At 39.8% G+C, this 144,179-nt stretch overlaps 1 protein-coding gene and 4 long non-coding RNA genes across 6 annotated transcripts in view; 3 read left to right on the top strand and 2 right to left on the bottom strand.

Moving 5' to 3' along the window:
* LOC122065080 overlaps positions 1-23,303 on the bottom strand; it is a 38,229-nt gene extending 14,926 nt beyond the window's left edge. The window contains exon 1 of the mRNA XM_042628875.1: positions 23,016-23,303. Coding sequence (XP_042484809.1) covers positions 23,016-23,303 — 288 coding nt within the window. The remainder of the gene's footprint in view (positions 1-23,015) is intronic.
* Positions 23,304-39,449: 16,146 nt separating this feature from the next.
* On the top strand, positions 39,450-82,299 carry LOC122062647. Of its 2 annotated transcripts, XR_006135047.1 has the most exons (20): positions 39,450-39,835; positions 39,937-40,449; positions 40,558-40,804; positions 48,965-49,082; positions 49,222-49,625; positions 50,839-51,134; positions 51,713-52,363; positions 53,340-53,459; positions 57,620-57,699; positions 59,823-59,959; positions 60,073-60,139; positions 67,521-67,634; positions 67,763-68,755; positions 68,881-68,968; positions 73,092-73,705; positions 73,829-73,927; positions 74,827-78,231; positions 79,223-81,558; positions 81,704-81,823; positions 81,952-82,299. It is a non-coding gene; the product is annotated as an uncharacterized LOC122062647 (long non-coding RNA). The 2 variants fall into 2 exon arrangements; XR_006135044.1 differs by lacking the exons at positions 48,965-49,082; positions 49,222-49,625; positions 74,827-78,231; positions 79,223-81,558.
* A 4,221-nt stretch (positions 82,300-86,520) lies between these two features.
* On the top strand, positions 86,521-106,076 carry LOC122062663. Its single transcript, XR_006135052.1, has 5 exons — positions 86,521-87,194; positions 87,318-87,398; positions 88,097-88,234; positions 105,415-105,585; positions 105,714-106,076. It is a non-coding gene; the product is annotated as an uncharacterized LOC122062663 (long non-coding RNA).
* Positions 106,077-106,374: 298 nt separating this feature from the next.
* On the bottom strand, positions 106,375-110,696 carry LOC122062670. Its single transcript, XR_006135054.1, has 2 exons — positions 110,233-110,696; positions 106,375-106,682 (listed from the first exon to the last, which is right to left on the bottom strand). It is a non-coding gene; the product is annotated as an uncharacterized LOC122062670 (long non-coding RNA).
* On the top strand, positions 109,130-113,422 carry LOC122062658. The gene is made up of 3 exons (XR_006135051.1): positions 109,130-109,316; positions 112,691-112,882; positions 113,259-113,422. It is a non-coding gene; the product is annotated as an uncharacterized LOC122062658 (long non-coding RNA).
* The last annotated feature ends 30,757 nt before the right edge of the window (positions 113,423-144,179 follow it).

Genomic DNA, 144,179 nt, shown 5'->3' on the forward strand with positions numbered 1-144,179 from the left:
TGACCGGGTTCGGGCCTCGGCGCGAACCCCACCCCCGGCATACGATGTAGTAGACGTATATACCTTAAAATACGGTTATAATACCTGCTTTATCCGTACATAGCCTTATGGTAGGTGCATGTACACGGCTTGGGCACTCCCGTCTCTTCTGGCACTGGCTCGGACTTGTCGGGCCAGCCGGTGTTTAAGGTCACCCGTGCCATCATAGCCCATAAGGAACCCGCTCTAACTTCCTCTGGCTTGGTTCCTGCATGGTTAAATCGGTTCAACCGCTTAATCAGATCGGGTTTAAAAAGTAGGGTATTACAGATTCCTTGAGTGAAATCGTGAGTTGAAGTGGGGGATAGGTCCCTCAAATTTCCCTAGCCTAAGTTTGGAAAGAAGAAAGAGGGAAAGTGGGGAAAAGGGTTTTAAAACCCCTTTTTAAACGGTCTCGGGCGAGATCGGCAAGCTGTCGGTTTTGCCCGCCGATTTGGGTATCAAGGCCCAGAATGACCCGAGTTTTAAATTTTTTGTATTCCATGCCCCATAGGCCCCAATTAGATTTCAATAGGGGTGTTTTGTTACATAGTTAAATATTGTTGTGAGATCGAACTGTGTATTGGTAATTAAGTGTGGTGTGGTGGTTATGTGGCATGGTGTATCAATGTAGCCTGTGATATCAAATGCATTTGATTATGAATATATATACAAATGTTGTGGCACTCAATCAATGCTTATATTTTGAATAATCGAGGTACAAAACACCATGGATGCACCAGATCCGGTGGTCATGCCTGTGATACCTCTCGTCGTCAGCCACCCGTTTCCTATGGTCCTCTACCCTTGGGGCAATCCTCACATCCACAACCACAAGTTTAGGGTAACCCACCCGTGAATGAAATTCTGGGTCCCCCACTTGTCATCACTCCTGGTGATGTGGTGACCCTTATACAACAGTCGGAAGGGGCTTTTCAGTAGTAGTTGCTTCAGTAGCAACAAATTTTCATGGCTGCTATGCAACAATACTTGAACCCTACTCTACAGGGTCAGCCTCCTAGAGTGATTACTTCGCAAGACCCTCCCATGGGGTCAGGTATTGGAGTGCAATCCGGAGGAACTCCAATTGGGTTGTACCTCAAGATCAACTGGAAAGTACTCCTCTGGTTCCACCATATGGTACTCCACCATTTATGATGCCTCCACCCTATCCCTACTATCCGGCTTACCCACCTTACCATCTGCTATCTAGCACTACAGCAAAGATGGTGGAGTCTTTTAAGAAGTACATGCCACCCATCTTCACCAAGGTGGGTAATGACCCTTTGGAACCGGATCGATGGATCCAAGAGTTGGAGAAAGTATTTGATATTGTAGAGTGCACAGAGGCACAGAAGCTTATATGTGTAGGGTTGCAACTTATAAATGAAGTTGATTCTTGGTGGAAAGCTTCTAAGCCTATATTGATGGCAACTCACCCAGAACCTACTTGGGAACAATTTAAGGAATTGTTTTTATCAAATTACTATCCAAAGAGCTTCAGAGACCACAAGGAGGCAGAGTTTAGGCACTAACTCAAGGAAGCAAAATTGTTCTGGAGTATCAACAATAGTTTGAAAATTTATTTTATTTTTCTCTCTCCATATGGAGTCGACTAAGGAAAAAGCCCAGAAATTTCTGAAGGGGCTGAAGACATCTATTGGTACAGTGTTGGAGGTGTTGGACCTAACCGATTATGCACAAATTATGCAAAAAGCCAAGACAATGGAAGATAAGCAAAGTGGAGAGTCATCCCTTACACCAGGACTGTGGAAGATCGAAAATCCATATGCTGACCTCTTGTTCTCTTTTCCTTCTTCATTTCTGGTGGTTTTATTTAAATATCTATGGTAAGCTCCTCTTCTTCATCAATCACAAACCGAGGGGGACCCTAGTGGAAATTCCTTGAGGACCGGTAGGCCTATTCTGTTCCTGTTCTCCCACTGTGGAAGTTGAATCAGTTATGGGTTGGCTTTGGAATATCTGTAATACTTGTGCCAATCCTTGCTTGACTTCAGCCATTTCAGCCTGCAATGCTTCTACTGGGCGAGCCCATGCTGGCTCCGGTATATTACTATTGGGTGTGTCCATCATGACCGAGTGTTCAGTGTCCGGGGAGAGACAATCTTTGAGAGATGATGGGGATCACACTGAACTTGAGTGAGCCAACCGATTACCTGATGCGTCCAGATGGACTACAGGAAATCTATTAGGCATGGAATCATGCCTGAATCAAAAGTGATTTATTTTAGCTTAATAGCCCAATAAATGAAAAGAAAGATCAAACAATCATTTGCAATACAAATGCACCTATATGTATGCAAGTTCATTTTATTATCTTAAACCACCTACACATCACATCTAAGTCATAGTTCATGTGCTACTTGTAAACACAGTGCATGCATGTCCCAGGTATACGCCATGAACCCCATCCCGCGATAGGCCCATAGGGTTGCCGGAGAAGGCCAGCCGTGGGTACCAGAAAAGTAAATGGGCCTTACCCTGCATTAAAGTAAAATGAGCCTTACCCTGCATTAAAGTAAAATGCACCTTGTCATGCATTAATTTAAAAGCAGTATGATTGGCTCTCTTATTATATCACTAAAGTTGCCGACCATCCTAGTGATCGACTGGGCGTACTTCTAACCACCACCATTGGTACACAACCTCGGGCTTCCCCTAGTGATATACCCAACAGCTAAACCCCTGTTGGGAAGGGTCATAGCACAAGGATATGTCATTCCTAACCGCATACTCCTATATGAGATAGTACAACTATATAGTGCCACCGTGTCCCATTCCACGGGCCACCAATGCATTTATGTCCAAGCCAACTATGGCATCTAGTCTAGCAATGCATCATATTCAATAATTTAAAGTCATCCATCTCATATCTCAAATCAGGAATAAACATTTAACAATTTAAGATATCAGCATATCAAGTCATAAATGAATTTCATAATGCACACATCAATGCATGCAAATGGCATTCGAGGATGACTAGGCTACACATAATAAAGAAATGATGACATGACTAGTCAAAAAAAATTATAGAATGATGTAAAAACACTCCAAAAATAAAGTCAATGTCTTTTTCCCATTTACCTAGTTGTGTACAATGATCACCCTTGGTACAAGGAAGATCTAGCATGCGGCGACGTGAGTTTCTAGTTTAACCTATCATAAAAGGGGTTGAGCTTAGCATATCTCCACTTTAGGTTCAAAATCAATGCAGTACAATGATCCCAATGCATTTAGAATCATAAGAGTAGGTTACCCAAAAAATTTGGGCCCAATCGAAACTTGAAAAGTCAGATTGGTAGGTCAACCAGTGGACAAAGCACCCACCTGCCCTTGCTCGCCAATCGATCCAGGGACACTACCTGGACCGGTGGGCTAGGAGCAGTAAGCCAGGTGTCCAATGGTCCTTGCTTGCCACTAGACCCTGGGGCATTTCCTGGACCGTTGGGCTCAGATTGGTGGGTCCATCCACTTTCAGGGCACCCACCAATCTGAACCGGGATTTGCTGTTCACTCCCATTCTTCATCCTATCTTGGGAAAACCACCACAGATCGATTTGACATCCATTTTCATAAATTTAAGGTTCCATATCATGATTCCAACATAGATCTAAGATCGATTCAAAGTTTTAAGCTTGGATTTTACCTCCTTGCTCAAGAACACTTCAAAACCATCAAATCTTCTCTTTAGCTCAAGAGATCAACAATTGCTTCACAAATCTTGCAAGTTTTTCCTCAAAATCCTTCATAAACAACCTGTATGTCCTTTATTAAACCATAGATTCACATTCCCAAGAGAGATTATCAAGATCTAAAGGATTCCTACCCAAATCGTAGGATTTCACTTAGGGTTTCATGAGGGTTTAAGAAATACCGTCTTTCCTCACCTCAAAATATAGATCTCGAGATGAGGGTCACTAATCCGGTGTCAGATTCAAGAGGTCTAACCCCAGCGACACACAATGATCATCTTCTTTTCCATTTCTTTCTTCTTTTTCCCTTCTCTCTCCTTCTTTTCTCTCTTCTTTACTTTTCTCACCCACCGTGTAAAATAATAAATGAGGGTGAAGAAAGCGATAAATGCTATTTATAGTGGCAATAAAATATCTAAAGATCAAAATGGGAGGTCACACTGGTGGGTCTGATCCACACATGCCCACCCACCAATCAGCTATAACTTAGCCGAATCATTGGGATTTTTGACAGGGCTCAGCCCCTGACACCTATTTCACTCTTGGTAATTGATTAACAGATGTACTTGACATAAAATACAGCTACGTACCTTTATTGTGCGTACATAGTCCAGTGATAAGTTCAAGTGCATAGCTTGGGCACATGGACTTTATTAGGCACCGACTCCAACTCATCTTGCCAACCCAAGTTCAGAATCACCCTCGCCATCATGTTCTATAAGGTACTCGCCTCGGCTCACTCGGGTTCAGATCTTACAAGACCAAATCGAACCAACCAAAAAATTAGACTGGGTTTAGAGAGTAGGATATCACATTTACCCCCTTTTGAAATTTTTCCTTGAAATTGTAGGACCTTGTTATCTGAAAAGATGAGGGTACTTGGTTTGGATGTCATCTTCTTTCTCTCAAGACGCTTCTTCAAGTGAATGATTGGCCCATCAAATCTTCACAAAAGCGATGGAGCGATTACGAAGAGTCTTTATTTTTTGGTCTAGGATTTCAGCAAGTTGCTCCTTATAGGTCATATCAGCTTCTAAATTTCAAGTTCCACGAGCAGCACATGTGATGGATCATGGATGTACCACTTCAGCATAGACACGTGGAACACATTGTGAACATTGCTAAAGAAAGGTGGAAGAGCCAACATTTATGCTACGGAGCCAACTTGAGCCAATATTTCAAATGGGCCAATATACCTCGGACTTAGCTTGCCCTTCCTATGGAATCTATGCAACCCTTTGGTAGGAGAGATTTTGAGAAATACTTTCTCCCCCTCTTGAAATTCAATGTCCTTCCTGCGGTTGTCTTCATGGTTCTTTTGAAGTTATTGGGTTGCCTTAATCCTTTCCCGAATGACATCGACCTTGTCGCACGTCATCTGTATCATTTTTGGTCTAAGCATTCATCGTTTGCCTACTTCATCCCAATACAGGGGTGTCCTGCACTTTCTACCATACAATGCCACATACGGAGCCATTTCAATTGTGGTTTGATAGCTATTATTATAGGAAAACTCTATGAGAGGTATGTATTCTTCCCAACTACCACTCATCTCCATAGCACAGGCCATGAGCATGTCTTCCAGTATTTGCATGGTTTTTTCGAATTGCCCATCGGTCTATGGATGGAAAGTAGTACTCAGATTCACTTGTGTCCCTAAGGCTTGCTGGAGACTCTTTCAGAATCTAGATGTAAATCTCGGGTCTCTATCTGACATAATGCTTACTAGTACTCCATGTAAACGAACTATGTTATTCATATAGAGTTGGGCTAACTTGTCCATAGAGTAATTAGTCCTGATTGGGATAAAATGAGCAGTATTGGTAAGTGTGTTGACTACCACCCAAATTGCATCCATTCCCTTGGGTGAATGGGGTAGTCCTGTGATAAAGTCTATAGTGATCCTATCCCACTTCCACTCAAGTACAGGGAGTGGCTGTAGAGTACCATATGGTCGATGCCTTTCTGCCTTGAACTTCTGACACATGAGAAATTTTGCTACATATAAGGCAATAGTGGTCTTCATTGCTAGCCACCAATAGTTTTGTTTAAGGTCTTTGTACATCTTTGTACTTCCGAGATGAAGTGAGTATTCAGAACTATGTACCTTCTTCACAATCTTGTCCTATATCTCCATGTCATCAGACACACACAACCTGTCCTGAAATAGTAATACCCTGTCATTAGCTATTGTGAAGTCAGGGTCATTTATTGTCTATTCTTGAATCTTCAGTTTGATCCCTTGCAGCTCAGGATCCAAAGATTGTTTCACTATCACCTCTTGTCTGATAGATGGGTGTACCTGTATCGCTGACAATGATATAGTCAACTACTTAACATCATTTGGATGATGCTCAAGCTCTAATGTTGCTCCCTCATATAGAAGAATTCCATCCATTAATATCGCCTCTTGTATCAATTGTGGACTGACAGCTAAGTACGAAAGTGAAACTGTCTGAGCCTTCCAACTTAGAGAGTTAGCCACCACATTCGCTTTTCCTAGGTGATACTGAATGTCACAATCATAATCCTTTATCAGCTCAAGCCATCTCCTCTACGTCATATTTAAATCTCGTTGGGTGAAGAAGTATTTAAGACTTTTGTGGTGACTGCATATTTCACACTTCTCCCCATACAGATAATGACTCCAGATCTTCAAGGCAAAGATGACTGCCGCCAGCTCTAAATCATAAGTGGGGTAATTCTTCTCATACTCCTTAAGTTGCCTAGATGCATATGCTACCACTTATCGTGTTGTATGAGAACACAACCCAACCCTATCTTGGATGCATCAGTATAGACTGTCATCCCACCTGTATCATTTGGAATGGTCAATATAAGGGCTGACACTAACCGCTTTTTTAACTCTTGGAAGCTGTTCTCCCACTCTTCTAACCACTCAAACTTCGCACCCTTCTTGGTCAACTTGGTCATTGGCACATAAATCCTAGAAAAGTTTTCAATGAAGCGCCGGTAGTAGCTTGCTAAGCCCAAGAAGCTTCTAATCTCTGTTACATTCTTGGTTGCCTCCCACTCTACTACAGCCTTAGCCTTGTCTGGGTCCTCTTAGATCCCATTATTAGACATCACGTGCCCTAGGAATCCCACTTGCTTGAGCCAAAATTCACACTTGCTGAACTTGGCACATAACTGATGTTCTCTTAGTCTTTACAGTACCATCCTCAACTGTTTTAGATGTTCTTCATCCTACTTTGAGTAAATGAAGATGTCACTAATGAAAACAATGACCCACTTATCAAGGACATCATGAAATTCCCGATTCATTAAATCTATGAAAGCAGCCGGTGCATTGAGTTGGGAATACCACTCTATACCATTCTCCATGTTGGTTTTGATGATAACAAACAAGTGTGTATGTAACTAATATTTTATACTAAGTGTGATGTAAAGGATCAAGACACGAGGCTGCCTGACCTCTAGCAGAGCTGAATAAAATTTCTAAAGCATCAAAGCTTGAAGTACATTGAAGTATGTAGAAGACATCAAGTATGCAAGGTCAATGTAATAGAACATGAAGACTCTTGAGGACCAACTGCAAGAAGAATAAGAAGACCTTAAATGATGCTCAATGTAATAGTGCACACATCATACACAAGCACTACACTGCATCTTATAAGTATGTATTACATATCAAAGAAGGTATTTCACCTCCGCACTCATGTTTTGATGATAACAACAATTTACCTTTAAGTATTGTTTTATAGAGACTTCATATCAAAGATCGAATTTGATGAAGTCATCAAATGAGGAGTATCAACAAGATTGGATCAATGCTTGAAGAAGGTATTAGAAGAATTAAAGATTCAAGATGTCAAGACATGAAGCTCAAAGTCATGGAATTGCAAAAAAGAAGAATGGAAGAAGAAGTGCCAAGAGCAGAAGTTAAGATAAAGACTTTAAGGCTCAAGTGGAGAAGAAGACCTCTAGGATAGAATGGTTGTTTATATGTAATCTGTAAACTTCCATATATACATGCACGTACCTCATGCATTGCATAATATCATACTAGAATGACCTTAGGACATACCTTGACCAAGTATGAAAGTCGTTAAGTGGTTAGAAACATATTAAGAAAAATATGTTTCAGTAAAATTATGTGAAAACCACATTGACCTAACTAAAGGGCATTTTAGATAATCTTAAAATTAGTATCAGGATATGGACTCTTCATGAAAGTTGTATATCATTGAGTTATAAATCCAACACAACTTGAATCATCTCAATCCGAGTTTGAACGTAAAATATATTACTATTTTTGTACAATCTACATTGTCTGTCAAAAAAACTGACTGACAGAGGCATCCAGATTCAATCCAGATGAATCCGGATCGGATCCAAAAATCCAGATCAATCCAGATTGAGAAAACTCCAATCTAGAAATCTAGATTAGGACAGAACCTCAATCTCCCAATGATCATAAATGGCTATATTAAATCCAGATCAGAGAAGATAGATCCATTGGAGGATTTTCTAATCCTATTCTCACTCACTCTCTTGGCTATAAATACCCACTCTTAGGTAATATTTTAGGCACCTTTCTAAATATTCATAAGATACATTTTGTGCATACAATTGATTGAGAAATACATTAAAAAGAAAGAAAGAGATTGTGAGTGAAGCTCTAAGAAAAGAGTGAGAAGAGGAAGAGAAGAAGAAACTTCAACCATTCAAGTCAACCTCATTGAGAAGCTTCAAAGTGCAAGCACGTTCATTCATTGCATTCATCCGCTTATACATTTACACAAGAGTACTTTTTCTATATACCATGTGTAACATTGCTCAACTCTTGTAGTTTTTATTTTTATTTCAATTGTCGGTTCTCTTGTCGGTACTCAAGAAGTGAGTTACTCTTGCTCATACTCAAGAGTGGTTTGAGTTGCTCTTGCTTGGACTCAAGAGTGGGTTACACTTGACCTGTAACTAAGACGATTGTGAGTTGCTCTTGCTTGTACTCAAGAGTGGAGTACAAGTGGGTTACACTTGACCCATAACTAAGACGATTGTGAGTTGCCCTTGCTTATACTCAAGAGTGGGCTACACTTGACCTGTAACTAAAACAATTGTAAAGACTTGTTTCTTGCCCGGTAAAAGAAACATATAGTGCAAAAACTCTCAAGGGATACTCCTCTGTAGAACTAGACGAGATCTTCATGGATCAACGAATGGGTTTTGAGGTCAAAATACAAGAGAGCAAAGTTTGCCATCTCAATGTTTTATATATGGCCTTAAAAATCATCTAGGCAGTGGTACTTTAGATTACATTATGCCATTATCTCTGTTGCTTTTGAAATAATTGAAGAGAACCACTATGTATGTGAAACGGTCTAAGGAAAATTTTCTTATTCTAGCATTGTATGTTGACGACATTCTGTTGGTTGGGAATGACATGGAGAAGATTGTTGCCACTAAAGAGTGGTTATCCTTTACTTTTGAGATGATGGACCTGGGTGAAGCCAACTTTGTGTTAGGCATTAAGATTGTGAGGAATTGCTCTAGGAATCTTCTTAGTTTTCCTCAGGAGACTTATATAAAGAAGATCTTTGAATGATTCCAAATGGAAAAATCTAAACCCATTAACACTCCCATAGACAAGGCATGCTCTTTGAGCCTTGACCAGTGCCCTAAATGAGGAGAAGAATCAAATGCCCAAAGTACGCTATGCAGTAGTGATAGACAGTCGAATGTACGCGATAATATGCATGCATCCAAATATATGCTTCACAGTTGGCATGGTTAATCGTTACCATAGTGACCCAGGACCAGGTCATTAACAGGCAGTGAAAAGAATCTTTCGATATCTTCATGGGACCATTATTCTCAGCTTCACATGTAGTGGTTTACATTTGAGATTAAGGGGCCACAATCATGCTGACTGGGCTAGTGACAAAGACGAGTGCAAATCTACTTCAGGATATACATTTGTCCTCGGAGGCGGGACTTATCTTGGAGTAGCAAGAAATAGACTTGCATCATCCTATGCACAACAGAGTGTCTGAGTACATGACTTGCTCAGCGAATGTTCAGGAGGCCATTTGGATGAGGAGGTTCCTACAGTGCCTTGGTATTACAGCTCATTTAGGAGATGTGGTGCTTACACATTGTGATAGTATGACAGCCTTGGAATTCGGTAAGGACCCCAAATTTCAGGTGAAAGGCAAGCACAAAGACATCAAATAACACTACATTCGAGACATAATTGCACAAGGGGAAGTTGTCTTGAAGCATATCTCAAGTAGCATGATGGCGGATCCATTGAATAAGCCTATTTCTCAAGAAATTTTCTTTACTCATGTTAGGAATCTGGGACTTCGACATGGATGATTTGTATTTTTAAGTTTTGATATATCTTTGGACATTATTATTATCACTTTTTGATTTATATATGAAACATATACTTTTTTTGGGTGATTTGCGTGTGTACACATTTTTTGTAAAAAATTCACTAGGCTTGAATTGATCCAATCACATGGGTGATCAACTTGGAGATTGGAAGCAATGAGAAAGATGAGGCAAAATCACCTTGGTGCTTAAAGATAGCAAGCAACATGAATAGATAGGTTTTAAGCTATGTGATGCCTTAGTTAGAGCTAAAATGAGACATTTCTATGATCAAACACAGAGATCCCACGTCTAAGTATAGCCTACTTATAGCCTAGTGTAAGAATTCAGGTAGCACCGTGGGGCGACTGGGCTAATTGACTCAAGTTAAATGCTTGAAAGTGTGACTAAACCCAGACTCATATGGCGTTCTTTTTTATCTTATAAGTGATATGCCCACCTTAGTGGGAGAAGCAATATAGCATACATTTCATATTGTATGTGCTTTGTGATGATCGTTTATGAGAGTGACTGAATAGATCCCTTCTTCGTCACTGTGTGAGCCACATGGATCAAACTAAGCTCATCCAAGGAATACCCCCTACCTGAGACCTTATTATGAAGAGGATGCCCAATGACGCTATTTTGATGTGCTCCTTAGGATCATGGATGATGCAGTCTAGTAGGACATGATTAGGAAAATGATTTAGAATAGTCAAATTGGCATGTGGGCTTAGGTAAAACTATTCAAAATTATACCCTTGTTTTGTAACTCATTTCCTGGGTGACTTACTGTATTTATGTTCGACTTAGTTGTTACACACTGCCCAAAATATGGTTAAGTTATACGGCTGACTTATCATGGATGTAGTGTAGTAACCAAACCAACTCCATGAGAACATCTACCATAAATCAGAGTATACATATAAAATCCATAGAAAGCATATATGTGTGGTGACCAACTATAATGATAATTAATGGTACTATTACTACAAGCCCATAAAGAATAAACCCACAAGTAGCATTTGTAATAATATAAATCTCAACAACCATTGCTAATATAAATATAAGAAAAAATAGAGATATCCATCCAGATACAAGGTGTCTCGCAGACACAACCTCACAACCTGTCCATCTCAGCTTCGGTTCCACCATCTAAAAAAAGATATATCAACGATAGGTGAGCCATATAGCCCAGTGAGGGCTGAACAAGCAAGCACACACATACAAGTCATGATGCTATCACATCTCAACAAAATCATACTAAATGCCCCATATACAAAATCCATATAATTCATTCATTATTATATTTTCCATTCTAATTACTAAGTCTCAATGTACGTAGGTATAAGTGCTATAAGCAACATAGGTAGTATTTCCTTCCTAATACATTGGGCCTTAAAGATATAACTAGCTGTATATAGAAGTCAACTAGTCTTGGAAGGAACCTCGGTCCCCCAACCAACCCCTAAATAGTAAGCCCTAACAGACATGGTCCCGGAATCCCACACCGTCATCGGTCTCTGATGTTGTCTGACAATCATGCGTACAGTACGACGTACCATGTTGTGCCCTCTCAAGATACAGTACGTCATATCTGGGGTAGTAGTCCTCTGTAACCTATCACCGAGTGGGATTAGTGAATACCTTACCCCCTATTGGCAAGGGTTATAGCACTGGGATGTGAGCCTAACCATATGCATTTAGATGCATCCATAGCAACCATAGCATCCACAGGCACAATCGTGGACATAACTGTAAGACTGACCTCTGAGCCCATGGTCCCAGGAAGAACCTCAGCCACACCATGCCACAAACCATTAATATTACACCTACTACCACACAGCTACCATACTATTCACCCACAAAACCACGATTACATCCAAATCAGTAAAATCATACATCATGTGAATTATATAATTTTATATAAAATAACTCCATAACATGATGATCATCACATTCCACATGAGCATGCACAACATAAGATATATATCCAAACACTCCGTAAAATAAGACAAACACCCACTCACCTTATTTCCCAAATATGGTGTTCTTCGTTGAATTCCCGATCATGCGTATCCTCACTGGGTACAATTCAGGTCCCTAAGTAACCAATTTCACATTGAGATTAATTTTATTTTCATAATCATTTATTAATTTCTCTTCTTATATTTTAGATGAATTCCTGTTCTGGAACCCACACTAAGCTGATAAGGGGTACACTAACCTCAAGTCAGTATTCCTTCCCATCTAACTAGCTAGTGTTCTAGTCTAGCTTCCAATGTCTATATAGGTCATTAATTCGACCCACAAAATCATTGAGCCCATTCTTGATCTACTAGAATAAAGCTATAGGTACTTAACTCATGATTACCCTACTAGATATGTCTGTACTTCCCTTAGCTTATGAATACACTTGGATAGGGTTTCCAAGCATAGGTAGGGGCAATATTGAAAATTTGCAACCCAACTCCTTTTATGGTTTTTTTTTTCCTATTTGGGTCATGAATCATGCCCTTATATTATTTAACCATTTCTAGGAAGGTTTGATCACATACACACAGTTCACAGGCCATTTAATGTCAAAATAACCTTAATAGCCCTATTTTCTCGGGGCTAAACTGGCTGGCCGATTCCCCTGGTAGAATAGGCCATTCCCTGGTAGAATCGGCCATTTGCAGCCTACTAGCCCTGCCTCCTTTAGCAGAGTTGTGCCGAACAGTTCCTGTCACACCCCGTTCACACTGAACCGGAGCGGTGACCGAGTTAACACCGGTTAACCCAAACCTGCCAGGATCATCAGATACTGTATTCCACCACAGCATACACACACTAACATAAGTTCATCAGATCAGCGGAAGACTAAGTTTTACCTGTGAATGAATCCCATATACTTGATACCCGAATTGTGATACAATAATTATATACATTTGGGCCCGAAGGCATGATATATACACAAAAAGAATATGATTCAAATACCAAGTATATACAGGAAATCGTCAAAACCATCAGAGTACACAACTCGGCTCGGTATCAAGGCTGGAGCTCAGCTCGGCATCAAGGGTTGTGCCCAGCTCGGCATCACATAGAAGAGCTCAGGTCGGCCTCAGAAGTGGAGCTCAGCACGGCCTCCAAGGTGGAGCTCAGCTCGGCCTCAGAACTGCTGTCCCGCAGCACAGCTCTCGCACAAGCAGTCAGCGTCGTGCTCTAACTCCTCAGGGGTCCACCAGTCCTCTTCAGGATACTCGACTGTGGGACCCACCCCATACTCCTCAGATGTATGACCTGTAAAATCATCTAAAAAAAGGGTGTACACGTGGGATGAGCTCACTAGCTCAGTAAGTAGAAAGATGGACCACACAGCAGTCCACACATCACAACACATCATATGCACTACATGCCATGCTATACATTTTAAATCACATCCACCTAAGCAACATTACTAATTCTTTGGTTTTAGTGCTACTAAAACCACAATGCACGTATACTCCGGGTACGAGCCGCAAACTCCCTCCCGTGATACGCCCATAGGGCTGTCGGAGAAGGCCCACCGTGAGTACTCGAAAAAGTAAAGACAATGCCATCCACCGGCTCTCAACAGAAATGTAAATGACTGAAAATAAAGGTGCTGACTCCAGCAATTTAAAAGCAGTACGATTGGCCTCTTGAATGTACCACCGGGGTTGCCGACTGTCCCACATGACTTGTCGGGCGTTATGTCTAACCGCCACAGTGACCCGACGACCGCGACCACTGCTTCCCCCCAAATGATAACCCAACACCTTAACCCCTGTTGGGAAGGGTCGTAGCACGGGATGGTGAGAATCCTAATACCGCATGCTCCTATATGACAATAGTACGACTGCATATTGCCTCCGTGTCCCATTCCACGGGCCACCAATGCATTCGTTTCCAAGCCGTCTACGGCATCTAGTCTATCAATGCATCATGCACAATGATGTCCACAATCAACATATAAATATCTCATTCAATTGGCAATTGAAAAATAAACATAGCACATATGCACATCAATATGTGGAATGACTAGACTACATAGCATATTCATGATGGCATGACTAGACTAGATATATTTAAATGAATGCCAAACAATGCCTTGAAACAAGGCCAAACGTCCTCTCCCCACTTACCTGTAGCGTACAAGGATTCCCGCTCGGTACGGGTGAGATCCGGTGCGAATCGGGTAGGATTTGGTGAACCTAACATAATTGAGCGGGGTTAGTACTTCACCATTTTAGGATCAGAATTAATGAAATCCGATGTCAAAATCATGTTTAGAATGTCAAAATAAGGTCACACGTCCGATTTGGGTTCGATCGGACATAAGGATCACCCTCGGGGCCACATGGGTGGGTCAGACAGGTGGGTAGTCTGGCCCACCGGTATACCCACCGGTTGGGACCGGCGGGTAGGGGCCCGCCGGTATGGCCCGTCGATTGTACCCGCCGGTTGGGCCAGGGGCCCTTGCTAGGACTGACGGGTAGGGGCCCGCCGGTTGGGCCCGAAGGCCCCCTGCACTCTCAGGTGGGTACCCACAGGCGGGTAGGGGCCCACCGGTTGTACCCACCGGTCTTGGCGGGAAACACCCTGTTTCTTTCCAACTTTCTCCATTCTTTGGGGATTCAAATGGGGCTTTTCCCCACCCATTCTTCACACCTTCAAGGTCCTATAGGATGGTTCTAACCTAGATCTAGGTTAGATTCAAGTGATGGGAACCATCTTACCTTCTTCACTCAAGAACGACTTCAAACCCTCCAAATCACTTCAAACTCACAATGCTTCTTCTACCTTTTCAATATCTCTTCAAATCCTTCAAGATCAACACATAAATCATCTATTAAACCTTAGATTCATCATTTCAAAGAGGATTTACAAGATCTCAAGAAACCATACTCGAATCAAGGGTTTAAAGCTTGGGTATGGTGAATGTTCATAAAACCCAACTTTGCTTACCTCTAACTGTAGATCTAGAGTTGAAGATCACTCTCCCGGCACCGGAATGGGAAGATCGAGCTTCGGCGCCGCTGAAATCCCTCTTTGCTTCCTCTTCCTTCTCTTCCTTTCTTCTTCCCTTTCTTTTCTCTCTCCTCTTTACTTTTCTCACCAACGTACGGGTGTCATAAGTGAAAAGGAAATAAACATAATGCTATATATATAATTCCTAATAAGTGAATAGTACACATGGATTGGTCACTCAGGTGGGTGGGTGTATCCACCTGTCCTACCCACCTGAGGGCCAAACTTGGGATTTTGACCGGGTTCGGGCCACGGTACAAACCCCACCCCTGGCATACGATGTAACATACGTATATACCTTAAAATACGGATATAATACATGTTTTATCCGTACATGGCCTTATGGTAGGTGCATGTACACGGCTTGGGCACTCCCGTCTCTTCTGGCACTGGCTCGGACTTGTCGGGCCAACCGGTGTTTAAGGTCACCTGTGCCATCATAGCCCATAAGGAACCCGCTCTAATTTCCTCTGGCTCGGTTCCTGCATGGTTAAACCGGTTCAACTGCGAAATCAGACCGGGTTTAAGAAGCGGGGTATTACATTTTCCCTTTTACAAGCTGGGTTTTTTTGGCAATCCTTATTCATGTCATTCCTGCACTATCAAAGAGTACTTAAAATCAATTCCTCAGCGTATAACATGTTAGTATTGTGTGTCATGGGATCGGGTCCGAAATTGGCCTTGAACCGAATTAAGATTTCAGATCGGATTATCGTGTTGCATTAAGGTTTTGGGTTGCATTAGGGTTTTGGGTTGCCTGCTGGGTTTTTAGGGTTGGACTAGGGTTTTAGGCTGCCTGTTGGGTATGGAGTTGTTGTCGGTGTCCGGATCATCACAAAGGACCTAGATTCTCTTCGGATGTGAAGCAGGAATCTTGATCATCCCTTGTTTGTCATCACTGTTGGGATGGGTGAATAAATCGGGTGTCTACAGAATGCCCCTCTTTGGCCAAGGCCTATGCCATGGCCGAAGGGCAAAGAAAAGAACTACCAAATTTTGTCACTATGAGCATGTATTGCCTCCAACTTACTCATGGATGGCAGAGGTGCAAATGCATAAACGCATGTGAATAATTCTTCGGTAAATTCTCATAGACTGATTAAAACATCAATTAATTAAGAAATTAATATGATCTTATCCAGCAAATTTTAAATAGAGAGTTGGAATCTTATCTGTGCCATCACACAGTAGTTCTTGATCTATTCTTGCCAAGATGTCAGTACACAATAATTCAACTTATAAATGTTCTTTGAGCAGTCCAATTGTGTTCCAATTGTATTAAACTGAAAACCCTGAGCTAAAAGGTTTATAGGCCATCCAATGGTATTTCTATTATACTAAACTGGATACCCCGAGCCTATAGGTTTTTAGGCCATCCGATGGTATTCCGATTATACTAAACCGAAAACCCCATGCCAAAAGATTTCTAAGCCATCCAATGGTATTCCGGTTGTACTAAATCGGAAACCCCGAGCCAAAAGGTTTCTACATATTTCCAATCATTCAGAAGTTCTTGCTTGTCCCACACTTGATTAGGGGAACATTCATCATCCCTCCCCCCTTTTTTTTGCTCAACTAGGGAAAAATTATTTAATTAATTTTTTTTTAAGACCTAGCAGGTCCACGAGAATTCTCACGGGCCCATGGTTTTTTATTTTCTTCTTTTTCTTCTTGTTACTCAAATTTTGCTGAGATAGGTTCTTTCGTTTTTTATATACTTGGCGGGTCGGCGAGAATTCTCACGGGCCCGTGGTTTTTTCCCTTTTTCTTTAATTCTTTTTGCTAAGACAAGTATTTTAATTTTATTTATTTTTTCTTTTTTTTTTCAAACTTGGCAGGTTCGTGGGATCTCTCACGAGCCCACGAGAATTTTGGCGGGCCCCGGAGTTTAGTGGGGTCCCCCTATAAAAAGGGGAGGACCCAACTCCGAATTTTTTATCCCATTCTTCTATCATCTTGCTCCACGTGTGGTGTGGTGCTCTCTTCTCTCTCTTCAAGTGCTTCAGTTTTTTTTTTTTTTAAATAAAAGTCTTTAGATGGGGCGGCGCAAGCATACACATGGTGGGAGAGTCGTTGGAAGGTTGGCTAACTCATCGTCCCAAAATGGCACCACAGTGTGGTATCTGGGATTAATCAGGAAGGGCACCAAGGATCACCTTTGCAACTCTGCTTGGGGAGAATGGGTAATTTTTTTTTTTCATATATGCTCTTATAATACTCCTCATGCTTATGTTATTTATGTATGCTCATGCATGTATGCCAATGACTGCTTAGACTATGCCCATGTTATGCCCATGCATGTTTAGGCTATTTTACATGCTCATGTTAGGACAATGAAGGCATGCTTAGACTATTTTACATGCTTATGTTATGCTTTGAGATTTTTATGTACGCTCTTACATGTATGCCTACGTATGCTCTTAGAATTCTATTCCATGATGCTTGTGCTAGGATACTTACCTGTCATGGTAGGCTCAAGCTGAACCTTCATATAGAAAGTATGGTTATCCCAATAATATGGGAGTCTGGATTAACCATATCCACCCTCTCATAGAGTGGACGATTTGTAACCTACCTTTCCACCCTTGCTTTTACTCATGTGTCCAGAAATTGGATGTCGAGCTTACCCGGGCCCTAGCTAAGAGGTGGTAGTCGAGCACTCATACTTTTCACCTATCTGTGGTGGAAATAACTGGCCTTCCCTTCGGTGGTACCCCTTACATTTTCTACCCCTTATAGCCAGTCTGATGTGTTGGAACTTACAGGCATCGATTCGTCTAGTGCTACTATCCACCTCTCAGCCATCTGCAAGGCCTGGACAGGTAGGACAGTGACCATGTCCAGCCCTCGGGCAGAGAAGGACCAACTTATTCCCCACATCTTCATTTCCTGGGCTAGTGAGGGTGGGGTTCATGCAAGCATATATACATAACCCATGATGCAAATGATGCAAGAATAAACACAGTCCATGATGCAAATGATGCAATTCATTTTATATTAAACCACCTAATATACAATTAAGTTGGGTTCATGCTATTACGATGCATTAGGTTGTATCTCTGATCCTAGAACTCGCACATCGGTCACCCAACAATATAAACCTTAGTCATGATTAGGAGCTTGTCGGTCTCGAAATGCAACCATTGGTCACCAAGCAAACCCCTGATAGCCCCCTCCTGGCAATCATGATACCAGAATTACCATCGGCCACATCGGATTAGTTTCTACCTCCGACACCAATCACATCATACCACAAAAGTGGCATTCCGGAAAGGTTCATTAAACATACTACAATTGGGTTATCCAACACCTTACCTGTCACACCCCGTTCACACAGAACCGGACTAGTGACAGGGTTAACTCTGGTTAACCCAAACCTGCCAGGATCTTCTAATACAGTATCCAACCACAACATACACACAACTAAGAAAATGTTCAACAGTTTTGCGGAAGACTTAATTTACCTGTAAATATCCCCATTATATTTGATACCCAAATTGTAGTACATAGTTAAGTACATGTGGGCCCGCAAGCATGATATTTATACAAAAAGAATACAATTTACATATCAAGTACACAAAAGGGATCATCAAAAAATATAATCAAAGAGTAAAGCTCAGCTCGGTGTCAAAACTGCGGTCCCGCAGCACAGCCCTCGCACGAGCAATCCGTGTCGTACTCTAATTCCTCGGGGACCCACCAATCCTCTTCAGGGAATTCAACTATGGGGCCCGACCCTTGCTCTTCAGGTTGATGACTTGCAAAATCCTCTAAAAGGGGTGCACACGTGGGATGAGCTCACTAGCTCAGTAAGTGAAAAGAAGGACCACACAGCAATCCACACCACAATCACAACCATATGCACTATATGGTATGCAATTCATTTTTAATCACATCCACCTAACAACATTACTAAGTCTTTGGTTTAGTGCTACTACAACCACAGTGCGTGTATACTCTGCGTACGAGCCGCGAACTTCATCCCGCGATACGCCCATAGGGCTGTCGGAGAAGGCTCACCGTGAGTACTCGAAAAAGTAAAGCATGCCTATCACCGGCTCTCAACATAAAAGTAAATGACAGAAAATAAAGGTGCTGACTCTAGCAATTTAAAAGCAGTATGATTGGCCCTCTTGAATATAGCATCGGGCTTGCCGACTGTCCTAATGACCAGCCAGGCGTATGTCTAACTGCCACAGTGACCTGACAACCACGACCACTGCTTCCCCCCAAATGGTAACCCAACACCTCAACCCCTGTTGGGAAGGGTCGTAGCACGGGAAGATGATAATCCTACACCACATGCTCCTATATGACATAGTATGATTGCATAGTGCCTCCGCGTCCCATTCCATGGGCCACCATTGCACTTGTTTCCAAGCCGACTACGGCATCTAGTCTATTAATGCATTATGCACAATGATGCCAACATTCATCACATAAGCACATCACCATTTGACATTGAGAAAATAAACACAACACGCATGGCATAAACATATGAGGATGGCTAAGCTACATATCATTTGCATGATGACATGGCTAGTTTAGATACAATTAAATAAAAGCCAAACAAGCCTTGAAACAAGGTCAAACGTCCTCTCCCCACTTACCTGTAGTGTACAAAGACTCACGCCCAGTACGGGTGAGATCCGGTGCGAGAAGCGTAAGTTTTGGTGAACCTATCATAGGTGAACGAGGTTAGCATTTCGCCACTTTGGGGTCAAAACTAACAAGATTTGATGACAAAATCATGTTTATAATCCTAAAAGAAGGTCGCACGTCCGTTTGGGGTCCGTTCGGATGTAGAAATCACGTTGGGAGTCTCTCGGGTGGGTCAGACAGCCCACCTGTCTTGACCCACCAGTCATGACCGGTGGGTAGGTCAGCCCGCTGGTCGGCCCGCCGGTTGGCCCCAAGGGCCTGCTAAGATCAGCGGGCAGGTTGGCCCGTCAGTCAGCCTGCCAATAGGGCCCGCCGATTGGCCCTGCTAAGATCGACGGGCAGGTTGGCCCGCCGGTTGGCCCTGAGGGCCTGCCCTCTCAGGCGGGTGCCCTCAGGCCGGCCATTTGGCCCACCGGTCTTGGCGGAAAAATGCCATTTTCTCCGAAACCTTCCCTAACCTTTGGGGAATCAAATGGGGCTTTTCCAAACCCATTTTCCACACATTCAATCTCATAAGATGGTTCTAACCTAGATCTTGGTTAGATTTAAGGAATGGAAACCATCTTACCTTCTTTGCTCAAGAACTCGTTCAAAAACCCCCAAATCACTTCAAATCACCAATGCTCCTCCAACCGTAGAAACACTTCTTCAAATCCTTCAAAATCAACACATCAACCATCTATTAAACCTTAGATTCATCATCTCAAGGGGGATTTACGAGACCTCAAGAAACACTACCCAAATCAAGGGTTTTACTTGGGTATGGTGAAAGTTTAGGGAATATAGCCTTCGCTCACCTCTAAACGTAGATCTCGCGTTGGGGATCACTCTTCCGGCGTCGGAATGGGAAGATCAAGCCTTGGTACTACTTAAATCCATTCCTTCTTTCTCTTCCTCCCCTTTCTTCTTCTCCGTTCTCTTTTCTTCCTCCTTTTCTCTCTCCTCTTTACTCTTCTCACCAAACGTCCGAATGTCATAAATGAGAAAATGAAAAACATAATAATAGTTATTTATACTTTTTAAAACAACTAAGGAACCACATGGGTGGATCACTTAGGTGGGCGGACGCGCCCACCTGAGGGCCAAAAATTGGCTAACAAGTGGGATTTTGATGGGGTTCGACTCTCGGCATGAATCTGACTCTTGGCATAAGGTATATTGTACATATGTGCTTTAGAATACGGCTACATACCTGCTTCATCCGTACATGGCCGTATGATATGTGCATGTACACGGCTTGGGTACACCCGTCTCCTCTGGCACTGACTCGGACTTGTCCGGCCAACTAGTGTTCAAAGTTACCCTTGCCATCATGGTCCATAAGGAACCAGCCTTAACCCTCTCTGGTTCGGGTCCTGAATTGTCAAACCGGGTCAACCGTGAAATTAGGTCGAGTTTAAAAAATAGGGTATCACATTACCCCTATTGGCAAGGAGATGGAGCATAGGGAATGTAACCTAACCATAATATACTATATGCGTTGCATTATGATACAGGTAGTATGGACTATGATACCGGAATCAACCATCGGCCAAATCGCATCTATGTCCAAGCCTATCTAGCATACAATTAGTTAAGTATGGGATATACGAAACCGAAATTACCATTGGCCACAAAGCGCACCCACATCCAAGTATAATAATAAAACAATCTCGAAAATAATGCAATCCATCCCTCACCTTGTTTATACTCGTGTGTGTTAGGGTTTAAGTACGGCCATCGGTCGATCAACTCGGTTTTGACTTCTGGGTATGTGCGAGTCACTGTCCTAGACACAAAGGCAAACATACATCAATACGTGTTGGAAACACAAGGAGGGGCCCACATGGTTCACCCCCAAAGGGTACGGATAAGGTCCATCAGTGACAGTAATGTCACCAGAAACACCCATCGAAAATATCAGTGTTGTTTCTGGTGGAGGTGGTAGAGAGCTCCTAAGGCTTAGGGGTTCACTGGAAACAGCCCATCAGAAGCAAGCCTAGTGTTTCCGATGGCTTGCTTTTAGTGGTTGTACAGCAACTGCCCAGTGAATTGGGGCTTTTCAGCTCGGGCCCGATCACCAGGATTTGTTCCATGGAGTTTGTAGGGGATGTTCCTAGAATCATTATAAGCTAATAAAATCCTGATTCCATCGAGCCATTTGAAAGATACATCGATCGAACGATAGAAACCCTAGTTGGTCATTTGGCCAATCTTGTTGTCGGAGCTCACCGGACTCGATTTAAGCTCGGTAATGGCACCAGGGACATAAAATATGCATTCCCTGAGCTCAACATGGTTTGAGCACCAAGATTCCATCCAAACCTAGCTTAACCTAGGTCAAAATGAAGACAGAGAGTAGTAGAAGATATTGTACTTACCTCTGGCAGAGATTCCAGTAACTAGGCGACAATCGGCACCAAGGTAATCCCTTTCACCCTCTTCTCCCTCTTCTTCCTCTTCTTCTTCTTCTTCCTCTTCCTTTCTATCCTCTCTTACGTTGAGCACAAGTGAAATGAGGAAATGTAATCCTCATTTCTAACTTATGAGTTAAGTTGGTCCTTAGGGCCCGTTTGGTTGAACCCTATTTGGTTCGATTGGGTTAATCCAAATTTCGAAGCACGAGGACCCTACTACTTAGGTCCGTAAATTTCTCATGTCATGAGAAAAGTGTGGAGGATGATTTGGGATCATCCGGGGCTATCTAAATGTGAGTGGCGGGGCCCACGGGCATCGAAACCCTAATAGTAGCCTATTTGGTCACCAGAAATAGTCACTGGATTCAGGCCCAGGCTGTTTTCGATGGCTTATTTCCAGTGGTCAAGACAGCTTGACTACTTGTTGTCCTCCAATTGCTCTCACACGGGTAGTTGCCCTTAGTCTTGCTTATGGTCTTCCGACAATGTTGGTACATGCTAGGATTCATGTGTGGGGAGTCAGGTCAATTACCGTCTAGGATTAGAAGGTCCAAATCCCCTCCAGTTGGACTGGCACGCAATGCACGAACATGTGGGATCATCTCTTCCCCTTTGGCAATGGGCGACCGTAATCCAAAATCTGGTTGTACTCCCGATCTCTGGTCTGAGACCTATCACAACAGTTCAAATTAGACCGGGTTAGGACACAGGTGTAACATTCCCCTCACCTTATAAGAATTTTGTCCTCGAAATTGAACAGACCTGGTAAATCAAACAATCCAGGATACTGCTTCAACATCTTATCTTCCCACTCCCAGGATGCTTCCTATTCGGGGTGATTCATCCCTTTCACTTTGACGAAGGAAACTGTGAGGTTGCGGAGAACATGGTCCTTCTGATCAACAATCTTCTCCAGATACTCCATATAGGCAACATCCTCATCCAACTCACGGGGTATGTAAGTCAAGACATGAGTGGGGTTAGGAATGCACTTCCTCAACATAGATACATGGAACACATCATGTGTTCCCTCCAACTCTGGTGGTAAGGTTATCTGGTAAGCTACCAGTGCGATCCTTTCCAGTATATCGTACAGTTCCATAAACCTTGGACTAAGCTTTCCCTTCTTTCCAAACCGCATCACTCCTTTAACTGGGGAGATCCGTAAGAACACCTTGTCTCCAACTTTAAATTCCAAATGTTTCTTTCTGACATCTGCATAGCTCTTATGCCTGGATTGAGCTGCTCTAATCCTTTTTCTGATCACATTCACATTTTCATTGGTTGCCTGTATCAAGCTTGGACCCAAAATATACCGCTCACCAACCACATCCCAATAGAGAGGAGTCCGGCACTTCTTGCCATATTATACCTCAAATGGGGACATTCTGATGGTGGTCTGATAGTTGTTGTTGTAGGAGAACTTAATAATGGAAAGGTGTTCATCCCAAATGTAACTTATATCTAAGGCACACGCTCGAAGTAGGTCCTCCAATGTCTAGATAGTCCTCTCAGACTAACCGTCGGTTTGTGGGTGAAATGCAGTGCTAAAGTTCAACTGTGTGCCATAGCCTTCTATACACATGTCCAGAACTTGGAAGTGAATCTGGGATCTCGATCAGAAATGATACTAATTGGTACACCATGCAACCTGATGATGTTGTCTATATACAACCTGGCCAACTTGTCCATAGAAAATATGACCTTAATTGGAATAAAGTGAGCTGCCTTGGTCAAGCGGTCCACAACTACCCAAATGGTATCCATACCCTTTTGTGTGCGGGGTAAGCCTATGACGAAGTCCATGGTAATATTCTCCCATTTCTACTCCAGAATAGGTAGTGACTATAATAAACCATAGGGCCTTTATCTTTCAGCCTTGACTTGCTAGCATGTGAGGCATCTAGACTTGTGTGTGGCCACATCATTCTTCATTCCTTTCCACCAGTAGGAACTCTTGAGGTCCTTATACATTTTAGTGCTGCCAGGGTGAATGGAGTATGGAGAGCTATGTGCCTCTCTCAAAACTGTGTCTCTCAAATCATCATTAATAGGCACACATAACCTCCCTTTGAACTTAAGAATCCCGCTTCTAGTTACAGAGAAATTCGAGTCTTTTTGGGTTCCTTCCTTGCATTCTGCTATTAGCTTTTGCAGCTCTTCATCAGTACTCTGAGCTGCAGTGATCCTATCCACCAGAATAGGTTGTACCACCAATGCACCACCAATGCCGATAGTGACAAAGTGACACCTTCCACTAATAGCTCCAAATTCAGTTTCCTAGCCTCTCTATGAGATGCTCATTGGTGGTCAGTGATGCAAGAGTCAGTGACTGGGATTTTTGACTAAGTGCATCAGCTACCACATTAGCCTTTCCTGGGTGATAGTGGATAGTACAGTCATAGTCCTTCATCAACTCCAACCAATGCCTTTGTCTTATGTTGAGCTCTTTCTGGGTGAAGAAGTACTTGAGGCTCTTATGGTCACTATAGATCTCACTCTTCTCACCATACAGGTAGTGTCTCCAGATTTTCAATGCAAATATCACTGCTGCCAACTCTAAATCATGGGTGGGGTAGTTCTTCTCATAATCCTTCAACTGATGGGATGCATAAGCAATGACTTTCCCGTGCTGCATCAATGCACAACCCAATCCCATCTTAGAGGCATCACTATACACAATCATACCACCCGTACCGATCGGAATAGTTAAAATTGGAGCTGATACCAATCTTTGTCTTGGCTCCTTGAAGCTCTTTTCACAAGCATTTGACCACTCAAATTTCACACCCTTTCGTGTGAGTCGGGTCATTGGGGTGGCAATACAGGAGAAGTTCTCAATAAATCTCCTGTAGTATCTGGCCAATCCCAAAAAACTATGTATGTTTGCTACACTCTTGGGAATCTCCCACTCTAGAACTGCCTTCACTTTTCCTAGGTCAACCTTTATGCCCTTGGCTGAAACAATGTGGCCTAACAATGCCACCTGTGAGAACCAGAATTCACATTTGCTGAACTTGGCATAGAGTTGATTCTCTCTCAAACGCTGCAGTACTAACCTCAAGTGAACAGTATGTTCTTCTGCATTCTTGGAGTAAACCAAGATGTCATTAATGAATACAATCACAAACTTGTCTAAGACATCCTGGAATACTTGGTTCAACAAATCCATGAATACAGTCGGTGCACCAGGTCAACCCAAATGACATCACCAAGAACTCATAATGTCCATACCTTGATCTGAAGGCCGTCTTGCTGACATCACTATCCTTGATCCTGAGCTAGTGGTAGTCCGATCTAAGGTCAATCTTGGAGAATACCTTGGCACCCTGCAACTAATCAAATAAATCATCTATCCTGGGCAAAGGATACTGGTTCTTGATGGTTAGCTTGTTAAGCTCCTGGTAATCAATGTATAGTCTCATACTTTCGTCTTTCTTCTTGACAAACAATATCGGTGCTCCCTATAGAGACATACTAGGTCTAATGAATCCCTTTTTTAAAATATCCTGAAGCTACACCTACAATTCTTTCAACTCTATGGAGGCCATGCGATAAGGGGCTTTTGACACTGATGCCAAGTCAAAGAGTAGATCTATAGCAAACTCTGTCTCTCGGTTCAGGGGTAAATCTGTCAAGTCATCCAAAAATACATCAAAAAATTCTCTCACCACATCATGCTTGGTCAATGGCCTAATCTCTATCTCAGTATCCATCACACATGCTAAGTAGCTTTGACATCCCTTATCCAGTAGTTTCTTCATCTGAAGTGCTGATATAGTAACCTTCTTAGGTTTCTTGGGTTTATCCCCTTGGAAAACAAACTCATCATCATCACGAGGCCTAAAAATGATTGGATTTTAGGCACATAGCACACTGGCTCTATATGCGGACAACCAGTCCATTCCTAGAATCACATTGAAGTTGGTCATATCCAACTCACTCAAATGAGCATTCAACTCATGTCCACCTATGGTCACTGGACAAGGCTCATATACATAGTTCAAACCTACTACACTTCCTATAGGGGTACTCACTGCCAAACACTGAGGGCCTGTTTGATAACGTTTCTGCCATTTCTGTTTCAAGAAACGGCAGAAACATAAATTTCCGTTTCTAGAAACAGAAACGGAATTGAAGGTGTTTGATAAGTCATGTTTTTAGAAGTCGATAGTAACCAATGAAAGAATGGTCACAAGTCGTTTCTAGAAACGGCGAAACAAGTTGAACTCGTTTCGCCTAAGTCGTTTCTTGAACCATAAATAAGTAAAAATTTCTATTTCTATTTTTGAAAATAAGTGAAACGGAACAGTTTTATCAAACGCTTTTTACTCCGTTTCTGCTGTTTCTGGAAACAGAAACGGCAGAAACGCGTTTCTTGAAACGTTATCAAGCGGGCCCTGAGTCAGTCCCTTAGGTGGAATTTCCATCTTCTTTGCAAATGCCAGTGACACAAATGAATGCAAGGCTCTTAAGTCAAATAACACATTTGCAGGCAATAGTAATATCAATAATGTACTTGTCACTACACTGGGTGCAGCCTCTACAACCTCCTCAATCATGGCAAATACTCTGTCCTGTGGTCTCTGACCCTGTGGGGGTTGTGCTAGTCTAGATGCTGCATAGGTCTACTGGGGCCTAGGTGGCATAGTGTATGGTGCATCACTTGGCCTTCTGTGGGGGCATGTCCTCGCTTGATGGCCCAACTGATCACAATGAAAACACCTTGGGCTCGATTCTGAAGACTGAGACGTAACACTAGATCGGGTTTACTACCTCCCCTGGAGTCAGTGGACCCCATAGGCCTCTTTCCCATTCCTTGTTGGGCTGAGAAATTATCTCTATGTCGGTCCTCAATAGATTTGGCCACTTGGACCACCTCGGCATAAGTCTACAGTTTCAACCCAACTATAGTTGACTCAATACTTGGCCTCAACCCTTTCTCAAACTTCGTAGCTTTAGCCCTATCACTTCGAAGATGTTCAGGAGCAAAATGGAATAGCTCCTCAAAACATTGTTGATACTCGAGCACAGACCGGGAACCTTGTGCGAACTGGGAGAACTCACTCTCTCTCCAACCCCGGAAGCTTTCTTAAAAATAGTTCTCAAAGAAGACCCCTTTGAAGTCTGCACAAGTATGGGTTACCCGCCCTTAGAATGGGCCCAGTAGCACTCCACCAATCATCGGCCTCATTGTGTAACTGATGGCCCGCACACAAAATTTTTGCTCATCGGTGCAACCCATTAGTCTAAACACCTTTTCCATACCACCAATCCATCTTGATGGATATAGCGGATCTTGGCCCACCTTTAAGAAGCATGGAGGCCTAAGCCGCTGTAATTTCTCTATCATCTTTGTTAGGTCCATCTAGCCCTCTACGTGTGCCTGGGCTTATTCTGGTGTCGGGTTTTGTCTATGTCCATGTGCATTCTGCTGCCCATGCCCATGCACTTGTGCCCCACCTGATGTTTGAAGGGTAGCCAATCTGATGGGTACCAAAATGGTGCTAGTGGAGTAGGAGGTGCGGGTGGTGCACTATAGGCTCCCATTGCAGCTTGGATTTGATCATCGATCCCAGCCATGAACTGATTTTGTCTTTCCTCAACTCCCCACATCATATTATCCATGATGGAGGCCACATTATAAGCAGTAAGTATCGATGGAGCTGGGGGTGCATTATGGGGTCTACCCCAATTCCGCATAAGGGAAGCGAGAGGTGACTAGTGTGACTGGTATCGGGACCGAGTGTTCAAGCGTGACATGACTCCTATGGAGGAATCCGATTAGTTCACATGCATATACAAGGTTGTATGTAATTGGAACACATGCATATATAGTGGGTCCCACACATATACATAAGGCAAAATTAGGGTTAGAGCATGCATAAGTGGGGTCTGTAAATATTTGGATCCGATCGCACGCATATCACAAAGGGTCACATAATTGAGGAAACAAATAATAATAAGATTTGGAAATAAAAAAATTTATTCCCAAAAATAGTTCACCAGAAACAGGGGTGTTTTTCACCAGAAATATGAGCCATTCCATCTGAAATATCAATACTGTTTCTAGTGGGACTGGTAGAGGTTGATTAGGGACTTTTCAACTCATCGAAAATAGGCACCGAAAGTAGGTCCAGTGTTTTCGGTGGACCTAAAACCACTATAAATAGACTTAGGATTGAGGTTTAGCTCACAAAACCCTAATCTAACTCGTGGAGAAGGTGAGGAAATGGCCAAGGAGAGTTTTTCAACTTATTTTCCACTTCCCTTTTGCTATTTCACGATTGATCGATGCCATCTATGCATCTAAGGTACATTTTATTCCTTCTCTGACCTAGTTTTGAGATTTTCTTCTCTGTGAACTTTGTTTCAATCTCCTAAACTAGGTTTTGCTTTTTTATTCATTAGGAATCATATTGCAAGTATGTTTGGACACCGTGTTCATACTTGCCACACCATTGCATAAGAGCAACAAGACATTCCTGAAGAGGCACAATACAACCCTCTTCTGTTTCGCTCTATGGCCGAGCAAGATCGTTAGGAAAGCTTTGAGTAGTGCAATGTGGACCCAGGGAAATATGTGAGGAGAGATTTTCGACGGTTTCGCCTCCTTCAACTGTTTGAGGTGATTGGGTGGTACCACATTTGAAACCTAACAAGAAATACTACCCATGGTTGGTAAGGCTGTTTTACTCCAACCTACAGTACTTGAACCGAGGTATCGAGGAGATGCGGATCACTTCTTACTTGAAGGGGGCCGAGATCTCCTTTGATATGAGGCAACTGGCCAACCTTCTAATGGTTGACAACACAGGGGATCTGGTTTACTGTCCTCCTTGAACTCCAACTTATAATTTCTAGAGTCCAGATGTTCTTCAAGAGGTAAACAACATGTTGACCAAGAATGCTCATGGTTGGAAGCGCACAACCAACTACCTTGCCAGTCCAAAGGTTGTTTGCCAAGCAGTCCAACTGAACGTTCTCCCCACTTGTGGGCACTACAATGAGGTGTCTGTATTGCATGCCTATGTGACTTATTGTGTGTACATGGGGTGCAGATACGTCTTCCCTACCTTCTGATGTGGACCATGCTAACTCGGTCTGAGGGAGGGGATTGCAGAGTTAGGAATTTATGCTATGGAAGGATATTGACAGACATCTTCCTTCGTTTTGGGGTGAATTTGGAGGGTGAGGGGTGCTTGGGTGATGAGGTCATAGATTTCAACCAAGACTCCCTGAGGAAGATGACTCTAGACATGGATGAGGTATCACCTACTGAGGAGGAGTATGAGCAGCTTATGGAGATAGAGGGTCAGCTGAGTGGCGATGCCGGTGATGTTGGTGGAGTTGGTGGAGGCATTGGTAGAGGTGTTGGTGGTGTAGAGAGAGGAGTTGTTGGGGTTGGTGGTGTCCCACCACCTAACTCATAGGCTATGGGTTCTAGAGTAGCTTCCACTTCCTAGGGCACAAGGGGTGCGAGACCTTATGGTCTCAATGATGTGATGGCCCACCTGGACACTACTACAGTACTGTTGAGGAGTATGGACAACCGCCTCGAGAGCACGGATTGAAACTATTGTCTTATGGACAATAGGGTGGCCTCCCTAGAGGTACAGATGCAAGCGATGGTTCACCTTGCCATACTGATGCCACCTCTAAGAACACATGGTCCAAACCATGCTCAAGGTCAAGGACAACACCAGCAGCAGCAGAATGAGCAGTAGTAGTGGCATGTTGCCACTGTAGTTTTAAGATTTCCTTTCAGTTTATGCTTTCTCTTGAGATTTCATGTTCTAGACTTTAGCTGAATTTTATTTTTTGTCATTTGCTTCAGTTATTTGAGTTTTCTAGACTTAGGCTAGTTAGGATTTCTAGCTTTCAATATTTTTTTTTTATTTTTTTTATTGAAAAATGTGTAAGCTAGGTAATCAAGTTCTTTATTTAATGAAACGGCTTTAACACCTATGCTTGTCTCCTAGTTGTGTAAATTCTACTTTTATTGTCTTTGATGTTTTTATTTTTAAATCCTAAATTTCTCTAAGTCATGGTTTGGTTGATATTGTGAGCTAAGGCAGAGCATAGTGCTCTGATACCAAGCTATCACACCCCACTTCCAGTAGACCCAACTTACCATTAGGAATATCGATATTGTGAGTAAGATATGTACCTGTCTTATAACCTACCAGGATCTCTAATCGCAGTACCTTAACATTTCATAATCTCACATCACAAACCAACCAAAAGTAGCGAAATCAGAGTATAATAGCAGAATCATCAATAAAATGGGAAAATATCTAATGATAATATAATATCAATAACCGAGTTATTCTGTTACAATCATCCAAGACTTATAAACATAAAATCTCAAAATATACCATCCACTGTCTATATTAGAGGTATAAAAAATATACAGTACATCTCACGGTGCGACGTAAGCATAGTGGTCACAAGCACAGTTTTGATCGTTCTCCTCCGCTTTTGGTATCCACTAGTCGCTCACACTGTACTCCGACCCAGAGGATACTGGGTCACACACCATCGACACCACAGTACCTGCATCATTATCTAAAAAGGGATGTATACGTGGGGTGAGCTTTCCAACTCACTCAGTAAGGGGAGTGGTTCAAGCACATCCAAGCAAAACAATCACAATAATAATTTATTATGCATGATAATAGAAATTAAACACATAGTCCAAGATGCTCGTGATGCAATTCACTTATTTTATTATCCACCTAACGATACAACTAAGTCTGGTAAATGCTACTATGACACATTAGGCTATATCCCTCATCTCAGAACCGCCATCGACTACGTAGGGATACAAACCCTAGCCGTGAATAGAAGCTTGTTGGTCCCCGTATGAGTCCATGGGTTACCCAGTAAACCTCTGATAACCCCCTCCTGGCTATTATGGCACGGGTACCAATCATCGGCCACGCCTGACAAGTTCCCACCTTCAGCAATAATCACATCGTACTGCAAGTGTGGTATTCTGGAAAGGCACATCGAACATACCACAATGTGTTATCCAATACATTAACCCCGGTTAGCAAGGGTTCGTAGCATAAGGAGTGATACCTAACCACATATATGCTACATGTCTTGATACAATTAGTATGAATTACACGATACTGATAACCTCAGCCACAAAGTGTAATCCATCTCCAAATACAGTCCCGGGTACACGATACTGAAAACACATCGGCCATAAAGTGTAACCCATGACCGTTTACTTAATCTAGCATGCATATATTAGTTGAGTATGGACTACGCAACACCAGTACCAATCGTCAGCCACGAAGCGTATCCATTTCCAAATGTAGTCCCGGAGCACACGATACCGGTAACACATCAGCCACAAAGTGCAATCCATGACCACAACTAGCTCTAATGCACATAATCAATGCATGAATGCAATATACATAAGGCAATGACGGCACCGACATCGGCACCACCTCGGCCACGTCGGATTTTATCTCATACATACAACAAACATACGGTGAACATAGTACCGGTACCACCTCGGCCACACCAGATCCTCCATACATCTCCATAATAGTTCATATTAATTCAACAAAAATGTGACATGTGATAGCATACCATAATCATTTGAGCAATTAATAATCATGCATAATCCTAAGCATATGAGCAATTCTATAATAATAAAACAATCCCAAAAAATAAAGCAATCCATCCCTCACTTGTTTATGCTCATGTGTGTTAAGGTTTAAGTACAGCCACCGGTCAATCAACTTACTTCTGACTTCAGGGCACGTGTGCTTCACTGTCCTAGACAAAAAGGCAACCGTACATCAATACATGTCAGAAACACGAGGAGGGGCCCACAAGGGTCACCCCTAAAGGGTATAGACAAGGTCCATCAGTGACAGTAATTTCACCAAAAACATCCATCGAAAATAGATACTTACCACCGAAATATCGGTGTTGTTTCCAGTGGAGGTGGCAGAGAGCTCCTAAGGCTCAGGGCTTCACCAAAAATAGCCCACCGGAAGTAGGCCCAATGTTTTTGGTGGCTTACTTCGAGGGGCAATTGCCAGTGAATTGGGGCTTCCCGACTCAGGCCCGATCAACGAGATTTGTTTCATAGAGTTTGTAGGGGATGTTCTTAGAGTCATTATAAGATAATAAAATCCCAATTCCACCAACCCATTTGGAAGATACATCGATCGAACAATCGAAACCCTTGTTGGTCATTTGGCCAATCTTGTTGTCGGAGCTCACCAGACTCGGTTTGAGCTCAATAATGGCATCGGGGACATGAAATACTCATTCCCCGAGCTCAACATGGTTTGAGGACCAAGATTTGATCCAAACCTAGCTTAACTTAGGTCAAAATGAAGAGAAAGAGTAGTAGAAGAGATTGTACTTACCTCCGGCAGAGATTCCGACAACTAGGTTGCAGTCGGCACCAAGGTAAGCCCTTTCCCCCAGTTCTTCCTCTTCCTTTCTCTCCTCTCTTATGTAAAGCAAAATTGAAATGAGGAAATGTAATCCTTATTTCTAACTTATGAGTTAAGTTGGTCCTTAGGGCCCGTTTGGTTGAACCCTATTCGGTCTGATCGGGTTAATCTGACTTCCAGAGCACGAGGACCCAACTACTTAGTTTCATAAATTGCTCATGTCATAAGGAAGGTGTGGAGGATGATTTGGGATCATCATGATGTGAGTGGCGAGACCCACGGGGATCAGAACCCTGATAGTAGCTTGTTTGGTCATCGAAAACAGTCACCGATTTGAGGCCCAGGCTGTTTTCGGTGGTCAAGACAGATTGCTGTCTTGACTACTTACTGTCCTCCAATTGGTCATGCACGGGTAGTTATCCTCATCCGTGCTCATGGTCTTCCGACAATGTTGGTACATACGGGGATTCATGTGTGGGGAGTTGGGTCACTTGCTGTCTGGGATCGAAAGGTACGAATCCCCTCCAGTTGGACTGGCACGAATGCACGAATATGTGAGGTCATCTCTTCCCCTTCGGCAATAAGCGATTGTGAGCCAAAACCCAACTGTACTCCTGATCTCCGGTTCGAAACCCAACACAACAGTTTAAATTAGACCGGATCAGGGCACAGGTCTAACATGTGTAGCCGAGAGCTCCCTAAGCTTCTCCTCCTTTTTCTTCTTCTCATTCTTCCTTTCTCCTATTTTCTCTCCCTCTACCATGTTAGTTTTAGGTGAGAAGTGAGAAATGAGCACACTCCTCTCCTTTTATAGTGCAAGGTCTTAGTGCCTGTTTGGTTGGGCAGTCATTCGGGACTTAAGTGGGTTAAGTCACCAATCAGGACACGTGGGTCCACCTCCTTAGACTCATATGGTGTACAAGTTATGGGGAAGGGTGTAAGGTGGTGGGGGAGGTTAGTTGGAGCTGGTCACGACACGAGTAACGGGGCCTACATACATCAAAGCCATTTCAGCCCATAAGGACCACCAGATTTAGCCCAGCTATTTTTAATGGCCATGTCAGTGATGTGTTCTGACAGCCTTCTAACCACTTGTGGCCATTCACTAGGGGGTTTCCCGAGGATGCGTATGAGGTCTTCTAGAATTTCCACTACTTGTCAGGATTCATATGGGGAGGTGCTAGATCATTTACCGCTTAGGGTCGAAAGGCTTAAATCCCCTCCAGTTTGATAGACACAAGATGCATGGGCAAGTAGGGTCATCTCTCCCTCTATGGCAGTGGGCTGTCACAAGCTAGAACCTGTTGTTCTCCCTACCTCCAGCCCGAGTCCTATCACAAAGTTTAAATTTTACCGGGTTAGGGCACAGGTGTAATATTCGGGTATTAAAGTGAGTGGGTGATTGTGATTTATTTATGGAGTATTTTATATCATTTGATTTTGAATGCACATGTGTAATGGCTTGCTTCCATGTTATGGTTGTATTTTATATTTACGTATTATTGCACATGTGGATTTTGGATATCGTGATTGATGTGACCATGGTTTTGTGGATGTGAATTTTGATGTTGCGAATGGTTGCAATTATAGTATTAATGGTTTGAGGCACAATGTGATCGAAGGGAGGATTCTGCTACCGTAGGCTCAAAGGTTAGTATTATGATTATGACCATAGGTCAAAGATTTGGATGTATGGTTGCTATTGAATGATATGGATGCATATATATTACATTGGGTTAGGATTATATCCCAGTGCTATAACCCCTTGCCAATAGGGGGTGAGGTATTGGCTAATCCCACTCGATGGTAGGTCTTGTGGGACTACTATGCTCGGGTACAACGTACTATATCCAAGAGTGCACAATATAGTATGATGTACTATATGCATTGCTATGGGATAGCATGGGTGACTGATGGGTTTTCTGGGACCATGGCTGTCAAGAGTTACTATTTAGGGGTTGGTTGGGGGACAGAGGTTCTTTCTTAGACTTGCTGACTCTTGCTTGCTACTAACTTATATCTCTAGAGCCCGACGTACTGGGGAGGGGATACCACCTACATTGCTTATAGCACTTATACCCACATTTGAGACTTAGTAATTTAAATATATATATATATATATATAAATGAAAATGGATCATGTCGTTGTGCATTTATGGCATCATATTATGATATTGTTGTGAGCATGCATTGGCATCATGATTGGATGTGTGTGCTTTCCTGCTCACCCCTCATTGGTAAGGTGTCAATCAACTCCATTTCAATTTGATTAAGAGGGATGATGAGGTAAACAGAAACCAAACCGAGAACCGAATCGGTTCCATATTTGGATACTCAAGCCGATTTAATTCAGTTTGGATCTGTTTTGGTTCCAATTCGGTTCTATAATATGGTTTTAATTCGGTTTTGTAACTCGATTTTAATTCGGTTATATAAATGGTTCTACTCTTAAACCATGATTGTGATGGATCAAAGACCACAATGGGCTCAAGTTATGGACATTATGGTCATTGTTAACTCCAAAATTATCTTAGCATGTGAATAAGTGTAACAAATTGCAAAAAATACTTACCACAAAAAAAGAAAGGAATACTCATATACTCAAATCAATGACAATTCAGTTAGGTTTGAACTGATGTTTCTTATACCCTAAACTGCAACTGAACTGAACCGACATCAATACTCATATACTCAAACCTAATTGATTTGGTTCGATTCAATTCGGTTATTTCGGCTCAATTTCGGATTTGATATTCAGTTTTGGTTACAAATTGGCACCCTTATTCACTGGGCTAGTGTAGCTCACCCCTTATGGATTTCTCTTTTTAGATGGTGAAACCAGAGCTGAAGAGGATAGGAGTTCAACAAAGGTTGTGAGGCTGTGTCTACGAGACACTGTAGAATGGATAATTGTTCCCTTCTAATATTTTGATTTATATTTACTTAAGATGTAAGATTTATTATTTATGTAATTGTGGCTTAAATACAAATTGGGCATGTGACATAGTATTTATCATTGTAGGCTGATCACCACTGGTAATATTAAGTTATAAATTTTTATATGCGTACTCTGATTATGTTAATGATCTTGTGGCATTGTTAGTTTGTAGACTGCTTCTATAATCTTGGTAGAGGTAGGCTGACTGGGTTGGGAATCCAGTGCCTCATACCTTAGCCTATAACTGAGGCTGGGTGTGACATACATAATTGACTCTTAGTAGTACTTTAATCAACATATAGAGCCCAAAAAACATTGGGCAATTAACTTATCACATCATAACCCACTATGTTTTCTAATGGTTATGAAAAATCCATATTATTAGTCTTAGTAGGCTTTTAGTAGGGCCATGTTGCATAATCTTTCTTTTCTCTAATGAACCGTGATCATTCCTCTGTTTTTTTTTTTTTTTTTTTAATATTTTTTTTTATTTAGAACTCTTTATAGTAAAGAGTAAGTCCTTTTTGAGTTTTCAAGAAAAAAGGAAGTCTTATTCATTACTTCTCCTTTTTTTTTTCTTTTTTTCTTTTTTTAATTACCAAATCAAAAGAAACTATTGTATCGACTTCCTTTAGAAGCCGATTTCCAAGGAAATTGCCCCCTCGTATTGTTTTCTCCTATAGATCTCACCAATGTGAGAAACAACCAATGAAAAATTATCCATGCCCTATGCAAACAAATCAGAAGTTACCATGATGAGTAGCTGCCAATCAAAGACTATGCTTGAGCGATCAAACTAGGCGCTATCATGGTGGGTAGGGCTGATCAATGACTAAAATTAAAAAAACCTGATCGCCAACCCTCTGGTTCTTAACCAAATTAGGAAATGGCATTGGCTGCACATAATGGTAGCAACAGCAAGCCACAGCTGAGGGGTTTTCATGGGATTGTATGATGCGGCACCATAGCCAAGGGCCGATGCATGTTCATGCGCAATCTAGTGAGACGATGTGCGGCAATGTGCAAAAAAAAAAAAAAAAATGACTCTAATACCAATGTAAATCGAAAAACAAATAAAGGATTGGGGATTACCTTGATGTAGCTTTTCATATAGCGGAATCGGATTGCACCACATGTCGATCCTCACAAATAGTGACGAACAAAGGATTTCAATTGTCTCACTAGGCTAAGTTCCACCCTCCAAATCCAAGTATTGCAATGGATATAAACAGTTTGGTTTTGGTTTTATTATATGAAACCGCTTAATAAATGGTTTGGTCTTTGTTTTTACCTCGACATTGTGATTTGAAGCTTAACGTTAAGACCCTTATTGACAGGGGCAAAGAACACCTAACCATGAGTCTAAATCCTCTAGATGTACATCCAGAATAGTTATATTGGACATACTCTGGTTAGTCAACATGTGGCAACTAAATAACCAGCTACCCGTCTCCTCCTACCATTATTTTTTAATCATAGTGGACCCATGTCGTCATCTTCTTCTTCTTCTTTTGCAAAGTCATCGAACCATCCCCTACCACTGCGCCCCCCTCACCTTCTGTCCTAAATACACCCTCACCCTACAACACCCCCTCCCCTCTCCCCCTCCCCCCTCGCCCCCCCTCCCCCCCCCCCCCCTCCCCCCTCCCCTATAACCCCGCCCCCTTCTTTGTGGGTTTTGAGAAAAGATGAAATGAGAAACTATTGATTTTACTAAAGATTTCAGAAAGGCATTGATGCTACTCACATGATCTATATCAGACCAATGGTGATCAACATTGTTGTAGACATTTTTATTGTAGTAATATTATTCACGGTACTGTTCGCTTTTTACTATTCATGCATAATGTATACTATTAGGTCTATAAAACGGACATCTTATGTTGTACATCTTGAGTGAAGAATCTTTTGCAGACATCACTAGTGAGTCACTTCTTACATACTAGCATTTAGGAATAGTTTTCTCACTTTCCTTTCTTCACTTGTGAGTCTTTCTTCTATTTCACTTGCATGTCGCTTGTTTTATTGTTAGGTTTGTGTAATTAGGTGAGACTTGGGAATCCTAATGTCCTTATATATGACAAGGTTCTTATATATGAAAAAGTTCATTTTCTTCTTTTGAGTTTTCTCTTCCATAGATTTCTTGGATGTATCCCTTTCTTTAGGCCCTCTTTGTTTGAAGGAAAAAAATGGAAAAAGGTACAAATGGGTTGGAAAGGTAGGAATTTTTCCTCAAAATACCAAAACCTTGGTTTGTTCGGTTGCCGGGGTGGGAGAATGAAGAGACAAACACTACATAAAATAAGGGGCTATTGTCAGCTAAGGTGGCAATCAAATTTTCCCACCCCATCCCTCTACAAAGTCTCACCCATTTCAATAGGACTTTGCGAAGAAGAGAGGGTAAAGCTTTTGAGAGAAAGATTAAAATGCATTTGAGCCAAGATTTCTTCTGGATACACAATTGTTTTCCCAAATTAAGGGTGAATTTGAGCCACCTATGAATCAAATGTGAAGGCAGGAGGGGGTTGCAACAACAGTAGTGGTGGGTATGCAGGGAGTAGGTGGGGCTGGGGAGAGGGTAGGGCAAAGAGGGGTTACGAGCCAAGGGTGGTGGTGGGTTTACACGAAGCAGGTTGGAGTGTCGAAGAGGGCTACATAGGGAAAGAGAAAGGGTTTAGTTCAAGAGAGAGAAAGAGAGAGAGGGAAATGGTACCTGGGGTTGGGGCTTGATTTTACATTTTTTACACTTGTTCATGGCAATTCCATCTTTAATGATAGGACTCCAAATTAGCTTGAAAATCTATTTTTACCCTTCAAATCAATGACTTCTTAAAATAAAATAAAGGGCAAATAAAAGAAGCTTTCAAATATCAAACCCACCAATAGAGGTGTCATTTAGACACTCCCTTTAATAAATCACACACACACACATAACAGAAAAAAAAAAAAAAAAGGATATTCCCATTGAGAGGATAGTTATTCATATGTTTTTTTCATGCAATCTTTATTTTATATAATTAAGGGGAAATGAACGCTCCCTGGTTCTATGGCACTTGCACCCAAACGCATAGGGTAGTGAAATGATGCCCCCATCTAAGTGTAACCCAAACCCCTCTTGAATGTTATTTCTTCTCATCCCTATGTACTAGTTTGCTTCATTGTACATCTCTCTCTCTCTCTCTCTCTCTCTCTCTCTCTAGGGGAGTAGGTTGTTGGTGGCCTTAGTCGGCAATCACGTAGTTAACTTAAAGCCACTAGTGCTCATCCTAGAACTTTACCACACATCTATTGCAAATCAGTTGCAAAATTGATCACAATGAATTGAAATTTCATGGTCATGTAGATCTCGAAGTCCTACTTACATGTTAAGTTTCAATTTAATTAAAATTGGCAATGTAAAAAACTAAAATATTAAAAAATAAGGATTGCGAAAAAGTGAATGAAAGTATCAATTGTGCATGGATATATCAAAAATAGATGGAAGATTGAATTTGAATATAAATTTTGATTAGTAACTTGTCAGACTATTTTATAGATATCCAATTGCTAGAATTTCTTTTTTTTTTTGGGTAGAAATTACCATAATTTCAATTTATTCTTTCACATGATACATCATGATACATCATTTTCATTTTTAAGTATAAAACAATTTCTTTCCTTTTGTAGTCATTGGCCGTATGCTGCCATTCTTTTTCTAAGAGAGGAAGAGAGAAAGAGAGAGAGAGAGAGTAGTGCTCCGAAGTCCGAAGTCCGAAGTCCGAAGTCCGAAGGCGTTGTTGAATATAAAAAAGCATCTCATAACGGCTATATTTCGGTTCAGTATAGTTTGGTTTTCAAAATCTAGCCGTTGCTAGTTCGCTAACTCTCTCCAGGTCGGATAGCATTATAGCATTCCAAAGCAGAGCGTGGAGAGAGAGAGAGGCGAAGGCGAAGGCGAAGGCGAAGGCGAGGGCGAGGGCGAGGGCGAGAGGCTTTGACGAAGCAGCGGTCAGGTGACGAAACCCACCACGAGCCATCCCCTTTCTCTCCGGCGACTTCATTTTCTCCGATTTAGTTCTTTCTTGTTTTTTCTGTCTTTAAATTTGAACTGAGGGCGAGTGCTGAGGAAAGAGATGCAGAGAGAGTGGCAGAAGGGGAAAAATAGCGAGAAAAGGCTTCCATGAAAGCCGTAGGTGACGAGACCCACCGCAAGCTACCACCTGGTTGAATCCATCACCTTTCTCTCCTCAATGAAAAATGGTCTTCTTGCCTTCCTGAACCACGGTGCTGGCTGAACCCATCGATCGCTGCTCGCAAATCGCAGGCCAGGTAATCTCTCATCTATACATTCAGTAGTTCACCATGAGTTAAGGTTTATAGTTTGTGGTTTTCCCGTCCCTTATTCTTTCCCACCAAGTAATGGATCTCAGAGACTAGGGCAAAAATCTGCAATGATGAGCTACATATACCGATGGAGGATCCAGACTGACCAAGCTTTTGGATAAAGCACACAAGTCTAATTAATGCGCTACATATAACAATGGAGGATTTCTGCAAAATTTGGTCGACCAAATGGGATTATTTGAAATCCATTGAAGTCGAATACAAGTTGATGCCCTCCACGTGGATTGTTGTTCGAAAAATTGATGGCTGCCATTTTCATAGGTAAATTATTTTTATTGCCGAGCAGAAAGAATTACTTGTTTTTGTCCGATTTCGGGTCTCATTCTCTCAGATTTCATTCTTTATTGTTTTTGTCTTTAAATTTGAACTGAGGGCGAGAAGAGAGAGAAGGAGAGTGCTGAGGAAAGAGATGCAGAGAGAGTGACCGGAGGGGAAAAATAGCGAGAAAAGGCTTCCATGAAAACAGTAGGTGACGAGACCCACCGCAAGCCACCACCTGGCTGAATCCATCGATTCTCTGCTCGCAAAACGCAGGCCAGGTAAGCTCTCATCTATGCGTTCAGTATTTCACCATGAGTTAAGGTTTATAGTTTTTGGGTTTCCCATCCCTTATTCTTTCCCACCAAGTAATGGATCTGAAAGACTAGGGCGACAATTTGCAATGATGAGCTACATATACCAGTGGAGGATCCAGACTGGCCAAGCTTTTGGATAAAGCAGACAAGTCTAATTGATGCGCTACATATAACAATGGAGGATTTCTGCAAAATTTGGTAGACCAAATGGGATTATGTGAAATCCATTGAAGTCAAATACAAGTTGATGCCCTCAACCTGGTTGAATCGATCCCTCGTGGATTGTTGTTCGAAAAATTGATGGCTGCCATTTTCCTAGGTAAATTATTTTGATTGCCGAGCAGAAAGAATTACTTGTAGTTTTATAATTGCTTTGAAACACAATCAAATTGTTTTTACATTATGAGTCTGATGTAACTAATAAGGCGGAAACTCTGAGAATAATGCCTCATGAGTTCAAATGGTACAAATTAGATGTTAGACTCACTAATTGATAAGTCCCACATGCCACCCTTGGTTTTATTTATTTTTTTATATCCATTGGTTTCTTCTTTCTCTGGCAGATAGAGGACTCTTAAGTGTTTTTTTTTTTTTTTTGGGTGAATCGAGGACTCAAGTGTTTGTTCTCTGTAGATGGCTTTCTTGCTGGGCAATCCTGTTTTCCATACTTTCAGGTTAAATATTTTTTGTATAAATGTGGACGTAATCTGCAATTTTATGCCTGTCTCATGCTTGAGTTTGTACTGGTTTGGTTATTTTAATTTTTCAGTTCATGAAGCTTTCATATTGTTCTTCTTGTAATTGGATATTTGTGCTTTCTGTCCCCAGAATGCTCTGAGATTCTATTCATGTTACATGAAAACAAGATAATTAGGAAGTTCATGGAAGTTCTGTACAGTCAAGTCTGTAGCGTCAAGAAATTTAAAACACTAGAATCTGGTTAACAACATTAGAAATGTCCAGCATGATGAAAAATTATCAAATAGCTTCTGTTCACTTTTCTCGCTGCTTGCTGATTTTTCTCCTTGTGAAGTTGAAAGTTAGTGGCAAAAATTTGTTTGGTACCACTTTTGATGCTACTAAATTCTCCTGTGGTTTGGATTACAACCAAAAAGGATTGCTGAAGGGCCTTGGTTGTGTAGCAATTAGATACGACTAAAACTGTAACGGCACCCTCCCAATCTTCTGTCAAAAGTTTGGCTTCACCCCTGTGGAAAACAGAAAAACAAACAGTCAAGACAGCATAAGTTCCATAACGTTTTGTAATTTCAATTATGCAAAAGACTTAATCCACCCGTCAAGAAGGAGGGTTTTTCCAAAACAACATTAAAGTTGAAATATTTAAAATGGAAGGGAAGAAAAAGAAAAATTCCTTCAGAAACTGTAGATATCACAGCAGCACAACATCCTAGAAAAATGCACAGGCTTGGGAGTTCTACCAGAAGCAAATTTACAATAAAACTATGAATCCACCCTAAAGGAAAAAGGCTCTTCACATGACCCACATAAGAAGGCCTTCCAATGTGATCCACTTAATTGTGCCATGTGGAAGGTGATGTGCTCCTTCCATTTCAACTGTTAGAATAGTATGTTCCTGCATAATTAGATAGTTTAAACACTGTCCCCTGATTTAAGTGTACGGATTAAGTACCTGCAACATTATAATAATGGAAAGAGGACGTTTTTAAGCTATATCTTACAAGTTTCAATGCATTAAAATCTGCAATGCATTTGAGTTTTATTGCTTTGGCTATTAGATTCTTCACCTGAAACTTGAGTTTCCATTCCTTCCTTTGAATCTGATGAACACGTGTGCAGTGCCCATGTTAAGGATTTTCCAGATGTAGTCTTCTCATATGGGGTCAGTGATGAGTAGAGGTACTTTCAGAAACCAACTTGGTTTCCTGCTAGAGTTCTAATTATCTGGGATATCGAATAATAATCTCAGGGCATTTCATTATCATCATGATCTTTGTTATTATAAATCATCTATCAAATAATAGTCTTGGAGCATATCATAAACTCGAAAACATCTTAATTGTTATTTATAATTATTTGCTCATGACTTCATTTATTGAAATTGCAACAATACGTCATTCCTAGATAGACATCATTATCATTTATTGAAATTATTTGTAGTTTTATAATTGCTTTAAAACACAATCAAATTGTTTTGAGTCTGGTGTATCTAATAAGGCAGAAACTCTAAGAATAATGCCTCATGAGTTCAAATGGTACCATTAGATGTTAGACTCATTAATTGATAAGTCCCACATAGTACCCTTGGTATACCCACATCTTAGTCACTTGCCATTGCCTAGGCTAGCACCATGACAATTGTGCCCAATTTTAGTAAATAGGTTTCTACATCATCACCTAGTTATGTATTTAGTTTTAGACAAATCTGATTCCACATTTGTTGGAAAAAATTAGTTTTTTTCTGGAAATATTTGAACTGCAGGGACCATTCAAAATACAAGAGGGAAGACCGAAGCATGGTGGATCATTTGGCTGAGGTAGGCCACCAAATTTGGCATGTGGCCTATCCTCATCGTTCAATTAGTCAAAATGCTAAATAATCTTGTCCATGTGGCAAAAATCAGTGGTCTTGTGGGAATGGTTCCTAAAATGGGCACGTAGGAACCCTTTTTCCCTAAAGGATAAGGTTATGTAAACAATCTTCTTGATAAGAAAAGGATTTTATCATTGTAGACACATAAAGAAACCTAAAAAGAGAGAAGAAATCCTAAAACCCTAGACATCTAAATTGTTACTCTTTTTTGAACTATTCAACACTAAGCCAAGGGAGGAAAAAAAGGGGGTGTGAACTTAAGAAATGTGGCTATTAGAAGTGGACTTTATATTCCATCCCTTCTAAGAATAAAACCCAACCTTTATAATTCTTTTCGAGGTGCGCCCCTACATCATTAATTAATATTTGCACTATGATATAGGATTAGGAGAGTGTAGGGACAAGTAATATGTGCCAACCCCTTCCATTTCAACTGTTAGAATAGACTGTTCCTGCATAATTAGACAGTTTAAATATTGTCCCCTGATTTAAGTGTACAGATTAAGTACCTGCAACATTGTAATAAGGGAAAGAGGATGTTTTAATCTATATTAAGGCACTTCCAAGATGTAATGCATTAAAATCTGCAACGCATTTGAGTTTTATTGCTTTAGTTATTAGATTCTCTACACCTGAAACTTGAGTTTCCATTCCTAGCTGAAATCCATGAATTTGAGAAGCCAAATGATGAGCAATCTTTGAATCTGATGAACACATGTGCAGTGCCCATGTTAAGGGTTTTCTAAATGTAGTCTTCTTATATGGGGTCAGTGATGAGTACAGGTACTTTCAGAAACCAACTTGGTTTCCTGCTGGAGTTCTAATTATCTGGGATATCAAATAATAATCTCAGGGCATTTCATTATCATCATGATCTTTGGTATTATAAATCATCTATCGAATAATAGTTCGAATAATAGTCTTGGAGCATATCATTAATTCGAAAACATCTTAATTGTTGTTTGTAATTATTTGCTCGCAACTTCATTTATTGAAATTGCAATGATACATCATTCCAAGCTAGACATCATTAGCTTTTCTATACCTTTTGATACATATGTATTTTCCCGATAGTTACTATCAATTTCTTTTAGGAAGAAAATTACTAGAAAATAAATTTTATATAAGAAATGTGATATCTGCACATGTAGAGCCATAAGAACAACTTCTATTGATATATAGAAAGATAAAGGCAAAAGTTTCTTTTGGTAGACTTGTACAAAGTATATCTTTGAACAGGCATATGTAGTTGTGTCATGCGGAAAGGTTATGTGGCAATTCAGACTTTTGGGTGTCTAAGAAATTGCTTGGGTTGGCCATGTGTTTTCAGACTCAAATTCAATTATATAACATCCCATTTGTTGTCATTCTTCTTCTCAATACTCTGAGCATCCGCATGCACCCTTTCTTGGTCCAATTTTCAATACCTTATTTACCACTTTTGCCAACTCTGTTTTTCCATAAAGTTGGACTTGTGAACCAGGCACCTTGGTGTAGTCAACAATGTGGCACAGCCGCACAAGCAGAACTTGGTATAGGATCAACCAAAGATGTGTCCTAGTGTCCTGTCAACTCAACATGAATTCATGAAATTAACTTATCACTTTTTTTCCAGCATTTGGCTTTTCTTACACTATTTGTCTCTTAACTGCCAACTTTGTTTTGAAGGAGAGATCTCAGTTCTGCCAAAGGCATGCCAAGTTTCTTTTTATATCTTTTCTCTTAAACAAAAAGTGTCCTGCAGTTGATACATTAGATTAGAAAGATTAATGATACAAGCCAATGGCAAGATGGAGAAGGACTGGGAGGAGCCATTTTCTCTCCTTTCCCTGTTATTTACTTCTTATGCAAATAGTGAGGTGAGTTGTTGCCATTAGTTTATTGTGAGGTTGGTTTTGGGACCAGCAGGTTGGTGGTTGTAGTTCCTCTCTCTCACCTTTTGGTACAGTTTTCCCTTCCATCAATATGTTTATTGCTTGTATCATTTTTATTTTGTGAAGTCATTCTTTCCTGTAAATAAAATGTAAACAAGAGTCTAGGAGATGTCTTCACTTGAAATGGTTGCATTGATCTGATCCAGTAGATCCCTTTGTCCAGGGACCAATTGTTGCTTGAGGCCAAATATATGATTATTACAAATACAATAGAGGTCTTTCCCAGACCTTCCATTGTGAAATGCTTATTTCCTCCGTAAAGGGGTTGCAATGCGGGAGTCTAACTTGCTCCCAAAAGATCAATTTTTTGAAAAAAAATAGTGTCACAGGCTGTATCATTCTTCTCTCCCCTGTTTGTAATGAAATGGAAGGTATTCTTCCCTGGAGAAGAATGAAGTATCCTCCTTTTTTTATACTACCCATCAGTTCAGATTCTTCGATATTATCTGTTATGGAGACAAATTGACTGTGAGTATTTGCTTTTCTTTGACTGTGAAGCTGAAGCAAATGCTGCCTATACGATGGAATGAACTATCCATTATTGTATTTGATTCTTTCTGTCTGGCATGTCAAAAAATTCAAAGTTCATTCCCTAGCATAGGTAGGTAAGTTCAGTGGACACAATCTGTCAATCTTCTTTGTTTCTACTCTGCAGGCCACATCAACAATCAGTATAACACCTGTAAAATTCAAATTTTATTACCCAGCATAGGCTGAGTTTTTTTGTTGATGTTGTGATACTTGTATTGTCACGTGTAGCAATAAAGGAAGTTTCTCCTTTACTCCTCACAAAAAGTAAAGCCATTGAAGTTTCTGTGGGCTGATGAGCTCAAGTGAAATATGGGATATTACTAAGGTGATTTAACGGTATGTTATAAACAGGTTGCTAGGTTCCAACTTTCAAGTGGGTTTTGTAAGATCAAACACCAAGAAACACGAATAATAAAGAGACAATAGATCCGTACGACACAAAGATTTAACGAGGTTCACACACCAGGGTGGTGTGCTACGTCCTCGGGCGAAGAAGAAGATGATTCACTATGCAGAAGAGAGATTACACCCTAGCAGCGGCGAGGAAAAACTCGCCCTAAAACCCTAGCTCGAAAAACCCCAAAATACAATGACTTTCTCAACAAGCAACAGTATATTTTATATATACTCCAAATCGCGGGTCGACCCATCGGGTCGAGGTCGATCCGGTTGTACCATACCAGATCTCAGAAAATTCCCCATTCGGGTCACCACCAAAATATGTCGGATCGGGTCAGTCTTCAAAACGGGTCAAGAATTCGAGACAAACTCAACAGGTTTAGTATTAATCTTTTCTATATAAACTTTGTTTCTGTAGGTTGTGGCCATCAATACTAAACGAAAATGAGAAACAATAAACCTTAGGGAAAATTACATGATTACCCACTTTTGGTTTCCTTTTACGAAATTACCCAACTTATGTTTCAGTTAACAAAAATACATTGTTTTAGGTTTACAAAATTACCCAAAACAGTGTCCATCCCTTAACTGAAGAGGATTTTTTACTATTTTAACCCCCACCTCCCTTCTCCCACCTGCTCCTATCCTCTTCTTATTCTTCTTCTTTCCAAGCCTGTGATCAGGTATTCTTTATCTCTGTTCTATCTTTCTCCATTGAATTACAGTTCAGAAATTCTTGGTTACTTTAACTGTGATTTCTATTCTACCATCAATTCAGATTCACGTTGCTTTTAATTATCAATTGTTTAGAAGAATATTGATCTTGAACTACCCTATTTTCCCATCGGTTCGTTTTCCTTAATCTTAGGTTAGTTGCTGTTTTGTAAACGCTGATTTCTAAATCAATTTCAACTTCCTAACTCCTTCAAATTCTAGTGTTCTAAAGCTGAATCATACTTTTTCTAAACCTGACTCCTGTTCACCGCTTGATCATTAATAGATTTCAGTTCAGAACCCTAAATCACTGCTTTGGATTTCTACTATTCATTTCACATTTTAGTTCCTGGTTTTAATTTCTTAGTTGTAGTAGCTTGGACAGTGCCTTAAGCAGAGATTTATTGTTTGGGCTTACGAATTTCAACTTCCTTGCTCTACTCCTTCAAATTTTGGTATTCTGAAGCTGAATCATACCTTTGCCTAAACCTGACTCCTGTTCACTGCTTGATCATTAATTGATTTCACAGTTCATAACCCTAAATCACTGCTTTGGATTTCTGCTATTGTTTCACATTTTAGTTTCCTGGTTTTAATTTCTTAGTTGTAGTAGCCTAAGGACAGTGTCTTAGGCAGAGATTTATTGTTTGGGCTTACGGATTTTCTCTCTATTCTATCATAGCTGGTTTACAATATGCCGGCGATTGAATTGCTGAAACCTGTAACTCTTCGGAAAATCTTTGCTTGTTCGAATTTTTATGTTAAAGGAACTATAAGATTTTCTTCATCCAAAACAGCCTCATTTTGCTGGGAACCTAGGGCTAATAGATATATTGCAGGGTTCGCTTCTTGGAGGGGTTTCTTGAACATTCAGAGATGGAGAGGGAGAAGAATTTGAGTGAAGACCTTTTGTGAGCAAGACAACAATTCAAAGACAAGTTCAAAGGGATATTGCTTCTACAACTGGGTTTGCAGGGGAGCCAGCAACGGCGATGAGGTGATTGCAATTGACTTGCATCCATGAAATGGGGGTAGAAAGAAGAAGAAGAAGAAGAAGAAGGGAATAGGAGTGGATGGGAGAAGGTAGGTGGGGGTTAAAATTGTCAAAAAACCTCCTCAATTGAGGGATGAACACTGTTTTGGGTAGTTTTGTAAACCCAAACCTAAAACAATGACCTTTTGTGAGCAGGACAACGATTCGAAGACAAGTTCAAAGGGATATTGCTTCTGCAACTGGGTTTGCAGGGGAGCCAGCAGCGGCGATGAGGTGATTGCAATTGACTTGCATCCATGAAATGGGCGTAGAAAGAAGAAGAAGAAGGGAATAGGAGTGGATGGGAGAAGGGAGGTGGGGGTAAAAATTGTCAAAAAACCTCCTCAATTGAGGGATGAACATTGTTTTGGGTAGTTTTGTAAACCCAAACCTAAAACAATGTTTTTTTGTTAACTAAAGCATAAAGGGAAACCCAAAATTGGGTAATCATGTAATTTTTCCTAAACCTTATCCCAAGAATTGATCTACAAGACAAATCTCCTTGATACAAAAGTTAATTATGGTTGTTGATAAAGAAGAAATTAGCAGTAAAAGAGCATATATCTGTATTTTATTAAATCATAGTTGTCAAGGCGTTGCCTAGGCGAAACCTAGGTGTATGGGTGGTTGGTTGACTTACATTAGTTATGAAAGGCAAGAGCCTTGTTGTCCTAGTCGATGCCTTGGACCATGTAATCATGTAGTAAAAAAAAAATAGAGAATTAATTATAACCCAAAAGTACCCAATACATTGTTTTGTTCGCTTGTTCAATGTTCAGCCTTAACAACATGGTTCAACCCTATCTCGAACCTCCCATGGTGATGAGCGGGCAACCATCCTCCTTAACTAATGATTAATGATTACTTGATTTCTATGGTTGAGATTGACTATATTCCTATTTGTATTTGGTATTTTGGTTGGTGGTTGTCCCATTTTTATGATTAATGATTACTTTATTTCTATGGTTGAGATAAAATATTGATTGTTTGAGGATTAAGTGGTCGCTATCCCTTACAAGTGCTATCTTTGTAAGAATGATGTGAAATCTGTAAATTATATTTTATTAGCATGAATTTATGTATGGGAATCACAAGGCAGATGGATAGAGTGTTTGGCTAACTAGTGAGTGTACCCAGAAAACATACATTCCTGCAATTGCTTTTGTACATTGAGAAAGGTGATGCTTGCTCTCCTACCATATCTTTTGGATGATATATGATTATTCACATGAATATTTGAAATATTTTTGGTAGTTTAGTTTCACATTTATGCTTATATGTTATTACAACCTGCAGCAAGCATAGAGTTGATAGCACTAAAATAGTGAAAGCAGTTATAGGTTCCAAGACTCTTACTAGTGCAGCTGGAGCAACCTATAAGTATGACGTTTTGATATTTGCAATTGGCTCTACAGTATGTACCACTTATCTGTTAAATCATTGTTGTATTTCATCTTTTTATTTTTCAAGTTGTATGTTTTATAAAAAAATATGGTTTTTACTGCAAACCAAACTTGATTTTTCTATATAATTTGTTTCCCTCTCCCTCCAAGAACATCTTCTATGTGAGAGAAATTGATGATGCTGACAAGCTTATAGAACCAATTAACGCAAAGAAGGAAGGAAAGGCTATAATGAAGATTAACAATTTTGATGTTACTATGGTGTATCCTGAACGATGCAGTAAGACAACCATTTTAACCTAGTATGGAATTCTATTATTCTTTGATTTAGATTGAGACTAATGTGAAAATTTGAAAATTATCTGGAGCTTAAAGTGAAATTTGTATGCGTTTGTTGGGATCCATGAAAGGGCTCTTAGGATTGGTAACTTATTTCATGTAATATGTTCTTGCAGTGCTGCTATAACTGCTTTCTATGAGGGTAATATGCCAAAAAAGGTGTCAACATTATTAAAGGAATAGTTGCAGTTGGGTTTTATACAAATGCAAATGGGGTAAGTTCTTAGTCAAATGTGACAATAAATGTAATCCACATTAGTCGGAAAGTGTCTCTTATGATCAAATTGCCTCCTTATTTAGGTGAAGGTTGTGAAACTAAAGGATAGGAGGGTACTGGATGCTGATATTGTTGTTATTGGTGTTAGGGAAGAGAAAGCGGAATTAAGATTTGTGTGGTTCTCATATCCTTTTAAACCTGCACTGCCTTTTAATTCTAATTATACTCTGGGGAATGTCTTCAATGCCATCCACTGCCCTATCTCTAACACTATAACCATAATTAACATGTTTAACCACCTAATTTACAAGGATTGCAGTTGGTGATTTCTATGACGGAATTCTTTTCTATTCCTATCAAGATGTATGTTAGAACTGCTTAAATCTTTAAATAAAGGCACTATCTAGATGACATCTATAGGTATTTAGAAGTTGCACCTTCTTTTAATTTCCAAAAAGTTCTTTAACTTAGGGGTATAAAAGTGTTTTCAAAAGTAATTTGAAAGTGTATCAAATTACTAGAAGCTTAGGGTTTTTATCACTTTGATTCCTTTCCTCTGCTTCTAGCACCTCACAGAATAGGGCTCTTTATCACTCCGATTCTAATACAGAAAAATATGCTTTAGATGCAAACAATTGAAGCTTATCTCTGAAGGTGGATCTCACTGTAAAAATGGGGTCCCAATCTAATAGAACCAAGAAAATGCTTCTTGCTGAACTTGAATCTATAGGATCAGTTGGTGGTGAATTTGGAATTTCACTACTTCTAGTAGCTGGAGAAGACCTTGATGATTTCTTCCGTAAAAAATATTAGGTTATTTATGCCGATCAAGCCCTACCATGAAATAGGTTTATTATTGATTTCAGTAGCCTTAGCTGGAGAAATAAAGAAAGAGACTATAAGAAGACATAGGGTTGTTCTGGTCCTATGAATAGACCCATAAATAGTATCTGTTGTTAAGGTGGATTTCTGATTCCTTTCAAAAGCCTAAACCTTAACCCCAAAAACCTAAACCCTATACCCTAAACCCTAAACTATGTTGTTGCTATAAATCACGTTTCTTTTAAGTACATTAGTCATGGGTTGTAGTTCAATCTAATGAACACTTCATGTTTACTTGATGTTGAGTTTTGGTTAACCCAAAAACTGTTGGTTCCATTTTGTTACGTGATTTGATTGATCTTCTCACACTGGCTTCCGACTCTTGGCAGGTACCTATTTTCTTCTCTACCTGTTGCCCTCCTCCTTCTGATTCACATATAGCTTACCACGCCAGCTCCTTCGGTTTCTTTACTTCTTGCATATTATGAAGAATCTGATAATTCCAAAAGAAATGAGGGACAGTTTGAATCCTCCGCAATATGATCTCGAGCATTTGAAACTGAAAAATAGCAAACCAGTAATGGGACTCTATGAAGAATTTCTCAATAGCGTGCTGCTGAGATCTCACCTAAAGGGTTTATCTATGTCAATGGAGTGAATGGACTTCACCACGGGGATTGTGCAGGTATTAAAATTCTCTTACTTTGATTCTTTTATTCTGTAACTTGTATGGAAGGCATCAGAGACAAATTGTTTTGAGGCTACAGATTTACATGTTGCTTCGTGTTCTAACCCTTTGTTTTTCTCTCTTGTAATATATAAAGAGCATGAATCATCCTCCACTATGAATCTTAAAGTAATCTTAGATTGATCCAATAAGAATTAACCAAAGTATATAAGATTTCTTGATATATTATATGTGACTTTAGCCCATGATTTTTGTGGTTTCTAAAAAAAATATACTGGGGTAATCCTGGCTGATTTTCTTGGTTGGTTTTCCAAATCATGTTGATGAATTTTATGTAATTTCTCAAAATAAGTTGTGGGAAGTGGTTCACTATAAAGGGTCTTGGGCATTTAAGCATTAAGGTTGGAGTGAGGATTTCTAATGATTTTGTAAAGCGAGGTCTGCGAATAGATGAGCAGAATTTTGATGCTTGGCTCCCTTACTTTTTTATTGATTGAAAAATAAAGGTAAAAGAAAATAGACTATTGATTTTATTTTCCTGAGCATGAATCTTGAACTCTTGTCATTTTTTGCAGACTTAATTTCTGGAAATTATTCTGAATCTGACCATCAGATTCATTTGATTTTATGGCCCTCACTTGGAAGGCCTTCAACTCAATTTGGTGGCAATCTGCCACTTGGATTGATTGTAATTTTGAATCACCCCAAAAAGAAGCATGTAAGACTGATGCAGCTCAGCAGCAAGAAAGGTACTTGAAAAAGTGCCAAGGAACGAAACTTTTTTTTTATTTTTGTTGCTTTTTATTAGCTGGAAAATGTCCTGAGACCAATATAATTCAACCTCTGTTGCTTTAATAAAAGCATTGTAAGGGTTAGGCGATTTTATAAATAAATCTTAGCTTTTGCTACTTTCATTCTGTGAGATTCCAATGGCTGTGAGATCCAGTGCTTGTGGTGAAATACCTTTAACGGCCTATGGGACTCTAGTTGAGGCTAGGTGGGATGCTTAGTCATATCTGTTTCTTATTCATTCTTCTCCTCCATTAATATTCAAGTAAGTGTTCTATTTACAATCTTATTCTGTTACAATCTTTCAATTTATTAAAGCTCTTCAATTCTTGATTGATGCTGACAACATGGCCACATTTGAGATGATTATTGTAGCAAATAACTTGCATGGAGATTACCAGCTTGCTAATGGTTATGGGCATGACAAAGCCAATACGGTAACTTTTGTTCTTTTAACTTTTTTTATTTTAAATTTTTGTTTCTGGGTCTAGAATAAGTGAAAGACAGAATCCTGTAGTTGTGGCTTGTGGGTTCTCCAACCTTAACAGTACGTGGATCTGCCATGGGCTGCTGCTTAGGTGGGGCATCTAGCAAGATCTGTATGTTTCCAAGTTCCATTAATGAGAAAAATTAGAAGCAAATAAAATTCTCTTGTTTTACATGACTTTGGCCCAAGTCAGCATCTTAATTGCTCCTGTTACAAGAAGAAAAGTCCTAAATGGGACATAAAGTTGAGTTGGCCGCTGACATTTAACACTTATCCAACCTGAAGATTGCATCTTTATCCCAAGGGTTGGAACGGCAATATCATCCTTCCATTGTACGCAATTTAAGGGACTACCACATAAGAAAGTTAGGTGGGTGGCCTGCCCACAAAATCTTTTCCCATTTCTTTTTCCAATCTCTTCTCTATAAAAAATTTGGATGGTTATGAGAAATAGCCATTATCATATATAAACTCTACATTCTTATAGCCACGTAAGGATGAGTTAAAAGTTGCATAAGGGATTAGAGGGATCTGTAATAAATGACTTCCAACTTCCAGCCTTCACTAGTTGTCTAGTTTTAGTAAAGACTAACCATTCTATCATGTTCTGTGAATTGTCTCTGGAAAATATAGGAACATAAAAACAACTTTATCAACCAAAAGGACTTTATTTTCCTATATAGGAATGAGATAAATGCAGTGAGGATACTAGTCGGTTGGTGGATTGTCCAAGATCCAAATCCTCTATTGGGGGTTCTCTGGCTGCCCTTGATAATGCATTCTCATGGCTCAGTAGGTCTTGTTCCAATCTTGTCTTAAATATTTTAAGCATTAAAATTTGTCACCTCTACTTTTTGGTGTGGTTTACTTGCAAAACTTTCGGTGAAGGATGTATGGCATAAGGTGCATTATTGACCTTCATGCAGGTACATGATCCCAAAATGGAAATGAAATATACTGCCAGTAGAGATAGTTCGGTAGACTACTAGCCCACATCTCTAGTTTACATCTCACAAAGCCTGGATGATGACTTTTTTGGCTTGCAGGTACTTCATATCAAACCCTTATAAGCCCCATGATATAGGATCATGATAGAAGTTGATAGCAACTCCAGTGTTTACTCATAAAATACATTATAAGGATTCAAATCAATTCAGTTCAAAATAATATATTTGATGTGAAAAAAAAAAGGATGAGAACTGGATGCAAGATATATGATAAGGGTTTCAGCTAGGATTTGATTGAGAAACTAAGAAGCCATCATTGAGAACTAAAAAGGAGCCATGGCCCGGTGTAAGATTTTGCAGGGCCTCAGGAGGGATGGACTGGAAATGGTCCTAACTTTGGCTTTTTGCACAAAATGGTTATGCTTAGGGCTTAAACTTATGTCTTCGTGCAGTAGCTAAGCTTTTTACTAACACCCCTTTTGAATTAGAGAACTAAGATTAGGATTGAAACTGATCAGGTAGTACCCCAAAATATTGTTAAGGAGAACAAATTCAGAATTGCAAATGGGATCCCTGGGGTTCTTATAGAGGTTTTGATGGTAAAGAAGAGAACTTCCTACATGTGGCAATAAGGGTTAGGTGGTATAGTGTAGCTATTGGATTGGTGTGTGATAGTAGAATTTAAAGCTTGAGTGGGGAAATAGCTATGCTGATGATTTAAATTTACATTTAGCAGAAACTTCTTGAAAATTATAAGAAAAAGGAAGAATAAGTAGAGAAGTAGAAAATCCTAGGCAGTCATACCTTGAGAGAAAGCAACATTACTTAGCTAGAAGAAGCTCAATTTTCAAAAAAACTAGAATTTTGGTACATAACTCGATATGTGTTGAAATTGTACCTTTGTGCCCATGCTTCCTGATGAATTCTCCAGTGATGATGTGGGCTAAGCATCGACAAGTAGGGTCATCACTGCCCTCTAAGCATTCTACCACTGCCAACCATCCCAATGCAGCCTTTCTTTTCTTTCCATATTTCCCTAGACACAGAGTAGGGGTTAAATCAAATTAGGGTGTTACAATCACCGCCTCTACAACAATTGAGTCCTCATCCTGCTGCCTACAGGCCTTTATGAGCCACCTCCTCTCCTTGCCTTTGATTGCTTGAGTTGCAGGTTAAAGTGAAAAACAAACTTATATCCATTTGTTAAAATATGCTATAGATGGACTAATTTTAAAGGAAAAAGCTTCAACAAAATAAATCAGGGTTACAAAATTTATTTACATAGGCATACCAAATCTATTTATCTTTCCAAAATCTATTTTGTCGACTAGCAACCAAATGATTTATATTTATAGCCCATAAGTTATTCTCAGAATTTGGACAGAAATAGGAATGGAAATCATACCAAAGAGTGCCTCAGTTGCTATGTGAGGGTGTTAGTTGCAAAGATAGAATCATTAAATCGTTTTGATATCATTAGCATCATCTTCTTGTAGTAATAACATATACTGAGAATATCTCTTCGTACATTAGTTATATTCCCTTTCCTGGTAGCATCTTTTACCTATTGTTTTTCTGCAGTGAAGATGTATACCTATAGTGGAGCTGCAGTAACCAACACTGTTTATCACCTTACCGGTTGCTTCTCTTATTGGGTATAACAAAACCAAGGAAGCTCTTACGGTAACTTTATTCCTTTAACATATTTTATTTGAAATTTTTGTTTAGGGATTCAGAATAAGTGAAAAACAAAATCCTACAGTTGTGGCCTATGGGTTTTCCAATCTTTATATTACGTCGATCTACCAGGGGTTACGGCTTAGGTGGGGCATCTAGCAAGATCTGCATGGAAAATTTTTAATTGCCTCACTTAGACAGGTAAGTGGGTAAACATTGAGGGTAAGACCCATTACCCTTACGCTCCCCTTCTTATTTTATTTTTTGTTTTTGGGTTAGTGTTTGTTGTGGGGTATTTGTTTTAAGTCTAATTGATCAGCAAGTATATTCTGAGAGAAACTAATGGTTGCAAATGGCTTATGGTTTCCTAACTTAGTGATGCAGCTGAAGGATTGATTTTTTTTTTTTTTTTGGTGAATAAATAATTCATTTGAGCTGTTGAAAACAATCTCTCTCAGGCCAAATCGTGTGAGAAAGCGCAACAAAGCTTAATTAATTTTATTGCATCAACTCTTACAACTAAGGGCCTATTTATAGCTTGGCATGAGCTTTAAAAAAATTAGAAAGTAATGAAAAAATAAACTAATCAATTAGGAAACAAGACTTCCTAATTGAGACAACTTGCTTGCTAAAAAAATAACAAAATAGAAACTAGGAATCTTCTAGAAGCTGAAACAAGATTTCACAAATCGTGTTTTGACCAATTAGCATAAAAGACAAAAATTCACAGCTAGAACTGAAATCGATAGAGCAATTCTAGGCTACAAAAATTGAATCCAATAGGCTAGCTCGATGGAAGAAAAATAAGCCTTCTAAAAGCCTGATTTGATGGCAAGATCTGAACCAGTTTTAAAGCTGGTTCGGTTTCTTCTTCTTCAGTGGTGAAGCCTATACATGGGGTCATCTACATCATTTACTGCTGTAGTTCTATTGTTGTATGCATACACGGAGTTTCCTGACATCCAAAGTTGAAGAATATCCTGACCAATATTGAAAAAATATTTTTAGATTGCCTACCATATAAGTTGTTGATTTGAATAGCTTACCTCGGCACAACGGTACTGTTGCTTTAGTTTAACTTAGTGGTCGTGGGTTCAATGAGAAGGATGTAAGGACGAGTCAAGGTGGTGCGGAGGGTCAGTATCTAATTAAGGGTTATGGGTTTGGTCTAAGGAAGAACTAGATCACAAGGGGAGAGGGCCAGAAGGGGGAGAAGGTGTTTGGTGGTGGCAAAAGAGGGAGGTGCATAAACTAATAGATGCATCAAAAGGAGGCTGAAAGGGAGCAGAGAGGGAGATAAAAGAGGGAGAGGAGGGTCTCAAGGATAAAAACAAGAGACATCAGGAAGATCGAAGAAGTCCACTGAATGACAGGTACGAGGGGAGAGGTTGCCGTCGTTAGAGCAGAAGTGGTTAGAGAGAAACTCGAATTTGTTGTAACCAATGGTTAAAAGGGTGTAGTCTAGCAGACCAAGGGACTTTGGTATGAAAGCAGGGGAGCTAGGGTTAGCAGAGTGACTGGGCAGAGCCATTTGACTATGATCCTGATAGGGGTGACCACGATGAGATCTACCACGAACAGAGTACACTACAGGTGAGGCAATGGCACCAAGGTTTAAAGAAGCATCAACACCAGGATCAACTGAAGAAGTAGTGGTATTAAGAGCAAATGTAGTAATAGTGATGTCATGGGTAATTGAAGGAGCAAGGGCCACAATCAGAGGGGAGAATCCTTGGGGGCATAGACAACTGAGCTATGGACAAAGGATTGGCAATAAGTACACAGTGGAGGCAGCCAGTTATAGTGCACAGCTTGAGAGAAGGAGAGGGGGAGGCCCTCACGTGAAGGGTGCGTGCCAGAGGAGGCAACATTTGCTGGGGCCTGAGTAGAGGCAGGGAGAATATAAATAAGCACATCATTAGGGGGAGGGAGATGGATGCCGACGGTGGAGACCGCTGGAGATGTAGAAGTAATCAGGTGAAATAGGGTTAGGGAAGAGGGGTTGGCAGGGGAGGACCTTTTTAAGTTTTAATTGCTTAACACATTGCTATTTTCTCACTACTTAAGATATTTTAAGAGCCAAGTGGTGGAGAACTCTTTGAGGAGGAAAAATATAAATATTTCTTGAGGAAGAGGAGAAATTACAAATTGGAGGCTCAACAGAAGAATAATATGATGAAACAAGTAGTGAAAAGTGTGTTGCCATGGTAGCTAGTAAGAAAACAGTGGAGTGCTCTTGATGTGGATATAAAAATGGTTGAACTTTTACTTTATATTGTAGTTAATAAATATATTTTCGTTTAGCTTGATAAATCGTTGAACCTTGAAAGACTATCACTTGTCTTTTTTTTGGAATATTATATTATGATATGACCAGGGAGGATGAGAATTTATAGTTTTAGAGCCGGACTGGTAGGTTGGGAGTCAACATAGAATGAATAATAATAGTCATAGTGTATCCTCTTAGTACCTATAAAGTGTGGTATGTTGAGAAGACTCTATTGTGAAATATTTGTAAATTTTTTGCATAGGCCTAACTTGACCATGCTTTGTTCTTGTTCATTAACTCTTGTGTGCAACAGGACTGTGAACTGCGGACTCGAGAAACTCATTGTAGAGGACATTGCAGTACACCCTATAGCTATAAGACTGCATAATTAAGGTTGTGTTCTCTTGACTTCATGCATTATATCACTTTATGATCTTTTTATAAAAGATTTCCTCTTTATTGGTGGCATTCTTAGTGATAAGAGTGCATGATTTGTTTTCCTTTCTTGCAACATTGAAGATGATATTACTATAAAATTATTTATGCTTGTTAGAGAAAATGCTTCTCTGCGATAGAGTTTTCAAGGAGTAGGCACATGTATACCATTCAAATGTTTGGTATGATAAAAGTGCCTTGACTTTGATACTTTTTTTACTTTACCCTCAGGTTTTCTTGGGGAGGGGAGGTGGGATTTTGTACTTTGGATTAAATATGGAATGTGACTTTAAATAGAGTCCAAGTGTAAAGCATGCTTTGTTTAGTTGATCACATTTAGTAGGGAAGGGGGGATTTTGTACCTTTGGGTTAACACGGAATATGACTTTAAATAGAGTCCAAGGGTACAACACGATTTGTTTAATTGATCGCATTTAGTTGGGACAGGGCTTATTTAAAGAGTGGGTGTTGAATTTTGTAGCTTAATAATTATATTAGAACTTAATTCATCCCCTTTGTAATGATGTTAATTGATTTATGTTTTGACAACTATTTCTTATAAAATATAATCATTTTTTGTTAAGTCTGACTAGTCCATTAGTTTGTACATTCTCTACTGGTAGCTTGACAACTAAGCCTTATCGAATCACTTGGGTTAGCTGTATGGATACTGTTTTGACCAATCAACACTTGTCTTTCTTTGTCTTTTTTTTTTTTTAGGTTCTCATTCTTCTATAGTTTGAATTTTGGTGCATGGGTATTCATGTTGGAAATTCTATTCAGGAATACTGGGTGATTCTCCAAGTTTATGTTGCATAATATATAAATTGTGATGTTCATGGCTTTCCGTTAGCTTTGCAGCCTTCGAAGCCAATGCGTGGTTTTTTGTTCAACGTCTCAAGGGGGGAAGCAGGGACGTTTCTGTGGGAAAACCTATCTGGGAAGTGTGTTAAATATATTGGCAAAACTGTTATTTCGCTTGATCCCAACCCTAAATTAAAGAGTTATAGCAGAGCCTTACCTAAGTTTCTCCCCATGATTTTTAACAAGTGGATCTATTAATTTTTTAATGTAAATTTGTCATCTCACCTTCTTAATCTCAACATTCTATGAGTCTCGGGCATCCCACGCCATGAAGATCTCAACTCTAAATCATGGTTAAAGAGGGTGAACTAAAAAACTTTAGAAACATTTGCAATCATTAGTTTTTATCTGTAATGAAGGTTGCGTTTGGTGTGGATTTTTAAATTCATTGCTCACCTGAGATGCATTCCAAAAATTCAACCAAATGCAGCCTATAGTAGCAGAAATCCAACACCGATACGCACAAATACTGCCTAATGAGGTATGGACACATGGCATCCAACTATACACCCATCTACAGCAGAAATTCAAAACACCACGCAAAGCCAATGACTTCGGATGCTAAGATGATAAGGACACTGAAGTCCTCCTTCAGCAATAGGGTCATAATAGGACTCTATCCACCTGAAGGAGGATAATCCCTAAAAATGGAATATTCCCCGTAGAGAGGAAACATGTAAGATGGAATCTCCAAAACCGCCCCAAGCCTATCAAAAGTAGAGGGACATGTCTTAGCAGGACTCCACAGGATCCTATCCTATAAAAGAGAACCAAGATGGTAGCTAGAGGTAGGTGACTTACTAGCCATTTCTCTCTGAATACTGTTGCAAGGGTCTCTAACTTGGGCATCATAGGATTAATCCCAGAGCCATCTCTGGACCTTTGCCTTCTGTGTTCTTACAGGACCGACGTTCAAACTTCTACAGATTCTCAGCAGCAACAAACACCCTCACCTTATCAGTCTATAACCAATTCCTTTTTTTCTTCTTACCGGTATCTTACATTAGTGGTGCTTATCCATGGCGAGTAAGATTTCAAATGGCAGTCCCTAATCTCAGAAATCCACAGTATAGTTCCAGAATTTCTCTTTGTGCTCCATTATTTGTTTCCTATAGTCTATATTTATACCCTTACCAGCTTCTCCAAAATATTTTTTGCCTTGTTTATTTTATTGGATTCGTTACTCGATTCTTATTGCATAGCTTCTTCTGGGGCAGCTGAAGGATGGACTTTCAAAATTCGAACTCTTTTCTTCACATGTCACTCTGATTTTGAGGACAAAATTGGTTACACGTTCTTCAACGTTCCTTGGAAGTGACAATCATCAGTTCTTTGCTAGAATAGGATCATCTCTGTAAGTTCTTCCTTTGTGAAATTTCAAATGTTTTTTAAGGATTGTTAATACAATGTAAGCCTAAATACTTCCTTATATTTGACTTTTTTTTGTCTACATCATTTTGTCTGCAGTGGTGGAGCTTCTCCGGCGTTGAGGAAGGTGGAGCATTTCTCGGTTTAGCTACTGGAGAAGGACGTTGTATGTTTCGGGCACTGGTAACATTTTTTCAATTCTTTGTGATACTAATATCGGTGGAAATGTGAGCTATATTGTTGAACTACATCTGATTCGTTTGTTTCAAATTTTAACTGGAACTAGTAGGTACAGTGAGCATGCTTTTTGGGTGAAATTCAATCAGATCTTGTAGGTACAGTGAGCAGGCTTATAAGATTAAATTCTTACCGAGTCCATAACTGATTTAAGAAACATGTGGATTCTTGACAATATCGAGTTGGAAAACCTATTCTAACTACAGGAAAAAAAAGAAGGAAAGAGTTTAAAAGAATTAAATGCTCTTTAAATCTTCTGAATAGCAATAGTACTCTGTGTCTCTGTTTGTGGCTATGCGAAGTGTGGAGGAACCAGGCCTCTAGGAGCTTTATCTTCTCCACATCTATCAAAAGGGGTACACCGCCACATACTGTGTTTAACAATGGGCTTGAAATAAATTCCATCTCTAGTTGTTATAGTATGTCACTGGTTTCTGATTTAACAGCCTGGGTTTATTATCAAAGTTGTCATAACTCAAAAGGTAAAAAGGAAAAGGGTTGAGTAGGTGGCTAGGGGGATTAAAGGGAAGGAAATTGGAGCTCATGCTCGACATTAACATTTTCATGCAAAAAACACTGAACTATAAATAATTCATAATTGGAAATATAAACTAGGCACAGGTTTTATATGATTAAGAAATTATAACTTTGGTCTGAACAGGTTTTTTCTATTGCATCCCAGATTTATGCATTTATCCCACTGTTAATTTTGGAACCAATACTGAGCATCTCACACAATGCTTTTAAATCTTGTTCATATTTGTTGTTTTCTTGAATGGCTTCCATTTTCAGTAGTCTTCCTTTGCTGTCACTAGATAGTCATTTCAGATTTTATGAAATCCAACTGGAACCATTAGGTAAAAGGAAGGGATTTCAACAAGGGGGTTGCACTAAGCCTATGGGAAGGAAGAGATAATGCAGGTAACTTGGAAACTATTTGCATGTGCTCTAATGTTACTATGTATGAACGAATAAGAAACTTATATTTATTTATCTATGTATTTGTGACACCCTATGTCCAAACACGGCTGCTTTCCTCAGGTGCCATATCATAGCAGTGCACTGAGGACAGCTGGGCTGGTTGCATGGCAAAGGGGTGGTGATGTACTGCAGAAATTGCATTAATTTGATGTGGGGCCCACTGACTAACGGGCATGGACCAATCAGTCCCATAGGATAGGGCATCTTATACTGGTCTTATTGCACCTGACATGCAAAGCATCAGGGATGCCCATAAAGCAGTCTAAAGGATTAATTCAATTTAATTTTAAAAGCCCCAAGCCAAACAGGCCTTAGTGGTTTAAGTTTACCACTATATAAAGGATTCTATCCTCTCATTTCTCCCATTTCATCCTACTAAATTCGGTGGAGAAGGAGAGGAGAAGAAGAGAAGAAGAGAAGAAGAAGAAGAAGAAGAACAGGAAAAGAAGAATAAGGGCTGCCCAGCTGCTGTCCAAGTCTGTATAGGGGTTGCTGTCTATGGTGCTGTACCTGCATTTCCTGTTGTAAATACAAGCAAAAGGTAAGCGTACCGTCCCTATTTTTTCTATACAGTAGGGTACTTGCATGATCAGAGGTATTAGCAGCCATTGCCCAAGCATGCAGCCACCCAAAATTGGGAATTGTGGACTGCATGTTTGGGATTTGGGCTGATTCAACCTGGAGAGACTGTAGAGGTATACATGAATGCAGTTCTCTGTAAAATTAGGACTTGGACTTGTCTCTACAGCCACATATAAATGGGTTTTAGGTTTTGCGTGCATGGGATTTTCATCCTATAGCTGGAAACCCAATTTCAGAGATGAATTGAGTGTTGCAGACATACTGAATTTGTAAATTGAGTAGGGTTCAGACCTATACTTCATCTTTTCAGTCACCCACAAATTGGTTATAGGCTCTACAAGTGTGGGAATACCAACCCAGAGCTGGGACTACCATCCCAAAGAAGAAATTGGAGATATAGAGGGGGCGGGGGTTTAGAGACTAATGTAGGACTAGATTTGACACCCAAACTAGACCCAAAACTGTAGGAACTTGTAAACCAAAGAACAACCAAGTACCCAATATACCAGCAACAACAAATCAGCAAAATAATAATAAATCAGTAGTCCATCGATCCCAGACCATCAGTATTGGTTAGGACAGAACAGTAGTAATTAAATAAAAATAACCAGGAACTTCAGATGACTCTTAGAGGTTCAAATCAGCAGTAATAATGATCCACAGTCTTAAGACAACAAATAGCAGACAATAGTATAACATCAGTCACAACAATCAACTTCAATTCTGGATGTGCGTCAAGACCCATAGGAATAAATTAAGGAATGATTGCATGAGAAACAAAGTGGGGCTCGCACCAACTTGGGACAAGCTCCATGAGAGCCACTTGAGGTGGTATGGTCATGTTCCACGTAGACCTATGTATGCCCTAGTTTGGAAAATTGACCGAATCCAAATAGGTTCTAGAAGAGGTAGGGGCAGACCTAAAATGACTATCAACAAGTGGTAAGGAAAGATATGCATATGGTAAGGAAAATTGGCTTCCGGACGATGCGCAAATTGGTTGGTATCAGATTGAATACAAATCCTAGTTCGTTCTTATAAGTATTATTGCTAGACCTTCCTAAGTTACTGGGCTTACTTGTCATATAATTTGCATGTGTTTTAAGTTACTGAGGGTACTTTTCATATTATTTACTGCTCTTTTAAGTTGTTGAGTGTACTTGTCATATATGAGATTTGCTACCTCAGCTCATATGGTGATCGCTTCATCAAAAGCTCACGAGCCCAAATTAGTAAGGCTAGCAACCAGCCAGCCAAGGGGAAAAGTCACATACCACTATAAAAGAAGACTTAAACTGATTTTTAGGGTATGACACTCAGAATACTCAGAGCTCGGCCTACTCTCTGTTCTATTTTTATCAGAATACTAACTTAGGCATTGGAGCCTTCTTCCCGGGGTCACCCTCTGGGCCAGTTTCTTATCTGTGGTTTATAGGTTCTAACTGAGCGGTAAACTATAGCAACATGTATTATTTGGCTTTACTGGTTTCGTCTCCATTATGTTCTTCGTCAACATCGCAGCAAGAGAGCCTCTTATAGAGCCCCAATGAGACTAGTGCAATTGTGGTGTCAAATCTTCATAACTACATAACACACCCAGTAACACCACTCGAAGACGAGCACTTTGAAAATTATCCGAATGACACTTCAAGCTCTCTACTTCTGTCTCGGTTGAAAATTTTAACAGATATGTCTCTTACCTATAACTCATACAATTTAAAAAAATTATAAATTTATCTATCGGCTTTTATTTTTTTATGGCTCTTCGTCGTCAGGAATCATATAACTACACGCACTTGGTTAATATGAGAGTGATTAGGCCAAAATTCATAAATATTGAGGTTTCTTAAGAATTTTTACTCTTTGGTGTTAAAATTAGCGAAATGATATTGAAACTCAAAATATGTTTGAACTCTCATCCTAGTTGCCTTCTATATAACACCCTGGATTTAAAAACCCCTCAGTCCTAGAGGTGAAAATTAACTTAGAAAGATAAAGGGATAAAAGTAGAAGCAGAAACTGTAGATGCACAGTTGAACAAATGCGTACAGTTAGGTACAACTATGTAAAAGGGGAGACAGGCAAGAGAAATGAATGGGCACTAGATCTAGGTGGCTTACATGTGTGGGGAAGGTCCCATATAAGGTGAAATATCTTGGGCAGAATGCCAAAAAAATTGAATTTTTTCCCTGTGGGCCCCAATACTTTGCAGGGTTATTTTACCCATTCCCACCATAGATTAAGGTATGATCAAGGGTTCTAATGCAGTTGGTTTCATGTTGTAACTATTTTCTTTGAAAATTTATTTAAGTTTAAAAGAGGGAAAAATAGATTTTTATAAAAGTACTTTTTCCAATAGATTTTTTTTTATAAAAGTACTTTTGCCAAACTGACCCTAAGGTCTGCTTAGCTTATAAAAAGAGAAAGTTCAACTATTTCTCCCTTTCTTTTGTTGCTGAGAATACAAGAACCAGAGAGAAGAAAAGAAAAGGAAGAGAAGAAGAAGGAAAAATGATGGAAGGAAGCTACTGCTGCCCTGCAGCTGCTACTGCCCGACTACTATTGTTACTGCCTACGGCTGCTGCTGCTGTGTACACCAGTGTAGCTGGTGGTGCTGTGACTACTACTGCTGCATACTCTCAGGTGCTGCTATATTGTTACCATATTTGGGAGCTAGAACATAGGTCATATGGCTGATGTTGGACCCTCCGGCTCACCCGAAACCTGTTAGGAAGGTAAACCCTAACCCCAAATTATTAATTTAACTAAAATAGGAGTCGGTTAAGGGTACGAGAGTACAAAAGTGAAATTAAAGGTAGGGAATTTCTTGTGAGCACTTAATACTGTCTCCTACAGCAAAAGCCCTAACTGTGAAACCCAAATTGGAACCAAAATAGCTATTAGACTGTCCCTAAAACCCTAAATCATAGGGCTTTTCATAATTAAATTAAATTGGGTGAAATTGGTGGTGGGAATTGCCCACACATGACTCCAATATTGCCCAGGGATAGACAGTATAATTAGTAGACATACTTAGGGAGTAAATTGAGTTAAATTGAGACCCAATTGATTTAATATAGTGCTTAGAGACCCAATTTGAAATGAGAAATTGACTAATAGGGTGTAAAAAAATTATTTGGAAGGGGTTGGATACATTACAGCTGTTGGGAACTGCCTGGCATAGTTCTACAAAGAGAGGTAGCATTGGTAGGCTGTAAATGGCCTATTCTACAAAGGGAACCAGCCAACCGGTTTGGACCAAACAGAATATGGATGTTAGAGAATTGTGACGGTTGTAACTTGTGGCTTGTACAGGTATACTTCAATCTACCTAGTAATGGTTAGACCACGTGAGGGCATGCCTTATGACTTAAAAAGAGAAAGTAAATGTTATGGAACATAATGGGTTGTGAAATGTCAGTAGTGCCCTATCTATGCTTGGAAATTTTATCCAAGTACACTCATGCATGAAGGGCAGTACAGACATATCCAGTTAGGTGAGTATGGGCCAAATTCCTGTGGGTCTATTATAATGGATTAAAAAGAAGCTTTAAGACTATGTGGGTTACATGATAGACCTACAGAGACCTAGGGAGATGAATTGGAATATTAGTTTGTCAGTTGAAAAAGAATACTGACTTGAGGTTAATATGTTTCTTATCAACTGACTATGGGTTCTAATATTGGAATCCAACTAAGGGTTAAAAAGTAAATAATGTAAATGATTATTAAAATTAAAACTAAATTTAATGAAAATTTATCAATTAGGAACCTGAAATGTACCCGATAAGGATACATGTGATCGGGAATTCAGCGAAAGGACACCAGATTGAGAAAATAAGGCGAGTGAGTGTTTGTTTTATTTTGTGAAGTGTTTCATATATATTTGAATGTTTTCTTGCTCATGTGGAATGTGATGATTACCATGTTATGGATTTATTTTATATAAAATTATATATTTCACATGTTGTATGTTTTTACCGACTTTCATGTGATCGAGGTTTTGTGGATGTGTAGTATGTTAGTTGTGTGATGATGGTTGTAATATTGACGGTCTGAGGCACAGTGTGGCCGAGGTTCTTTTCGGTACCGTGGGCTCAGAGGTCAGTGTTACAGTTGTGACCACATATATGCGATTGGATGCTATAGGTGTTATGAATGCTATAGATGCATGTAGATGTATATGGCTAGGATCACATCCCAGTGCTATAACCCCTTACCAATAGGGTGTAAGGTATTGGCTAATCCCACTCGGTGTTAGGTCTTGGAGGACTACTATACCCAGATACGGCGTACTATATTCTGAGAGGGAAAAACATGGTACAACATATTGTACGCATGACTATCGGACAGCATGGGGGCCACGATGATGGTGTGGGATTCTGGGACCATGGATGTCAGGGGCTACTATTTAGGGGTTAGCTGGGGGACCGAGGTTCTTACCAGGACTAACTGACTCCAGCTTCCAGCTAGCTTGTATCTTTGAGGTCGACATACTGGGAAGGGGATGCCACTTATCCTGCTTATAACACTTATACCGATATGTATTGAGACTTAGTAATTAGAATAGATAAATATAAATAATATTGATCATGTGGTTGTGCATCTGTGATATTACTGAGAGTGTATATTGGTTCCATGATGTTGTGTGTGCTTGTATGCACTCCCCTCACTGGGCTTGGGAAGCTTACCCCTCGTTAATTACTATTTTTAGATGGTGGAGCCGGTGCTGAAGTAGGATTAGACTTTGGTGGTGGTTGTGAGGCTCGTGTTTATAAGACACTAGGTTGCTGATGGATTTCATTATTGTTTTTCGGTAATTTTTTTTAATATACGTTGAAGTTATATGTAAGAGGTAAATATTACACCTATGGTTTGTCAACAAATAAATTTGGTATATTTTTAAGTTATCATTTTAATACATCACCAGTGTTATTTATATGATTTTATTAACATACTCTGATCTTAGTTGTGATCTTGATGGCATTTGTGAAATTAAGGTACTGTATCTATGATCCTTGAGGGCTAGGCTGACTAGAAGTGGGTATCCAGTGCCACATACCTTGGCCAAATTTGAGGCAGGGTGTGAGATTCTAACCAGCCACTTTCCTCCTTGTTGCCTCATCTCCTTCCTCCTTGCCACCTTTGAATCAGCCACCTACCCCAACTACCTCATCATTTGTATTATATTTCTTTATATTTTTGCTACGCTCAACATTGTTTAGCTATGTGTTAATTCGTAGACCCTAATTGATTGTATGATTTGTATCATTATTTTTTTTTATATACTTCTGCTTCACAACATTGTTTAGCTATTTGTTTATAGTTGACTCCACCTGAATTTAACATTATAATTCCATCATTAGCAGACTTCAAGTGTATAATAGGTACTTTGCTCATTTATGAGTGAAAATATTTATTTTATTATGCTAGGAGACCCTATTCCTATGCTATAATATTCTGTCTATACTTACCTCTCTCTTACTTATTTCTTATCTTGGTCCGTCCGATAGGTAATTTGAAGAACATATTTATTCTAAACTGTCTCTGACTCAATTATTTCATATCAAGATACAAACAGATAGAAACCCTGCAACATTTTTATAAATATTATTGCTAGACCTTCTTAAGTTACTGAGATTATTTGTCATATAACTTACATGACTTTTAAGTTATTAGGAGTACTTTTCATATAATTGCAGCTCTTTTAATTTATTGAGTGTATGAGATCTGCCACCTCAGCTCAGATGGTGATCGCTCAATCAAAGCTCACGAGTACACATCAACAAGGATGTCAACCAGCCAACCACTAGGAAAAGTCACCGACCACAATATAAAGAAGACTTAAACTAATTTTTAGGGTAAGACACTCAGAACACTCCGAGCTCTGCCTACTATCCCTTTCATTTTTATCAGAATACTGACTTAGGCATTAGAGCCTTCTTCCCAGGGTTACCCTCTGAGCTAATTCCTTATCTATGGTTTGCAGGTTCTAACTGAGCCAGAAACTTCTGCAACATTAGCCGAACACTCGAAGATGAGCACTTTAAAAATTAATTGAATGACGCTTCCACATCTGTCTCGTCTGAAAATCCCAACAGATATGTCTCTAACCTATTACTCATATAATTTCATCACATTTAAATTTAAGTTTATGTATCGGCTTCTATTATTTTGTAGCTCTTAGTCACTAGGGATCATATTCCTACACGCACTTAGTCAATATGAGATTGATTCAGCAAAAATTCTCAAATATTGAGGTTTCTTAGGAAATTTTACTCTTTAGGGTCGAAACTAGAGTAATAATACCAAAACTCAATATATGGTTGAACATTCATCGTAATTGTAATTTTATTATTGAAAATTATAATTTATAAAAAAAGGTTTGACCAAAACATAATGGATCTAGTAATTACAGAGAGTCAGTACTTCACCTAATACAAAAGGGTATCCCACGCCATAAGGACCTCAACTCAAAATCATGTTTTTTATCTGTAATGAAGGTTACGTTTGGTGTGGAATTCTAAATTCATTGTTGACCTGAGATGCATTCCAAGAATACAGCCATATGTAGCCTAAGGTAGCAGAAAGGCTATTTAGTTCCCTCATTTTTCTTACCAATATCTTACATTAGTGGTGCTTATCCATGGCTAGTAAGCTTTCAAATGGTAATCCCTAATCTCAGAAACCCACAGTACAGTTCTAGAATTTCTCTTTACTCTTCATTATTTTATTTTCTATAGTTTGTATTTAAACCCTTATTAGCTTCCCCAACATCTTTTCTGCCTGGTTTATGTTATTGGTTTCATTACTCGATACTTATTGCATAGATTCTTCTGGGGCAGCTGAAGGATGGCCTTGCAGAATTTGAACTCATTTCATCACATGTCGCTCCGATTTCAAGTATAAAATTGGTTACATGTTCTTCAACGTTCCTCGAAAGTGACAGTCATCAGTTCTTTGCTAGAACAGGATCATCTCTGTAAGTTCTTCCTTTATGAAATGTTTCTTCCTCAAATGTTTTTTAAGGACAACTAATATAATGTAAGCCTAAATACCTCCTTAGATTTAACTCTTTTTTTTTTGTCTGCATCATTCTATCTGCAGTGGTGGAGCTTCTCTGACATTGAGGAAGGTGGAGCATTACTTGGTTCAGATAGTTACTGGGGAAGGATGTTGTATACCCTGGGCACTGGTAACATTTTTTCAATTCTTTGCGATACTGATATCGGTGGAAATGTGAGCTATATTGTTGAACTACATCTGATTCATTTATTTCAAAGTTTAACTGGAACAAGTAGGTACAGTGAGCATGCTTAGGGTTAAATTCAATCAGATCTAGTAGGTACAGTGAGCAGGCTTATAAGATTAAATTCTCATCGAGCCCAGAACTAATTTAAGAAACATGTGGATTCTTGACAATATCGAGTTGGAAAACCAATTCTTACTACAGCGAAAAAAAGAAGAAAAGTGTTGAAAATAACCAAATGCTCTATAAATATTCTGAAAAGCAGTAGTACTTTGTGTCTTTGTTTATGGTTATGCGAACTGTAGATGAATTAGGACTCTAGGAGCTTTATCTTCTCCACATCTATCAAAGGGGGTACACCACCACATACTTTGTTTAACAGCCTGGGTTTGTTGTTAAAGTTGTCATGACTCAAAAAGGAAAAAAGAAAAAGGGTAAGGTGGGTGGCTTGGGGGATTAAAGGGAAGGAAATAGGAACTCATGCTCGACTTTAATATTTTCATGCAAATATCGTTGAACTATAAATAATTCATAACTGGAAATATAAAGTAGGTGCAGGTTTTATATGATCAAGAACTTATAACTTTGGTCTGAACAGGTTTTTTCTATTGCATCCCAGATTTATGCATTTATCGCACTGTTAATTTTGGAAGCAATACTGAGTATCTCACACAATGCATTTTCACTTATTCATATCTGTTATATTCTTGAATGGCTTCCATTTTCAGTAGTCTTCCTTCGCTGTCACTAGATAGTCGGTTCAGATTAATGAAATCCAACTGGAACCATTAGGTAAAAGGAATGGATTTGAACAAGGGGGGGGGTTGCACTTAGCCAATGGGAAGGAAGAGATAATGTAGGTAACTTGGAAACTATTTGCATGTGCTCTAATGTTAGTGTGTATGAATGAATAAGAAACTTATATATATTTTCCTATGCATTTGTGACACCCTATGCCCAAACATAGCTGCTTCCCTCTGGTGCCAGATCATAGCAGTGCACTAAGGACAGCTGGGCTGGTTGCTTGGCAAAGGGGCGGTGACACACTGCAGAAATTGCATTAATTTGATGTGGAGCCCACTGCCTTACGGGCCTGGACCAATCAGTCCCATAGGCTGATAGGGCATCTTATACTGGTCTTATAGCACCTAACATGCAAAGCATCAGGTAGGCCCACATAGCAGTATAAAGGATTTATTCAATTTAATTTTAAAAGCCCCAAGCCAAACAGGCCTTAGTGGTTTAAGTTAACCCGTATATAAAGGATTCTATCCTCTCATTTCTCCCATTTCGTCCTACTAAATTCGGTGGAGAAGGAAAGGAGAAGAAGAGAAGAAGAAGAAGAAGAAGAAGAGCAGGAAGAGAAGAATAAGGGCTGCCCAGCTGCTGTCAAAGTCTGTATGGGGCCTGCTGTCTATGGTGTTGCTTTCATGCTGTTGTACCTACATTTTGTGCTGTAAATACAAGCAAAAGGTAAAAGTACCATCCCTATTTTTTCTGTACAGTAGGGTACTTGCATGATCAGAGGTATTAGCAGCCATTTCCCAAGCATGCAGCCACCCAAAATTGGGAATGTGGACTACATGTTTGGGATTTGTGCCGATTCAACCTGCAGAGACTGTAGAGGTATACATGCATGCAGTTCTTTGTAAATTTAGGACTTGGACTTGTCCATAATTTAAATGCACAAGAAAGTATTTTTTGTAATACCATAAATATAATGGCTAAATATCTAAATATAAATTAGAACAAGTATTTAACATAATCCACAAATATATGCACATGAACCTTATAAACGGATGTAAACTAAATAATTTACTCTAACTATTTCCTATTATAGTTATGCGTAAATAAAAACGATAACGCAGTAATATCATAAAAGGGAACAAAAGGAGAAATACCCAAATAAATTAAGTAATTTCACATAATATGAATCAAATACATGGTTAAACACCATAATATGACTTAAATACATGAATACTAAGGCATCCATAGGTCTCTCTAGAATATGACCATACCACCTCAACCGGCTCTCATGGAGCTTATACTGAATTGGTGTGACCCGCACTTAGTCTCTAATTCATACATTAGTTACTTATCCCTCCTAGTCTTTTCGCATATCCCTTGTAACATCCTCATCTCTGCTACACCCAGAGATGAGGGTGTTACGTGTAGTAGAGATGAGAATGTTATATGGGATCCTCATCTCTGGGTGTAATAGAAATTACGATGTTTCATGTGATGTGCGGCAAGACTAGGAGGGATAAATTAAGGAATTGCATGAGAAATAAAGTGGGGCTCGCACTGACTTGGGACAAGTTCCATGAGAGCCAGTTGAGGTGGTATGGTCATATTCCACGTAGACCTATATATGCCATAGTTTAGAAAAGTGACCGAATCCAAATAAAGGGTTCTAAAAGAGGTAGGGGCAGACCTAAAATGACTATCGACAAGTGGTAAGGAAAGATATGCATATGGTAAAGAAAATTGGCTGCTGGACAATGTGCAAATTGAGTGGTATCAGATTGGATACAAATCCTACAACAAGTATTATTGCTAGATCTTTTTAAGTTATTGGGCTTACTTGTTATATAATAATTTGCACGTTTTTAAGTTACTGAGAGTACTTTTCATATTATTTATAGCTCTTTTATGTTATTGAGTGTACTTATCATATATGAGATCTACCACCTTAGCTCCTTTGGTGATCGCTCCATCAAAAGCTCATGAGTCCAAATCAGTAAGGATAACAACCAGCCAGCCAATGGGAAGAGCCACAGACCACTGCATAAAGAAGACTTAAATTGATTTTTATGGTATGACACTCAGAACACTCAGAGCTCGGCCTACTCTCCGTTCTATTTTTATCAGAATACTTAGGCATCGGAGCCTTCTTCCCAGGGTCACCCTCTAGGCCAGTTTCTTATCTATGGTTTGCAAGTTCTAACTGAGCGGTAAACTGCAGTAACATATATTATTTGACTTTTTTAGTTTTGTCTCCATTATGTTATTCCTCAACATCACAGCAAGAGAGCCTTTTATAGAGCTCTAACGAGACTAGTGTAATTGTGGTGTCAAATTTTCACAACTATATAACACACCCAGTAACACCACTCGAAGACAAACACTTTGAAAATTAGCCAAATGAAGCTTCAAGCTCTCCACATCTGTCCCGTTTGAAAATCCTAACAGATATGTCTCTTACCTATCACTCATATAATTTTAAAATATTTAAATTCAAATTTACCTATCGGCTTCTATATTTTTGTGGATGTTAGTCATCATGAATCATACATTCTCTTGGTCAATATGAGAGTGATTAGAACAAAATTCATAAATATTAAGGTTTCTTAAGAATTTTTACTCTTTAGAGTTGAAATTAGCAAAATGATACCGAAACTCAAAATATGTTTGAACTCTTATAGTAATTGCACTTTTCTTATTGAAAACTTATAACTTACAATTTTCTAACTAACCACTTTTCTTCTTGTTGCCTCATCTCCTTTCTCTTTGCCACCTTCTAACCAGCCACTTACCCCAACGACGTCATCGCTTGTATTATATTTCTTTGTATTTTTGCTCCGCTCAATATTGTTTAGCTATGTATTATTTCGTAGACCCTAATTGATTGTATAGTTTGTATAATTTTTTTTTTGTACTTCTATTTCACAACATTGTTTAGTTATTTGTTTATGGTTGACTCTAACTGAATTTAACATTATAATTCCATTATTGGTAGACTTTAAGTGTATGATATGTACTTCTCTCATTTAGGGGTGAAAATATTTATTTTATTGTGCTAGGAGGCCCTATTCGTATACTATAATATTCTGTCTATACTTACCTCTCTTTTACTTATTTCTTATCTTGGTCCATCCGATAGGCAATTGAAGAACATGTTTATTCTAAAATTTATGACTCAACTATTTCATATCAAGATACAAACAAATACAAATTCTGCAATGTTCGTATAAGTATTTTTGCTAGACCTTCTTAATTTACTGAGATTATTTGTCATATAATTTGCACGACTTTTGAGTTACTGAGAGTACTTTTCATATAATTCCAGCTCTTTTAAGTTATTTAGTGTACTTTTCAAATATGAGATCTGCCACCTCAGCTCAGATGGTGATCGCTCAATCAAAAGCTCACGAGTACACATCAGCAAGGTTGCGTTTGGTGTGGATTTTTAAATTCATTGCTGACCTGAGATGCATTCCAAGAATACAACCAAATGCAGCCTAAGGTAGCAGAAAGGCTATTTAGAAATTTGAACACCCTCACTTTATCAGTCTGTAACTGTTCCTTCATTCTTTTTACTAGTATCTTATATTAGTGGTGCTTATCCATGTGGGTAAGCTTTCAAATAGTAATCCCTAATCTCAGAAACCCACAGTAAAGTTCCAGAATTTCTCTTTGCTCTCCATTATTTGTTTTCTATAGTTTATATTTAAACCCTTACCAGCTTCCCCAACGTCTTTTGTGCCTTGTTAATGTTATTGGATCCATTACTCTGATACTTATTGCATAGATTCTTCTGAGGCAGCTAAAGGATGGACTTGTAGAATTTGAACTACTTTCATCACATGTTGTTCCGATATCGAGTTTAAAATTGGTTACATGTTCTTCAGCATTCCTCGGAAGTGACAGTCATCAGTTCTTTGCTATAATAGGATCATCTCTGTAAGTTATTCCTTTATGAAATGTTTCTTCCTCAAATGTTTTTTAAGGACGGCTAATATAATGTAAGCCTAAATACCTCCTTACATTTAACTTCTTTTTTTTTCTGCATCATTCTATTAGCAGTGGTGGAGCTTCTCTGGCATTGAGGAAGGTACTGCGCTTCTCCGGCATTGAGGAAGGTGGAGTATTACTCGGTTCAGATAGTTACTGGAGAAGGATGTTGTATGTTCCGGGCACTAGTAACATTTTTTCAATTCTTTGTGATACTAATATCGGTGGAACTGTGAGCTATATTGTTGAACTACATATGATTCATTTGTTTCAAAGTTTAACTGGAACTAATAGGTAAAGTGAGCATGCTTATAGGGTTAAATTCAATTAGATCTAGTAGGTACAGTGAGCAGGCTTATAAGATTAAATTCTCACCAAGCCCATAACTGATTTAGGAAACATGTGGATTCTTGAAAATCTCGAGTTGGAAAATCTATTCTTACTAAAGGGAAAAAAAGAAGAAAAGAGTTGAAAAGAACCAAATGCTCTATAAATATTCAGAAAAGCAATAGTATGTTGTGTCTATGTTTGTGTTTATGCGAAGTGTAGAGGAACCAGGACTCTAGGAGCTTTATCTTCTCCACATCTATCAAAAGGGGTACACCACCACATACTGTGTTTAACAATGGGCTTGAAATAAATTCCATTTTCTCTATTTGTTATAGTATGTCACTGGTTACTGACTTAACATCTTGGGTTTGTTGTTAAAGTTGTCATAACTCAAAAAGGAAAAAAGAAAAAGGGTTGGGGGGTGGCTTGGTCACTAAAGGGAATATTTTCATACAAATATTGTTGAACTATAAATAACTCATAACTGGAAATATAAACTAGGTGCAGGTTTTATATGATCAAGAAATTATTACTTTGGTCTGAACAGGTTTTTTCTATTGAATCCCAGATTTATGCATTTATCCCACTGTTAATTTTGGAAGCAATTTTAGCATCTCACACAATTCTTTATCGCTAATTCATATATGCTGTTTTCTTGAATGGTTTCCATTTTCAATAGTCTTCCTTTGCTGTCACTAGATAGTCAGTTCAGATTAATGAAATCCAACTGGAAACCTTAGGTAAAGGGAATGGATTTGAACAAGGGGGGTTGCACTATGCCCATGGGATGGAAGAGATAATGCAGGTAACTTGGAAACTATTTGCATGTGCTCTAATGTTAGTGTGTATGAATAAATAGGAAACTTATATTTATTTACCTATGTATTTGTGACACCCTGTGTCCAAAAACAGCTGCTTGCCTTGGGTGCCAGATCATAGCAATGCACTAAGGACAGTTGGGCTGGTTGCTTGGCAAAGGGGTGGTGATGAACTGTAGAAATTGCATTAATTTGATGTGGGGCCCACTGCCTTACGAGCATTGACCAATCAGTCCCATAGGCTGATAGGGCATCGTATACTAGTCTTATAGCACCTGACATGCAAAGCATCAGGTAGGCCCACATAGCAGTATAAAGGATTTATTCAATTTAATTTTAAAAGCCCCCAAGCCAAATAGGCCCAATTGGTTTAAGTTAACCAGTATATAAAAGATTCTATCCTCTCATGTCTCCCATTTCATCCTACTAAATTCGGTGGAGAAGGAAAGGAGAAGAGGAGTAGAAGAAGAAGAAGAACAGGAAGAGAAGAATAAGGGCTGCCCAGCTACTGTCCAAGTCTGTATGGGGGCTGCTGTGTATGGTGCTGCTTTCATGCTGTTGTACCTACATTTTGTGCTGTAAATACAAGCAAAAGGTAAGAGTACCATCCCTATTTTTGCAGTACAGTAGGGTACTTGCATGGTCATAGGTATTAACAACCATTTCCTAAGCATGTAGCCACCCAAAATTGGGAATTGTGGACTGCATCTTTGGGATTTGTGCTGATTCAACCTGCAGAGACTGTAGAGGTATACATGCATGCAATTCTCTATAAATTTAGGACTTGGACTTGTCTCCACAGCAACCTATAAATGGGTTTTTTGTTTTGTATGCATGGGATTTTCATCCCCGAGCTAGAAACCCAATTTCAGAGATGAAATGAGTGTTGTAGACATGCTAGATTTGTAAATTGAGTAGGGTTCAGACCTATACTTCATCTTTTCAGTCGCCCAAAAATTGGTTATAAACTTTAAAAGTGTGGGAATACCAACCCAGAGCTGGGATTTCCATCCCAAAGAAGAAATTAGAGAAATAGAGGGGGGTTTAGAGACTAATGTAGGACTAGATTTGATACCAAAACTAGACCCAAAACTCCAGGAACTTGTAATCCAAAGAACAAACCAAGTACCCAATGTACTAGCAACAACAAATCAGAAAAACATTAATAATTCAGCAGTCCATCGATCCAGACCATCATTATTGATTAGGACAGAACAGTAGTAATTAAATAAACATAAACAGGAACTTCAGATGACTCTTAGAGGTTCAAATCAGCAGTAATAATGATCCACAGTCTTAAGACAATAGTATAACATCAGTCACAGCAGGAACATGGAGATTTTGAATATCTCACTAATGGCTAACAGAAACAGCCCAAGTTTGGATCGATCCTTAGTGGAGTATGGGAGAACAATCAATAAAAATTTGAGAGCAAACTGACGGCAGGAACTAATACCAATAGTAGAGGTCGATTGCTATTTCAACAGGGATTTCTGACAGAACTTGAAATAATAAATACCTGGATTGTTGGCAGTAGTAGACCTTGAGAATAAAAGAAGAAAACACGTAGAAGAACCACCCGGGCTTCACACTGCAAGGCGTCAACCTGAGATAACCTTGAGAGTACTTTTCATATTATTTGAAGCTCTTTTAAGTTATTGAGTGTACTTGTCATATATAAGATCTACCACCTAAGCTCATATGGTGATCGCTCCATCAAAAGCTCACGAGTCCAAATCAGCAAGGATATCAACCAGCCAGCCGATGGGAAGAGTCACAGACCACTATATAAGAAGACTTAAACTGATTTTTAGGGTACGACACTCAGAACACTCAAAGCTCAGCCTACTCTCCATTATATTTTTATCAGAATACTAATTTAGGCATCGGAGCCTTCTTCCCAGGGTCACCCTTCGGGCCAGTTTTTTATCTATGGTTTGTAGGTTCTAACTAAGCGGTAAACTGTGGTAATATGTATTATTTGGATTTTCTGGTTTTGTCTCCATTATGTTCTTCGTCAACATCGCAGAAAAAGAGTCTCTTATAGAACTCCAACCAGACTAGTGCAATTGTGGTGTCAAATCTTCACAACTATATAACACACCCAGCAACACCACTCGAAGACGAACACTTTGAAAATTAGCCGAATGACGCTTCAAGCTCTCCACATCTATCTCGGTTGTAAATTCCAAAAGATATATCTCTTACCTATAACTCATACAATTCTAAAATATTTAAATTTAAGTTTATCTATCGACTTTTATTTTTTGTGGCTTTTAGTCTTCAGGAATCATATACCTACATGCACTTGGTCAATATAAGAGTGATTAGGCCAAATTTCACAAATATTGAGGTTTCCTAAGAATTTTTACTCTTTGGAGTTGTTATTAGTGAGATGATACCGAAACTCAAAATATATTTGAACTTTCATTGTAATTGCAATTTTCTTATTGAAAACTTACAACTTATACAAGGAGGAAGGAGATGAGCTTCATCTCCTTCCTCGATTTAAAAACCCAGGTATAGTTGGGTTTAAAAACCCCTTAGTCCTAGAGGTGAAAATTAACTTAGAAATATAAAGGGATAAAAGTAAATGTAGAAACTATAGATGCATAGTTGAACAGTTGCGTATAATTAGGTATAGCTGTTTAGAATGGGAGACAGGCAAAGGAGATGAATGGGTACTAGATCTAGGTGGCTTACATGTGCGGGGAAGGTCCCACATAAGGTGAAATATCTTAGGCAGAATGCCTAGAAAATTGAATTTTTTTTCCCTGTGGGCCCCAATACTTTGTAAGGTTATTTTACCCATTCCCACCATGGATTAAGGCATGATCAAGGGTTCTAATGCAGTTGGTTTCATGTTGAAACCTATTTTCTTTGAAAAGTTATTTAAGTTTAAAAGAGGGGAAAAGAGATTTTTATAAAAATACTTTTGGCAATAGATTTTTTTTATAAAAGTACTTTTGCCAAACAGAACCTAAGGTCTGTTTAGCTTATAAACAGAGAAAGGTTGACCGTTTCTCTCTTTCTTTTGTTGCTGAGAATACAAGAACTAGAGAGAAGAAAACAAAAGGAAGAGAAGAAGGAAGAAGGACAGATTGAAGCTACTACAGCGCAACTGCTATTGCCCTGCTGCTGCAACTGTTGCTGGAATTGTTGCTGCTGTTACTGCTTGCGGCTGCTACTGTTGTGCACACCAGTGCACTGGTGATGCTGCGTCTGCTACTCCTAGGTGTTGCTATGTTGCTGCCATATTTGGGAGCTGGAACATAGGTCATACGACTGATGGTGGACCCTCCTGCTCACCCGAAACTTGTCGGGAAGGTAAACTCTAACCCTAAATTATGAATTTAATTAAAATAGGAGTCGGTTAAGGGTACGAGAGTACAGAAGTGAAATAAAAGGTAGGGAATTGCTTGTGAGCACTTAATACAGTCTCCTACAGCAAAAGCCCCAACTGTGAATCCCAAATTGGAACCCGAATGGCTATTGGACTGTCCCAGAAATCCTAAATCATAGGGCTTTTCATAATTGAATGAATTTGGATGAAATTGATGGTGGGAATTGCCCACACATGACTCCAATATTGCCCAGGGATAGACAATATAATTAATAGACATACTTAGGGAGTAAATTGAGTTAAATTGAGACCCAATTTGAAATGAGAAATTGACTAGTTGGGTGTAGAAAATTCATTTGGAAGGGGTTGGATACATTACAGCTATTGGGAACTGCTTGGCATAGTTCTACTAAGAGAGGCAGTGCTGGTAGGCTGTAAATGGCCTACACTGCCAGGGGGAACCGGCTAACCAGTTTGGACCTGACAGAATATGGATGTTAGGGAATTGTGAAGGTTGTTACAGGTATACTCCAATCTGCCTAGTAATGGTTAGACCATGTGAGGGCATGCCCTATGACCTAAGAAGAGAAAGTAAATGTTATGGAACATAATGGGTTGTGAAATTCCAGTAGTGCCCATCTATGCTTGGAAATCTTATTCAAGTACACTCATGCATGAAGGGCAATACAGATATATCTAGTTAAGTGAGTATGGGCTAAATACTTGTGAGTCTATTCTAATGGATTAAAAATCAGCTTTAAGACTATGTGGGTTATATGATAGACCTACATAGACCTAAGGAGATGAATTGGAATATTAGTTTGTTACTTGAAAAGGAATACTGACTTGAGGTTAATGTGTTTCTTATCAACTGACTATGGGTTCTGATATTGGAATCCAACTAAGGGTTAAAAAATAAATAATGTAAATGATTATTAAAAGTAAAACTAAATTTAATGAAAATTTATCAATTAGGAACCTTAAATGTACCCGGTAAGGATATGTGTGATCGGGAATTCAGAGAAAGGACACCAAATTCAGGAAAACCAAGTGAGTAGGTGTTTGTTTTATTTTACGGAGTGTTTCATATATACTTTGATGTTTACCTACTCATGTGGAATGATTACCATGTTATGGATTTATTTTATATAAAATTATATATTTCACATGTTGAATGTTGTTACCGACTTTCATATGATCGAGGTTTTATGGATGTGTAGTATATTAGTTGTGTGGTGATGGTTGTAATATTGATGGTCTAAGGCATGGTGTGGCCAAGGTTCTTTTTGGTACTGTGGGCTCAAAGCTCAGTGTTACAGTTGTGACCACGGATATGTGATTGGATGTTATAGATATTATGAATGCTATGGATGCATGTAGGTGCATATAATTAGGATCACATCCCAGTGCAATAACCCCTTGCCAATAGGTGGTAAGGTATTGGTTAATACCACTCAGTGGTAGGTCGCGGAGGACTACTACACCCGGATACGACGTACTATATTCTGAGAGGGTATAGCATAGTACGATGTACTATACGCAAGACTGTTGGACTGCATGGGGGGCCCAATAACGGTGTGGGAATTTGAGACAATGGATGTCAGAGATTACTATTTAGGGGTTGGTTTGGGGACCGAGGTTCTTACCGAGACTGGCTAACTCCTACTTGTAGCTAGCTTGTATCTCCAAGGCCCGACGTACAGGGAAGGGGATGCCACTTATGCTGCTTATAGCACTTATACCCATACGTATTGAGACTTAGTAATTAGAATGGATAAATATAAATAATATGGATCATATGGTTGTGCATCTATGATATTACTGAGAGTGTGTGTTCGTTCCATGATGTTGTGTGTACTTATATCCACACCCCTCACTGGGCTTGGGAAGCTCACCCCTCATTGATTACTATTTTAAGATGGTGGAACCTACACTGAAGCAGGATCGGACTTTGATGACGATTGAGAGGCTCGTGTCTATGAGACACAGGGTTGCTGATGGATTTCATTATTGTTATTTGGTAATTTCTTTTAATGTATATTGGTGTGATATGTAAGAGGTAAATATTGCAATTGTGGGTTGTCAACAAATAAATTTGGTATATTTGTAAGTTATCATTTTAGTACGTCTTTTTTTTTATAAAAGGTGATAGAATTAATAAGGAAAAAGGAAATACAACCAATAAAGGGCACAAAGAAAAACAAGCATGAAACCTCTAAGGACGCCTTCAAACTCCACCTTCGGCATGGCCATCAGCAGAAAAAGAAAGCACAACCCTATGGGAATCAGAATCTATGCCTGCTAATAGCATCATTCATTAAATCTTCTAAAACATGACTAGGAAAGAACTAGAGTATTCAGAAATCTTAGACTTTGATGCCTTCTTCACCAAAAAGTCAACCATTGTATTACCCTCCCTGGAAGCAGTGGGTGATCTTCCATGGAATGGATTCTAAGAAAGGTAGGGCAAACATCCATTTTTGAAGAGCAAACCACGGGATATGATGCTTCTGAACCGCAGCCACCACTGCTGCCGAGTCTGACACTATCCACAGCCCCTTTGCATTCATATCCTTGGCTAACAAGATCGTTTTATATGCTAAGTTTGACTCGATCATTTTAGTACATCACCAGTGTTATTTATATGATTTTATTAGCGTACTCTGATCTTAGTTGTGATCTTGATGGATTTTGTAAAATTAAGGTACTGCATCTGTGATTCTAAAGGGTTAGGTTGACTGAATATGGGTATCCAGTGCTGTATACCTTGGTCAAATTTGAGGTACGGTGTGACATTTGAATCAGTCACTTTCCTTCTTGTTGCCCCATCTCCTTCCTCCTTGCCACCTTCTAACCAGCCACCTACCCCAACTACCTTGTCGCTTGTATTGTATTTCATTGTATTTTTGCTCCACTCAACATTGTTTAGCTATGTGTTAATTCATATACCCTAATTAATTGTATGGTTTGTACCATTATTTTATTTTCTGTACTTTTGCTTCACAAATTTGTTTAGCCCATTGTTTATGGTTGACTCTACCCGAATTTAACATTATAATTCCATCATTGGTAGACTACAAGTGTATGATATGTACTTCGCTCGTTTAGGGTTGAAAATATTTGTTCTATTATGTTAGGATGCCCTATTTATATGCTACAATATTCTATCTATCCTTACCTCTCTCTTACTTTTTTCTTATCTTGATTTGTCCGATAGGCAATTTGAAGAACATGTTTGTTCTAAACTGTCTCTGACTCAACTATTTCATATCAAGATACAAACAGATATAAATCCTGCAACGTTCTTATAAGTATTATTGCTAGACCATCTTAAGTTACTAAGATTATTTGTCATATAATTTGCATGATTTTTAAGTTACTGAGAGTACTTTTCATATAATTGTAGCTCTTTTAAGTTTTGAGTGTACTTTTCATATATGATATCTGCCACCTCAGCTCGGATGGTGATTGCTCAATCAAAAGCTCACGAGTACACATCAGCAAGGATGGCAACCAACTAACCAATAAAAAGAGTCACAGACCACTGTATAAAGAAGACTTAAACTGATTTTTAGGGTAAGACACTCAGAACACTTTGAGCTCTGCCTACTCTCCATTTCATTTTTTTCAGAATACTGACTTATGCATCGAAGCCTTCTTCCTAGGGTTACCCTTCGAGCTAATTTCTTATATGTCGTTTGCAGGTTCTAACTGAGCGGAAAACTTCTGCAATATTAGCCGAATACTCGAAGATGAGCACTTTGAAAATTAACTGAACGACGCTTCCAGCTCTCCACATGTCTCATTTGAAAATCCTAATAGATATATCTCTAACCTATTGTTCATACAATTTCATCATATTTAAATTTAAGTTTATGTATCGGCTTCTATTATTTTGTGGCTCTTAGTCGTCAAGGATCATATACCTACACGCACTTGCTCAACATGAGTATGATTCAGTAAAAATTGTCAAATATTGAAGTTTCTTAGGAAATTTTACTCTTTAGAGTCAAAACTAGCGTAATGATACCGAAACTCAATATATGGTTGAATATTCATCGTAATTACAATTTTATTATTAAAAATTATAATTTATAAAAAAGGTTTGACTGAAACATAATGGATCTAGTAATTACAGAGAGTCAGTGCATCACCTAATACAAAAGGGCATCCCATGCCATAAGGACCTCAACTCAAAATCATGGTAAAGAGGGTGAACCAAACAACTTTGAAAGTGTTTGGAATCATTAGTTTTTTATTAGTAATGAAGGTTACGTTTGGTGTGGATTTTTAAATTCATTACTGACCTGAGATGCATTCCAAGAATACAACCAAACACAGCCTAAGGTAGCAGAAAGGCTGTTCAAAAATTTGAACACCCTCACCTTATCAGTCTGTAACCAGTCCCTTTATTCTTCTTACCAGTATCTTACATTAGTGGTGCTTATATATGGAAGGTAAGCTTTCAAATGGTAATCCCTAATCTCAAAAACCCACAGTACAGTTCCAGAATTTCTCTTTGTTCTCCATTATTTGTTTTCTAAAGTTTATATTTAAACCCTTACCAGCTTCCCCAACGTCTTTTTTGCCTTATTTATATTATTGGTTTCTGTTAGTAAACCCAAGATTTGTAACCAGTAACTTGAGAGAGTAAGAGAAGAGAGAAAGAGAAGAAGAAGAGAAGAGAGACTGCAAGAGGGGAGCAGCCAAAATGTTTTTCCCAGTCCCCCGTACCATCAATATTTATTAACACCCAAAGTAGTACAATCAAACTAGGAAACTAAGTCTTTGTACCACAAGCAAAATAAAATAGGAAGTCTATCCTAATTTGTAAGTAGAGATCTATCCTAACCAGGGAAAGAAATAAACTGAAGAAGGAAGATAAAACTCATCCACGATAGGGACACTCCCCATATCGTGATACATATTTTACCTCTCCCCCTCAAGGAAGGTAAAACTCATCCAATCATTCACATCATAAAGTCAATAGCATCAAAGGCGGAACCGGCTAACCAGTTCTACTAAGAGAGGCAGTGCTGGTAGGCTGTAAATGGCCTACACTGCCAGGGGGAACCGGCTAACCAGTTTGGACCTGACAGAATATGGATGTTAGGGAACCGGCTAACCAGTTCTACTAAGAGAGGCAGTGCTGGTAGGCTGTAAATGGCCTACACTGCCAGGGGGAACCGGCTAACCAGTTTGGACCTGACAGAATATGGATGTTAGGGAATTGTGAAGGTTGTACAGGTATACTCCAATCTGCCTAGTAATGGTTAGACCATATGAGGGCATGCCCTATGACCTAAGAAGAGAAAGTAAATGTTATGGAACATAATGGGTTGTGAAATTCCAGTAGTGCCCATCTATGCTTGGAAATCTTATTCAAGTACACTCATGCATGAAGGGCAATACAGATATATCTAGTTAAGTGAGTATGGGCTAAATACCTGTGAGTCTATTCTAATGGATTAAAAATCAGCTTTAAGACTATGTGGGTTACATGATAGACCTATATGGACCTAGGAAGATGAATTAGAATATTAGTTTGTCAGTTGAAAAGGAATACTGACTTGAGGTTAATGTGTTTCTTATCAACTGACTATAATTTCCAATATTGGAATCAAACTATGGGTTAAAAAGTAAATGATGTAAATGATTATTAAAAGTAAAACTAAATTTAATGAAAATTTATCAATTAAGAACCTGAAATGTACCCAATAAGGATATGTGTGATCGGGAATTCAGCGAAAGGACACCAGATTTGGGAAAATCAGGCAAGTGGGTGTTTGTTTTATTTTACGGAGTGTTTTATATATATTTTGATGTTTTCCTACTCATGTGGAATGTGACGATTACCATGTTATGGATTTAATTTAAATAAAATTATAAATTTCATATATTACATATTTTTACTGACTTTCATGTGATCAAGGTTTTGTGGATGTGTAGTATATAAGGTGTGTGGTGATGGTTGTAATATTAACGATCTGAGAAATGGTGTGGCCGAGGTCCTTTCCAGTACCATGGGCTCAGATGTCAATGTTACAGTAATGACCACAGATATGTGATTGGATGCTATAGATGCAGGTAGATGCATATGGTTAGGACCACATCCCAGTGTTATAACCCCTTGTCAATAGGGGGTAAGGTATTGGCTAATCCCACTCGGTGGTAGGTCGCAGAGAACTACTATGCCCGAATATAATGTACTGTATTCTAAGAGGACATAGCATGGTATGGCGTACTGTACGCATAACTGTCGAACAACATGGGGGCCCGATGATGGTGTGGGATTCTGGGATAGTGGATGTCGGGGGTTACTATTTAAGGGTTGGTTAGGGGACCGAGGTTCTTACCGAGACTAGTTGACTCCTGCTTACTGCGAGTTTGTATCTCCAAGGTCCAACATACTCAGAAGGGGATGCCACTTATGTTGCTTATAGAACTTATACCCATAAGTATTGAGACTTAGTAATTAGAATGGATAAATATAAATAATATGGATCATATGGTTATGCATCTGTGATATTACTGAGAGTGTGTGTTGGTTCCATGAGGTTGTGTGTGCTTGCATGCACACCCCTCACTGGGCCTGGGAAGCTTACTCGTTAATTACTATTTTTAGATGGTGGAATCGCTGCTGAAGCAGGATTAGACTTTGGCGGCAGTTGTTAGGATTGTGTTTATGAGACACTGGGTTGTTGATGGATTTCATTACTGTTATTTAGTAATTTCTTTTAATGTACATTGGTGCTATATGCAAGAGGTAAATATTACACTTGTGGTTTGTCAACGAATGAATTTGGTATATTTATAAGTTATCATTTTAGTACATCAACAGTGTTATTTATATGATTTTATTAGCGTACTTTGATCTTAGTTGTGATCTTGATGGATTTTGTTAAATTAAAGTACTGCATCTGTGATTCTGGAGGGTTAGGCTGACTGTATGTGGGCATCTAGTGCCACAAACCTTGGTCAAATTTAAGGTAGGGTGTGATATTCTAACGATCCACTTTCCTCTTTGTTGCCCCATCTCATTCTTCTTTGCCACCGTTTAACTTGCCTCCTACCCGTACTACCTCATCGCTTATATTATATTTCTTTGTTTTTTTTCTCCGCTCAACATTGTTTAGCTATGTGTTTATTCGTAGACCCTAATTAATGGTATAGTTTATACCATTAATTTTTTTCTGTACTTTTGCTTCTCAAATTTTTTTAGCTATTTGTTTATGGTTGACTCTACCATAATTTAACATTATAATTCCATCATTGGTAGACTTCTAGGGTATGATATGTACTTTTCTCATTTAAGGTTGAAAATATTTGTTTTATTGTGTTAGAAGGCCCTATTCCTATGCTATGATATTCTGTCTATCCTTACCTCTCTCTTACTTATTTCTTATTATGGTCAGTCTGATAGGCAATTTGAAGAACATGTTTGTTCTAAATTATCTCTGACTCAACTATTTCAAATCAAGATATAAACAGATACAAATCTTGCAACGTTCTTATAAGTATTATTGCTAGACCTTCTTAAGTTACTGAGATTATTTGTCATATAATTTGCATGACTTTTAAGTTACTGAGAGTACTTTTCATATAAATGCAGCTCTTTTAAGTTATCAGTGTACTTTTCATATATGAGATCTGCCATTTCAGTTCAGATGGTGATCGCTCAATCAAAAGCTCATGAGTACACATTAGCAAGGATGGCAACCAGCTAACCAATAAAAAGAGTCACAAACCACTATATAAAGAAGACTTAAATTGATTTTTAGGATAAGACACTCAGAACACTCCGAGCTCTGCCTACTCTCCCTTATATTTTTATTAGAATATTGACTTAGGCATCGGAGCCTTCTTCCCGGGGTTACCCTCTGGGCTAATTTCATATTTGTGGTTTGCAGGTTCTAATTGAGAGGGAAATTTTGCAACATTAGCCAAACACTTAAAGACGAGCACTTTAAAAATTAACTGAATGATGCTTCCAGCTCTCCACATCTATCTCGTCTAAAAATCCCAATAGATATGTCTCTAACCTATTGCTCATACAATTTTACCACATTTAAATTTAAGTTAATATATTTTCTTCTATTGTTTTGTGGTTCTTAGTCATTAGAGATCATATACCTACATGCACTTGGTCAATATGAGATTGATTCGACAAAAATTCTCAAATATTAAGGTTTGCTAGGAAATTTTATTCTTTAAGAGTTGAAACTAGCGTAATGATACCAAAACTCAATATATGGTTGAACATTCATCGTAATTACAATTTTGTTGTTAAAAATTATAATTTATACAAAAGGTTTGACCGAACATAATGGAGCCAATAATTACAGAGAGCCAATACGTCACCCAATACAAAAGGGCATCCCACGCCATAAGGACCCCAACTCATAATCATGGTTAAAGAGGGTGAACTAAACAACTTTGGAAGCATTTGGAATCATTAGTTTGTTTAAATCATTAGTTTTTTTAAATAATACAACCAAATGCTGCCCAAGGTAGCAGAAAGGCTGTTCAAAAATTCAAACACCCTCACCCTATCAGTCTGTAACCAGTTCCTTCATTCTTCTTACCAGTATCTTACATTAGTGGTGCTTATCCATGGCAGGTAAGCTTTCAAATGGTAATCCCTAATCTCAGAAACCCATAGTACAGTTCCAGAATTTCTCTTTGCTCTCCATTATTTTTTTTTATAGTTTATATTTAAACCCTTACCAGCTTCCCCAACGTCTTTTCTGCCTTGTTTATGTTATTAGTTTCGTTACTCGATACTTATTGAAAAGATTCTTTTGAGGCAGCTGAAGGATGGACTTGCAGAATTTGAACTCGTTTCATCAAACGCTGCTCTGATTTTGAGTGTAAAATTGGTTACATATTCTTCAGCATTCCTTGGAAGTGATAGTCATCGGTTCTTTGCTAGAACGGGATCATCTCTGTAAGTTCTCCCTTTATGAAATGTTTCTTCCTTAAATGTTTTTTAAGGACAGCTAATATAATGTAAGCCTAAATAACTTTAGATTTAACTCTTCTTTTTTTGTCTGCATCATTCAATCCGCAGTGGCGGAGCTCTCCGGCATTGAGGAAGGTTGAGCATTACTCGGTTCAGATAGTTATTGGGGAAGGACGTTATATGTTATGGGTACTGGTAACATTTTTTTTAATTCTTTATGATACTAATATTGGTGGAAATGTGAGCTATATTGTTGAATTACATCTGATTCATTTGTTTCAAAGTTTAATTGGAACTAGTAGGTACAGTGAGCATACTTATAGGGTTAAATTAAATCAAATCTAGTAGCTACAGTGAGCAGGCTTATAAGATTAAATTCTCACTAAGCCCAGAACTGATTTAAGAAACATGTGGATTCTTAAGAATATCGAGTTGGAAAACCAATTCTTATTACAAGGAAAAAAAGAAGAAAATAGTTGAAAATAACCAAATGCTCTATAAATATTCAGAAAAGCAATAGTACTTTGTGTCTTTGTTTATGGTTATGTGAAGTGTAGAGAAACCCGGACTCTAGAAGCTTTATCTTCTCCACATCTATCAAAAGGGGTACACCACCACATACTATGTTTAACATTGGGCTTGAAATAAATTCCACTTTCTCTATTTGTTATAGTATATCACTGGTTACTGATTTAACAACCTAGGTTTGTTGTTAAAGTTATCATAACTCAAAAAGGAAAAGAGAAAAAGGGTTGGGTGGGTGGCTTTTGGGATTGAAGGGAAGGAAATAAGAACTCATGCTCGACTTTAATATTTTTATGCTAATATCATTGAACTATATGTTACACTCACGCCCTAATCCGGTCTAATTTGAATTGTTGTGACAGGCCTTAGATTGGAGATCAAAAGTACGATCGGGTTTTGGGTCGTGGTTACATATTACCGAGGGGGTAGAGATCACCTCACATGTTCATGCATTGCATGTCTATCTAACTGGAGGGGATTCATACCTACCAATTCAGACGGTAAGTGACCTGACTCCCCACACTTGAATCTGGCACGCATTAAAAATTTTCCGAATGGCCTTGAGCATGTCTGAGGGCAACCAACCGTATGAGACCATCCATGGGATAGCAAGCTATCAAGACAGCAAGCTATCTTAACCACTGGAAACAAACCACCAGAAGCAGCCTAGGCCTGGATCCGGTGCCTGTATTTTATGGGTTTGCAGGCTACTGTCGGGGTTCTGATGCCCATGGTTCCTGCCACTCGCATTATAAATGGCTCCGAATGATCCCAAATAATCTTCCACACCTTCCTCGTGATGTGAGCATTTTATGGACCAAAATGGTTGGGTCCTCGTGCCCTTAAATTTATTTTAACCTGATTGGTCCAAAAGGGGTCCAACCCAAACAAATCCTAAGGCCCACTTAAGTTATAAGTTAGAAAATGAGGATTTCCCTTATGCTCAACATAGGAGACGAGAGAAAGAGGAGAGGAAAGAAGAAGAAGGTTGGAAGCCTACCTTAGTGCCGACTGCCTCCTTGTTGCCAGAATCATTGCCGGAGGTAAGTACAACCTCCCATACCACTCTCCCTCTTTATTTTGACCTAGACAAAGCTAGGTATGGGTGGAATATTAGTGTATAAATCATGTTAAGGTTGTAGAATGCGTGTTATACCCTCCCGATGTTATTGTCAAAAGACCAACTAGGGTTTTGACAACCATGAGATTGTACATCATACTTTGATACTTTTGGGTATAACTATGGATTGTATATTTTTTTTAGATTATATTATATGCCATGGATAAATGTAACAGAATAACTCTATTATTGCTATTATATTATCATTAGACGTTTCCCCATTTTATTTATGATTTCACTACTATACTCTAATTTCACTGCTTATGTTGGTTTGTGTTGTGAGATTGTGAAAATGTTAAGGTACTGTTATTAGAGATCCTGGTAGGTTTGTAAGACAGGTACATGTCTTACTTATACTGCCGGTATTCCTAATGGTAAGTTGAGTCTACTGAAATTGTGGTGTGACAGCTATGGGATGGCAAAGAGGCCAATGGGATCTATAGATTCTAGGGGAGGCAGCTAACCTTTCCGAGTGCCCTATGTCAACCCAACTTCAGTGCAATTTAGGAAGCCTGAGGTTAGTCATACTTCCCAGTCCTCCCGATCTAATACTGTATCTCAGTCTTCAGGATCGAGCTCGAGATGCTTTCATTATAACCAGCTGGGCCACATGGCGAGGACATGCCCCCACTGAAGGCCAGGTAATACACCTTATACTATGCCACCTAAGCCCCAGCAGACATATTCAGCCCCTAGTCCAGCGTAGTCCCTACAGGGCCAAAGACCACAGGGCAGAGTGTTTGCTATGACTGCAGAAGATGTCAAGGCTGCACCTGGTGTAGTGACAGGTACATATTGATATCATTATTGCCTACACATGTGTTATTTGACTCAAGAGCCTCGTACTCGTTCGTATCAGCAGTATTTACGAAGAAGATGAGCATTCCACCCAAGGGACTGACTCGATGTTTGGCTGTGTGAGCACCCCTACAAGATGTGTAGTGGGTTTAAATTATGTTTATGAGCCTTCTCCAGTGACCATAGGTGAATAATAGTCGAATGCTCACTTGATCGAGTTGGATATGATCGACTTTGATGTGATTTTAGAAATGGACTGGTTGTCCGCATACAAAGCCAGTGTGTTATGTGTAGAGAAAACTATCATTTTTAGACTTCGTGATGATGATGAGTTTGTGTTCTAAGGGGATAAGCCCAAGAAACCCAATAAAGTTATCATACCAGCGCTCCAGATGAAGAAGCTACTGGATAAGGGATGTCAAGGCTACTTAGCATCTCTGATGGATATTGAGATAAAGATTAGGCCATTGACTAAGCTTGATGTGGTGAGGGAATTTTTTGATGTATTCTCCGATTCTCTGATGACTTGACAGGTTTGCCCCTGGACCGAGAGACAAGTATGCTATAGACCTACTCCCCGGCTCGACACCAATGTCAAAGGCCCCTTACCGCATGGGCCCCACAGAGTTAAAGGAATTACAGGTGTAACTTCAAGACCTTCTAAAGAAGGGATTCATTAGACCTAGTGTGTATCCATGGGGAGCATCGGTATTGTTTGTGAAAAAGAAAGACGAAAGTATGAGATTGTGCATTGATTACCGGAAGCTTAATAAGCTAACCATCAAGAACCGGTATCCTTTGCCAAGGATAGATGATTTTTTTGATCAGTTGCAAGGTGCCAAGGTGTTCTCCAAGATCGACCTTAGATCGGGCTACCACCAGCTCAGGATCAAGGATAGTGATGTCAGTAAGATAGCCTTCAGATCAAGGTATGGACATTATAAATTATTGGTAATGTCATTTGGGTTGACCAATGCACCGATTGCATTTATGGATTTGATGAATCGGGTATTCCAGGATGTCCTAGATAAGTTTGTGATAGTATTTATTGATGACATTTTGGTCTACTCCAAGAGTGCAGAGGTACATACCGTTCACCTGAGGTTAGTACCTCAACGGCTGAGGGAGAAGCAACTCTATTCCAAATTTAACAAGCGCGAGTTTTGGCTATCATAGGTGGCATTCCTAGGCCATATTGTTTCAGACAAGGGTATAGAGGTTAACCCAGGCAAGGTGAAGGTAGTTCTAGAATGGGAGACTCCCAAGAGTGTAGCAGACATACGTAGTTTTCTGGGATTGGCCAGATACTACAAGAGGTTTATCAAGAACTTCTCTCGTATTGCTACTCCGATGACCCGACTCACATGAAAGGGTAAAATTTGAGTGGTCTGATGCTTGTGAGAAGATCTTCAAGGAGCTAAGGCAAAGGTTGGTATCAACTCCAGTTTTGACTATTCTGACAGGTACAGTGGTATGGTTGTATATAATGATGCCTCCAAGCTAGGATTGGGTTGTGTATTGATGCAGTATGGGAAAGTCATTACTTATACATCCCGTCAGTTGAAGGATTATGAGAAGAACTACCTCACCCATGATTTGGAGTTGGAAGCTATGATTTTTGCACTGAAAATCTGGAGACACTACATATATGGTGAGAAGAGTGAGATCTTTAGTGATTATAAGAGCCTCAAGTACTTCTTCACCCAAAAAGAGCTCAACATGAGATAAAGAAGTTAGTTAGAGCTGAAGAAGGATTATGATTATACCATCCACTATCACCCAAGAAAGGCCAATGTGGTAGCTGATGCACTTAATCAAAAATCCCAGTCACTAACTCTTGCATCACTGACCACCAATGAGTATCTCCTAGAGGAGGCCAGGAAACTAGACTTGGAACTATTTGTAAAGGGCGTCACTTTGTCACTATTGGCATTGGTGGTACAACCTAGTCTAGTGAATAGGATCACTGCAGCTCAGGTTACTGATACAGAGTTGCAGAAGCTGATAGCAAAATGCCAAGAAGGAACCTAAAAGGACAAGGATTTCTCTGTAACCAAAAGCGAAATTCTCAAGTTCAAAGGGAGGTTGTGTGTGCCCAGTGATCTAGTGATGGCGATTTGAGAGACACAGTTTTGAGAGAGGCATATAACTCTCCATACTCTATTTACTCTGGCAGTACTAAAATGTACAAGGACCTCAAAGGCTCCTACTGGTGGAAAGGAATGAAGAATGATATGGCCACACATATGTTTAGGTGCCTCACATGCCAGTAAGTCAAGGCTGGAAGACAAAGGCCACATGGGTTATTACAATCCCTACCTATTTTGGAGTGGAAATGGGTGAATATTACCATAGACTTAGTCACAGGCCTACCCCGTACACAGAAGGGTATGGATACCATTTGGGTAATTATGGAGCGCTTGACTAAGGCAGCTCACTTTATCCCAATAAAGATTATATTTTCTATGGATAAGTTGGCCAAGTTATAGGTCGATAACATCATTAAATTGCATGGTGTGCCAGTTAGTATCATCTCTGATCTAGATCCTAGGTTCAATTCCAAGTTTTGGACATGTGTGCAGAAGGCTATGGGCACACAGTTGGATTTCAGCACTGCCTTTCACCCTCAGACCGATGGTCAGTTGGAAAGGACTATTCAGACATTAGAGGACCTACTTCGAGCATGTGCCTTGGATATGAGTTATAGTTGGGATGAGCACATTTTCCATTATCGAGTTCTCCTACAAAAATAGTTATCAAGCCACCATCAAAATGTCCTTATTCGAGGCACAGTATGACAGGAAGTGCCGAACCCTACTCTAATGGGATGAGGTTGGTAAGCAGTATATTTTGGGTCCAGACTTGATACAGGCTACTAGTGAGAAGGTGAATATGATCAGAGAAAGGATCAAGGCAGCTCAGTCTAGGCAAAAAAGCTACGTGGATGTTAATAGGAAACATCTGGAGTTTGCTATTGGAGATAAAGTGTTCCTGTGGATCTCCCTAGTTAAAGGGGTGATGCGGTTCAGCAAAAATGGAAATCTTAGTCCAAGGTTTATGGACCGTATGATGTACTAGAGAGGATCAGACTGGTACCTTATCAGATAGCTTTACCGCCAGAGTTGGAAGGTACACATGATATCTTCCATGTTTCTATATTGAGGAAGTACATTCCCGACCCCACTCACGTCTTGACTTACATACCACGTGAGTTCGACGAGGATTTTGCTTATGTAGAGTTTTTGGAGAAGATTATTGATCGAAAAGAGCATGTTCTCTGTAACCGCACCATTTCCTTTATCAAGGTGAAACGGATGAACCACCCCGTAAAAGAAGCATCCTGGGAGCGGGAAGATTAGATATTAAAGCAGTATCTTGGATAAATTGATTTGCCAAGTATATTTAATTTTGAGGATGAAGTTCTTGTAAGGTGGGTGGAATGTTACACTTGTGCCCTAATCCGGTCTAATTTGAACTGTTGTGACAAGCCTCGGATCGGAGATCGAAAGTACGAATCGGTTTTGGCTCACAACTGTGTATTGCCAAGGGGGTAGAGATGACCCCACATATTTATACATTGCGTTCCTATCTAACTGGAGGGGATTCATACCTTCCGATTCCAGACGGTAAGTGACCCGACTTCCCACACTTGAATTCTAACACGCATAAAAAATTTGTCTAATGTCCTTGAGCATGTCCGAGGGTAACCACCGATGGGAGACCAGCCATAGGACAACAAGTTATCAAGATAGCAAACTATCTTAACCACCAGAAATAAGCCATCAAAAACAGCCTAGGCTTGGATCCGGTGCCTATTTTCGGTGGGTTGACAAGCTGTTGTCGGGGTTTCGATGCCCGTGGTTCCTACCACTCGTATCATAAATGGATTTGAATGATTCCAAATCATCCTACACACCTTCCTCGTGATGCAAGCACTTTATAGACCAATATGGTCGGGTCCTCGTGCCCTGAAATTCATTTTAACCCGATTAGTCCAAAAGGGGTCCAACCCAAACAGACCCTAAGGCCCACTTAAGTTTTAAGTTGGGAAATGAGGATCCATTTCCCTATTTCCCTTGTGTTCAATGTAGGAGAGGAGAAAAAAACGAGAGGAAAGAAGAAGAAGAAGGTTGGAGGCCTACCTTAGTGTCGGCTGCCGCCTTGTTAGAATCGTTGGCGGAGGTAAGTACAACCTCCTATACCACTCTCCCTCTTCATTTTAACTTAGACAAAGCTAGGTATAGGTAGAATCTTAGTGTAAAAACCATGTTAAGGTTGTAGAATGCGTGTTCTACCCTCCCGGTGTTGTTGTCGAGCTCTGACTAAGCCCAGTGAGCTCCGACAACATATATTACCAAAAGAGCAACTAGGGTTTTGATCGTTCGATCAATGTATCTCCCAAACGGATCGATGGAATTATAATTTTCTTTTTTTTGAATGATGCTAGGAACATCCCTTACAAACTCCATGGAACATATCCCAACGATCGGGCCTGAGCCAGAAATCCCCAAAATGGGTAGACTATCCTGAACCACCACTGGAAACAGTCCATCGGATCCACTGGGTTTGCTTCCAGTGGTATATTTTTGGTGGACATATGAGCCTTATGTGCTCTTTGTCTTCTCCACCAGAAACAGGACTGATATTTCCGGTGGAAATGCCTAGTTTCCTGTGGATGTGTTCGGTGACAATACTATCACTTGGGGACAGTGTCTACCCTTTGGGGGTGACTTGTGTGGGTCTCTTCGGATGTTCCCGACACATAATGATGTACGATTCCCTTTGTGTCTTGGACAATGACCTACATCTGCCTCGAAGCCATAATTGATTTAATCAATCGGTGGCCGTACTTGAACCCGAACACACCCGATCGTAAACCAGGTGAGGGATGGACTGTTTTTATTTTTAGAATGTTTATTATTTATTAAATTGCTCACATGCTTAAAATATCATGTTTAATTGTAATTATCATTTAACGATCATGATATGAACTGTATGGAGATGTATGACGGGATCCGATGTAGCCGAGGTGGTACTGGTACCGTGATCGCCGTGTGTTTGGTTGTGTGTGTGAGACAGAATCTGATATGGTCAAGGTGGTACCAGTGCCGTGATTACCGTATGTATGTTGCATTCATGCATTGATTATGTGCATTCGAGTTAGTTATAGTCGTGGGTTACACTTTATGACTAAGGTCTCACTGGTATCGTATACCCCAGGACTACATTTGGAAATAGATGCTCTTCGTGGCCGATGATTGGTACCGGTGTCGCGTAGTCCATACTCAACTGTGATATGTATGCTAGATTAGTTAAACGGTCTCAGGTTACATTTTATGGCCAAAGTCTCACTGGTATCATGTACCCAGGACTGTATTTGGAGATGGATTACACTTTGTGGCCGAGGTCTTGCCAATATCATGTAATTCATACTAATTGTATCACTATGAAGGCATGTAGCGTATATGTGGTTAGGTATCACTCCCTATGCTACAAACCTTTACCAACAGGGGTGAGGTATTGGATAACCCATTGTGGTATGTTCGTTGTACCTTTCCGAAATGCCACACCAGCAGTACGATACGATTATTGCTAGAGGCGGGAACCTGTCCGGCGTGGCCGATGATGTACCGGTGCCATGACTGCCAGGAGGGGGTAATCAGAGGTTTGCAGGTGACACATGGATGCATATGGGGACCGACAGGCTTCTATTCATGGCTAGAGTTTGTATCCTTGCGTAGTCGATGGTGGTTCTGGGACGAGGGATACAGCCTAATGTGCCGTAGTAGTATTTACCAGACTTAGTTTTTATTATTAGGTGGATAATAAATAAATGAACTGTATCACAAGCATCATGGACTATGTGTTTAATTTTTGCAATCATGCATCATAAATTATTACTGCTATTATCTTGCTTGGATGTGCTTGACCCCACCCCTCACTGAGCGAGTTGAAAAACTCACCCCTTTTTAGATGATTATGCAAGTACCGTGGTGCCTTTCGCGTGTGACCCAGTTTCTTCTGGGTCAAAGTATGGTGTGAGCGACTGGTGAATGCCAGAAGCGGGAAAGCACGATCAAGATTGTGCTTGCTACCACTGTGCTTATGCCACACCTTGAGATTGTACATCATACTTTCATACTTTTGGGTATAAATGTGGATTGTATATTTTTTTAAGATTATATTATATGTCATGGATAAATGTAACAGAGCAACCCGGTTATTGCTATTATATTATCATTAGACATTTCCCCATTTTATTTATGATTCCGCTACTATACTCTGATTCCACTGCTTATGTTGATTTGTGTTGTGAGATTGTGAAAATATTAAGGTACTGCTATCAGAGATCCTGGTAGGTTTGTAAGACAGGTACGTGTCTTACTCACACCACCGGTATTCCTAATGGTAAGTTGGGTCTACTAGAATTGGGGTGTGACACTACAAATAATTCGTAACTGGAAATATAAACTAGGTGTAGGTTTTATATGATCCAGAAATTATAACTTTGGTCTTAACAGGTTTTTTCTATTGCATCCCAGATTTATGCATTTATCCCACTGTTAATTTTGGAAGCAATACAGAGCATCTCACATAATACTTTACTACTTATTCATATCTGCTGTTTTCTTGAATGGCTTCCATTTTCAGTAGTCTTCCTTTGCTGTCACCAGATAGTTGGTTCAGATTAATGAAATCCAACTGTAACCATTAGGTAAAAGGAATGGATTTGGAAAAGGGGGTTGCTCTAAGCCCTTGGGAAGGAAGAGATAATGCAGGTAACTTGGAAACTATTTGCATGCACTCTAATGTTAGCGTGTATGAATGAATAAGAAACTTATATTTATTTACCTATGTATTTGTGACAACCTGTGCCCAAACATAGCTGCTTGCCTCGGGTGCCAGATCATAGCAGTGCACTAAGGACAACTGGGCTGGTTGCTTGGCAAAGGGGTGGTGATGTACTGCAGAAATTGCATTAATTTGATATGGAGCGCACTGCCTTACGGGCATGGGCCAATCTGTCTCATAGGTTGATAGGGCATCTTATACTGGTCTTACAACACCTGACACGCAAAGCATCAAGTAGGCCCACATAGCAATATAAAGGGTTAATTCAATTTAATTTTAAAAGCCCCAAGCCAAACAGTCCATAGTGGTTTAAGTTAACTAATATGTAAAGGATTCTATCCTCTCATTTCTCCCATGTCATCCAACTAAATTCGGTGGAGAAGGAAGGGAGAAGAAGAGAAGAAGAAGAAGAAGGAAGAAGAAGAACAGGAAGAGAAGAATAAGGGTTGCCCAGCTGCTGTCTATGGTGCTGCTTTCATGTTGCTGTACCTACATTTCCTGCTGTAAATACAAGCAAAAGGTATAAGTACCATCCCTATTTTTTCTATACAGTAGGGTACTTACATGATCAGAGGTATTAGCAGCCATTTCCCAAGCATGCAGCCACCCAAAATTGGGAATATGGACTGCATGTTAGGGATTTGTGCTGATTCAACCTGTAGAGACTGTAGAGGTATACATGCATGCAGTTCTCTGTAAATTTAGGACTTGGACTTGTTTCTACAACCACCTATAAGTTGGTTTTGGTTTTGCACCCAATTTCAGAGATGAAATGAGTATTGTAGACATGCTGGATTTGTAAATTGAGTAGGGTTCAGACCTATACTTCATTTTTCAGTCACCCACAAATTGGTTATAGGCTCTACAAGTGTGGGAATACCAACCCAGAGCTGGGACTACCATCCCAAAGAAAAAAATGGAGAAATAGAGGGGGGGGGGGTTTAGAGACTAATGTAGAACTAGATTTGACACCCAAACTAGACCCAAAACTGCAGGAACTTGTAAACCAAAGAACAACCAAGGACCCAATGTACCAGCAACAATAGATCAGCAAAACAATAATAAATCAGCAGTCCATCGATCCCAGACCATCAATATTGATTAGGACAGAACAGTAGTAATTAAATAAACATAACCAGGGACTTCAGATGACTCTTAGAGGTTCAAATCAGCAGAAATGATTATCCAGAGTCTTAAGACACTAGTATAACATCAGTCACAGCAATTGACTTCAATTATGGACACAACAGGTCACTAAAAGACACGAACATGGAGATTTTGAATATCTCACTAATGGCTGCACAGAAACAGCCCAAGTTTGGATCAATCCTTAGTGGATTATGGGAGAACAATCGATCAGAATTTGAGAGCAAACTGATGCCAGGAACTAATACCAATAGTAGTGGCCGATTGCTATTTCAACAGGGATTTCTGGGCAGAACTTGAAATAATAAATACCTGGATTGTTGGCAGTGGTAGACCTTGAGATAACCTTGAGAATAAAAGAAAAAAACACGTGGAATAACCACCTGGGCTTCACATCACAAGGCGTCAACCAGATCATACACCAGTCCCATTGTTCTTGATCAAACACAAGAAGCATCTCAGCAGAGACATTGCAGCAGCACCAAAGTTTTTTTTCTTCAAATCATGGGCGTATGAGAGCCCTTCTCATTTATTTATAATAATGATGGGGTTGCAAAATAGAAGCTAAACTTAGTTCCCAAAAACCGAAATAGGAAACTAGTAAAATAGAAACTCTTCTAGTTACTAAAACTAAAAATAGAAACTAGGAAAATTAGAAGCTTTCATAAAATAGCAACTACTGATTTTAGAAACTAAATAAGACTGAAATTTAGAAACTAAATAATGAAACTAGTGAACCCCATCACAGCCCAACTAAAAAGGAAACTAATGAAAAAGGGAAACTAACTAGCAATCCCGTACTCAATGTTAAAGCCCCCCTTTTAGACCCATAAAAGTGGCCTATTATACTCAAAACACATGGGATCAAAGGTCCAACTTGTATAGAACCCAACCCTAGGCATATTCCTAATAAAATAAGCCTTTTTTGGTGATTAATCTATATCAGAGATATAAACCCATCTCTAGAACTCTCTAAATTTGGGGGTTTTCACATGTACGGCTGAGATCATGTAATTGAAGGTCAATTAAATTCAAAAACCTTCCCCGAATGACAGAACATCCTGCTACTGACACTTGAAAATGCAGCTTTCAAGGACTCGTCACTTTGGTGAATCACTCGAGCCCTGATACATTTTCAGTGCCATGGAGCTAGACCAGTAGCTATTAAGCTTTCTTCAAAGGATGGCTGCTTCCAAGCCCACCTCCTGGTTGTCATTGCTCGATCACTTCCTTTTCCACTAAGTGATTGCTTAGGGACCTTAGCATATGATCTGGGCTATTTCCCTCTCAACTTTGGATCTTAGCACCTAAAAAGTATGCATGTACAAACGATGACAGACGGTATTTAGAGTTTCCCTGGGGTTGGTAAAGCAAAATGGGGGCCACCCTAGCCCATTGAGTGCTCTACCTTGGGCCATCGACATCATACGTTCTACTAAAATAGATTTCACGGAAAACCATTTATATCCAATCTTGGTTAGACTTTCTCAGTTAGGCAATTTACTCACCAATTGGGAATTCAGTAAAATAGAAGCTGAATTTCAGCTTTAAAGTATAAATGCCCTCTCTAAACCCTGTCCAATTCACCAATTGAAACTCAATTGGGGCTGAAACATGGTACAACATACTGACCCCATTGAGTGGTTGTACACATAGGGTAAATCAAACTTAGTGGGTAGCTCAGTGAATGTTGCAAACATAAATTCTGTAGAATTTCCCGATGATGATTTTTGAAATAGGTCCAATTGAGGTGCTGAACCCAATTGTACCTTAATTTATGGCTGAATTGGGTACAATAGTACCTCATTAAAGGGGAAAGGATGGCAATTGTGGAATGGCATGGGAATTAGAGTTGGAAGCTACTGGTCAGACCCATTGCTGAATTCAGAATCCTAATTTCCTCTACAATTGAAATTTAATTCCTTATATTGTCATATTGCTTAAGTTGATCATGGGGCTAATAGTTGTAAATTTTAAGAACCTACATTAGGATTGTGGGGTCTATTATCAGCTAGTGACCCTCCATATAGCCCAGTAAGGAAGGTCTGTAGGTAGGGTCTGTGTAGGTCTGTAAGAGCGGATTTTGAGTAAGGTTGTTAATAGTCAGAAGTAGGCTTTAAATACTAATAATGTCCACTTGGAAATGGTTAGGAACCCAAATTACTCAGTGTGGAATACGCGGGTGACAGAAATTCAGTGGAAACCATCGGATTATGGTACCAATGAGTGAGTGATTGTGATTTTATTTCATGGAGTGTTTTCTATATATTTTATTTCTACTTGCACATGTGTAATGGAATGACTTGTCTTATGTGTTATATATTATATTTCTACTATTGCACATATAGCCTAACTTGACCATGCTTTGTTCTTGTTCATTAACTCTTGTGTGCTACAGGATGTGAATTGCTTTACATTTCAGATAAACTAGTGAAACTTATTATAGAATAATTAATAAATAAAGTAATAAGGTAAGCACGCATAACACACCACTATATAAAGAAGACTTAAACTGATTTTTAGGGTACAACAGTCAGAACACTCAGAGCTCTGCCTTATTTCCCTTCTATTTTTATTAGAATACTGGCTTAGGCATCCAAGCGTTCTTCCCGGGGTCACCCTCTGGCGTAGTTTCTTATCTATGGTTTGTAGGTTATAATTGAGTGGGAAACTTCAGAAATATTAGCCGAATGATGCTTTTAGCTCTCCACATTTGTCTCGGCTGAAAATCTCAATAGATATGTCTCTTACCTATTGCTCATACAATATCAACACATTTAAATTTAATTTTACGTATCGGCTTCTATTGTTTTGTGGCTCTTAGTCATCTGGGATCATATACCTACAAGAACTTGGTCAATATAAGATTAATTCGTCAAAATTCACAAATATTGAGGTTTCCTAAGAAATTTTACTCTTTGGATTCAAAACTAGCAAAATGATATCGAAGAGGTAGGGACAGACCTAAAATGACTATCGACAAGTGATAAGGAAAGATATGCATATGGTAAGGAAAATTGGCTATCTGACGATGTGCAAATTGGTTGGTATCAGATTGGATACAAATCCTACAACGTTCTTGTAAGTATTATTATTAGACCTTCTTATGTTACTGGGCCTACTTGTCATAAAATTTGAACGTGTTTTAAGTTACTGGGAGTACTTTTCATATTTTTTTAGCTATTTTAAGTTATCAGGTGTACTTGTCATATATGAGATCTACCACCTCAGCTCATATAGTGATCACTCCATTAAAAGCTCACAAGTCCAAATCAGTAAGGATAGCAAGCAGCCATCAAATAGGAAGAGTCATAGACCACTATATAAAGAATACTTAAACTGATTTTTAGGGTACAACACTCAGAACACTCAGAGATCGGCCTACTCTCTGTTCTATTTTTATCAAAATACTAACTTAGGCATCAGAGCCTTTTTCCCAGGGTCACCCTCTAGGCCAGTTTCTTATCTATGGTTTGCAGGTTCTAACTGAGCGGTAAATTGCAGCAACATATATTATTTGGCTTTTCTGGTTTTGTCTCCATTATGTTCTTCGTCAACATCGTAGCAAGAGAGGCTCTTATAGAACTCCAACGAGAGTAGTGCAATTGTGGTGTCAAATCTTCACAACTACATAACACACCCAGCAACATCACTCAAAGATGAGCACTTTGAAAATTAGCCAAATGACGCTTTAAGCTCTCCACATCTGTTTCGGATGAAAGTCCTAACAGATATGTCTTTTACCTATAACTCATATAATTTTAAAACATTTAAATTTAAGTTTATCTTTTGGTTTCTATTTTTTTGTGGATTTTAGTTGTTAGAAATCATATACCTACACGTACTTGGTCAATATGCTCGATTAGGCAAAAATTCACAAATATTGAAGTTTCCTAAGAATTTTTACTCTTTGGAGTCAAAATTAGCAAAAAAATACCGAAACTCAAAATATATTTGAACTCTCATCGTAATTATAATTTTCTTATTGAAAACTTACAGCTTATACAAGGAGGAAGGAGATGAGGCTTGTTGCTTTCTATATAACACCCTGGATTTAAAAACCCCTCCATCCTAGAGGTGAAAATTAACTTCAAAAGATAAAGGGATAAAAGTAAAAGCAGAAACTATAGATGCACAGTTGAATAGATGCGTACAGTTAGGTATAGTTGTGTAGAAAGGGAGACAGGCAAGAGAGATGAATAGGTACTAAATCTAGGTGGCTTACATATGTAGGGAAGATCCCACATAAGGTGAAATATCTTGGGCAGAATGCCCAAAAAATTAAATTTTTCCCTGTGGGCCCCAATACTTTATAGGGTTATTTTACCCATTCCCACCATTGGTTAAGGCATGATCAAGGGTTCTAATGCAGTTAGTTTTATGTTGAAACCTATTTTCTTTAAAAATTTATTTAAGTTTAAAAGAGGGTAAATAGATTTTTATAAAAGTACTTTTGCTAGGGTCTGTTTAGCTTATAAAAAGAGAAAGGTCAACTATTTCTCCTTTTATTTTGTTACCGAGAGTACAAGAACCACAGAGAAGAAAAGAAAAGGAAGAGAAGAAGAAGGAAAGCTACTGCTGCCCTATTGTAGCTGCTGTTGCTGCCTACGGCTACTGTTGTTGTGCACACCAGTGTTGCTGGTGGTGCTACGACTACTACTGTTGCATAATCCTAGGTGCTGATATATTGCTGCCATATTTGGGAGTTGGAACATAGGTTATACGGCTGATGGTGGACCCTCCTACTCAACCAAAACCTGTCGTGAAGATAAACCCTAACCCTAAATTGTGAATTTAACTAAAATAGGAGTCAATTAAGGGTACGAGAGTACATAAGTGAAATTAAAGGTAGGGAATTGCTTATGAGCACTTAATACAGTCTCCTACAACAGAAGCTCCAACTGTGAAACCCAAATTGGACCCATTGGACTGTCCCAAAAGCCCAAAATCATAAGCCTTTTTATAATTGAATGAAATTGGGTGAAATTGGTGGTGAGAATTTCCCACACATAACTCCAATATTGCCCAGGGATAGACAGTATAATTAGAAGACATACTCAGGGAGTAAATTGAGTTAAATTGAGACCCAATTGATTTAATACAGTGCTTAGAGACACAATTTGAAATAAAATTGACTACTAGGGTTAAAAAAAACTATTTGGAAGGGGTTGGATACATTACAACTGTTGGGAACTGCCTGGCACTGTTCTACCAAGAGAGGCAGTGTTGGTAGGCTGTAAATCACCTATTTTGCAAGGGGAACTGGGCAACCAATTTGGACATGACAGAATATGGATTTTGGGGAATTATGAAGGTTGTAACCTGTGGCTTGTACAGGTATACTTCAATCTGCCTAGTAATGGTTAGACCATATGGGGGAAAGCCCTATGACCTAAGAAGAGAAAGTAAATGTTATGGAACATAATGGGTTGTGAAATGTCAGTAGTGCCTTATCTATGCTTGGAAATCTCATCCAAGTACACTCATGCATTAAGGGCAGTACAGACATATCCAATTAAGTGAGTATGGGCCAAATGCCTGTGAGTCTATTCTAATGGACTAAAAAGGAGCTTTAAGACTATATGAGTTACATGATAGACCTACACAAACCTAGGGAGATGAATTAGAGTATTAGTTTGTCAGTTGAAAAGGAATACTGACTTGAGGTTAATGTGTTTCTTATCAACTGACTATAAATTTTGATATTGGAATCAAAATAAGGGTCAAAAAGTAAATGATGTAAATGATTATTAAAAGTAAATCTAAATTTAATAAAACTTTATCAATTAGGAACCTGAAATGTACCCGGTAAGGATATGTGTGATCGGGAATTCAGTGAAAGGACACCAAATTTTGGAAAATCAGGTGAGTGGTTGTTTGTTTTATTTTACGAAGTATTTCATATATATTTTAATGTTTTCCTACTCATATGGAATGTGAAGATTACCATGTTATGGATTTATTTTATATAAAATTATATATTTTACAAGTTGAATATTTTTACCGACATTCATGTGATCGAGGTTTTGTGGATGTGTAGTATGTTAGTTGTGTGGTGATGGTTGTAATATTAACCGTCTGAGGCACGGTGTGGCCGAGGTCCTTTTTGATACCGTGGGCTCAGAGGTCAGTGTCACAGTTATGACCACAGATATGTGATTGGATGCTATGGATGTTATGAATGCTATGGATGCATGTAGATGTATATGGTTAGGATCACATCCCAGTGCTATAACCCTTTGCCAATAGGGGTAAGGTATTAGCTAATCCCACTAGGTGGTAGGTTACGGAGGACGACTATGCCCGAATACAACATACTGTACTTTGAGAGGGCATAGTATGTTACGATGTATTGTACGCATAACTGTCGGACAACATAGGGGGCCTGATGACGATGTGGGATTCTGGGACAATGGATGTCAGGGGTTACTATTTTAGGATTGGTTGGGGTACCGAGGTTCTTACCAGGACTGGCTGACTCCTGTTTGCAGCTAGCTTATATCTCTAAGGCCCAACGAACTGAGATGGGGATGCCACTTATGCTGCTTATGGCACTTATACCCATATGTATTGAGACTTAGTAATTAGAATGCATAAATATAAATAATATAGATCATGTGGTTGTGCATCTGCGATATTATTAAAAGTGTATGTTGGTTCTATGATGTAATGTGTGCTTGTATACACACCCCTCACTAGGCTTGGGAAGCTCACCCCTCTTTGATTACTATTTTTAGATGGTGGAACCGGTGCTGAAGCTGGATTGGACTTTGGCGACGGTTGTTAGGATTGTGTCTAAGAGATATTGGGTTGCAGATGGATTTCATTACTGTTTTTCGATACTGTTATTTGATAATTTCTTTTAATGTACATTGGTGTTATATGTAAAAGGTAAATATTACAATTGTGGTTTGTGCCGTTTGTCAACAAATGAATTTGGTATATTTGTAAGTTATCATTTTAGTACATCACAAGTGTTATTTATATGATTTTATTAGCGTACTATGATCTTAGGTTTGATCTTGATGGATTTTGTGAAATTAAGGTACTGCATCTGTGATCCTTGAGGGTTAGGCAGACTGTATATAGGTATCCAGTGCCGCATACCTTAGTCAAATTTGAGGCAGGGTGTGACATTCTAACCACAACTTTCCTCATTGTTGCCTCTTCTCCTTCCTCCTTGCCACCTTCTAACCAGCCACCTATCCTAACTACCACATCGTTTGTATTGTATTTTTTTATATTTTTACTCCACTCAACATTGTTTAGCTATATGTTCAATCGTAGACCTTAATTAATTGTATGGTTTGTACCATTATTTTTTTTTTTTATACTTCTACTTCACAATTTTTTTTAGCTATTTGTTTATGGTTGACTATACCTGAATTTAACATTACAATTCCATCATTGGTACAATTCCATCATTTGTAGACTTCAAGTGTATGATATGTACTTTGCTCATTAGGGGTGAAAATATTTGTTCTATTGTGTTAGGAGGCCCTCTTCCTATGTTATAATATTTTGTTTATCCTTACCTCTCTCTTACTTATTTTTTTATCTTGGTCCGTTCAATAGGAAATTTAAAAAACATTTTTGTTCTAAATTGTCTCTGACTCAACTATTTCACGTCAAGATACAAATAGATACAAATCCTATAACGTTCTTATAAGTATTATTGCTAGACCTTCTTCAGTTACTAAGATTATTTGTCATATAATTTGCACGAATTTTAAGTTACTGAGAGTACTTTTCATATAGTTGCAGCTCTTTTAAGTTATTGAGTGTACTTTTCATATATGAGGCTGCCACCTCAACTCAGATGGTGATCGCTAAATCAAAAGCTCACGAGTACACATCTGCAAGGATAGCAATCGGCCAACCAAAAGAAAAGAGTCACAGACCACTATATAAAGAAGACTTAAACTGATTTTTAGGGTAAGACACTTAGAACACTTCGAGTTCTACCTACTATCCCTTCCATTTTTATCAGAATACTAACTTAGGCATCGGAGCCTTCTTCCCAGGGTTACCCTCTGGGCTAATTTCTTATATGTGGTTTGCAGGTTCTAACTGAGCGGGAAACTTCTGCAACATTAGTTGAACACTTGAAGATGAGCACTTTGAAAATTAACTAAATGATGCTTCCAGCTCTCCACATCTGTCTCGTCTGAAAATCCTAACAGATATATCTCTAATTTATTGCTCATATAATTTTACCACATTTAAATTTAAGTTTATATCTTGTCTTCTATTGTTTTGTGGCTCTTAGTCGTCAGATCAAATACCTACACGCACTTGGTAAATATGAGATTGATTCGGCAAAAATTCTCAAATATTGAGGTTTCCTGGGAAATTTTACTCTTTAGATTCGAAACTAGTGTAATGACACCAAAACTCAATATATGGTTGAACATTCATCGAAATTACAATTTATACAAAAGGTTTGACCGTAACATAATGGAGCCGAAATTACAAAGAGCAAGTACGTCACCTAATACAAAAAGGCATCCCACGCCATACGGACCTCAACTCAAAATCATGATTAAGGAGGGATTAAACAACTTTGGAAGCATTTGGAATCATTAGTTTTTTATATGTAATGAAGGTTGCATTTAGCGTGGATTTTTAAATTCATTGCTGACCTGAGATACATTCAAAAAATATAATCAAACGCAACCTAAGGTAGCAAAAAGGTTGTTAAAAATTTCAAACACCCTTACCGTATCAGTCTGTAACCAGTTCCTTCATTCTTCTTACTAGTATCTTACACAATGGGTGAATTCCATTGATATGTGCCATATTTACACAAAAGATGGTTTACTCCTATCAGAACATAATTACAATATTATCCCTAGGATAACATCATGTTTGTACACAAATAATCAAAGAGGAAGATGACTACTATCATCTTCAAGGTGCCCCTTAGGCACAGTCATTATATACACAACCTATCTCGCGTGCAACCAGTTCCTCAACCAATAGATCATCACCATATAGAGTTAGCTCCTTAATAGTAGCCTCTGAAGGGTTCCCTAGATCACCATAAAAAAAATAGCAATAAATGGGGTGAGCTTCCACGAAGCCTAGTGAAGGGTGAAAATACAGGCAAACACAATCATATATGAAATGCAAAGATAATAATGACAATGCTCAATAACATCAAATGAATGCAATGTCATAATCAGGTTTATTATCATACAAGCCTGGTCAACAGATTCTAAGTCCATATTAGGTTTAGTGCTACTGCAACATAGGTGGTATCCCCAGTCACGAAGGTCCATTATCAGTCTCTCGACGATACAAGCTAGTTACAAGTCAGGAGCATATCGATCTCTACAAAGCTACTTCGGTACCCGGTAAGCCTCTATTAATAATCCCCCATATATACCTCAACACCGAATCCAACATTGAATGAAGGGTATTCCACAACACCGAATCCAACATTGTGTGAGGGTTTGCCATGACGCTAGTACCCCCATCTCGGTCACTAGAAATTCCCCCAACCTCGGTCCATCAGACGATGGAATTAGCGAATACTTATCCCTCTATTGGTAAGGGTTGTAGCACCTAGGTTATTCTCCTAGCCCGATGCAATTTAATATGAATTCATATCACATCACAATCATACTTACACACTCTATGGGCATGCAGTGTCAGAATCCAACCTTCGGCCACCCTACACCCCAACACTCATTCTCACTGTATGGCATGCAGTGTCGGAATCCAACCTTCGGCCGCCCTGCATCCCATTTATTAACACCAGCACACACACACACAAGCACACTAACACTAACATCAATGTCAACATCATTATTTAAAAAGGCATATGTAGTTGTGCCATTTGGAAAGGTTATGTGGCAATTCAGACTTTTGGGTGTCTAAGAAATTGTTTGGGTTGGCCATGTGCTTTCAGACTCAAATTCAATTATATAACATCCCATTTGTTATCATGCTTCCTCCCAATACTCTGAGCTAGATGCATGCACCCTTTCCATGGTCTAATTTTTTAGTGCTTTATTTACCACTTTTGCCAACTCTGTTTTCCCATACATAAACTTGGACTTCTGAACCAGGTACCTTGGTGTAGTTACAATGTGGCACAGCAGCACAAGCACAACTTGGTGTTCCGACTAGTAAAACATTTGGACCTGTGTGTCCAAAAGGATCAAAACAAAGATGTAGAGCTCTTTCTTTATTAGGTGTCCTAGTGTCCTGACAACTCAACTTGAATTCATGAAATTAACACTTGTTTTTCCAGCATTTGGCATTTCTAACACTGTATGTCTTAACTGCCAGCTTTGTTTTGAAGGAGAGATCTCAGTTCTGCCAAAGCATGCCAGGTTTCTTTTTATATCTGTTATCTTAAGCAAAAAAGTGTCCTGCTGTTGATGCATTAGATTAGAAAGATTAATGATACAAACCAAAGGCAAGATGGGAAGGATTGGGAGGAACCATTTTCTCTCCTCTCCCTGTTATTTACTTCTTATGCAAATAGTGAGGTAGAAGTTTATAATTCAATGGGTCCTCATAAAGGTGAGTTGTTGCCATTAGTTTATTGTGAGGTTGGTTTTGGGACCAGCAGGTTGGTGGTTGTAGTTCCTCTCTCACCTGTTGGTACAGTTTTCCTTACCATCAATATGTATATTGCTTGTATCTTTTTTATTTTATGAAGTTATTCTTTCCTGTAAATAAAATGTAAACAAAAGTCTAGGATATGTCTTCACTTAAAATGGTTGCATTGATCTAATCCAGTAGATCCCTTTGTCCAGGGTAGTCCAAATGTTATGCTTGAGACCCAAAGGATGATTGTTACAAGTACAATAGAGGTCTTTCCCAGACCTTCTATAGCGAAATGCTTATTTCCTACACAAAGGCGTTGCAATATAAGAATATGATATCTATGGTTGTTTAATTTGCTCCCAAAATCAATTTTTATCCAGCTAAATAGTGTCACAGACTGTATCATTTTTCTCTTCCCTGTATGTAATGAAATGGAAGGTTTCTTCCCTGGAGAAGAGTTGAAGTATCCTCCTTCTTTTGATGGTCGGACTGTATGCTACCCTTCGGTTCAGATTCTTCAAGATTATCTATCATGGAGACAAATTGACTGAGTATTGCTTTTCTTTGACGGTGAAGCTGAAGCAAATGTTGCCAAACCATATCCATTGTAATTGTTTCTTTCTATATGGCATGTCAAAATTTCAAAGTTCATTCCCTAGCATAGGTAGGTAAGTTCAATGGACACAATCTGTCAATCTTCTTTGTTTCTACTCAGCAGGTCACATCAATAATTAGTATAACACCTGTTTCTGGATTCTGGTTAAATCAGGAAAGACCAAATGTGAGGCACAATATCTTTTTAATGGTGAGAGAAAAGAGAAAAGAATATCACCAATTTTTTTCGCCTGTCACTTGTTTAGAAAAGTTACTTTCCTTTATGGGATGATTCAGTTTCTTGTTTAAATTTGGTGGCCTTGGAAATCTATACTTATTTTTTTTCTATCAATTTTGCGGGCGAAACAAAATCTAAAACCAAACCTGCGAAGTAGCAGAGAGAGGAGAGAAGAGAAGAGAGAAAGAACAATGATAGATTCAGTCTACACTCCTGCAGCCCAATGCGCCAACTTGGGGGTCAATGAAGGGGCACACATGGGCATATACAAGAGGTGGGTTTTTTGGGTTTCACTAGGGCGGGGCGTCATTTCACCAACCAGTGTGTTTAGGTGAAAGGGCTGCACAACCAGTGAGTGTTCATTTCCCTAGCAAACAATAGACTCAAAGTAGGAGTCCTACCAAGATTGTACAAGCCTGGTGTCCAAGCCTAATACTAATTACAGAGTAACTAAGCAACTGAAAGAGAAAAGCATATTATGATAGGTCACTTCCACTATCATGATCAGGCAACTAAACCTAGTAGCAACAGAGTAGTGTCAACCATATCTCTGTGGTATATGGACATAACACATTCCTTCAAGGGAATATTACTATTACTCCCCTATAGTTCCATTATAATTTCTCAAAATTCCTTTACTCAGAACTTCTTTTCTGATTCCTTGGAAATGTAAACTTCCACTCTCTTTCTCCCCTGGTATTTTAAAATTCCTAGACTCCCCTTTGACCCCCTCACTTGTGTTGTCTCCCCATATCTCCACCCTTTTCATCTTTCCTCTCCATCTGCTCCCCTCTCCCCCTCCCACTCCACTTTCCTTCCTCCCTCCCCATCATGGCCTCTGCACCCTCTGCATCCTTGTTACTGCAGCTTGTGCTTGGTGCTTTGGTGGTGGATGATGGAATGGACAAATAGAAATAAGAATAGGTCCTATGTGAATGTGAAGGTGGCAGAATAGTCTGTCAATCAAGGAGTCCATATTTCTTCATTATCTTACTCTGCAAAAGCTTTAAAAGGTCACAAAAATGATATTTCTTTACCTTCACGCATTTTTCTAAGAACATTAACACTATAATGGCAAAATATCCACAATTGTTCCATAGTTCTGAAGATGATAGAAAAGGAAGAGGTCGAATTGGTACAAAGAAAGATTTCGATAATGTCTAGTCTATGAGAATTTGGCAATTTCAAACCTCACCAACATCTTCATTCTGCTAAGAGTTGGAAGAGGAGGGGCATCCTACGGCAAAACCAAAGTACCCTCTGCCGCTGCAACATCTGGCATCTCCTCTTACTGTGGAGCAAAGAGCCAAGCTGGAGAATCACATCACCACCATCACTCACATTATAATTAGGGCTTCTTGTTCCTTAATGAAAAGACCATGGTAGTGAAGGAGGGTCTCTGCCAATGAAGGGTGACCTGAAGGATGAAGTGCGACCAATGTTGGGCCTGTCAAGAACAGTGGAGGGGAAGGGCATGCTGTTTTTCAAAATTTTTTTGTTGGAAGAGTCCAATTATAGGCATGGGGAAGCTCCAAGCATCTAGCGGTGGAAGAAGAGAGAGTGCGGCTATGGGGGGCGGGGTGGGAGCAAGGAGAGAGGGGAGATGCAGAGAGTGACGTGTTATTGCGAAGGATGGAAGACGGTCTGGTCATGGTCAAAGTTGTAGCAGTAATTTTAAATATCAGGGGAGAAAGAGAAGTGGATGTTTACTTTCCTCAGGAATCAAAAAATTTATGATTATGGGAGATTGAGTAATTATAGGGGAAGTATAGGGGAATAATAGTAATATTCCCTTCCTTCAATCTCGTGTTGCTTTTAGCTTTGTACTATTATAGTACAGAATTTAAAAAACTTTATCGTATGGTTATAGGGGAACTTGTTTCATTAAATTTTCATAAGAACTCGCATGATCACACTAATAGAACAAAAAGAAGCCATTTTCCTTCTATAAATGTGGTACCTTCTAGACTAGCATTTGAGTCTCTCATTTATAAGATCTTACAATAGATTGAGATGTGATGTCTTGTAGGATAGGATTGTTTGGGAACTCCTAGGTGTGTTCTTCCCTTTCCTGTGCATTAGGATTAATGTGCTTTATATGTTTAGTCAAAATGGCATAATCAATTTCATGGGGCTCTAAAGTCGTAAAATATGTGTCTATGGTTGGTTATGCCATGGTGATAGTTGGGTTCTCAACTTTGGCAGGAGAAATGGAATGTTGGGATCGATTTTCTGTTTGGCAAACTTTAGTAATGGTTTGGAAGGACATTATGCAGTGCTTTGAGGAGTTTATGCCTGGGTTCAGATCATAGTTTCCTAGGTGTCTCTAGGTGCCATCTAGTCTTTTTCTTGGGTACAAGGTGACAACACGCTTTGTGAACACTTCATGAGTTTATGTTGATTTATGTTTACTGTTTTGTTTTTTTTAATGAATATGCCTATATTACATCTAATTCTTTATTCATTATATGTTGCTTTTTTCATATTAGGTCCATTACTAGCATAACTATATCATATGCATTGATATGGTTTCAATGCTGCATATAAGCATAATTATATTATAATGCATCGTGGAGTGCTGGTCCATGGAGTTCCATGGACTAGTGTTCCATAGGATAGTCTAGTCTAATAGCTTAGTTTAACTGTCTTTATACTTTAGGCTTTAGGCTAGATACGTTATTTATTTCCATTGTAATTTCAACAGAGGGTATTTTGAATCTATCCCACAAACGCATTTTTCTCCCTCTCTCTCTTCCTCTTCACTTCATCTTCTTCATCATCTCTGGTTTGCTGGTTCACTGAGTTTTGATACTGTCATAGTTTCCTACCTTCTCTGTTTTATCTTTAATTTTTTGTGTTTCACCCTCTCTCACTCGCTCGCCCCCCCCCCCCCTATGATGGGTGTTTCTTGCTCATCTCCTCTGGTCTCGGTGTTTCCTTCTCTCTCTCTTTCTAATAAATGTCTTTTCATCTGTTGTTGCTGAGGAAAAAATGTGGAAACAGGGAATCCATAAAATTCTGGTTAAAGTGCATGGTTGGATGATGATTCCTATGAACTTTGTGCAATTGCTTTTATTAGTTAGTCGTGGACAATGTAGCCACTATTGATAAATTTAATCTACTGACAGAACAAAAGAAATACAAGATGAGATCTTAACTTGATGTCCAACATTCGGAAGGCCATTATTGGATTGTGCATGCGATGAATGTGTCCATCTACAGCAAGCTACAAATGCTTCACATGAAAACGAAGCGATGGGTGCTAGATGTTTTAGGCTAAAACCATTTTTCAGTGACGGACCTTATAATTTATTAGCAATTACTTAAGAAAATTGCAGAAGCACTCTTCATTGAAAAACTTCTGAGGCAGCTACTGAAAGACTTGGCTTCCTTTGGATTTTGACAAATTCGCTTGAAAACCTATTAGCTAAGTTCTGTTTCAGTTATGACTTTGGATTTCGCAAATTCACTTGGAAACCTATTAGCTAAGTTCTGTTTCAGTTCAGACTTAGTTAAGCATGCTTTAGATTTCCAGCACTCCAATTTAGCTATTTTAAAAGATTTAAGTTTTAAATCCCCATACTTCTATATGTTCATTCTATTGATGTCATGCTCTGTCTTACATTCAGTTTCTTTATGTCTGCACAGTGTTACATGGTTTGAAAATACAAAACTCCTTTCAACCAGTGGTGGCGTCGTGCCTTGTTAACTTCCTTTATCATGATTATGCAAGAGACTCAAACACAAGAGCAAAGCAAACTGCTTCTACAACAGTTTGGTATCAACTACGAGAGGGAACCGGTCATATTCCATAGAGGATCCTGTGTTTACAGAGATAAGGTCACTGTCTATATCTCACCAACTGAATGATTTTGAGTGCTGTGCTTGTACGTTAATGCAGTGGATCAAGGGTATAGTTTCACGTGTGGGAAAGTGTAAATGCAGTAAATACAGTTTGGATGATGCACTTAACACATTTTCTGAAGCAAAAAGTGACCAGATTAGATCATTATTTCTGTTGAATGCACACACCAAAGAATGGGTTCCATTACCAATTTAGGGTTTTTTTTTAATTTATTTATTTATCCATTTTTCCTTTCACTCATAAATTTTTCCTGCACTCCTTTGTGTATTGTTCTTTTCATCTATCAAATATTTTTTCTTGTCAATGCTGAACTGATTTTTTTTAATTCTATTTTATCTATTTGTCTCTAAGGTGGGAGAGAGCGTGTAGGATGCTGAAGGTAGAGATCATGTTCAACGTTCTCTGAAGGAGTCATTGCTAATCTTTTAGAATTTCTTTATAGGCTTTGTATATAAATTTTATATGGAATTTTGCTACAGATATGTGGTTTTTTTATCTAATTACTTCATGGTTTTGGAAAATATATGCTATGTACAATATTTTATTTTATTACTTTCTGCTTGTCTGCATTCTTTGTTGATTCTTGTGCAAGAACGAATTTTAATATATTTTCTTCCTTGGTGGAAAGGTTGTCTGAATCTTTTATTTTTTATTTTTTCCTTTTGGGGGAGGGTGTTCTTTGTTAGCCACAATCCATGTCTTTTTTGCATATTGAATCCACTTTATGGAGAAATAGAATCCCTTTAATTGAGGCTAGAGTACCATCGTACTTGGTGTTACTGTGGCAAGAAATCTCAAAGTATTGGGTGTTTTGTTTCCAATAGCCTTTTCCTATGGATACCCTGATGACTCTGCACATGCATTGTACGGTTCTTGGATTGTTGGGGTTTTTTGTCTTAACATAGAGGTCATTAAAATTTACTAGGCATTGAGAGTACTTTTGAGATCTTGGGGACTGCAGATGAACATAGATGGAAATTCCAAATGAACAAATTGAAACTTAGAAACAATTTTTTTAATTTTTGAAGAATGAGGTAAAGGGATTGATTGAGGAATATTTGTTGTTCTTAATATAAGCTTGTTATTGAATCCGCAAATGTTTGGGGATTACCAATTATAGTAAGTTCAAAATTATTTTTCCTCGCATTGCAGATGAAAGCTTGTTTCAATTAGGAAGTCTTGTTTTCTAATTGATTAGTTTCTTTTTTCATTACTTTTTAATTGATTGTTTCCTAATGTAAGGAAGATTATAGCTGTAATCAACCCAAGTAAATACTAGTAGTAGGCTCTGAACAATTGGCAAACAATAGACTCAGCTATGGACAGAAGTTATAACTGATAAATAAAACCCGACCTAGGTCCAAACTCTGATAAGTTGTAATTCACAAAATAGGGGTCAGTTGAGACTGAAACCTGGATTGAGTGGAGGTCTTATATGGCCAAACAAAACCCCAGAACTGTGGCTTGATCCGAACACAGGTTGGAGAGATATCATTCCCACAGAAAATTAGGGCAGAATTAGGATCCAAAAGGCAGTTTCAGCTACAGCAGCTGTAGGCCTCAATTGGCCTCATGTCCCAGGTCGAGTGCTCCTCTTGAGACACTTTAACAACCCTCAAAAGTGGGTGGGGGGGGGTGGGTGGGCTGAAACTAACCTCTGGTCTGGCAGATAAGGGTACTCGATTGACATCTTCAATACCCTGACAGATCTGGATCAATTTTGGATGTAAGGCTGATCTCAGGTCTTCAACTGCTACTAATGTTTGGATCCTTAGAATGAATTCAACAGGTCTTAAATTACTACTCAAATCACTCGGAGATCAAAGATCAAACAGAAAAGAAAAGAAGGGGAAAACAGGAAACCAATGGGATAAAAGTGGTAGGGGTAGGCTTTCTCTATCACACCCCACTTCCAATAGACCCAACTTACCATTAGGAATACCGGCAGTGTGAGTAAGAAATGTACCTATCTTACAAACCTACCAAGATCTCTGATAATAGTACCTTGACATTTCACAATCTCACATAACAAACCCACCAAATGCAGCGGAATCAGAATATAATAGCAGAATCATCAAAAATAAATGGGGAAATTATCTAATGACAAACATAATATCAATAACCAAGTTATTCTATTTACAATCCTTCAAGACTTACACATCAAATTTAAAAACATAATATCTATAGACCAGTATCAAAATAATTGCATAGGCACAAAAGTCACAAACACGGTCCTGGCCATGCTCCTCCGCATCCGGCATCCACCAATCGCTCACTTAGTAATCGGGTTCGGAGGAAAGAGAATCATTGGCCATAGGCACCACTGTACCTGCATCATCATCTAAAAAGTGTGAATACGTGGGGTGAGCTTTCCAACTTGCTCAGTGAGGGGTTCAAGCACATATAAGCAAAACAATCGCAGTAATAATTTATAATGCTTGATTGCAGAAATTAAACACATAGTCCATGATGCTCGTGATGCAATTCATTTATTTTACTATCCAGCTAACAATACAACTAAGTCAGGTAAATGCTACCACGACACATTAGGCTGTATCCCTCGTCTCGGAACCGCCATCGACTATGCAGGGATATAAACCCTAGCCGTGAATAAAAGCCTGTCGGTTCCCATATGCATCCATGGGTCACCCAGTAAACCCTTGATGACCCCCTCCTGGCTATCATGGCACTAGTACCAATCATACGCCATGCCTGACAAGTTCCTGCCTCCGGCAACAACCACATCATACCACGGGTGTGACAATCTGAAAAGGCACATCGAACGTTGGCAAGCGTTCGTAGCAAAGGTAGTGATACCTAACCACATATATGCTGCATGCCTTTATAATGATACAGTTAGTATGAATTACACGATACTGGTAATATATCGGTCACAAAGTGTAATCCATCTCCAAATACAGTCACTGGTATATGATACAGGTAACACATTGGCCACAAAGTGTAACCCACGACAATTTACCTAATCTAGAATGCATATAGAAGTTGAGTATGGACTACGCAACACCGGTACCAATCGTCGGCCACGAAGTATATCCATTTCCAAATGTAGTACCAGAGTACACGATACCAGTAACACATCGGCCACAAAGTGTAATCTATGACTACAACTAACTCTAATGCACATAATCAATACATAAATGCAACAAGCATACAGCAATCACGGCATCGGTACCACCTCAGCCACGTCGGATTCCGTCTCATACATACAAGTATACAACCAAACACATAACAATCGTGTTACCACTACCACCTCAGCCACACCGGATCCGCCATACATATCCATAAACATCTTATATCATAATTGTAAAAAAAATGTAACATATGACATATCATCGTTATACTTGAGCAATTAAAATAATCATGTACAATCTTACACATGTGAGCAGTTTTATAATAATAAAAAAATAAAAAAAAGCAACCATCCCTCACCTTATTGATCTTTGCTTGTGTTAGGGTTCAAATAAGGCCACCAATCAATCCACTCAGTTTCAGTCTCAGGGCTCGTGTGCGTCACTGTCCTAGACATAAGGATAATTGTACATCAGTATGTGTCGAAAAGGTCAGAAGAGGCCCACTTGGGTCACCCCCAAAAGGTACAGATAAGGTTTCCCAGTGATAGTAATGTCACCGAAAACACCCACCAGAAACAGGGTATTTCCACCAGAAATATCAGTGTTGTTTTCGGTGGTGGTGACAGAGAGCTCATTGAGCTCTGTGGTTCACCGGAAACAACCCACCTGAAGCAGGCCCAGTGGATCCAATGGCTTGCTTCCGGTGGCAGTACAGACTGTCCACTCGAATTAGGGCTTTCTGGTTCAAGCCCAATCACCAGGATTTATTCCGTGGAGGTCATAGGGAATGTCCTAGCATCATTCTAATCCAATAAAATCCCAATTCCATCGAGCCATTTGGGAGATACGTCGATCAAATGATCAAAACCCTAGTTGGTCATTTGGCAATACTTGTTGCCGGAACTCACCAGGCTTGGTTTGAGCTCGGTAACAACACTAGGAGGGTGGAATACACATTCCCCAACCTCAACATGGTTTGTACACTAAGACTCCATCCAAACCTAGCTTAATCTAGGTCAAAATGAAGAGAGAGAGTGGTGAAAGTGAGTGCACTTACCTCTAGCAACGATTCTAGCGACTAGGCGGTAGCCAGCACCAAGGTTAGACGTCCTACTTCTTTTTTTTTTAAGTTGGACACAAAGGAAATGAGGAAATAAAATCCTCATTTCCTTCTTATGTGTTAAGTTAGACCTTAGGGTCCGTTTGGTTGGACCCTATTCAGACCGATCGAGTTAATACAACTTTTAGAGCCCAAGAACCCGACACTTAGGTCCATGAAATGCTTATGACACAAAGAAAGTGTGAAGGATGATATAGGATCATCAGAGACTGCCTATGATGTGAGTGGCGGGATCCACGAGCATCAGAACCTTGACAGCAATTTATATGGCTCACTGGAAACAGCCCATCGAATTCAGGCCCACTGCTTTCGATGGTATATTTTCGATGGTCAAGACAGCTTGTTGTCCACCAACTGCCCTTGCACGGTTGGTTGCCCTCGGCCATGCTCATGGTCTTTCGGTAACTTCGGTACGTGTCAAGATTTATGTGTAAGTCAGGTCACTTACCGTCTGGGATTGGAAAGTATGAACCCCCTCCAGTTAGATTAACATGCGATGCACGAACACTTGGGCCATCTCTCCCCTTTCGATAAGGGGCGGCCATGAGCTAAAACCTGATCGTGCTTCCGATCTCCTGTCCAAGACTTACCACAACATTTCAAATTAGATCGAGTCAGGGCACGGGTGTAACATTCCCCCCACCTTACAAGAATTTTGTCCTCGAAATTGAACATACCTAGCAAATTAAACAATACTGCTTCATCATCTCATCTTCCCATTCCCAAGATGCTTCCTATTCTGGGTGGTTCATCCATTTCACCTTGACGAAGGAAACGGTTCGGTTGTAGAGAACATGCTCTTTTAGGTCAACAATCTTCTCCGGATACTCCAAGTATGTAAAATCCTCGTCCAACTCATGAGGTATGTAAGTCAGGACGTGAGTGGGGTTGGGGATGTACTTCCTCAACATGGATACATGGAAGACATCATGTGTACCCTCCAACTCCGGTGGTAAAGCTATCTGGTAAGCTACCAGTTCGATCCTCTCCAGTACATCGTACATTCCCATAAACCTCGGACTAAGCTTTCCCTTCTTGTCGAACCGTATCACCCCTTTAACTGAGGAGATCTGCAAGTACACCTTGTCTCCAACTCCAAACTCCAGATATTTCCTTTTGACACCTGCGTAGCTTTTCTGCCTGGACTGAGCTGCTTGATCCTTTCTCTGATCACATTCACCTTCTCACTAGTAGCCTGTATCAAGTCTGGACCCAAAATATGCCATTCACCAACGTCATCCCAATAGAGTGGAGTCTGTCACATTCTGCCATATTGTGCCTTAAATGGGGACATTCTGATGGTGGCCTGATAACTGTTGTTGTAGGAGAACTCAATAAGGGAAATGTGCACAACTGTAACTCATATCTAAGGTACACGCGCGAAGTAGATCCTCCAATGTCTGGATAGTCCTTTCCGACAGACCATCGGTTTGTGGATGAAAAGCTGTGCTGAAATTCAGCTGAGTGCCCATAGCTTTCTATAAACATGTCCAAAACTTAGAAGTGAACATGGGATCTCGATCAGAGATGATACTAACCGGCACACCATGCAATCTGATGATGTTATCAACATACAACTTCGCCAACTTGTCCATAGAAAATGTGATTTTGATTGGGATAAAGTGAGCTGCCTTGGTCAAACGCTCCACAACTACCCAAATGGCATCCATACCTTTCTGTGTGCGGGGTAGGCCTGTGATGAAGTCCATGGTAATATTCTCCCATTTCCACTCCGGAATAGGCAGTGATTGCAATAACCAATGGGGACTTTGTCTCTCGACCTTGACTTGCTGGCATGTGAGGCATTTAAACATATGCGTGGCCACATCATTCTTCATTCATTTCCACCAGTAGGAGCTTTTGAGGTCTTTGTACATTTTAGTGCTACCGGGGTGAATGGAGTATGGAGAGCTGTGTGCCTCTCTCAAAACTGTATCTCTCAAATTGCCATCACTGGGCACACATAAGCTCCCTTTGAACTTGAGAATCCTATTTTTAGTTATAGAGAAATCCGTGTCCTTTTGGGTTCCTTCCTAACATTTTGCTATCACCTTTTACAACTCTGCATCAGTAACCTGAGCTACAATGATCTTATCCACCAGACTAGGTTGTACCACCAATGTCAATAGTGATAAAGTGACACCTTCCACTAATAGCTTCAAGTCTAGTTTCCTAGCCTCCCCTATGAGATGCTCATTGGTGGTCAGTGATGTAGGAGTCGATGATTGGGATTTCCAATTAAGTGCATCAGCTACCACATTGGCCTTTCCTGGGTGATAGTGGATAGTACAATCATAGTCCTTCATCAACTCCAACCAACACCTCTGTCTCATATCCACCAGTAGGAGCTTTTGAGGTCTTTGTACATTTTAGTGCTACCGGGGTGAATGGAGTATGGAGAGCTGTGTGCCTCTCTCAAAACTGTATCTCTCAAATTGCCATCACTGGGCACACATAAGCTCCCTTTGAACTTGAGAATCCTATTTTTAGTTATAGAGAAATCCGTGTCCTTTTGGGTTCCTTCCTAACATTTTGCTATCACCTTTTACAACTCTGCATTAGTAACCTGAGCTACAATGATCTTATCCACCAGACTAGGTTGTACCACCAATGTCGATAGTGATAAAGTGACACCTTCCACTAATAGCTTCAAGTCTAGTTTCCTAGCCTCCCCTATGAGATGCTCATTGGTGGTCAGTGATGTAGGAGTCGATGATTGGGATTTCCAATTAAGTGCATCAGCTACCACATTGGCCTTTCCTGGGTGATAGTGGATAGTACAATCATAGTCCTTCATCAACTCCAACCAACACCTCTGTCTCATATTGAGCTCCTTTTTGGTGAAGAAGTACTTAAGGCTCCTATGGTCACTGAAGATCTCACTCTTCTCACCATACAGGTAGTGTCTTCAGATTTTCAGTGCAAAAATCATAGCTACCAACTCCAAATCATGGGTGAGGTAGTTCTTCTCATAATCTTTCAACTAATGGGATGCGTAAGCAATGATTTTCCTGCAGTGCATCAACACACAACCCAATCCCAGCTTGGAGGCATCACTATACACAACCATACCACGTGTACCAGTCAGAATAGTCAACACTAGAGCTGATACCAACCTTTACCTTATCTCCTTGAAACCCTTTTTATAAGCATCTGACCACACAAATTTCACATCCTTTAGTGTGAGTCAGGTCATTGGGGTAGCAATGCGAGAGAAGTTCTCAATAAACCTCCTGTAGTATCCGGCCAATCCCAAAAAAATACGTGTCTGCTACACTCTTGGGAGTCTCCCACTCTAGAACTACCTTCACTTTGCCTTGGTCAACCTCTATACCCTTGTCTGAAACAATGTGGACTAGGAATGCCAACTATGACAACCAAAATTCGTACTTGCTGAATTTGGCATAGAGTTGCTTCTCTCTCAGGCATTACAATACTGACCTCAGGTGAACAACATGTTCCTCTGCACTCTTGGAGTAGACCGATATGTCATCAATGAACACAATTACAAATTTGTCCAAGACATCCTGGAATACCCAGTTCATCAAGTCCATAAATGCAGTCAGTGTATTGGTAAACCCAAATGACATCACCAAGAACTCATAATGTCTATACCTTGATTTGAAGGTTGTCTTACTGACATCACTATCCTTAATCCTGAGCTGGTGGTAGCTCGATCTAAGGTCGATCTTGGAGAATACCTTGGCACCCTACAATTGATCAAATAGAGCATCTATCCTTGGCAAAGGACACCAGTTCTTGATGGTTAGCTTGCTAAGCTCCCGATAATCAATGCACAATCTCATATGCCTGTCTTTCTTCTTGACGAACAATACCTGTGCTCCCCATAGAGACACACTAGGTCTAATGAATCCCTTCTTCAGAAGGTCCTAAAGTTACACCTGTAATTCTTTCAACTCTATGGGGGCTATGGGGTAAGGGGGTTTTGACACTGGTGCCGAGCCGGGGAGTAGGTATTTAACAAACTCTGTCTCTCAGTCCAGGGGCAAACCTGTCAAGTCATTCCAAAAATACGTCAAAAAATTCCCTCACCACATCTAGCTTGGTCAGTGGCTTAATCTCTATCTCAGTATCCATCACTGACGCTAAGTAGCCTTAACATCCCTTATCCAGTAGCTTCTTCATCTGGAGCGTGGATATGATAACCTTCTTGGGTTTCTTGGGTTTATCCCCTTGGAATACAAACTCATCATCATCACGAGGTCTGAAAAGGATAGTCTTCTCTGCACATAGCACACTGGCTCTGTATGTGGACAACCAGTTCATTCCTAGAATTACGTCGAAGTCGGTCATATCCAATTCGATAAAGTGAGCATTCAACTTATGCCCACCTATGGTCATTGGCAAGGCTCATAAACGTAGTTTAACCCTACTACACTCCCTGTATGGGTACTCACTGCCAAACACTGAGTCAGCCCCTAGGGTGGAATTTTCATCTTCTTTGTAAATGCCGGTGACATATACGAGTGTGAGGCTCCTGAGTCAAATAACACATGTGCAAGCAATAATGATATCAATAATGTACCTATTTCTACACCGGGTGCAGCCTCGACATCTTCTGTGGTCATAGCAAACACTCTGCCCTGTAGTCTCTGGCCTTATGGGGGTTGTGCTGGTTTAGGGACTACATATGTCTACTGGGGCCTAGGTGGCATAGTGTATAGTGCATCACCTAGCCTCCGGTGGGGGTATGTCCTCACCATATAGCTTGGCTGATCATAATGAAAGCACCTCGGGCTTGATCCCGTAGACTGCGATACCAACACTAGATCGGGAGAACTGAGAAGTTAGGCTAGCTTTAGGCTTCCTGAACTGTACTAGAGTTGGGTTGATAGAAGGCACTTGGAAGGGCTTGTTGCTTCCCCTAGAATTAGTAGATCCTATTGACCTCTTTCCCCATTCCTTGTTGGGCCGTAAAATTATCTCTATGCTGGTCTTCAATAGATTTGGCCACTTGGACCACCTCAACATAGGTCTGTAGTTTCAACCCCAAAATGGTTGACCCAATACCTGGCCTCAAACCTTTCTCAAACTTTTTGGCCTTAGCCCTATCCCCTCAGAGATGCTCAGGAGCAAAGTGAAACAGCTCCTCGAAGCGTTGCTGGTATTCCAACACATATCGGGAACGTTGCACCAACTGAAAGAACTCACTCTCTTCTATCTCGAAAGATTTTTGGAAATTAGTTTTCGAAAAATGCTCCCTTAATATCTGCCCTAGTGGGGTTCGGGTTGTTAGCCCTCAAAATAGGCTCAGTGGCACTCCACCAATCATCTGCTTCATTATGCAACTGATAGCCAACACACAAAATTTTCTACTCGTCAGTGCAGCCAATCAGTCTAAATACCTTCTCCATTCCGCCAACCCATCTTGATGGATACAACGGGTCTTGGCCCACCTTTGAGAAGCATGGGGGCCTTAGCCATTGGAACTTCTCCATCATCTTTCTCAAGTCTATCCAGCCCTCTACATGGGCATGGGCTTGATCCAGCTTCGGGTCTTGCACATGCCCATGCACATTTTGATGCCCTTGCCCATGTACTTGTGCCCCACCTGATGTTTGAAGGATAGCCAATCCAACAGGTATTGGAACGGGTGCCGATGGAGTAGGAGGTACGGGTGATGCATTACGAGCTTCCATTACCGCTTGGATCCTATTATCGATCTCGGTCATAAATTGGTTTTGCCTTTCCTTAACTCCCCACATTATATTGTCCATGATGGATGCCACATCATGGGCTATAAGTACCGGCAGAGCCGGGGGTGCATTGCGGGGTCTACCTCTATTCCATATAGGTGAAGTGGGAGGTGATGGGTGTGACTGGGATCGGGACCGAGTGTTCCGACGGAACATGACTCCTGTGGAGGAATCTGATTAGTTCACATGTATATGCAAGGTTGCATGTAGTTTGGAACATATGCATACATAGTGGGTCCCACAAGTATACAATAGGCAAAATTAGGGTTAGGGCATGCATAAGTGGGGTCCACACATATTAGGATCCGATCGCATGCATATCCCAAGAAAGCACATACTCGAGGAAACAAATAATAATAAGATTTGAAAAATAAAAAATAAATATTTTATTTCCAAAATAACCACCAGAAATAGGGCATCTTTCATTGAAAATATAACCATTCCACCAGAAATATCAGTACTGCTTCTGGTGGGACTGGCAAAGGCTGATTTGAGACTTTTCAACTCACTAGAAACAGACACCGGAAGCAGGTCCAGTGTTTCCGGTGGACCTAAAATGGCATAAATAGACTCGGGATTGGGGTTTAGCTTACAAAACCCTATTCTAACTCATGGAGAAGGAGAGGAAACGGCCAAGAAGGGTTTCCAACTCATTCCACACTTTCTCCTTATGATTTCATGATCGATTGGCACCGCATATTCACCAAAGGTGTGCTCTTCTCTTTTTAACCTAGTTTTTGAGATTTTCTTCTCTGTGAGCATTACTTTCAATTATAAAACAAGGTTTTCATTCTTGAGTCCTTAGGAATCACATTGCAAGAATGTTTGGATGTGATGTGCATACCCACCATGCCATTGAATAAGAGGACAAAGACGCTACAGCACAGTTCAACCCAATCCTATTCCGCTCTGTGGTTGAGCGAGATCGTTGGGAATGCTTCGAGCACCGTAATGTGGACCTAGGGATTTATGTGAGGACAAGAGACTTTCATGCATTCCGTCTCCATCAACGCTTTGAGGTGGTTGGGTGGTATCGCATCCTAAAACCTAACAAGTACTACTACCCAAGGTTGGTCAGATTGTTCTACTCTAACCTCCAGTACGTGAATAGAGGTATCGAGGAGATGCGGATCACCTCCTATGTGAAGGAGGTTAAGATTTCCTTTAACATGAGGCAGTTGACCAACATCCTGATGGTTGACAATGCTGGCGACCTGGTTTATTGCCCGCCTCAGACTCCAGCTTATGATTTCTAGAGTTCTGACACCCTTCGAGAGGTAGATAACATGCTGACCAAGAAGTCTAGTGGATGGGATTGCATAGTTAACTACCTTGCCACTCCAAAGATTGTCTGTCGTGCAGTCCAATTGACCGTTCTCCCCACTTGTGGGCACTACGATGAGGTATCCGTATTGCATGTCTATGTGACTTACTGCATTTACATGGGGATGTAGATATGTCTTCCCTACCTTCTGATGTGGACCACAGTAATTTGGTCTGAGGGACAGGATCGCCGGGTTGGGAACCTATGCTATGGGAGGATACTGACAGACATCTTCCTTCATTTTGGAGTGGATTTGGAGGGAGAGGGATGCTTGGGCGATGAGGTCACAGATTTTAACCAAGACTCCCTAAGGAAGATGACCCTTAACATTAGAGAGGTGACACCTGTTCTAGAGGAGGGTGAGCAGTCTATGGAGGTAGAGGGTGACGGTGACGGTGCCAGTGATATTGGTGGAGGTACTGGTGGTGTAGGGGAAGGAGCTGCTGGGGTTGGTGGCATTCCACCACTTGACCCATAGGCTATGGGTTATAGGGTTGCTTCCACTTCCTAGGGCACCAGGGGTGTGAGGCCTTATGGTCTCAACGATGTTATGGTACGCTTGGATACCACCACATCATTATTGAGGAGCATGGATAGTCGCCTCGAGAGCATAAATAGGACTATTATTTTATGGACAATAGAGTGGCCTCCCTTGAGGAACAGATGCAGGCGACGATCTTCCACCTTGGTATTCTGGTGCCACCTCCAGGAACACATGGTCCGAACCGGCTCAGGGCCAAGGACAGAACCAGTAGTAGGAAGAGTAGTGGCATGTTTGCCACTGTAGTTCTAAGATTGCCCTTTTCTTATTTTTCTTTTAGATTTCATGTTCTAGGTTTAGCAAAACTTTTATTTGCTGTCATTTGCTTCAGTTATTTAAAATCCTAGACTAAGGCTAGTTAGGATTTCCAGCTTTCAGTATTTTAAATTTTTTATGAAAAGGTGTAAGTTGTGTATTCAAGTTCTTTATTTTAATAAAACGACTTTAACACCTATGCTTGTTTCCTAATTATGCAATTCTATTGTTATTGTCTTTGATATTTTTATTTAAATCTTAATTTTTCCAAGTTGTGGTTTGGTCAAGATTGAGAGTTAAGGCAGAGCTTCACGCTCTGATACCATAGCTATCACACCCCACTTTTAGTAGACACAACTTATCATTAGGAATACCGATGGTGTGAGTAAGACATGTACCTATCTTACAAACCTACTAGGATCTTTAATGGCTGTATCTTAACATTTCACAATCTCACATCACAAACCCACCAAAAGCAGCAGAATCATCAGAAATAAATGGAGAAATTATCTAATGATAAACACAATATCAATAACCGAGTTCTTCTGTTTACAATCCTTCAAGACTTACACAAATCAGATTTAAAAACATAATATCTACAGACCTGTATAAAAATAATCAAAAATACACCAAACACCTCATGGTGCCACGTATGCACAAAAGTCACAAGCACAGTCCTGGGCATGCTCCTCTGTATCTGGCATCCACCAGTCGCTCACTCCGTAATCGGGTTTGAAGGAAAGAGAATCATTAGCCATTGGCACAACTGTACATGCATCATCATTTAAAAAATGTGTATACGTGGGGTGACCTTTCTAACTCGCTCAGTGAGGGGTGGGGTTCAAGCGCATCCAAGCAAAACAATCGCAGTAATAATTTATGATGCATGATTGTAGAAATTAAACACATAGTCCATGATGCTCGTGATGCAATTCATTTATTTTATTATCCACCTAACAATACAACTAAGTCTGGTAAATGCTACTACAGCACATTAGGTTGTATCCCTCATCTCGAAACCTCCATCGACTATGCAGGGATACAAACCCTGGCCGTGAATAGAAGCTTGTCGGTCCCCCTATGCATCCATGGGTCATCCAACAAACCCCTGATAACCCCCTCCTGGTGGTCATGGCATCAGTACCAATCATCGGCCACGCCTATGACAACAATCACATCATACTGCGTGTGTGGCATTTCGAAAAGGCACATCAAACATACCACAATGGGTTATCCAATACCTTACCCTCTATTGGCAAGGGTTCATAACATAGGGAGTAATACCTAACCACAACCACAAAGTGTAATCCATCTCCAAATACAGTCACGGGTACACGATAATGGTAACACATCGGCCACAAAGTGTAACCCGGTACCGTTACCTAATCTAGCATGCATATAGCGGTTGAGTATGGACTACGCAACACTGGTACCAATCGTCAGCCACGAAACATATCCATTTCTAAATGTAGTCCCGGAGTACACGACACCAGTAAGACATCGGCCACAAAGTGTAATCCGCGACTACAACTAACTCTAATGCACATAATCAATGTATGAATGCAATAAGCATATGGCAATCATGACACTGGTACCACCTCAGCCACGTTGGATTCCATCTCATACATATAACCAAACACACGGTGATCATGGTACCAGTACCAGCTCAGCCACACCGGATCCCACCATACATATCCATAAACATCTCATATCATAATTGTAAAATAAAATATAACATATGACATGTCATCATCATACTTGAGAAATTGAAATAATCATGTTCAATCTTACATATGTCAGCAGTTCTATAATAATAATAATAAAATAATCCAAAAAAAAAAAACCATTCCTCACCTTGTTGATTTCTGCTTGTCTTAGGGTTCAAATAAAGCCACCGATCAATCCACTCAGTTTTGGTCTTGGGGATCGTGTGTGTCATTGTCCTAGACACAAGGGCAATCATACATTAGTACATGTCAAAAAGATCGGGAGATGCCCACTTGGGTCACCCCCAAAAGGTACAAACAAGGTTTCCCAGTGACAATAATGTCACCGAAAACAGGGTATTTCCACCAGAAATATTAGTGTCATTTCTGGTGGTGGTGATAGTGAGCTCATTGAGCTCTGTGGTTCACCAAAAACAACCCATTGGAAGCAAGCCCATCGGATCCAGTGGCTTGCTTCTGGTGGCAGTACAGACTATCCACTCGAATTGGGGCTTTTAGGTTTGGGCCCGATCGTCGACCTTGCCAATAGGGGTGAGGTGTTGGATAACCTAATTGTGGTATGTTCAATGAACCCTTTTGAAATTCTACTTTTGTGGTATGATGTGATAGTTGTTGTAGGCAAAAACTAGTCTGGCTTGGCTTATGGTAATTCTGGTGTTGTGACTGCCAGGAGGGGATTATCAAGGGTTTACTAGATGATCGATGGTCACATTTTAGGACCGAAAGGCTCCTAAACATGACTAGGGTTTGTATCGCTTGGTGATCGATGTGCATTTTACGGGACGAGATAAAACTTAATGCATTGTAATGGCATTAACCCGACTTAGTTGTATACTAGGTGGTTAAAGTAAAATAAATTACATCATTCTTGCATCATGGCCTACGCATGTGTGTTTGCATGAACCCCATCCGTCATTGAGCTAGTTGGAGCTCAAACCACGTGTTTGTTACTTTTTAGATGATAATGCAGGTACTGTCAGGCCATTGGACAATGACACATCATCTTCTATGGTAGAGTATGGTGCCAACTAGTGGACACTAAAGCCTAAGGAGCATGATCTTGACTATGCTTGGGATACTTGTTCGTATGCTGCACCTTGAGTCAAGAGCGGGGTTGTCGTCTTCCTCTGTGTCGTATTTTTGGATGTTAATTGGTATATTATTATACTTATGTTTTGGTGAACATGGTAAGGAATAAACTCGTTATATAATATATACTTAACATTAGTTATTCCCTAATGGATTTACATGATTCTACGTATATTTTGTATTCCAATTTTTGTTGCTATAATTTTAGATGGTTCAATTATATTGTTGTTAAGGTACTGCTATTAGAGATCCTGGTAGAGATATAGAATGAGTAAGTGACCTATTCACACCATTGGTATCCTAGAGGAAGCGGGGTGTGACAGCTTGGTATCAAAATGTGATGCTTAGCCTTAACTCACAATCAGACTGAACCTTAGAATATTGGGGATTAGGATTGAATTTAAAAACTTTAATCAACCAACAATAAATAGTACACAACTAGGAGACAAGTATAGGTGTAAAATCTATTTCATTGATAAGGAACTTGCATATATAAACTTTTACATCAAATTTTCTTAGAAAATAAAGGACTAAAAGCAAGAAAAACTAAGAAATTAAAGCATGCTATCCAGGAAAGCAAGGAAAGGAAAATCCTAAGGCTAGATGGGAATCCTGGTGCCATTACTCCAGAGGTGGTGTTGGATGTGCAATTATCCTAAGGAACACAGACATGTCCCTCATCCGCCTCTCAAGGGACATGACAAGTCCGTCGAGAATGCAGTACCTCCTATTTATTCTTTCGGGTTAGTTGTCCACTCTCCTAAAGATATTGTTCATGGCATACAGACGACCGACCACATCACCCCACCTATAATCCTATGGGCCCCATGAAGAAGAGGCTCTGAATTTTCCCGTTGGTGGTGGTGTGAAATCCCTAGGAATGGTGGAATGAAATCCTCCTGACTGAGCATATCCTCGGGGTTCCCCTCGACATCCATGGGCTCCTATTGTAACTGTGGTTGTAGCTGCTACATCTGTGGCTGCTGCTCTTGCCTGACTTCGTACTCATCATCCTCCTCAGTGGTCTTATTGACATTCACATTCATCTTTCTGATGGGTTTGGAATCAAAATCTAAGGCATCTGCCCCCATAGGCTCCTCCTCCTCATAGTTCACCCCAAAGTGATTGAACACTAAGGTCAGCAGCTTATCATAGCACAGGTTCCCAGCCTGACTATCCTCAACCTTATTCACCATGTTACACATGAGGATGTAGGGCAAGTTAATTTGGCTCCCAATGTAGATGCATTGCCTGCAGGATAGCGACCTCATCCATAATGGTTGCCAGTGGGTAGATGTCCAGCTATAGAATCCTACTAATCATCTTGGGAGTAGCACAAAAATAGTTCGTGGAGCAAGACCACACAAAGTAGTTCGTGGAGCAAGACCACACAAATCCCTCCCTTGTCAACATGAGGTTCATCTCCTGTTGGACATCCAGGTTTTGGAAATCATGCGACGTAATCCTACGAGCACTGTACGTCCCCTCTCTAGCATTGGTCACCCTTTAAATGTAGGCTAACTCCGCCTTGTCAAAGGAGATATAAATCCCCTTCACTCTAGAGGTGATATGGAAATCCTTTATGCCACAATTCTCAAAATGGAGGTTGCAGTAGAAGTACCTCACGAGCCTTGAGTAGTACAGGTTCTCTAACTTTAGGATTTGGTGCCAACCCATCGCTTCGTACATTTGATGAATATAGAACCATCGGAATTCCATCTTCCTGACATACTTACTTTGGTCAACATTCTAGTCTTCATAGGCATCCTATTGGGCTTGTTCCACAATTGAGTGGAACCATTAGTGGTCGTACATCTCTTCGGTCAGAATGGTGGGTGGTTGGTTTGCAGCCGTATGGCAATTGGAAGTGTGGCATGCTGACATTATTGACAAAGAGTTGAAACCTAGGGTTTAGAAGATCAAAACCAAGGTTAGGATTTAAAAAAGTTGCAGAACAATCCAAAACCAAGGTTAAAATCATAGAGAAAATCAACACGCGTACGGTGAAGAACAGACGCATAGAGCCTTGAGAACGGTGACAATAGGCTAGGGTACCTTCCCTTGTCTTTTTCCCCCTTTTCTCTATAGCAAAAGTGAGTTTGAGTGTGAGAAAAGAACCCTCAGACTTCTATTTATTGTGCGTCTTGGGTTCACCCGCTGCAGTAGATAAAGAAAATTCTCCTACCGGTGGCCTGCAACTATTGGGTTTTCCTAGGAATTTAGCTCTCTATTCTCCCATGTTAGGAACCCACTAGTTGGAGCAGTCACCTACCGATGACCAACTGCCAGTGGTGGATTTTTGTTAAAATTTTTAAGTTTTTATACCATACTCTATACTCTGTGTGGACCCCTCCCTTATGAATGTTGCAACTATATAACATGAGTTATTATGTTGCTTGTGGTGGCTAATGGGAATTTCTAAAATAAGAATTATGTCATGTTGGAACACTTGCTTCAACTCGAATCCGCCTCCTCCCTCTTCCCATACATGAGGTAGAGGTAGACCACCTAATGCACCTACTGCCCTGCCGACGCTTACCGCGTAGGATGTTGTAATGGGCAATATGAGGTAGGGTATGGAGCAACTACAAGAGTAGTTTATGGCCGAGATTGATACATGCATCCAGGCTACCATGGATACTAGGAATGCACCTCCTGCACCTCCTGCACCTCCCACCCCACCTATGCCAGTTCCGGTACCTACTAGTCTAGCCACCCGCACGCACCTTGTGAACCACAAGAGCAGGTAAACATATGGACACACCTTACGAAGATGATGGAGAAATTTCAGAGACTTCGACCTCCTTGCTTCTAAAATGTTGGTCAAGATCAGCTTCAGCCAGCAAAGTGGGTCCGGGCCATGGAAAAGGCGTTCAAAGTAATGGGTTGCATTAATAAATTGAAGTTATTGCGCACGAACTACCAGCTTCAGAATGAAACGGATGCTTGGTGGAGGTCCACCCAACCAATTTTGACTACTACAAACCCCATTCTCACTTGGAAGGACTTTAAGGAGCCATTTTTTGGAAAACTACTTCCGAGAAAGTTTCAGAAACAGAAGGGAGGCCAAATTCACGGCGTTGGTTTAAAGATCCATGTCAATGCTGGAGTACCAACAGTAGTACGAGGAGTTGTACTACTTTACCCCCGAGCACATAAAAATGATAGGTCTGATTGAAGTGGTGGTCCATGGTTGTTTCCTCTTTTGAAGTGCTTTTATTTATGTATTTCATGTAATGGTATTTTAAAAGACAATTTCATTAACAAAGTACTTCCTTATTTAAGTAAAATTTGAATAATAGCATCTGTGTAATTATTGATTTTATTGTTCAAAAGTGAATTTATATAAAGTGTCTACAAAATGTTTCGATTCCATGCTATGAAAACACTCTGGTGGGATTACAATAATGGCATGGAATCGAAAATGAACATTTTTGTAATCCAGTAATAGAAGTGTTGTCAAACGGCACCTATGTATCTTGATTTTTTTTGGGTAAGAATGCATCTTTATAATTTTGGATCCTTATATGGTATCAATTTCATGAGTTTGATGCTCTGTTATTATATAAAGAGTCTATTGGTGGATTCCCAACTAAGTTATCTTTGCATTTCTTGCATGCCTCTCTTTGAAACATTTATTACTAGTCACACAAAAAAAATGTATCTCATTTCGATGTTAAAGGAAGAAGGGACTGCAGAAGTTAATCAATCATCTTAAAATAAACTTTTCTCATACACAACCTCGACATTGACTGCAGCTGAGATCAACTTGGGGCGTTGGGTTTCTGCAGTGTTGAAGAGGACATGGTGGATGGTTTCCCATATGAAGTGCCTGAAGAGTATAGAAACATGCCTCTTTGAAAGGAAGGGCAATTATGGGCATAAAAGTTAAGGTTAAGGATAATCCTAGCATGGATGAATGTGTGTTCCGAATAATTCTGGACGGTTGCAAATTACAATGCCCCAGTATCTACTGGAAACTTCTTATCATGGCATGGAAATCCAAAAAGGTATTATTAGAGCTTTCAATGAAATTCTTTGCATTATCTATCAAGCTCTGCATGGAAAAACTTATCATTGAGGATAAAATATAAAAGAGATTTGACAATTGCCTTGTGGAAATTATGTTTGAGTTTTTTTTCTTTGGAAACAAATTATTCATGTTGTTCACTGTCTCTCCTGCCTTATGTTGTCTTTTAATTAAGTTGGGATCTTTAGTATTCCTGGAGTTTAAGAGGTTTGACTGGATACACTGTAGTGAACAACTTTGTCATTCAGACTGGAGATCCTGAGGGACCTGCAGAGAGTTTCATTTATCCTAGCACCGAGAAGCCACGAGAATTACCATTAGAAACCAGGGTTGATGGGGACAAGACACCTGTATATGGATGTGAGCCTCTCTCTCTCTCTCTCTCTCTCTCATACACGCACCCACCCACTCAACAAATCAACTAAGCTTCATCCCAATTCCCAATATAGATTTCTCAAGTGATTACTTATTAGGAAGGAAAATCTCACGGCACTACAATTGCTTAAATCGCCTTGCACTTTCACCCCCATGAACGGAATTTTTTCTATAGATTTACTGAGACAGTTAATACCCTTCCAGAAATTGGGTTTTCAGCCTAAATCCTGATCAATCTATACATAAAAGTGTGATCACTAACAAATGAGTGGAGTTCTTGAAAGATAGAATGAACTTTCAATTTAGCGATTTTTGTTGCCTTTTACAATTAAGGATTCACATTAAGAAGCCAATTTTTTCTGCCCGAAACATGTTAGTCTAGTTTTTTGTTCACATATTTGCTACCGAGTCATGAATATATGTATAGTGTATGATCTTAGTGAATATAATCATTTAATGTATTTGTACAGGAGCTTGGTCGATACAAAGCTAAGAAAAAAACTTCTTTTTAATGTATTTGGAACTATGGCTACGGCCAGAGATGTGAGTGTTAAAATTTCCGGACAATGTTTCTCTTTACTAATTTGGTTTAAACTTTATTCTTTAAATTGAGTAGTTCTTTGTACCTTCTCAGATAGGAGTTTGAGGGCAATTCTGCTTCAAGCCAAGTGTTGTGGCTCTTGAAAGAAAGTGAACTAACTCCTAGTAATGCCAACATATTGGATTAGGGCATACGGTAGCGGGATTGCCCTCGGCCACACCGTCCCTCATCATCCATAACCACCATATCAACCTCAATCTCAATATACACAATCTCAACAACAACATAACCTCAACCCTCGCTTTCACATAATCAATTTAAATTCACATATGCACATCCACAATTCATCACAATATGATTATGCATAAATAAATCAAGATCATTAACACACTGCAAATTAAACATAACACCCACTCACCTCTTCGTCTCGAATTAGTAATCAACCAACTCCTGTTAACCACATATCCTCATTGCATAGGTTGATTTTAACCTAACCAACACATGCATATAGGTCACATTTATGTTCCCAAGAATGCCCCTAGTGGGGGTCCCCTATTAAAGGCCCAAGTCAACTTGAGAAATGGGCCTCTATTATAAATAGTTGATGGAACCGGCGGATGCCCTTGTACCGGTTGATGTAATCAACAGATGGATCAGAACTGGTCATTCCCTGTCAAAAATCCAACCGGTTGATACAAGTAGTGAATGGTTTTGATTCGTCTGTTGTATCCACCGGTTGACCCAGAATTAGGGCTTTTGGACCAAATCTTGATTTCACTTTGTGGGGGTCCTTTCACCCTCATAAGGTCTCATGTAATTAGGTCTTACGATGGGAAACCCAACTATTACCCATTTTAACCCCAAATGGGTGATTTCCTCAAATAGGTGAACTTAGCTCAATGGATCTCATGCATATTTGCTAGGTTGGCTTAGGTGAGGACATGCATGCATAGATCTATCACATACATGCTCCAGTGTGTCAGAAATATGGTGGGGAAACCCTACACCAACTTGGGTTACAAAAAATGAAAAATAGAAAGACGGAAAATAGATTAGAGAGAGAGAGAGAGAGAGAGAGAGAGAGGAACTTGCCTAGAGTGTGTGGGTGGGTTGATCCTCAAGCTTGGACTCCTATTTCACCTTCGATCTCCTTCCTCTTGTTCTTCTTCTTCCGCTCCTTCCTCATTTCCTCCTTTGGTTGTGAAATGAGCAAATGAGGAAAGGATGGGCATTAAATAGGCACACCTAACAACTAAAGCCTAGCTAATTAATGTGTTTGTTCATAACTATGTTAATCCAGTGGTTGTGTAGTTTGGACACACCTCCATGGGGTGTGTGTTCATTAATCCGTTAATATGTATATAGGAATATATAGTGGAGTTGTCCCGGAGCATACGGGTATGTAGCCTTGGGCCCCACACACAATTAAATTCATTTGGAGCAGTTATAGGGTCTAAGGGGGATGCAACCCATGGGTGGTCTTGACAAGCCAGTTGGATCAACTAGTTGCTTCAAATGTGCCCATTTGATTGGGATTTTCCCAATATTGGCTCCCCAGGTCTTGGAACTTCTGAGAGAGGTCAGTGTCCACTGAATAGACTTGCCTATCATACTTGAAATAGGTGGAATCCTTAAGGTTAAGATACGTACCCTTTTGACCTTGGAGGTTTAACCCTTTCCAGTTTGTTTGACACCCACTGCATTGACAAGTAGGATCATTCTCCCTTCCGAACATAATACTACTACTACCCATAAGTCACTGGTACTAGTTATATCAGGTGTATCATCTATTATCATGGAAAGATTAGTTAGGTTTGGGCAGGGGTGCAACACATCACTATCCTTGATCCTGAGTTGATGGTAGCCAGATCTAAGGTCAATATTGGAGAAAACCTTCGAACCCTACAACTAATCAAACAAGTCATCAATTCTTGACAAAGGATATTGGTCCTTGACAGTAAGCTTGTTAAGCTCCCGGTAATCAATGCACAATCTCATACTTTTGTCCTTCTTCCTCACCAATAGTATAGGTGCTCCCTATGGAGCTAGGCCTAATGGATCCCTTCTTCAAAAGGTCTTAAAGTTTCACATGTAGTTCCTTTAATTCTGTAGGGTCATATGGTATGGTGCCTTTAACTCGGGGGTTGACGCTGGAAGTAAGTCTATCAAAAACTCTGTCTCTCGGTCTAGTGGCGACTTGGTCAAGTCATCTGAAAATACATTGAAGAAATTCCTCACCACATCTAGCTTGGTCAATGGTTGGACCTTCACTTTAGTATCCATCATAAATGCTAAATATCCTTGACACCCTGTAGGGCTAATATAATGATCTCCATGGGTTTCTTCGGCTTGTTTCCCACAAAGACGAACTCATCTCTCTCCCAAGGTCCAAACACAACGACCTTCTCTACACATAGCACATTGGCTCTATAAGAGAACAACCAATTCATCCTCAATATCACATCGAATTTGGTCATGTCTAGCTTGATTTGGTGTGAAATCATGTCTCGACAACTGATACTCACTGGACAAGGTTTATACACTGAGTCCAAACCCACTACACTCCTTGTGGTATTACTAATGGATAAACTGTGTGCCAAGCTCTTAGGGGGATTCCCATCTTGCTAACGAATGCAAGCGACACAAGTGAATGAGATGCCCCAGAGTCAAATAGCACAGGAGCAGGCAATAATGAAATTGACAGGGTATCTATCACTACACATGGAGTAGCCTTTACATCCTTTGTGGTCATGGTGAAGTCACATCCTTGGGGCCTGCTTGTAACGACCCCAAATCCAGTCTACGAGTTTGGTTGTTGGTGGTCCAAGATCAATTTCATTTTAGGAAATGAACCGGTATAAATTTCCACAAACCATGGGAATAAGTAAATAAAATATATAAAACGATACAATTAATTCATAGAAATGTGCAGCAGAAGTCTTAAATATTAAATAAAAAAATAAAAGACACTTCCCCCATAGGAAAGTTTAAAAATAAATGAAATTAAAGGTCCATAAGCCTTACTAAAGACTTTAAAGAAAAAGCTAAAGAAAAATAGGATCATCAAGAAACTAGAAATAGCCTCCACCCAAGTTATTGCCACCCTCATCCTTGTTAGACCATAGGTATGCAATACGCTCTTCATCTCCCTCTCCATGAATCTCAATCCCATCATCTGAAATATAGTAGCTTTTGGGGAAGCTTAGTAAATGGTAAAAATCAAATTTACATAAGTTGGAAAACTAAAGGAATAAAGTTTTCTTTTTTTAGATGAAATGTGAACTATTATGAAAATAAAGGAAAATCTAACAAATCAATCAAACAATAATAGATATCACAAATCATGATCAATGAAATTTAACACCACCGTCTCGTACCGCACTACGGCTCACACTATATTGTGACCTTGATCTGTGTGGTAACCCATTCACATAATTCATAACTTCAATAATAGTTCCAACATATGGGAATGGCATGTGCCCCCGTACCGTACTACAACTCACATCGTACTATGACCTTGATCCACATCCATCCCATATGCAAGATATTACAATCGCATCATTGGTTCTTGTAAGGCGTAAAACACACTCTATCGTCCCGTACCGTACTGTGACCTTGATCGATAGTGAGGTTTTTGCACAAACAAAATGTGCTCAATGATAGCATTACATCATCCAAAAATCCACATAGGGACATAATGTAACAATCACAAATCCAAAAAGAAAATGAAATAAATATAATTCAAGATTTCTAATATGCTTTCATTTATTAAGCGTGCATGCCAAACCCAATAAAGAGAGAAAATTTCAGGAGAAATAAATTTACAACTTTAAAAGAGAATAAGCCATTTAATAGATAAACATACAAATTAATTTTCTAATATCACATGTTAATAATGATATAAAAAGAAAACAATGTCTGTAGATAGTGAATTAAACCACTTACTGCTTTTACGGAAGGCCCAAAAAGAAACCTTTAGATATAAGGTCTTGAAACGAACGTTTCCCTCCTAATCAAACAAAGCTAAGGGAAGAGGTTGGGCCTTTCTTCTTCTTTCTCACTTGAATCACCAATAGAGGAGAAAAAGACGAGGCTGTCCCACTCTCTCTCACTCTCTTTTCAAAATTTGTAGCCTTGTGAGAGGCTGCCAACCTACCCTCTTCTCTTTTTATTTCCTAAGCTCTCTTCCTAATTCACAGAAGGAATAAAATCTTTAATGGCCAATCAGCTTTCTCCCTTGTCAATTTGCTTAGCAAGGCTAACAGGAGATGCCAAAAGTGTTGCCCATATACCCCCTTGATTATACAATTTGTCCTCCTTGATTAAGTAATTTGTCCCCCCTTGATTTGAGTCTTCTAAGGAAGGGAAAGATGATGATCAATTTTTCACCATTGATTAGACAATTTGTCCCCCTTGATTTGAATCTCACAAGGAAGGGGAAAAATATATCACTAAGTTGGTATAATTAAAACGATAGTAATCTAGGTGTCAAATCATAATTGCATGAATTTGAATAATTAGCATAATAGGTAAGGTGGTTGAAAATCAACCATAAATGTATAAACCAAATAAGGAAATAATGTGAGTTGGGGAGATAGAATACAATATTTAATATGGTTTATAATAGGAAAGTAATGGTAAGGCAAATTAGGAGTTTCTATAAGTGACCGACAACCAAAAAGGCCGTTTTGCCTCACCACATAGTTATCATAAAGGTATGAGTCCAAGAAAGGAATTTTACAATTAAAAACTTACCAAGAATAGAGTGGTGATAAGGCCAAAAAATGTTGGACTTTGGTCAACAAGTTTATATTTTGACCGCCACATCATCCATTAAAAACATTGACTTTGACTGCCCCATCATCAGCTGACTCATTACTTCAGGTTAGGGTTGAACTAAGTCAAAGAAAAATCAGGGGTATTACACTGTTGCCCCGTTGTGACTGCATAGGACGGTTGGCTGATTGGGACTGTCGTGGCCCAGGGGCAACAAATATGGTGCATCACCCGGCTTACATTGGGGATAAGTCCTGGATATATGCCCCAGTAATCACACAAGAAGCATTAGGTTTTAGGCCTTATCAGCTGAGATGGAGTTGTGGACTAGGAAGTCTGGCTTGCATTGGCCCTCTTGAACTATAATAGAGTTGGACTAAGATAAAGCCCCCTGGAAGCCTTGTTGTGTCCTCTAAAATCCTGGGGTACCATATGTCTTTGGTCCATGTCCTATTGTGCTATGAAGTTGTCTCGTTGCCAATCTCTTATGGACTTCGACATTTGGATGACCTCAATATAGGTCTAAAGTTTAAGACCCACTGCCACCACACTAATCTAGGCCTGAGCCCCTTCTCAAAATTTTGGGCCTTGGATCTGTCCACCTTGGATGTTTGGGTGCAAAATAGTATTACTCCTCATATCTCTGCTGGTATTCTAGCACTAACTTTGGGCAATGAACAAGTGTCATAAATTCTACCTCCTTTCTATTTTTTAAACTTTCCAGAAAGTAATTCACTGAGAATGCCTACTTAAGGTTATCCTAGGTGGTGTTAGGATGTGTGGTAGTCAGAATGGGCTAAGTGGATCTCCACCAAGCATTCATTTCATTTTGAATTGATAGCCCACACACATTAAGTTCTGCTCGTCATTACAACCCAAAATAGTCAAAGCCTTTTCTATGCCTCGAATCCACTTTAACAGTTATAGTGGATCTTGGCTAATGCTTGAAAAGGATTGGGATTGAGCTTTTGGAACTTATCCATCATCCTTATTAGGTCTGTCTACATAAGCAACATCTCTTAGTTTTATGGTGTAAAAGGTGTGGGAGGAACAGTAGGTTCCTGAGCTAGCAGCGGAGGAGTGCGAGGTGCAGAGGGTGCATCCTTTGCATCTATGGCGGTCAGGATCTGCACATCTACCCCATCCATAAACTATTGTTGTTGCTACCTAAGGCTAAGGATGTGAAACCGTTTATCAAAACCGAACCGATCCATTTACACCGAAACCGCAAAACAGTTTAGTAAATGGTGCGATTATGATTTCAAGTTTCAGGCCAATTACTAAACGGGTCGGGTCAGTTTTAACCACGAAACCCGTTGGTTTCAAACCAAATCAAAATCATATAAAACAGTATAAAACCGTTTAAACCGATCTGATTAATCCATATAACAATTAAATAAAGAAGGGTCAGTAATCCGTATAACAATTAACAATTAAATTTAGTGCCCATCCAGCTTTGGTATGATTTATTGTAATTCAGTTCAAGTTTAGGCTTTAGATCATGAACTTGCAATCCATATATGTTACTATGTTATTATGTTATCATAGATGGGGTGTTTTGGCTGAACCACCTGTCATTTTAATATTTTATGTTGTAGAAAGCTGGATTTGGATGTTGTATGATATTAGTTCTAAATGTTTGTCATGCAAAGAAATAGCACTAGATTATCAAATTAAGACATACCATCGTTAATATAGAATCTCTTATTTGTGATTGCAAATTATTTTTTTATAAGCTTATGATCTTCAGTTTAGAGATGGTTGCAAGTTATAACAAACCGATTGTGAATCATTTTACAAATCGTCGAAATCGAAACCGTTTGCTAAACAGTCACGGTTTCAAAAAGTGGAACTGTTTAGTAAATGGTGCGGTTATGGTTTTAGTCAAATAATGTGAAGCAAACCGATCCGCACCATTTAAACCGAAATCAAACCGATTAACACCCTTACCTAATGCCCTACAACATGTTTCCCATTATTGCAGCAGCATCTTATGCTGTGAGGATAGGTGGGACAACAAATGCATTAGGTGGCCTGCCTCTACCTCATGTAGGGGAAGTAGGAGGAGGTGGATTCGAGTTGGAGTAGGTACCCCGAGACGACATAATTTCTGTTAAGGAATTGCAATTAGCCACCATAAGCAACAAAATAATATAAGTTATATGGTTGCAACATGCATAGAGGATGGACCTACACAAGGGTACAGAGCACGACAACAAAAGTAAAAGTGTAACAACATTTTCATCCATCGATAGTTGCTCATAGGTAGATGCCTGTTCTACTGGTGGTAGTTTCTATCGGTGAACTTATGAGAGAGCAATTTTTATCAAAATATTCACATGTTGATGTCCACTAGTTGATCTATTTTCATCCATCGATGGATAAAAAATCTTAATAAATAGGAGCCCGAGGGTCACTTTCCTCATTCTAAAATTAGGTTTTGCTTTGGAGAAAAGGGGGAAAACGGCCAAGGAAGCTTTCCCTTGCCATTCTACCCACGTTCCAAGGCTTTCGGACTTAAGATAAACACCGTACATGTGAGCCCGAGGAAATGTATGACCAGGAGTGGTTCCACTTCATGGAAGAAGAAACATCGGGCCCATATGAGGATAAGAAAATTAACATAGGAAAGTATGTTAGGAAAAATATTTTGCCCCGTTTCGTATCTGTCAGAAATGCGAGGCAATGGATTGGTATTGCATCTTGGATTCGGAGAACTTATGCTACCCATGGCTTGTGAGACACTTCTATTGCAACATACTCTTCAAGAATCGGGATGGGGATGATTTTCACATCACCTCTACGGTGAAGGGAAGGGATATTTCCTTCGATATAATGGAGTTGGCCATAATTCTGAGGTTGGTCAACACAGGGGAGAAGGCATACTGTGCTCCTAGGACCGAGACAACTACTTTCCATAACTTGGAGGTCAAGAAGGAGATGAACCTCAAACTCACTAAAGAGGGAATTGGACGGTCATGCTCCAAGAACTGTAGGGCATCCCCTAATATCATCAAAAGGATCATGCAACTGAACATCTTACCTACCAGTGACCATTACGATGAGGTCTCCATATTATAGACATATGTGACCTACTGCGCCTATGTAGAGAATCAACTCAACATGCCTTACATTCTCATGAAAAATATGGTCAATAAGGTGGAGGACATCTGTATGAAAAATCTATGCTATGGAAAATTTCTGACCAAGGTATTTAACTTCTTTGGGGTGAACTTCGAAGTGGAAGAGTCCATTGGACTGAATGCGATGAACTTTGACCCTTCCTCCCTCACGAAGATGAATGTGAACCCAGAGGATGCTTCAGCTAAGGAGGGGGATGAGGAGGATAGAAAACCAGTGAATGTGGGGATGAACAATGAGGAACTTCCTCCTCCACCACCATTTATGGGTTCTACATCACCACCACCACCAATAGGTGAATTTGGAGCCTCCTCACCACAAAAGCCATAGGAATATTGGTGGAAAGATGTGGTGGATCATCTAAAAACCATGATTACCCTATTCTGGCGGATGGACAGTAGACTCGAGAGTCAGAGAGGAGGTTTGACACTCTCAACAGACGAGTCGAGTCTCTCGAGAGGCAGATGGGAGAGTGGATCATGTTATTCAGAGTCCCTACAGCACCACCATCACCACCTCAGGAGTAGTGGCCCTGGGATGCCTCCGACCCTAGGATTTCCCTTACTTTCCTGCACAGTAGGCTTTTTCTTCTAGTACTTAGTGTTTTAGGTTTATAAATATTTTCTTTCCAGTTTATGCTTTCCTTTATTTCTGTTAAATGTTCTCTTTTTGTTATTTTCTTTCTATAGATGATGTATAAACTTATGTACTTAATTAGATTATCAATAGAATCAACTTTTATACCTATGGTAGTCTCCTAAATATGCACTATTTAATTTTTTTGTTTGTTAAGATTTTTAAGTTGAGTTCTTAATCCCCAGAAATCCTAAGGTTCTACCAAATTGAAAGTTAAGGCATAGCATCACGCCCTGATACCGAACTGTCACACCCCACTTCCCCTTAGGTGTTGGTGATATAACAAGGACACTTGCCTCCATCCTGTAGTAGTGGTAAGATCTTTGAACCATTACCTTAACCGTCACAATCCATAAACAAAACCATTCTAAATCAGTCAGTGGAATCAGGTTGTATATAAAAATTAAGTTCAAGTATTAGGGAGGACTCAAAAGTAATGTCATAGTAAATTACAAAGTTTATCCATATTAATTATAAGGCATAATAGTACTGTATCACAAGACATAAAATCAAAAAATACGGCAATGATGATGGGTAGCTGTAGACACCCAATTTTGTCGCCCTCCTCTGGCTATGATGAATTACGGATCTTGGACATGAATTTTTACTCCCGATTGACAGAGATGATAATTGATTGATGTAATCCAACCCAGAAACATCACATACTCAACCAAAGTCCCGAAAATCCTGTGCGAGGGAAAGAGGGTCCAATTATGATGTTTTATATATGAAGGAATTTGGTCCTAGGTGACCATACAGATGCACAGTACTTAGAATTAAGATTCCAATAATATATGGTACGTCAAAATCAGACCGTCAGATCTCCCGCAATCACTCCTGGAAAATTACATCATGAAACACCTAGTCACACGCATCACAGCCCCCCCACACACGCTCTACCTACCCCATGTGCCCTATGGCACGCACCCCTACCAGCACCCTGAACGCGCTCGTCAGCGACCTGTGCCCTTGCACCTCACACACACCTGCCAGCCCTCCCGCCAGCCCGCCAGCCCTCCCACGTGCTTGCCAGCCCTCCCACGTGCCAGCCAACCCTCTCGCATGCGCCTTGCGTCCCTGCACCTCATTCTCCCTCTAGCGCCCAATGCCTCACGCCCTTGCCAACCCTCCCACGCACTTGCCAACCCTCCTGTAAGCCAGCCACTGCCCCGTGCCCCTGTCAGCCCTCCCGCACCCTTGCCAACCCTACCGTGCCCCCTGCCAGCACCCTGCACACACCCCGCCTGCCCCATGCACCCTATGCTGCATGCCATTGCTTACCCTGTGCACCCCCCGCCCAACCTAGTGTGCCACCATAAATGGCCGAATTGTGTGTTCTAATGATCGGATTGGTGAAGAGATTTTCTCTTCACCCACTTATACACTCAACACTGTCCCGCTAGCGTACCCTACACTGCGAGCTCCTGTTGGCCCAAAAAGGCATCTTTTTACCTCATTGGCCCAAAAAAATTACTTTTCACCCATTGGCCAAAGAAATTTACCCTCCATCCTATTAGTCCAAAATTTCATATTTTCGTCCCATTGGTTTAGAAAAACCACTTTTTAACCCCATTGGCTTGGAAAATTCCTCTTTCCTCCCCATTGGTTCAAAAATTCTATAAATACCCCCCTCCCTTTGGTTTTTCATGCCAAGAAACACTCAAGCCTCCTAGGAGCATCCATAGTAGAAAAGCTCTACCTTCTCTCCTCCCCTTCCCCTCTTGAAGTTTTTCAAGTTTCCGAAAAGATCTTCATAAGATCTGAAGTGTTCTTCAAGCCTTTGAAATTCTTTAATCCTTTGCCTTCTTTGAGTGCGAATTTGGGTAGGAAAAGTTTCCCCTTAGTCTCCCAACCCCTCTTGAGGTTATTCAAGTCTTCAGAGAGATCTTCATAAGATTCAAAGTGTTCTTCGTGCCTTCGAAGTCCTTCAACCATTTAGGTCTTAGCCCATTCCCAGCGGAAGCTCTGTCAAAGTGCCACCTCAGCCTAGCCCTCTGTAGACACCCAATTTTGTCACCCTCCTCCAGCTATGATGAAATGCGGATCTTGGATGCAACTTTCGACTTCTGATTAATAGAGATGATGATTGACCCGGAAGAAAAATTCCCCACCTATCTGAAAACCCTGGAAACCCCCACGTGAGAGAGAAGAAGGTCCAAATTTGAATTTTTATATACGAAGGAATCTGGTCAAGATGACCATACAGGTGGATAGTACTCGGAAATACAATTCAGATGATATATGACACGTAAAAATCGAACCATCATATCTCCCACAATCGTCCCGGAAAAATTACATTTTCCCATACGTATGCCACGCACACTGGTAAGCCTGCTGGAAACCTAAAAAATCACCTACTTATCCAGAAACCCCAAATTCATCCCCTACCTGAAAACCTTGGAAACCCCCATGTGGGAGAGAAGAGGGTCCAAATTTGAATTTTTATATATGAAGGAATTTGGTCAAGATGACCATACGAATGGATAGCACTTGAAAATATGATTCCGACAATATATGACACATCAAAATCGAACTTTCGAATCTCCCGCAATCGTAGTCAGAAAATTCCATAATTTACGCACGTGTTGCGTGCAGGCCAGCCCGCATGCATGTTGCACGCACTGGCCTGCCAGCCCATGCCCCCGCATGACCCATCCCGTGCCCCCGCACGATGCTGCTAGCGCCCCTGCTGGCTGCTACCAATGCCCCTACCTGCTACAACCTGTGCACAGCTGCTGCCCAGCCCGTGCACAAATGCTGCCCAGCCCATGCACAGCTACTGCCCACCCGTGCACTGTGCCCACCCAGCCTGTGCACATTGCTTGCCCATCCATGCATCTGTGCCAATCATGCCCTGTGCATTTTCAACCGAACCTTGTGTGCCACCATCGACGGCTAGGATTTACGT

The sequence above is a fragment of the Macadamia integrifolia genome, chromosome 2, assembly GCF_013358625.1.
Source record: "Macadamia integrifolia cultivar HAES 741 chromosome 2, SCU_Mint_v3, whole genome shotgun sequence".
Classification (NCBI taxonomy): domain Eukaryota; kingdom Viridiplantae; phylum Streptophyta; class Magnoliopsida; order Proteales; family Proteaceae; genus Macadamia; species Macadamia integrifolia.